Source organism: Lontra canadensis, unplaced genomic scaffold, assembly GCF_010015895.1.
Source record: "Lontra canadensis isolate GAN:19392208 unplaced genomic scaffold, GSC_riverotter_1.0 scaffold6, whole genome shotgun sequence".
NCBI lineage: Eukaryota > Metazoa > Chordata > Mammalia > Carnivora > Mustelidae > Lontra > Lontra canadensis.
In genome coordinates this window covers 13,731,924-13,876,102 of record NW_022631000.1, presented here as the reverse complement: position 1 = coordinate 13,876,102, position 144,179 = coordinate 13,731,924, and the positions used below count along the sequence as shown (strand labels likewise).

At 37.8% G+C, this 144,179-nt stretch overlaps 3 protein-coding genes and 1 long non-coding RNA gene across 8 annotated transcripts in view; 2 read left to right on the top strand and 2 right to left on the bottom strand.

The window, feature by feature from the left end:
- GRAMD1C (GRAM domain containing 1C) overlaps nucleotides 1-16,204 on the bottom strand; it is a 97,612-nt gene extending 81,408 nt beyond the window's left edge. For both annotated transcript variants that reach the window (XM_032852244.1, XM_032852245.1), the window contains exons 1-2: nucleotides 16,135-16,204; nucleotides 10,042-10,191 (exon numbers count right to left, since the gene is read on the bottom strand). In XM_032852244.1, coding sequence (XP_032708135.1) covers nucleotides 10,042-10,191; nucleotides 16,135-16,161 — 177 coding nt within the window. In that variant the 5' untranslated portion in view covers nucleotides 16,162-16,204. The remainder of the gene's footprint in view (nucleotides 1-10,041; nucleotides 10,192-16,134) is intronic.
- Nucleotides 16,205-42,076: 25,872 nt separating this feature from the next.
- On the bottom strand, nucleotides 42,077-105,343 carry ATP6V1A (ATPase H+ transporting V1 subunit A). Of its 3 annotated transcripts, none has more exons than XM_032852238.1 (15): nucleotides 105,120-105,343; nucleotides 75,682-75,776; nucleotides 73,036-73,164; nucleotides 68,319-68,533; nucleotides 67,899-68,036; nucleotides 65,071-65,222; nucleotides 61,388-61,550; nucleotides 60,525-60,633; nucleotides 55,985-56,107; nucleotides 55,777-55,891; nucleotides 54,712-54,775; nucleotides 53,117-53,320; nucleotides 49,498-49,592; nucleotides 48,112-48,283; nucleotides 42,077-44,438 (listed from the first exon to the last, which is right to left on the bottom strand). In XM_032852238.1, the coding sequence occupies exons 2-15, from the start codon at nucleotides 75,764-75,766 to the stop codon at nucleotides 44,346-44,348; spliced, it is 1,857 nt and encodes a 618-aa protein (XP_032708129.1). In that variant the 5' UTR covers nucleotides 75,767-75,776; nucleotides 105,120-105,343; the 3' UTR covers nucleotides 42,077-44,345. The 3 variants fall into 3 exon arrangements, with proteins under 3 accessions (XP_032708129.1, XP_032708131.1, XP_032708130.1); XM_032852240.1 differs by lacking the exon at nucleotides 105,120-105,343 and adding an exon at nucleotides 104,893-105,085; XM_032852239.1 differs by lacking the exon at nucleotides 105,120-105,343 and adding an exon at nucleotides 104,718-104,739.
- Nucleotides 105,344-105,968: 625 nt separating this feature from the next.
- On the top strand, nucleotides 105,969-139,654 carry NAA50 (N-alpha-acetyltransferase 50, NatE catalytic subunit). 2 transcript variants are annotated; one of them, XM_032852243.1, is made up of 5 exons: nucleotides 105,969-106,280; nucleotides 137,223-137,356; nucleotides 137,763-137,882; nucleotides 138,315-138,381; nucleotides 139,416-139,654. In XM_032852243.1, the coding sequence occupies exons 1-5, from the start codon at nucleotides 106,273-106,275 to the stop codon at nucleotides 139,591-139,593; spliced, it is 507 nt and encodes a 168-aa protein (XP_032708134.1). In that variant the 5' UTR covers nucleotides 105,969-106,272; the 3' UTR covers nucleotides 139,594-139,654. The 2 variants fall into 2 exon arrangements, with proteins under 2 accessions (XP_032708134.1, XP_032708133.1); XM_032852242.1 differs by having other exon boundaries at nucleotides 137,220-137,356.
- Nucleotides 139,655-139,707: 53 nt separating this feature from the next.
- LOC116864564 lies at nucleotides 139,708-142,487 on the top strand. The gene is made up of 2 exons (XR_004382041.1): nucleotides 139,708-142,004; nucleotides 142,063-142,487. It is a non-coding gene; the product is annotated as an uncharacterized LOC116864564 (long non-coding RNA).
- Nucleotides 142,488-144,179: the final 1,692 nt, after the last annotated feature.

The window sequence follows — 144,179 nt, the reverse complement described above, 5'->3', positions numbered from 1 at the left end:
TAACAAAACCAAAAGACAACTGACAGAATGGGAGAAGATATCTGCAAACGACGTATCAGATAAAGGGCTAGTGTCCAAAATCTATAAAGAACTTAGCAAACTCAACACCCAAAGAACAAATAATCCAATCAAGAAATGGGCAGAAGACATGAACAGACATTTCTGCAAAGAAGACATCCAGATGGCCAACAGACACATGAAAAAGTGCTCCATATCACTCGGCATCAGGGAAATACAAATCAAAACCACAATGAGATACCACCTCACACCAGTCAGAATGGCTAAAATGAACAAGTCTGGAAATGACAGATGCTGGCGAGGATGCGGAGAAAGGGGAACCCTCCTACACTGTTGGTGGGAATGCAAGCTGGTGCAACCACTCTGGAAAACAGCATGGAGGTTCCTCAAAATGTTGAAAATAGAACTACCCTATGACCCAGCAATTGCACTGCTGGGTATTTACCCTAAAGATACAAACGTAGTGATCCGAAGGGGCACGTGCACCCGAATGTTTATAGCAGCAATGTCTACAATAGCCAAACTATGGAAAGAACCTAGATGTCCATCAACAGACGAATGGATAAAGAAGATGTGGTATATATATACAATGGAATACTATGCAGCCATCAAAAGAAATGAAATCTTGCCATTTGCGACAACGTGGATGGAACTAGAGGGTATCATGCTTAGCGAAATAAGTCAATCGGAGAAAGACAACTATCATATGATCTCCCTGATATGAGGGAGAGGAGATGCAACATGGGGGGTTAATGTGGTAGGAGAAGAGTAAATGAAACAAGTTGGGATTGGGAGGGAGACAAACCATAAGTGACTCTTAATCTCACAAAACAAACTGAGGGTTGCTGGGCAGAGGGGGGTTGGGAGAGGGGGGGTTTATGGACATTGGGTAGGGTATGTGCTATGGTGAGTGCTGTGAAGTTTGTAAACGTGGAGATTCACAGACCTGTACCCCTGGGGGAAAAAAAAATATATATATATATGTTTATAAAAAATAAAATTATAAAAAAAAAAACTACAAAATAAATAAATAAATAAATAAACTTTTTTGGAAAAGCTATTCCTATCTTAATTCATGTATATCTACCTTTGCCATTTGTTTGATAACAATGTGTCTGCTCATATATTCTTTTCATTTATCCTGAGAGAGAATCACTGTACTTCCTGATTCTGGTCTTTCATCAAAAGTGGAAAATTTTCAGGCATATCTTTTTGAATATGAAATTTCTATTAGATTCATACTGGACTCTACTTTTCTCCTTATTACTTAAGCCATTCTCTTTCAAATTTTTCTATCTTTGTCTCTCAGTGGCACAGTGTAACAATTTCCTCCTATACCAATTTACTGATTTTTCTCTTTAGCTGCTATTTTCCATGTTCACCGAATTTTATTTTTTTATAAATATTATTCATTTGTCAGAGAGAGAGAGTGAGTGAACAAGCACAAGCAGGAGGAATGACAGGCAGAAGGAGAAGCAGGCTCCCTGCTCAGCAGGGAGACTGATGCGGCACTCAATCCCAGGACCCTGGGATCATGACCTGAGACAAAGGCAGACGCTTAACTGACTGAGCCACCCAGGTGTCCTTCCACTGAATTATTAAATTATTATTTCAATGACTACATTTTTCATTTCTAGAAATTGTATTTGGTTGTCTCCCAAATCTGCCTGGTGTTTTTAAGAATATCTTAGCCAGGGGTGCCCGGGGGGCTCAGTAAGTTAAGGATCTGACTCTTGGTTTCAGCTCAGGTTATGATCTCGGGGCCATGAGATCAAATCCCATGTTGGCCTCGGTATGCGGCACAGAGTCTGAGTCTCTCTCCCTCTTCTTCTGACCCTCCCCCTGCTCACTCTCACTCTCTCTGAATTAAAAATAAAATGCTTTACCCATTTATCACATGCTTAATTCCTTCTATTAAGTCTTTATTAATATCCAACGATGGTTTAATAGTCTTTATCTTTAATAGTTTTATCTGAAGTTTTGAGGGTGTAATAGAAATATGCTATTTATTGAATCTCCCTCTGCTCACTCATATAGTATTAAATTCCAGTCCCAAAATGTCATGAGAGATGGACTACAGTTGTGTATTCTCAGGAAGATGCCCATCCTTCTCCACTCCAAGCACAAGTTTGGGCAGTAAGCTTCCTTATCTTTAAGCAGGCAGGTGTGGGTAGACTAGGAATTTCTTTCCTAGTCCACGCTTCACAGAATGTATAACTCTTCAAGAGTCATGGCTTTATAAGGAGTTCCCAGTTCTAATCCATACAAGTCCAAGGCATCATCTCCAATCCCAGTGTGGCCATTAAAGCTTTCATGACTGAGACAAATAAACTCTTCAGGGCTGTCTCAGCATTAGCTCCTGAGCTTACAACTCTGGTAATCAGTTCCCTCTTCTTTTTTAGCCCTTAGGTATTTCCCTTGCTATTTTGTGAGCCCAGACATTCATTTTAAAAACATGTTTGTAACATTTCATCCACATTTCTAGGTACTTTATAGTGGAAGAGCTTTTAAGTTAAAATGTTCTCTTTCTGTATTGCCAGAAACGTTAGTTCCTATTCCCTCATAATTAAATCTAAAAGTTTTAAGATATCTAGGTTTTCAAAGAAAATCTATCTATAATTAAATTTTAATTGGATAAAATATGACTTTCAAATCCAACAGAATTTGGAAAGTAAGTTTATTCTTTCCATCAGTTATCAAAGTGAAAGTCTAAAATATCCTTTTTAGCTTCAATAAATCCAAAGTACATTGGGAGAGATTAACATATGATTATAGAAAACACCTCTCCAAAGTTGCCAAAGTATGTTGCAAACATACTAATTAATCCTCTTGGGTTTGGTTTTTATTGTTATTTAACAGTGCAACATTAATTAATCCTCATGATGTACCTAGCTCAAATCAGGTCTGTGACAACTTTTATCCCCACTTATAAGCAGAAAGCTTACTTGTGAATAACAGGACTATGATCATGCTATAATCCAATGATAAAGTAGAGTCAAGACTCCTGATTTCTTGTATAATTAGATAAAAATTGCTTGTGATCTAGAAAAATTCAACTCTAAATATTTTTCTAACAAAACACTAGTACTTATTATTTGTACATATATAATGGTTCGAAATCTAGACTTGCTTTATTCTTGTTTTAGAACAGGGGCACCTGGGTGGCTTAGTCGGGTAGGCGTCTGCCTTTGGCTCAAGTCATGATCCCAGGATCCTGGGATCAACCCCCACAACGGCCTCCATGCTCAGCAGGGAGCCTGCTTCTCCCTCTCCCTCTGCCCCTCCCCCTGCTCATATGCTCTCTCTCACTTTCAAGTAAATAAAAAAAAAAATCTTTTAAAAAATGTTTTAGAACAAAAATATTTTTTAATTTTTATTTTATTTATTTATTTATTGAAAGAGAGAGCATGCAAGTATGGAGGTGAGATGGAGAGATAGAGGGAAAGGAGAGAAAGAACCTTAATCAGGCTCCATTCTAAGTGCAGAGCCCAATGTGGTGCTTAATCTCTCAACTCTGAGATCATGACCTTAGCTGAAATCAAGAGTCAGGCATTTAAACAACTGAGGCACCCAGGTGCCCCAGTATGTCATTTTCTAAGCATAAGCAAAAGAAAATCTTAAAGGTTTTTTCTACTCTTAATAGTTACTAGCCCTACATCACGAAAAGAAGTTATATTAAATCAACACATCTGCTGCAAATCTCTATAGGCTCTTCCTCTGGGACATTAATCCACCTGGAATACACCATTATTTTAGTCAGGAAAAAAAAAAGTTTTTGTTTTGTCAGTTTTTAGGGATTTGGTTTTGTTGTTGTTGTTTCTGCTATGTACTTTTACTAAGAGTTAAAGAGCAAAAGTATTCATATTTATTTGCCATTAAGTTTATTTCAAGGTTTTTTCCCTTTCATATAATTTTTGTCACATTGGGACTTAAAAGTTATTAATAAAACTCATTTCCCACATACGAGGATTAAATATTTTAATTTTAATTTTTTATTTTATTTATTTATTTATTTTTAAATATTTTATTTATAGATGGAGTAAGAGTGAGAGAGAGAGAGAGAGAGAAAGAAAGCATAAAGCAGGGGCACCTGGGTGGCTCAGTGGGTTAGTAAGCCTCTGCCTTCAGCTCAGGCCATGATCCCAGGGTCCTAGGATTGAGCCCCTGCATTGGGCTCTCTGCTCAGCAGGGAGCCTGCCTCCCCATCTCTCTCTGCCTGCCTCTCTGCCTACTTGTGATCTCTGTCTGTCAAATAAATAAATAAAATCTTTTTAAAAAATAGTCCTTTAAAATAAAATTAAAAAAGAAAGCATAAAGCAAGGGAAGCAGCAGGCAGAGGGAGAAGCAGGCTCTCCACTGAGCAGGGAGCACAACCTGAGAAATTATGAACTGAGAAATATTGTAATTTTTAAATTAAAAAAAGAAAACAAATATAACAATTAAGATTCCTCTTTCTATATTACAGGATTGAAATAGAAAATCTGCTGCTGTTGGTCTCACTATCAGGTCTATGGTGATTTAATCAAACTCCTTTTTTTTTTTTTAAAGATTTTATTTATTTTTTGACAGTGAGAGAGGGAGAGAGAGAGAGAGCACAAGCAAGGGGAGCAGCAGAGGCAGAGGGAGAAACAGGCTTTCCCCTGAGCAGGGTGTAGGACTTGATCCCAGGACCCTGGGATCATGACCTGAGCCAAAGGCACAATGGTTAACTGACTGAGCCACCTAGGTATCCTAATCAAACGCCTTTAAATTAAAGTCCACCTGTCAGCTGTTAACTGTCCTGGAATTAAATAAATAAAACTTAAAAAATAAAGTCCTACTGTCAGAAAGACACTCACTAGTCAATCTGTTAAGCAGCACAAGATTAAATGGATAAGGTCTAAAAAGAAACTAGCCTCAACAACAACAAAAAACCTTTAGTGAACTCTACTTCACTGTCTTGTATCCTTCTGTCAAGTTCTCACAATTTTCTTATTTATGGGGAATCATAAAAATATATTTTCCAATATTACAAATAGGAGGTCCTCTTATCCAGCACTTTTCAACCCTCTTTACCACTCTTAAGGAAAGGTGTTCTCCATGTAACATACTCCCACTATATATGCCTAGAGTTTTTTATAACTGATATGCAGCTACCAGGAATGTAAATTATGAGCACCTGCTAGCCAAACACCGCCTCCACTTTTTTTCTCATATTGATTCAAGACACACCAATGTTGTAATACTATGACCCAATCTCTCATTGTATAAGTGAGGCACCTGACAGACATACTCAACAACATACTCAAGAGCACCAGACAGTGTAATCACCAGGGACAGAGTGTACACTCCATCCCAGATCTTTTGTGCCCAATCTCCAATTCACCCAATGACAATCACACTGCCCTCTAAATTCACTACTGTGGAAGAACAACTGAGTTAGCCAGGCCAGAGTATATGAGTTATTCTACACCAGTGATTTTTTCATGTCCCTGGAGCTTACCTCTTTTAAATACCAAAACTTTAAAAAGTTATCAATTTCAGTCTCTTCAACAAATGGTGTTGGAAAAATTGGACAGCCACATGCAGAAGAATGAAATTGGACCATTTCCTTACACCATACAAATAGACTCAAAATGAATGAAAGCCCTCAATGTGAGACAGGAATCCATCAAAATCCTTGAGGAAAACACAGGCAGCAACCTCTTTGACCTCAGCCATAGCAAATTCTTCTTAGAAACATCACCAAAAGCAAGGGAAGCAAGAGCAAAAATAAACTATTGGGACTTCATCAAGATCAAAAGCTTTTGCATAGCAAAGGAAATGGTCAACAAAACCAAAAGACACCTGACAGAATGGGAGAAGATATTCACAAATGACATGTCAGATAAAGGGCTAGTATCCAAAATCTATAAAGAACTTAGCAAACTCAACACCCAAAGAATAAAGAATCCAATCAAGAAATGAGCAGAAGACATGAACAGACATTTCAGCAAAGAAGGCATCCAAATGGCCAAAAGACACAAGAAAAAGTGCTCAACATCACTCGGCATCAGGGAAATACAAATCAAAACCACAGTAAGATACCACCTCAGATCAGTCAGAATAGCTAAAATTAACAAGTCAGGAAACGACAGGTGCTGGCAAGAATACAGAGAAAGGGAAACCCTCCTACACTGTTGGTGGGAATGCAAGCTGGTGCAGCCACTCTGGAAAACAGCATGGAGCTTCCTCAAAAAGTTTAAAACAGAGCTACACTACCTGCTAGTAATTGCACTACTGGGTATTTACCCTAAAGATACAAATGTAGTGATCTGAAGGACCACATGCACCCAAATGTTTATAGCAGCAATGTCCACAATAGCCAAACTATGGAAAGAACATAGATGTCCATCAACAGATGAGTGGATAAAGAAGATTTGGTATATAACCACAATGGAATACTATGCAGCCATCAAAAGAAACGAAATCTCGCCATTTGCAATGATGTGGATGGAACTAGAGGGTATCATGCAAAGTGAAATAAGTCAATCAGAGAAAAACAATTATCATATGATCTCTCTGATATGAGAAATTTGAGATGCAGGGTGGGGGGTCTGATACGAAGAACTTAAGAAGCAGGGCAGGGGGTCATGGGGGTTCGGAGAGAAAAAATGAAACAAGATGGGGCTGGGGTGGGGGAGACAAACCATAAGAGGCTCTTAATCTCACAAATCAAACTGAGGGTTGCTGGGTGGGCAGGGATGTATAGGGTGGCTGGGTTATGGACACTGGGGAGGGTATGTGCTATGGTGAGTGCTGCAAAATGTGTAAGCCTGATGATTCAAAGACCTGTACCCCTGAGGCAAATAATACATAATATGTTAATTAAAAAAAAAAGTTATCAATTCCTTTTGGTAGAAACCTTCCATAAGTGTAAAAGCACAAATCCAGATTCCTTGGGTATTCCAGTGAACTGGCTCTTGACGTTTTTTCAATTATTTGCTTAACTACCAGGTCATGTGTCTCAAAAATATTTCCCTGCCTTGGTACTGCTCTTTCCTGTGTTGATCTGGGCTCCCTCAGTGAATGCAAGCATCTTACTACACTCATTCAATTCCAACTTTACTGCCAGGAGAATGTGAAAACAGCAACAGGGTGGTGTCAGTGGTAGAAGCAGATGGATTTAAAATGGCAGAGAAAAAGTGCATTATTTTGCAGATTTTTTAACCATCACTTCTACAAATAACTGCATTATATTAGAGCCAGCTAATCTACATAGACCTTTGGCCTCCACATTAAGAGGCCCACGTTGCTACACTTTTTGAGCTTCTGATGTCATTTCTTCCCATTGTCCATGTGTTATCACCAAATAATTCCCCTATCTCCAATACCCTATTCAACTATAAAATGGGAACCAACTGATTTAGGCTTATAAAAAATATGTCAAAAATATATTAAAGATATTCCAAATGACTACTTGAGGAATTCTTCTCCACAAGATACATAACCATGACCTTTGATTTAGCTATTCAGGCTCCTTTTGGTTTTGTTTGCTTCTCATTTCTGAGAGTACACTTTCTGGGCAAGTGACCTCCAAAATGTCAGTAAAACTTTTAAGATGTATTTGTCTTTAAATCTATTCCGTGTGGGAGAACTGGGTGGTTCAGTCATTAAGCTTCTGCCTTTGGCTCAGGTCATGATCCCAGGGTCCTGGGATCAAGTCCCACATCTGGCTCCTTGCTCAGCAAGAAGCCTACTTCTCCCTCTGCCTGCAGCTCCCCCTGCTTGCACTCACTTGCTCTCTCTCTCTCTCTCTCTCTGACAAATAAATAGGTGAAATCTTTAAAAAATAAAAAAATAAATAAATCTATTCCATGTGAATTCATACAAAAATTCCTCAAAAAAAAAAAAAATTCCTCAAAGTAAAGTGCTTGTAATCAGCACAGAGACACAAACTCAGCCAAAGTAGAATTTGAACACTCTAAACAAGTGCTTCTCAAACTTGAAAGTGCATACAAATCTCCTGGAACTCTTGTGAAATAAAGATTTTAATTCAGTAGATCTGAGGCTGGGCCCAAGACTGCATTTCTAATCAGCTGACAGGTGATGCCAAATTTGTTGGCCCCAAATTCTACACTTTGAGTAGCAAAGCTCTAGAACACATATATCTTCTTTTTCTCTCTCTTGTTACTAAATCCTCATTCCCCTGCTTGTTCCTTTTCTTGCTTTACCCTTCTTCTTGCTTTAAGTCTGCCAAGAATAACCACAGCAACTTTTTAGTCCTGTAGATAGCTCTTAGAACTAAAAAGGTTTTCCAATCTATAACGTAGCAACAAAAATCATAGTGCAGAATGGCTAAAACATTATAATAGTCAAAAACTTTCTCTGAATGTAACCAAAAGTAATATAATCAATATAGATGACATAATTTTCAGGATGTGTAGTTTTTTGGTATATTTCTTAGCAATTAAACATTTTCTTTAGGATATGGTTTTTAAAAACTTATGTTGAAGGGTGCTGGAGTGGCTCAGCTGGTGAAGCGACTGCCTTCAGCTCAGGTCAAGATCCCAGAGTCCTGGGATCCAGTCCCACATCAGGCTCCCAGCTCCATGGGAAATCTGCTTCTCCCTCAGACCTTCTTCCCTCTCATGCTTTCTCTCACTTTCTCTCTCTCTCTCAAAGAAATAAATAAAATCTTCAAAATCAGCAGTCTTTAAGCTCTCATCCGAAAAGGATCAAGAGCACAAAGAAATAAATAAATAATAAAAAGTTAGTTGCATTTCTTAACAGGAATTAAGAAACGGTTATTTATGTTAAGTTTCAATAGCATTTGGGACACCAGGGTGGCTCAGTTGGTTGAGTATCTGCCTTCGGCTTGGGTCGTGGTCCCGAGGTCCTGGGATCAGACCCCACATTGGGATCCCTGCTTCTCCCTCTCTCTCTCTCTGTTTCTGTCTCTCATGAATAAACAGATAATATCTTTTTTTAAAAAGTTTCAGTAATATTCAAAAACTGAGCTATTAATTATGAACAGAATAATAGTACTTGTACTAATCTTTATAACCTGTTAATATCATGTGTTTTTTAGGTTACTCTAAAATTATAAGAAATTCTGCTACTGGGGCACCTGGGTGGCTCAGTTGTTAAGCATCTGCCTTCAGCTCAGGTCATGATCCCAGGGTCCTGGGATCTAGCCAGGCATCACAGCGGGAAGCCTGCTTCTCCCTCTCTCATGTCTCCTGCTTGTGTTCCCTCTCTTACTATGTCTCTCTCTGTCAAATAAATAAATAAAATCTTAAAAAAAAAAAAAAAGAAAAGAAATTCTGCTACCAAGTATATACCTAATCGTCAAGAGATCAGCTTAATATTGAATTATAAATGCCTTATAATCTTATATAAAGTTTACTTATAGTTGCATTATACCAGATTCTTTCAAATATCTTATAACTGTCACAGGAACCGCTAGATTTAGAACGAGCCCTTTAAAATAATAAATGCTAGCATTCATACAGCAATAGAAATGTTATTCTTACCAAAAGACTCTGTTCACCTAATCAACAAGCAGGAGTCTCATTTTACAGTGGGGGAAACCTGAACCATATTCAGGTTATACAACCAAGTAAGTATAGTGCAAACAGAATGTGAAACTCTTATCTTTAAAACCTATCTTATAATTATTAATATGCTACAGGTCAAATATTGTTCCACTTCCTTTTCGGTACCAAAACTAATTCTTTAAATCAAAATTATGTAAAATAGCTGATTTCTCAGTAACATTTAGAAATATGGTTTCTGCATAACATTAGTCTTGCTAATATAGTGAACAACAGTGTAAGTGGAATCCAGTTCTGTGGTGTAGTTTTCTTCCAGGGAAACCGAACCAGACAACAGTGCATTCTAGTGGCCAAAGGAGAGCATAATCAGAAATGTCTTGGACTCTGGACTTAAACATCTGAAATCTAGACGCTAATAAGACAACATTATATTTTATGAGTTGTTATAAACTTAAAGAAAATTTGCATTTAAGATTAAAATGAAGATATAAGGAAGAAAAAATATTACCCAAAAGCTCCAGTCACTACTCCAGTTATGTAAATTTGGTCCCTGTTTTTTTGCTGAAACTGTATTACTCTCATCCACAACTGGACCAGGATTCTCCTCTAACTCTTCCTGGGGCTCAGCAGCAAAGCTTGACTCCCCTTCGTTTATTACCTGGGAACAAGTACCAATAATTTAAATTACTTACTGAGAAACGCTCATTTTAAAATGAGAAGAGTTAATGTTCAAACTAGATAAATTAACTTGAAAACAAATTTTAAGCTTTTAGAAAACAGTAATGGTTTTTTTTCCTCTACAGTTCATATATTCACACATGTGACAAATATTCTCCAACGACTACTACTGTTAGGTAGTTTAATTAGCACTGGGAATTAAAAAATGAATAAAACAGGGGTGCCTGGGTGGTTCAGTGGTTTAAAGCCTCTGCCTTCGGCTCAGGTCATGATCCCAGCGTCCCGGGATGGAGCCCCGCATTGCATCAGGCTCGCTCTCTCTCTGCCTGCCTCTCTGCCTACTTGTGATCTCCGTCTGTCAAATAAACAAATAAAATCTTTTTTATTTTTATTTTTTTTTTTAAGATTTTATTTATTTATTTGACAGACGGAGATCACAAGTAGGCAGAGAGGCAGGCAGAGAGAGAGAGAGAGGAGGAAGCAGGCTCTCCGCTGAGCAGAGAGCCCGATGCGGGGCTCCATCCCAGGACCCTGGGATCATGACCTGAGCCGAAGGCAGCGGCTTAACCCACTGAGCCACCCAGGCGCCCCAATAAAATCTTTTTTAAAAAATGAATAAAACAAAGTCCTTAGCCTCCAGAAGTTCATAGTCAGCTAGAGGAAGATTAAACAGCAAAAATACCATGCAATGGGAGTGACAATTAGTTCAACCTCTTTGAAGAGTAATCTGCAGTACCTAGTAAGGCCTAAAATGGGTATAAACTAAAACCCTGTGTACATAGAGTCAACAATGTTTGTAATATTTGTAATACTAAGAGAGTGGAAGCAACCTTACTAACCATTTGTGGGAAGCTGGCAAATTCACTCTGATTTATACAAACAATTGAGTTAAAAACAAATAAATCAGGCATTGGCCCCTATTGAGGACTGGTAGTGGGCGGGGAGAGTATACCCTATGCAAGATGTGGGCCCAATGGGTGGTCGCTCCTGAAAGAGAGCCATTATGGAGTTTACAAAAGGGAGAGAAAAGAGTTCGGAGGAGGGAAGGGAGCAGCCCTTGTGAGAACAATTAGAGCTCACCAGGCCCCTTAAATACTTCTGTTGTTCCTGCTTGCCCTGCTGCTGCTGCCACCTATGCCTCTGTTGTAACAGAAATCCTGATCCTTGGGTTTACAGAGAGAATCACCCATGGCACCCAGGTGGCACAGCAAAGGGGTAATTCAGCCTCAACTTAAGCTCAGGGCTTTTTTTTTTTTTTTTAAGATTTTATTTATTTATTTGACTCAGTGAAAGAGACAGAGAGAGCACAAGCAGGCAAAGCAGCAGGCAAAGAGAAAGGGAGAAGCAGGGAGAGAGAGAAGCAGGGAGCCCCAGAGGGGCTCAATCCCAGGACTCTGGGATCATGACCTGAGCTGAAGGCAGATGCTTAACCAATTGAGCTGCACAGGTGCCCAAAATAGGATTTTTAAACTCCATAAAATAACCACATGCCCTTAGCCCTGGCGATACTGACTTGAGGCTCCCTGAAGGTTCAAATTTATAAATATGAAATTGTAGATAGGACTCCCTCCACTCACCACCATATTCACTCACCACCAAGAGGGAGAGAAAAAGAAACAAACAAAGCAACAAACCAAAAAAGAAAAAAAGAAACCAAACAAAAAAACTGAAACAGAAATCCACAATTTGGCCTAGTTGGAAATCCAAAATGCAAAACTTATTAAAATAATTTATACAACAAAAGATAAAGATTGGCTTTTGTATCTGTACAGCAAAGGTATTTTAATTAACTTCAACATCTGTTGAAATGTATCAAGTGGCAAATTTTCATGACTTTAATCAATACTGGGCTCAAACTATAGTTACACCTGGAGATCCCACTAAATTTAAACAAGGCACCTCCTATAATCTTAAGGGAATTACTCAACATAAAATGGACCATAAATAGGTATGCGTCACTTTAACCCCCAGAAGTACTGCCTTGCCTAAATTCTCCCTGGTAATATAGTATAGTACACATCACCCTAAAATATCCCATATGGGCAATGGATGCTCCGATCCAACAAAAAATTTAAATAGTCTTTGGAGCGTACAAATGGCTTTTTAAAAAGTGAGACCCTGGGGTGCCTGGGTGGCTCAGTGGGTTAAAGCCTCTGCCTTCGGCTTGGGTTGTGATCCCAGCTCGAGCCCCGCATCGGGCTCTCTGCTCGGCGAGGAGCCTGCTTCTTCCTCTCTCTCTGCCTGCTTCTCTGCCTGCTTGTGATCTCTGTCTGTCAAATAAATAAATAAAATCTTTAAAAAAAAAAAAGTGAGACCCTGTGGACCAGCCCTCCCCCAACCTCTAGCTAAAATAGTAAATACAACTCAATATAACATAAAACAGGGCCTCAGAGGATTGGGATTTATCATATAGGACCTAATTAGTGAAAGACTGATTATCCCTACTGCTTTTCCATTTAACAGCCTAATGTGGCCTGTTAAAGTTGGGAAAATGAATGGTGCCTCACAGTGGATTACTGTGCCCTTGATGCGGTGCACCTACCCATTAAGGCCCCTGTCCCCAGTACTATGGAAATTATTGACTGTATCCAATCAGAAACTAGGAAATATTTGATATTTTAAATCTGTCTAATATTCTAGTCAATGTCTCTCTCAGTAACCTCTCAGTCACATTTTTCCTTCACCTCTAGTGGGACACGATATACCCTTATCTAGCTAGCCCCACAAGATACCTCCAAAGGCTTGCCATCACATGCAACCTTTACAGGCAATATCGTAATTGTATCCATTTTTCTCCAGGAGCACAGGTATGACATTACATAGATTACATTCTCCTCTGAAGACATTCTTCTGACATACCAGTTAGGACATACAAATATGCACAAAGGAGTTCGCAAAAAGGGGATGGACCATTGCCGCAAACACAGCATAAGGACTGCCACCTTAGTTAAAAGTATTTAGTAAACCGGGGTGCCTGGGTGGCTCAGTGGGTTAAGGTGCTGCCTTCGGCTCAGGTTATGATCCTAGGGTCCTGGGATCAAGCCCCGCATCAGGCTCTCTGCTCCGCGGGGAGCCTGCTTCCTCCTCTCTCTCTGCCTGCCTCTCTGCCTACTTGTGATCTCTGTCAAATAAATAAATAAAATCTTAAAAAAAAAAAAAAAAGTATTTAGTAAACCAAGGGCCTCTCCACCCCTAATAATGTCAAGAAAACCCTCTTGGCACCCACAATATTAAAACAAGCTCAATATTTATCAGGCATTTTGGGGGTCTGGAGAAAAATATTCCTCATTACAAATTTTACTTAAGCCTATCTACACTGTTACTTGCAAATGAGTCATGCTGAATGAGGACCCCTCCCAAAAATGATTCTAAAATTTGTCAAAATTATCATAGACACTTCTGTTAGTGCTACTCCCCGCCAACAAAACACACACACACACACACACACACACACACATACACACACATACACACAAAGAATCTTTTACCATAGAGACTTCAGCAACTGGAGCCTGCACCACCCACAGTGTCTGTAAGCTGTCCACAGGTTCTGATGCAAGAAACTATCTCCCTAGCTCCACACTATACGCCATTAGAGCAGCAGTTACTGACAGCATGATGGACTTTCCTGGAAATAAAGGATCCACGAGCCCAGTGCCTGAATCCTCCAAACCCAGCTGTTCATGCCTTGGGTTCTAAAAAAGCAACACCTTGCAGCTCAGCACGACCACCAAGCCCTCCTTGCTACAGGATAAAACCAAATCGGGGCCCCATGACATATCCCACCTGCAGAAGGACATGCTCTCCCCTGTCCTCATTCTTTTGATAGATGTCATGGTGCTAGAGGAGGTCACCACTCTTCTGAATCCCTTGAAAACCTGAGGAGTAACTTGGGTTCAGCTGAGTAAAGTGCAATCAGAGTTTGTGCGCTTCAAACTTCCATTTGAAGTTCAATGGACAAATTTTCCTGTTCGAGGGACAGCAGTACTACCATTACACACAACGGAGCTCACTAGATATGTACTGCTTTTCATCCCTTAACCAAGATGTCCCTGATAAAGGTAAGCACCCAAGGGTCAGCACAACTGGCTGAACTTCCCACAGTCATCTTGACAGGATGCTTGGGCCAACAATTGGCTCCATCTGCACCTTTTTACAGACTCCTGGGGGCACTGCCTAAGAGCTGCACCCTTTGGGGTAAAGAACTCCGGGAAATCTGTTTCACAGATATTCAAAATATAAATCAGGAACATCCATGGTTCTACATATGCAAAAACCATAATAAAAGGCCTCATCAAAAACACTCCTATCCTTGTTAGAGTTCCAGACCTTACTAACAGTGACCAAAGCCCTCATTTTATTTCTCAAAATACAGCATAGGGCTCTTGAACAAGGCATTCAATGGAACTTTCATCCTCCTACAGGGTACAGGCGGCAGGCCTCACAGACAGCCATGACGGCTCACTTACAAAAGGTCAAAAACTAAATGAAAAATAGTGCATTTCAGTCATGAGCTGAACATGTGGAGTGAATTATAGTAAGGAGTCTCATTCAATTTTTTGTTTGCCTGCGGACACCCATTAAGCTCCTCCTTTTTCTCTTCTGTCCCTCAAATGGGGAATCTGGTAAGAAAGTGTGGTCAATCTTTGCTTTGGTGTGGGTGAGAGCGTCAAACCAAGCAAGCCCCAGTCCACACACAGGAAGGCTCACCCAGATGTCAACTTTAACCTCAATAAAAACCCGGATCTAGCTTCCTTTCCTTGCCCTTTTAAATCATTTAGGATCTGCTTGAGAAGCCTATCCCACTCTTCCCTTTTCATTATGTAAATATTTGATAAGAAATTACATATAATAAGCCTTTTCATACACTCACGGTATGTGTGTAGGTGGTGGTGGGGGGCGGTGTATGTGGCATCATTCTATACCAAATCAAATTCTTGGTGAGGAGGAGGTTCATTCCGGCTTTATAGAGTGCCTGCAACAGAATCTTTCCTCTTTAACTTATTGATTTTATCATCTTGGCAGTCTCGCTAAATCTGTTTTCTCCACTCTACAGTTAGGGCAATAACGCTCTCTGGCCTGGACTATAAACTCATTGAGAGCAGGGATCATGTCTCTGTTGCTTATCATCTTATCTGAACACTCAGTACCAGACATAGGGATGAATAAATAATTGGGTTCGTTAATATCTACCGTGCCTATTTCATAGTAACGTTGTGAGAATTGATTGAAATAGGACCTTCATTTGCTCATTCAACAAAAATTATTTGAATGCTTCTACAATATTGTAAACTGCCAAATGCCTCTCGGATAAAAGGTATCGCACTGATTGCAATTCTCCAAAAGTAAAATCTATACACACAACCAATATGTAAAAGTAACGAGCATCGTGTTCAACAGTGCAGGTGCCCCTGCAACAAAAGTAGGGTTTCACCCCGAATCTTAATCAGCAAGTTCTTCCGTTTGTCCAATAAGGCAGTAAACAAATAAAACCAGTTGAAGCCAAAAGCTTGGTTGACAGCACAGTGATTTAAACTCCATTCTGGGCCCTTTATTCCAGAGCTGATTGGGGAAGCGGTTGGGACTGGACCGACGGGATGTCGGGTCAGAATCGCGACCGTGGAGCCTGAGTCAGTGGGGCCTGAGGCTGAGACATGTGGGCTAGGACTTTTCCGGACCAAATTCCAGTTCTCCACGCCCACAGAGAAGCCGACGTTCCACCGTCGCCCAGAGGGGAAGGCTCGCAGGAAGCACAGGAAACCGTTTCCTCGGTAACAACTTTCCAAATGACTCCAAAGAGCACCAAGGCAGGGGAAGGGAGGAATTAATGATCAGAATGTGAGGGGGCTCAAACCACTACGGTGAAGAAAACTGCCGGTCCAGCCACCGCTAGGGAAGCCGCCCCAAGCGAGGCGCCGCTTACCTGGCGGACAGTCAAAGCGCCCTCCATCGCGGGTCCCTCCGCCGCAGCGGAACCGCGCACGCGCGCCCCGCGCGGGGAGGGGGCGGCCCGGCGCGCGCCCCGCGCCCACCTCCTCCCAACCCCCTTCCCCGGCGCGCGCTCCGGACTCTGGGCCCCACGCGTCCCCGCCGCCAGACCTCCGAGGGCCACCTGAGGTCCTGGCGGCGGCGCCTTGCGCCCTCTGGCGGCAGTTGCCCTGGGCTAACTGGTAAGGATGTGATGTTAAATTTGTTAGCCTGGAGTCCAGTCTTTACTAGCGATCAAGATGAGCCCCCGTCCTTACCCACCTCCCAACCTCAAACTCTGTGCACAAGTCACTGCTCATAAGCACCCCCTCACCCTCTCTTTCTCACAATACATACTCTGCTCCAATGTGCAAAGAAGTGAATCTCAGGGGGCGCCTGGGTGGCTCAGTGGGTTAAAGCCTCTGCCTTCGGCTCAGGTCATGATCCCAGGCTCCTGGGATCGAGCCCCATATTGGGCTCTCTGCTTGGCAGGGAGCCTGCTTCCTCCTCTCTCTCTCTCTGCCTGCCCCTCTGCCTACTTGTGATCTCTATCTGTCAAATAAATAAATAAAATCTTTAAAAAAAAAAAAAAAAGAAGAAGTGAATCTCAGGCAGTCTTGTTCCTTCGAATAAGGGCTTGAAGTTATTGATTAAAAGCTCTTGAGTGTTGCAGATCCTGGTTCCCTCCCTCCCAAAAAACAGCTATAAAAGACATTCTAGAGCAATTGAGGAAGACTGAATATGAAATATGTATATGAAAGTGTTATGGAAGAAGTAACAATATGTGGATAAAGTTGCTGATATTCATTTATGAATTATTAATACTTTATGGTTATGTTGGAGAATGTCTTTTTTTTTAAGTTTATTATTTGACAGACAAGAGATCATAAGTAGGCAGAGAGGCAGGCAGAGAGAGAGGAGGAAGCAGGCTCCCTGCTGAGCAGAGAGCCAGACGTGGGGCGTGACTCCAAGACACTGAGATCCTGACCTGAGCCAAAAGCAGAGACTTAACCCACTGAGCCACTCAGATACCCCTTGGAGAATGTCTTTATTACCAGAACATTCGTGCTCAGGTATTTAGGAGTGACGTGTCATGTTGCCTGCAACTTGATTTCAAATGCTTCAACAAATAGAGATGCCATAGGCTGAATGTGTCCTCCCCAAATTCATACATTGGCCCATAACCCCCTTCCACCATGTGTGGACACTGTAAGAATACTGCAGTCTATGAACAGGATATGGGTTCTCACCAAACACAGAATCTGCAGCTGTCTCAAGTCTGGATTTCCTAGACTCCAGAATTGTGAGAAATGTTGTTGTTTAAGCCACCTAACCTATGGTATTTTTGTTGTTGTTGTTCTAACTACCTATATAAATTAAGATGATAGATAAGGAGAAAGAGAGAGCAAAATAGCAAACTGTTAACAATTATTCAATTTATGTGGAGGGTATACCACTATTCAGTTATTCTTTTTCTATTTCTGTATGTTTGAAAATAATCATAATGTAAAGTTGAAGAGGGAGAGTCAAATCCACTTGCACAAAAAGTCAGATACTGCCTATATTTTTAAACGTATTACATGTTAAAGAATAATTACTTAGTAAGATAATCAAGAAGGGATATACTCTTGTCTTTTTCCTGCAAAACTTAGCACAAGTTGTGTTTTCCTTCCATGTGTGCAAGAATAGGCTGAATCAAAAATGCCTACTTTTCGAATTGAAGTCATGCCAAGAACTCTACTTTGGATTGAAAGAATTTAATATTGCCACTATTTTTTGATGGTACAAGATGAATATGATTAGTATATAAAGTATTTTAAAACTATTTAAACTTCTTTAAATTTTGAAAGAATTTCAAACTTACAGAAAAGTTGCAAATAAGTTACAATAACCTTTTCTCTGAGCAATTTAAAAGTAAACTGTCAACAGTGTGCCCTATTAACTCTGAACACTTAGGTGAGTATTTCTCTCCAGCAATCATAATATGACCAACAAAATTGGGAAATTAACATTATATTACTACCTTCTAATTCTTACACCACATTAAAATTCCACCAATTGTCCCAATAATATCCTTTGCAATAATCTAGCCCCGAATCACATGTTACCAATTGTTGCCATTTCTCCTTCAATGTGCAATATTAAATGCCCCCTGCACAGACTCCCTCTTCCTCCATCCCACCCTAACACACCTTGCCCTAGCATCATGGTCACTGCATTCTGTGTGTACACCTGTCTTACCCTGCTCAGATTTCAAAACCCCTCCCAGTGCCATCCCACTAAATGGTTTAAAGTATTTGTAAAGGGGGAAAAAATGAAAATAATCTAATAAAGATCCTGAGGTCGGGCTCAGTGAATCTAGATTTTAGACCCAATTTTAAAAGGATGACATAGTTTTTATTTTTTTAAGATTTTATTATTTATTTAACAGAGAGAGCATAAACAGGGGGAGTGGCAGGGAGAGGGAGAAGCAGGCTCCCTGCTGAGCTTAGAGCCTGCCATGAGGCTTGATCCCATAACCCTGGGATCATGACCTGAGCCAAAGGGCAGACACTTATTCAACTGAGCCACCCAGGCACCCAAGGATGACATTGTTTTTAAATAGAGATTTCGAAGCTGAGGAGATAAAGAGGAAACACCAAAGACTCTGAGAAGGAATAGCCAGTGAGGTAAAAGACCTCACCCTGATGCCAAATAAAATATTTCAAAGAGGATGAAAAAAATCAGAGATGTCAGATATTGCTAACAGGTCAAGCAGGATGAGAACTGAGAATAGTTCTGTATCACTCTGTATTTAGCAGTCTGGAGATCATTAGTGACCTTAACCAGAACAAAAAGTAGAAAGCAGACTCAAGAGAAAAGGGAAGGGAGTAGAAGGCAGTATAAACAACTACTTGGAAGAGTCTTGCTCTAAATGAGGCAGTGAAATCAGGTGGTAGCAGAGGGTAGACTTAGGGTCAAAGGACGATTTGTTTCTTGCTTTGTTTTCAAATTTGTATATGTTTTTTCCTAAGTTGGGAACAATAGCAACATATTTGAATACTCATGGGAATGATCCAACAGAGAGGAAAATTTTCTGATGCTGGAAAGATAGAAAGAGCTGCTGGAGTGAAGACTTGAATGGGTTAAGAGATAGAATCTAGTATGCTAATGCATGGGCTGGCTTAGAATAGGAATGTGGGACTGGTCGTCCTTCCTATCACAAAAGAATATAAGGGCACAAGTGCAGACAAGTGAATAAATGTGATGAGTTGAGTCTGTGCAAGTTCTTTTGGGATTGCTTGCCAGCAGTCCATGACAGCCAAAAGATGGCAGGGTCCTCCCAGCAGGCCACAGTGGTCTGCTGTACATAAAAAATCACACACAACACCAACATTTTAAAAGAGCCACTCTCCGACCATGATAGAACAAGACCAAAACAAGTCCAGTCCATAGTCACGTCAACAGAGACAAAAATGTGAACAAAAAGGACCCAAAGGACCAAATATCCCCTATGCTGTAGATGGGAGTCACTGCTGCCTCTCTGTCAGTCACAGTTTTCACGGCACTTTGTTCTTCCCACCTTCTATGTATGATTTATTAAGATACCCAACCATAGAAAAGACAGCAGTGCCTGGGTGCCTCAGGTGGTTAAGCAGTTAAGCATCTGACTCTTGATTTTGGCTTGGGTCATGATCTCAGGGTTGTGAGATCAAGTCCCTTGTTGGGCTCTGCTCTGGGCATGATGGCCGCTTGAGATTTGCTTTCTTCTCTCCCTCTGCTCTTCCCCCTGCCTTTCCACCTCTCTAAAACAAAAACAGAAACAAAATAAAAACCAGATGAGTCTCAATAAGAGAGCTTTGTGACATTTTATTTGACTCTGGTACCATCCCCCACTCCACAACAGCCCACATTCCTGGTTCAAGTTCCTAGTCTTGGAAGGGGTAGCACAGAACTTATTAAAGAATTGGGATCATTTGCTTTGACCTGTCTGGTGGCTCCATGAAGGACAGCCCAATGATTTGAATATATTTCACCTAACTCACAACTCAGGGATGGGACAGATACCTTAAAGGGGAGGGCTGGTAGCAAACATTTGCGGGCCAATGAATTTGCCCCTGCAACTTAGAGCAAAGGAAAAGAGTTGAGGCAAACAGTGGGCTGTCTGAAAAGTTTGGGAGGAAAGTCTGGGGAATGAGGGCCTTGAAAAGCTCCTCCAAATTCCAGGGAATCTAGAAAGTCACACATATGCACAGAAGCATGCACAGAGATGACCTCAGACAGCACTAATCTCTTGCCTTGAGGCTCTGTACAGCAGGAAGGCAAAGCAAAGGAGGAGCTATAAACTGTCAGAATCAATGTCGTAGGCATGCCAAAACACTGCCTGCAAAGACTATGGATCTTTCTTTCTTCCTTCCTTCCTTTTTTTCTTTTCTTCCTTCCTTTCTTTCTTTTCTTTCTTTCTTTCTTTCTTTCTTTCTTTCTTTCTTTCTTTTCTTTTTCTTTCTTTCTTTCTTTCTTTCTCTTTTCTTCTTTCCTTCCTTTCCTTTCCTTTTCTTCTCTTTTCCTTTCTTTTCTTCTTTCTCTTTCTTTCCTTCCTTCTTTCTCTTTATCTTTTTCTTTTTCTTTCTTTTTTTCTTCCTTTCTTCAACATCTCTTTCTTTTTTTCTTTCTTTCCTTCTTTCTCTATCTTTCTCTCTTTTTCTTTCTCTCTCTCTCTTTTCTTCTTTCTTTCTTTCCTTACTTCCTTCCTTTCTTTGCTTTTTGGAGTTTAAAAATCTCTATCAAATGACTAGCTGATCACTAAGCTAACAGAATAGATTTCTGTGGCTGCACATGACAAAGAGCATAAATTTACAAAATTAGTTCAACTTAGGAGTATTGAAACTTATAGAGCCAAAAAGTAGGATGGTGGTTTCAGGTGGCTGGAGGAAGGGCAGAATGGGGAGTTATTGTTTAAAGGGTATGGAGTTTCAGTTTGGAAAGATGAAAAATTTCTGATGGGGGACAGTGGTGACAATTGCACAGCAACATGAATGTGCTTACTTCCACTGAATGGCACACTTGAAATGGATATAATGGTAAACTTCGTCTTGTGTATATTTTATCACAATAAAAAAAAAAGTTGTAAAACAAACAACAACAACAAACTCTGTGGAACAGGAAGGGGAACAATCTGATTTCCCAGAGTTGCCACAATATAATATTAAAAAGGTCCAGTTCTCAACAAAAAATTATAAGGCTTTTGTAAGAAGAAACAAAAAAGCATGCCCCATATACAGCAATCATAATATGTTTATATTCATATATGTTTATATTCATAATATGACAGTTAATATAATATGTATATATTCATAATATGTTTATATTCATAACATGACAGTTAATCAAAACTGTCCCTAATAAGGCCCAGACCCTGAACAGACAAAACTTTAAATCAGCTGTTTTATATATGCTCAAAGAGCTAAAGGAAACCATGTATAAACATGGAAACTATGAGAACGATGTCTCACCCAATAGAGACTATCAATAAAGAAATTATAAAAGGGATCACTTAGGACATCTGGAGTTGAAAAGTACAATCACAGAAATGAAAAATGCACTAGAGGGGCGCCTGGGTGGCTCAGTGGGTTAAGCCTCTGCCTTCGGCTCAGGTCATGATCTCAGGGTCCTGGGATCGAGCCCCGCATTGGGCTCTCTGCTCAGCAGGGAACCTGCTTCCCCCTCTCTCTCTGCCTGCCTCTCTGCCTCCTTGTGATCTCTGTCTGTCAAATAAATAAATAAAATCTTAAAAAAAAAAAATGCACTAGAGGAATTCAGTAGCAGATTAGAGCTGGCAGAAGAAAGAGTCAGCAAACTTAAAGATAGGTCTGTAGAAGTTATCGATTCTGAGGAGCAGAAAGAGAAAAAAAAGTCTGATGAAAAAATGAGCAGAATCTAAGAGATCTCTGGCACCATCAAATGGACCAACATACATAAATGAAAGTCCTCAGAAGGAGAGAAGAGGGAGAGACAGAAAGAATATTTGAGGAGTTAATGGCCAACAACAACAACAAAAAAGAATAAGGAAACTCATTAAGTATTGATTATGGAAAAAGCTACAAAATATATTGTTAAAGAACAAAAGTAAGGTACAAAACTACATATGGTATCAAAAATGCATGCTATGAATCTAATCAGGAGAAAACATCAGACAAATTTAAATTGAGGGACATTCTACAAATAATTGACTTGAATCCCTCAGAAATATCAAGCTCCTAAAAGCCATAGGAAGATTGTACTATTGCTCCATATTAAAGAAGTTGAAAGATATGTGGCAATGAGCTGCAGTGTATGACCTTGGATTAGATCCTGAACCAGAATTTTTTTTTTTTTTTTTTTTTTTTTTTTTTGGTACAAAGGACATGATTGAACAACTGGAAAACTTTGAATAAAGTCTACAGATGAGGTGATGGTATTTGTTCAATATTAATTTCCATTTTGATAATCATACTATGGTGAGAATGTCCTTGTTTGGGGAAATATACTGCTATATATTTATTTCTGTTTAAGTCACGTGTTTAGGTTTAACTCACTCTCAAATATTCAGAAAAAAGTTATGTGCACAGAGAGAGAGATTAATCAAACAAATAAAGCAAACACAGAAATGTTAATAATTGGGGAATGTGAGTCAAGGGTATATGGGAACTCTTTATACTATTTTTCAACTTCCCTTATTTCATAAAATTAGAAACTATTATAACCCGTCAAAGTAAAGCAAAACCAGCCTGCACAGGTGTGTGTTTTTCTGCTGTTGCACTAGCGCAAGCACAGAAAGGGCTGAGTTGGATTTAATTAGAGTTGAATTTTACTAGATGAATTTACTAAAGCAAGAAGGGAGCAAGGGAGATGAGTGTGCATGTGTGAGCCAGTAATGATTGTCCTTGGAATCCAAACTGGGTAAGAGGTAAAGTAAGGTTATAGGAGTGTGAAAGACAAGTGAAAAACACTAGAATTAAAGGCTGGTAAATCTAGTTGGGGTTGAAGGATGGCTGGTAATAGACAGCTACAATTAAGAGTTGTCAGCTCTATGCAAACAATGTGACAAGAAGAAGCTCATTCTGTTTCTCACGTGGCAAAATCCATAAAAATTTGGATAAGTACATTAATTTTTTTAAGTTTTTATTTAAATTCCAGTTAGTTAACATACAGCGTAATATTACTTTCAAGTGTACAATGTAGTGATTCAACACTTCATACAACTCCCGATGCTCATCACAACAATGGGTAAGAACATTAATTCTCTGTAAACATTTTATTTATCTATTTGAGACAGAGAGAGAAAGAGAGAAAGAGAGAGCACACAAGTGGGGGTGAAGGGCAGAAGGAGAAGGAGAAGTAAACTCCCTGCTTAGCAGGGAGCTGAGCGGGGATCCCAATATGGGGCTCGATTCCAGGACCCCAAGATCATGACCTCAGGCAAAGGCAGATGCTTAACCTAATGAGGCACCTAGCTGCTCCAGAACATTATTTTTTTTTTTAAAGAAAATAACTGTAGATGTGACGAGTTGGAAAAATAGGAATTGATGCTTGTGATTGGGATTGTGGACAAGCTGCGGTTATAAAGACAAGTTCTCTGATATGAGCCTCAGAAGGGCTGATTGCCTAGAGTAGACAAAATGATGAGGGAAAGGTCAAGGAACTAAAAAAGCAAGGATTAGAGATACAATTTTAGTGGATACTGAAATCACCAAGTGCTATGGTCTGAATGTGTCCCCCCCAAATTTGTATATTGAATCAATCCTAACCCCCAAAGGTGATGGTAGCAGGACGTGGGGCCTTTGGGAGGCTCTGCTCTCAAGAATGGAATTAGTGCTCTTATAAAAGAGACTCCAGAGAGCTCCTTGCCCCTTCTACCATGTAAGGACACAGAGAGAAGGTGTCAGTTATGAACCAGGAAGAGGGTGCCACCAAAACGCAGCTATGCCAGCACCTTGATCCTAGACTTCCCAGCCTCCAGAACAGTGAGAAGTAAACTTCTGTTTTTATAAGCCACCCAGTCTATGGTATTTGTTATGACAACCCAAATGGACTAAAACACCAAGTATAAAAATAGCTGCATAAAGGAAAGTGACCATGAGCAAGGAACAAAAATCTTCAATAAAAAAAGGAACATGAATGAGTTGGTACACAATCATAATAAAGATAGGTAGTCTGGGGCATTGTTTTATTTTTTTCTTTTAAATTTTATTTATTTATTTATGTAAGAAATGTATTTATCTGAGAGAGAATGAGAGAGAGAGAGCATGAGAGCAGGAAGGGTCAGGGGAAGAAGCAGACTCCTCTCTGAGCAAGGAGCTTGATACAAGGCTCGATCCCAGGGCCCTGAGCCAAAGGCAGATGATCAACCGACCAAGCCAACCACGTGACATTATTTTCTCACATGAAATTCAAAGCTAGGGTTTTAGGTATGGGGAAGAGTGAAAGAGAGGAGTCTGGCGGTAACGAGAGAACAGGCCATCACTTTCTCTGGACCCAGTCATGTTCCAGTTAATTACTATGCTGCATGACACATAACCTAAAACCCTAGTGGCTGAAAGCAGCAGTAATCATTCGTTATGTCTCATGGTTTCTTGGCGGTCAAGGACTTGGGAGCAACTTAGGTGGGCAGTTTTGGCTCACAGTCTCTCATGAGCTTGCCCTCATTAGCCATGTGGGGTTTCAGTCATCAAAAGGTCTGATTAAAACTGGAAGAACCACATTCAAGGTGTGACATTTACACGACCAGCAACATGGTGTTGGCTGCTGCTCTAAAGCCTCAGTTCCTCTCCGCGTGGGCCTATCCAAGAGGCTGCTTGAGCCCTCTTTGTATGGCAGAGCCTTTCCTCAGAACATGTTGATGCAGAAGACCAAACTGAATGCTGCAGCGCCTTTTATGACCTAGCCCTGGGAATTATGCACTGTCTCACACACACCTCCTATTGGGTTAAAGGATTAGGTCTGATTCTCTGTGGGAGGCGACTATACAGGGCCTGACTCCCAGAAGGCAGGATCATTGTGGGCCTTCTGGAAATAAAGCTCCCACAAGTACTGTGACAGTGTGGGAGAGAAAATGGCCGCCACTTGAGAGGACTGCAGGCAGAGCAATGTCCTCAGCAGAAAGCTAGATTTTAGTCACAGCAAAGTAAAGAGAAGTTCTAGAGAATTTCCAGGGGGAAAACCAACCAACCAAACAAACAAACAAAAACACCTCTCAGAATTTTGACTATAGGGATTTTTTTGATGTTTGATCTTGAATTCCACAGCACACCAAGAAGGAATTTGAGAGTTAGGGATGGAAGGGATGGGGAGAGAGCAAGAGGATGGATAGAGCTGCTTGGTGATGAAAGTTTGGGGGTAGAGAGCTGGAAGCCTTAGATGTCTTGTACTGACTGGCATAAATAAAATTATAGGGCATAACCAGATTAGTCTTGATGGCTATATTAATCTCCAAAGAAACTGAATTTTTTCTCCTTTTCCTTCTCCTCTAGCTGAGAACAGAATCCACACACACCCCCTCCCCGCCCCTACCAGCCATGCTCACATTCTTTTCTGTACTTAGCTTGTAAAGTAGCTATTCTGCCTGCATGCTCTGCTGCTTCTCTCTGTAGGTTTCTGCTTTGACTTTCTCCTGAGGTCTGGAAGGAACCAAGGGAGGTTTAAAAGCAGAAAACAGAGTGCTCCACTCTCTCTGGCCATACTTTTTTTTTTTTTTAAGATTTTATTCATTTATTTGAGAGAGTGTGTGAGAGAGCGAGCACAAGCAGGCAGAGGCAGAGAGAGAAGCAGGCTCCCCATTGCACAGGGAGCCCCACGCGGGACTGGATCCCAAGACCCCAGGATCATGATCTGAGCCAAAGGCAAATGCTTAGCTGACTGAGCCACCCAGGTGCCCCTTTCTAGCTGTACTTTTGCTAAATGCCTAGTATCTGGTCAGAGCGCTCAAACTATGGTGAACCCTATGCTTGTCAAGTTGCCCGAAGGCCCTTGCCCTCTGACCTTCCTAGAAAGGATTTCTGTAAATGCTCAGGGAACCTGACGCCAAATCATGACCCATAGGCTCTGTTGAGCTGATTTTCTCCTAGAAGCCAGCGTCACCCTTCCTCATAGGGAAAGGTTATCTCTTGCTACTCACTTGGCGCTCAGCTGTTCTGCTCTTTTTTTTTTTTTTAACTAAGGAATGTATTATTTAGAGATACATACGTAGGCGGCATAACTATAAATTTTTTTAAAGACTTCATTTATTTATCTGAGAGAAAGATTGAGAGAACGAGGGGGAGGAGGGGCAGAAGGAGAAGCAGACTCCCTGCAGAGCAGGGAGCCCAAGGCGGGACTCAATTCCCAGGACGCTGGGATCACGACCTGACCCAACCCAGATGTTTAACTGACTGAAGCCACCCAGGCTCCCAGCAAATCTATAAATTGAAGGAAGGAACTAATTAACATAAATTTCAGGGTAATGTTTATCTTCAAGGGAAGGGAGATGGATGCAATTGCAATTGATGGAGGGACATGGAGGGTTTCTATGTTACTTAAGTGTTCTATTTCTTAATCTCATTAATGGATACATACATACTTATATTGTTAAATTGTCCATGTAAATATTATATATTCTTCTGTATGCATGATTTGTTTCATGGTATTTTTAAGTAACTAAAAATCAATTAACAAAAATAATTACCCTTTTAGTTAAGTGTTGCTGATTGGCTGTTAGGTGGACAGAAAAGTTTTTGTTTTGACTTGAATGGTTTTTGTAAGATGCAAGTGGCTGGAATATATTTTTAACCTAACTGGGAAAAGCCAATAGAGAAGTTTAAGACTGAGAAAGGATAACATTTCCCGGGAGAGTAGGAAGAGATCCACTGGACAGAACCACTAGTAGAGACTGGTCAAAGTGAAGGATACATATGAAATAGAAGCTAGTATTGGGGTAAAAGAGAGAAGTGCAAACTGAGACACTGGCTACATCCCTTGCTAAAGCTATTGGGTTTCTAGATTGCATTTCATTAAACTGTGAATTATTTAAATCCACCTGGAGCCAATTTCTGACATGGGATGCCTTATATTAAATATCTAATGTAGCACTCTACCTTATGATGTTCAATAAATAAACACACCGGAATCTGACCTGCCAAACTTCTCACCCCTCTCCTATCCCTGTGCCCTAACCACATCTATAACTTCACAATTTTAACATTGCTATTTTACGTAGGAATACTTTGTTTTTACAAAGATATAAGCAAATGTTTTACACTACTGATAGTGTAATTAAATTTAGAAATCATCAAACATATTGAGACAATGTTTTCTTTCATATAATATTCTTCCTGAAAATTAGAAACTACATTATCCATTTTATTGAATCTAACAAGCCACAGGAGTATCATTTTTAAAAATCTCTAGTGAGATCATTTGCAATTTAGCAGTTGTAATTCATGGATAAGTGTTAATTCTGCCTACTGAAGATAAGAATAGAAACTGTGCTCATTGTGATTAGAACTCAATGATAAATACAAATTGTAAAATGGGTAGTATTTTTTGTGTAGCTATGTTGGAAGCAGAGACTACTAATACTAATGGGTAACTTACCTTGGACCACACAATGGTGCATTTAAAAGTAAGTACAGCCCCTTGGAAAACGGCATCGATGTCTGATTCAGATACTAGAACAGAAGAAAGACATAGAAGAAAAAGATGTGGATTTGAATTCTCAATTCCCTTGAAATGAAGGCTACAATTTCTCTTTTTTCTTTTAATATTTTATTTATTTGAGAGAGAGAGGGAGAAGCAGATTTCCTGCTGAGCGGAGAGCTGAATGTGGGACTCAATCCCAGGACCCTGAGATCATGACCTGAGCAGAAGGCAGATGCTTAACTGATTGAGCCACCCAGGTGCCCCAAAGGCTACAATTCCAAGACCTTCTTTTAGTCAGAACTTCTCAGAACAAGATACTTGTCTGACTATATTCAACACGGCTGGAAAAATCAGAGGACATGGTCATTTCTACTCAGTGAGAATTTATGTGGAAGAGAAAATCTTGACCCATAGGCTCTGTGGGAGGGAGGAAATGGAAGGTAACATATTTAGTTCAATTCCCTGGAAGTCAAGTGTGAGACCAATCATGTGAGTGACTTCCTGAGGGTAGTGCTGCTCTGGAGAAATGTGTAAGGGAGTGAGGGAAACAGGAAAGAAGAGGAGACACTGATGAGAGATGTATAGCCTGATCCCACAGGGAGCTCTAGAGAATGAATGTTACCACGGACTTGTGTCTCCTTGAGGTAAGAGGACTGGTCTTTGATACCCTCATATTGGCTTGTGACCACTGAGTGTGGGGGCTGGGGGAGCGCAGACACGGAATCCTTAACCTTCTAGACATTGCCAGATGTGCCACCTCCTGCTGGTTGAGGGCAAGTTTCAGTATAAATGTGCCTGAGTTCTTGGCTGCCAGTGTCAGTTGGTCTGGTAAAGGAGCTATGGCCAGTTTACCAACTGGAACAACTGCAAATAATATTTTTATCTGTGCTCTTTTTGCTTTTATCCTAACACCTCACCATTTACTTCAGGTACATAGTTTAACTCCAGAAATTTTTTGGTAGTAGCCATTAATATGTTAAAAATAAAACTTGATTTTAATATTTAAACACCTTTTTATTTAACATCTGGGTTCATTGTTATACTTTTAAAAAGCAAAATTAAAAAGTTAATTAACTCCTCGTAAAAGCCACTGAAAGTCTTCAATCTAAATAATGTATATAGTTGGGTGTTTAAGGGAAAAGGCTTAAGTAAAATAAAAGTGGATTTAAATTCTGGCTCCAGTGTCCGCTAGCTATGTGATTGTGTGCAAGTTTCTTCTGTATGCTTCATCTGCTTATCTGGGAAAAAAAGGGGAAGAAGAAAAATAGTAACTCTTTAGAGTTGTTGTGAGGTTTAAAAAATACATGATAGAGTTCCATTTCTAGTTTTGGAAATAGGATGGGTAACATCATTGGACCAAACTTCCCACTAGGAATAACTAAAAGTACTTTATAAGATATTTTCAGAGATCCTCTGTAAATCATCAGAGACCTGACAAGATTGTAAGAGTTACCAGGCCAATGTCTAAGGAACACAGAAAAGTGAGTCAAGTAATGAAATTGCTTTTGCCCTGAACCTGGCCAAAGTGAGGAGAATGACAGAAGACAAAATCAAGGCCCAGTGAGGAGAATGACAGAAGAAAAAAAATCCCAGTGTGGAGAATCTAATGGGAACCATCCCCCCACAAAGCAGCGAGTGAACTTGAAGAAAACCCATCCCATATTCTCACCCACAAGAAACTGGAAGGTAGTTAGACAGCACATACCTGAAAGTTTGTAATTATAAACCAACCATTATTCTGCTTTGCAGACCATATTCACACTCATTGTTTAAAAGAAACTTTAAGCTGTGAATTTAGTATAAAGCCATCCTGGATCTCCTTTTTTTCTAGAAGAATCTCAGCTAATAATTGTAGAAGGGACGATAAAATTGGATATCACAAGCAGCAATAATGAAACTAGACTTATACTCTTCAATATAGTAACCACTAACCACAATTTGCTATTTAAATTTAAATTAATTAAGGGGCACCTTGTGTCAGTCCATTAAGCATATGACTTTTGATTTTTGGCTTCATGATTGCAGGGTCAAGGATCAAGCCCCGTATCAGGCTCCAAGCTCAGCACAGAGTCTTCTTGAGATTCTCTCTCTCCCTCTCCCTTTGCGCCTCCCCTTCCTCATGCTCTATAAATAAATAAATAAATAAAATCTTTTTAAAAATAAAAACATTTACATTAATTGATATTAGAATTCAATTCCTCAGTCACACTACTACATTTCAGTGCTCAGTTGGTTAGCTATCATTCTGACAGCACAGATTTAGACATTTTCATTAACTGAAAGTTCTATTGGGCAGTCTTGATCAAAGCAATAATCTTCAATGGCTGTTAAGATCATTAAGTGAAACGTAAGAATGTTAACGTCAAGACTGGCTGACAGCATGTAAACCCATGATCAGTTTTAATACACACACACACATACACACACAGGATTTGTTTAAACACATATTAGTCATTCTAGGATTTGCATCCATAACCCAAAACAACTATGAGTCAACAAGAAAAAGTAAGACGATTCAATTTTATAATAGGTAAAATATTTGAATAGGTACTTCATATATCCAATAAACATAGGAATTGCCCTCAATCTCATTAACCGTAAGAAAAAAGACAAAAAAATAAGATGTCACCACCCACCCACAGATGGATTAGATTACAGACTGACAATACCAAGTGTTGAGGGAATGTAGAGAACTAGAATTCTCATTTTCTGTTAAGAGAGTAAATTGGTAGAATTACTTGGAAAATCATCAATATCTACTAAAATTTTAACATAAGCATACCCCATGTCATAGTGCTTTCACTCATTGAGCTATGCATAAAATATGCACCAAATGTTTACCAACAGATGTATAAAAGAATACTCATAGCAATACTGTTTGCAGTAGCCCCCAAATTGGACCAACTCAAATATTTATCATCAGCAAAACTGATAAATAATGCTATAATAACACAATTGAATATATAGATGGAAGGAAAAATAATAAAATAATTGCTATCTTCAAAAACACAGATGATTCTCACAAGTAGAATTCAGAATGAAAGAAACCAGATAAAAGAGAATCATTCTAATAATTCCATTCATAAAAAAGTTCAAATGTAGGTGCTATGTCTTGTGGTTACCTCTGGGGTGGGTTAGTGGCTCTAAGGGTCTTGTTGGTGCCCCTAATGATCTAATTGTACTTCTGGTTGTTATTTACTTATGAGTGGTCATTTGGTAAAAACTCAAGCTGCACTTTTCTATTTGTATACTTTAATAAAAGAAGTTTATTTAAAAAGACACTATATATACTGACATGCATAAATGAAGTGGATGAAGGAAGAAAATAAATGAATCCACGAGGAAGCAGTTAGGTCCAGAATATGGGGTGAAGACAAATCAATGACATGAATAAAAAGGAGGCCCACTTTAGATTTTAAAAAAACTTAAGAGGCATAAGAACAAAATGTGATATGTAGCTATTATTTGTATTCTGATTTGAAAAAAAATCCTAAGAATTTAACCCTAAGAATTTATTTAAAAACAACTGGGGAAATGTAAATACCATCTGTGTATTAGCTAATTTTAAGAAATTATTTTTGTTAAGCATGCTAATTATAATTATCAGTTATTTAATTATGTAATTGTCAATTATTGTGGTTATGTAAAAAAAAAAGAAGGAGAAGAAGGAGGAGGAGGAGGGGGAGGAGGAGGAGGAGGAGAAGAAAGAAAGGCCCTTACTTTTTGCAGATGGATTTTGAAATAGTTAGCAGAGAAATTTCTTGATGGGTATGGTTTGTTTCAAAATAGTTCAGCAAAAATAATAAATAAAATGTGGTAAATATAAAGAATTGTCCAACCTAGTTAACTGGCATCATGAGGGCTTTTGTTGTTGTTTTTAATTTATTCTTTTGTAATCTTCATCCCCAGCGTGGGGCTCGAACTTACAGCATCAAGATTCAGTGTTCTACTAATTGAGCCAGCCAGGCACCCTTGGGGTTTATTATACCATTATCTCCATTTTTCTGTATACTTGAAATTTTTCATGATAAAAAATTTGTATAAAATGTCTTTAAAAAAAAGATTTTATTTATTTATTTGACAGAGAGAGAGAGAGATCACAAGTACGCAGAGAGGCATGCAGAGAGAGAGGGGGAAGCAGCCTCCCCGCTGAGCAGAGAGCCCGACATGGGGCTCGATCCCAGGACCCTGAGATCATGACCTGAGCCGAAGGCAGAGGCCTGACCCACTGAGCCACCCAGGCGCCCCTAAAAATTAAGTCTTGTGGTTATTCGGGGTTAGGGATGAGTTGGAAAGCAAAGGGATGGTAGGAGGGAAGGAAGTGTGGTTACAAAAGGTCCATAACAGGGATCCTTGTAGTATTGGAACTGTTCCATATCTTGACTAGTGGTAGATACCTGAACCAACATATGTGATTAAATTGCACAGAACTAAACACACACACACACACACACACACACACACACCCCTAAAGAAAGCAACCTGGGGAAATCTGAATGAGACTGCTCAATTGTATCAATGCTATTATCCTGGTTATGATATTATACTACAGTTTTGCAAGATGTTACCACTGGGGGGACTGAATAAAGGGTACATATTGTTTCTGCATTATTTCTTACAAGTGCCTGTAAATCTACAATTATCTAAAAGAAAGTTTAATTTAAAATTAAATAAGGAAAAAAAAATTTAACAATGACATAGCCAAGGAACATTACTTGGCCTTTATAAACAATGACATAGAAATTTATGCAGACAGAACTAGAGGGTATCATGCTTAGCGAAATAAGTCAATCGGAGAAAGACAACTATCATATGATCTCCCTGATATGAGGAAGTGGAGATGCAACATGGGGATTAAGGGGGTAGGAGAAGGGGGTAGGAGAAGAATAAATGAAACAAGATGGGATTGGGAGGGAGACAAACCATAAGTGACTCTTAATCTTACAAAACAAACTAAGGGTTGCTGGGGGGAGGGGGGTTAGGAGAAAGGGGTGGGGTTATGGACATTGGGGAGGGTATGTGCTATGGTGAGTGCTGTGAAGTGTGTAAACCTGGCGATTCACAGACCTGTACCCCTGGGGATAAAAATATATTATATGTTTATAAAAAATAAAAAATAAATAAAAATAAAAATTAAAAAAAAAAGAAATTTATGCAGACAAATGGTTAGCTCTCCAACATGTATTATTAAGTAAAAAAGAAACCAGATATATAATAACATGTATGCTATGCTTCTGAGAGTTTTTAAGTATGTATTTGTGTATATGGGAAATTTCCAGAAGTATAAACAAAAAAGTAGTTGCTTTTCTGAAGTATATCTTATGCTAGGGTTTTGGGGTTTGTTTTTTTTTTTTTTTTTCATTTTAAAAATTTTGTTGTGGTAAAATACACATAAAATAAACTTAACATTTTAACTATTTTTTTTTATTTTTTGCTTTTAATATAAGCTCTACACCCAACATGGGGCTTGAACTCACAACCTGAGATCAGACAAGATCTCAAGAGTCTCTGAGATCAAGAGTCAGATATTCTACCAAATGAGCCAGGCAGATACCCCTTAACATTTTAACTATTTTTATTTTTATTTTTTTTCATTTTAACCATTTTCCAGTATACAATTCAGTGGCATTAAGTACATTCACATTGTTGTAATTATGGTTTTTAGTATTTGTATGTCTTCTTTGGAGAAATATCTGTTCATGTCTTCTGCCCATTCCTTGATTGGATGGATTATTTGTTCTTTGGGTGTTGAGTTTGATAAGTTCATTATAGATTTTGGATACTAGTCCTTTATCTGATATGACATTTGCAAATATCTTCTCCTATTCTGTAGGTTGTCTTTTGGTTTGGTTGACTGTTTTCTTCGCCATGCAAAAAAGCTTTTATTTTGATGGAGTCCCAATAATTCATTTTTGCCTTTGTTTCCCTTGCCTTTGGAGATGTGTCTAGCAAGAAGTTGCTGTGGCCGAGGTTGAAAAGGTTGCTGCCTGTGTTCTCCTCTAGGAATTTGATGGATTTCTATTTCACCTTTAGGTTTTTCATTCATTTTGAGTCTATTTTTGTGTATGGTGTATTAGGAAATGATCCAGTTTCATTCTTCTGTATGTGGCTGTTCAATTTTCCCAACACCATTTGTTGAAGAGACTGTCTTTTTTCCACTGAATATTCTTTCCTGCTTTGTTGGAGATTTACATACCACGTTTTATTTATCCATTTTCCAATGGACACTTGAGCTACTTCCAACTTTCGGGGATTGTGAGTAATGGTGCTATGAACATACGTATGTAAGTATCTGTTCAAGTCCCTGTTCCTTATATCTGTCCGAAAAAATATATATTTTTGAAGGGGTAAATACATGCATTGCCTGTATAAATATTAAATGCTTAAGAATAAATCTAACGGGGCGCCTGGGTGGCTCAGTGGGTTAAGCCGCTGCCTTCAGCTCAGGTCGAGATCTCGGAGTCCTGGGATTGAGCCCCGCATCGGGCTCTCTGCTCAGCAGGGAGCCTGCTTCCTCCTCTCTCTCTGCCTGCCTCTCTGCCTGCTTGTGATCTCTCTATCAAATAAATAAATAAATAAAAAAGAATAAATCTAACAAGAATTGTGCTGGACTTCTTTATAGATTTTTTAAGTAGATATTAAACTTTTTAAAGAAAAAAATAAATGGAATGATGTAGCATGTTCATTGATTGGAATACTCAATATTTTAAAAATATCAAGTATTCTTCAAATTTAGATTAAATATAGGGGCACCTGGGGGGCTCAGTCCCTTAAGAGTCTGACTCTTGGTTTAGGCTCAGGTCATGATCTCAGGGTCCTGAGATTGAGCCCCGCATTGGGGCTCAGTGCAGAGTCTGCTTGTCCCTCTCCCTCCCCCTCTACTTCACTCCCCACTTGTGCTGTCTCTCTCTCAAATAAATAAATAAAATCCTTTTTTAAAAAAATTTAGATTAAATATAAGTCTAATTAAAATTAAAATCTTATTCTAGAATTGCAAAGAACAGCCAAAATAAGAACAGCAAAGTGGCAAGCTTTGAAGAACAGCAAATGTTAAGATTTGTCCTGTTATATATAAACACTTATTATAAAGCTGCAGTAATAAAAACAGAGTACTAATAGTTCAGGATAGACAAATACAAGCAATGAAAAATGATAGGCAACCCAGAAATTTCTTATTTACGTAAACTCTTGATTTATGACAGAAGTGATACTGCATAGCCTTGGGGAAGGATGTGTTTTACAGTAACTGGCTCTCCAAATAGAGGGCATTCGTCTGGAAAAATGAAATTGGATTCTTATACCTTCCACCACACCTAAGCATGAAAGACAAATAATTTAACTTTCAGAAGATAATATTAGAGAGTGTCTTCATGAATTCCAGGATTTTCAAAACAAGACACAAAAAAGTACCAATCATGAAGGAGAACACATTTGATGATAATAAAATTCTCAACATTTATTAGTGTAGGGACAGATAATTATAAACAAGTGCTTAACCTATGTGAATGTCTGGTGGAATATGTGAGATTCATGCAGGAGACTCTCAGATGACTTTTCATTCCTTCACATTTCAAAGTATCTAGCATCTTTGGCCCTGTCCACTAAATGTCCTGGCAAAGAAGTCCCCATTCAAAACATGCACGCACATACACACACACGTGCACGCACATGTACACACACAGGGGTGCATGAGCACCCACCATTCACTGTGACAAATTTTAAGACCTTCATAAATTTCCCAAACATCCCTAGGGATGATGCATCCATCATTGAGAAACTCTGATCTTTGAGATCATGATGAGATCACCAACAGGATAAACTCATGATCTTGGCTCACGGCTGCCTGGAATAAAGGTTACATCTTCCAATTTGTTTTGCAGATAGACATGACCTTGTAACTAAGTATGGCCCAGTTATGTGTCAGAAATGCCCTTAAGGAAAAGGATACATTTCCTTATTCCTGATGGGTGGAATATGCTTTGTAGGCTTGATGGCAGGAGCTAGAGCAGCCATCTTGGACTTGAGGATGAAAGACATGTATTGAGGATAGAGAAGAACAAACTTGGGCACCTGAAGGTCAATATCCACTTTACCAGCACTAGGATGCTTACATTTCTGTTAAAAAAAAAATTATACATATATATATATATATATATATATATATATATGTATATATATATATATGCTTTGACCTTATTTTAACCACATTATTTTGGATTTCCACATTATTTGGATTAACTTAAACTTAATCCTAACTAAAACAGGTAGATATTTTTATCATCCCTATTTTACAGATGAGAAAACTGAGAGGTTAATTGTCCAAGGTTGCACAGCTAGTATGTAGCAAAGCTGGGATTTGAAACCATACAGTCTAATTTGAGATCTTATGCTCTCACTGACCATGCTATTCTGTTCCTGCTATCAGACAAAGGGGAAAGAGCCTACTAGAACAAGAGCAACTGATGATGGCGATGTTATTGAGAACAGCTGTGTTTCAAAGCTCTAGTAAGAAATGTGTATTTTAAAAAGCTCTAGTAAGAAATATATATTTTTGAATGTCACCTCCTGAGGAGTTCTGCATTTGATGATGAGTTTCTGTCTGGGATCAAGACAACATTTAGGGTCCTTTTAAAAAGTATTTGGCCAGCACTTATATTTTAACAGGCACTAAAACAATCAGTCTGGCTTTCAACTTACAGGCAGTGTTGCTGCAGTTTCTACTTTGAAGACTACCTTCATGATTTTTGTTGCATCTTTTTGTCTATAACTTTTTATACTTCATATTTTTCTTTAACAATAATTCACTTTTAATATTTACTGTTTGGCTTCCTCCCTAAGAAAATCCTTGAAATTTTGGATATGAAGTACTAAAAGTTCACTTCAATACATTGAAAAATATACATGTCTTTCTTTGAAAACCATCTTATGGGCACAGAGCTGTGCTGTGCAGATCTCCCTTCAAGGAAAGACATGCATGCAACGTGTTGCCCAGCTGCCAGGAGTGTCTGGCGGACAACCTTCTGCTGTTAGCTCCTTCCAGGTCAGGTCCCCAATGTCACCTCACCAGAGGTCATGTCCTCCCAGGGCAGCCTCCACCTGGAGTCCAAGGGAGGCAGGAGTAATAAGGGCAGGCCGTTTCAGTCAGATGCATGTCAACTGTGATTGGCAATTATTTGCTTTAGAGCTTCCCCCCAGGAGTGGCCAAGTCTTTGTCAGGCCTGCTTTGTATTTTGATTTCCACTATGCACACCCTGTTTTGCCCCTTCTTTTCTCAGCGTTGATTCCAAAGGAGCAACTTGCACCCCAATCTCCATCTCAGCATGCTTCCATAGAGTCTAACTTGCATGTCGTGCTTGAGGAAATACTGTCCTAAATAGTGTTTTTAGGACAAGTGTCAAAGGTTTTCATAATGGCTTTAAGATAGAGAATGAAATTTAAAAATAAAGGCCATGAATATGATTTTATGTGATTGAAGGCAATTTGGCTTTTATGCAGGGTATCCAAAACTTTTAGTGCAATTTTAAGTCATCTAGTAAATGCTAGATGTTATTAGCTATTTGGAAGTTCCAATAGTGTAAGAGCTATTCAGATGATGGTTGAAAAGTCAAACTAAAAAATTATCGTAATGGATTTTTTAAAAAGAATTTGAATCCCAAGACAAATGTTTTTAAAAAATGGAACTAAATTACACTCTTTTATAATTATATTCACAAACTAAGCCTGTATATTACAAAATTCAAATATGTCACAGAATTTTGATTCCTTTTTGAATTCGCCTGCATGTAAAGAAATGGGCAGAAGAGAAAGTGCCAGTCCATTCAGTAAATACTGTAACAATCCTGCTTGAAATCTATGCATATAACAATTACTACTGTTTGAATGCCATGATTTTGGAATACTTTGTCCTACCGTCGGATCATTCTGAATCTAAATCAGTCAGAATACATGTAAATCAGCACAGCAGTGTTTAAGTTCGGTAACAAGGGATATCTTAAATAGGATATGTGATTCAGTAAAATTTTCTAACTCTGCGATTGTGGCACAGCTAGTTAACATTTGGAGAATACTTAACTCTCCTTTGTTACATTTCATTGTCTGAGCATTGAGTAAAGATACTTGTTTCACAAAACTTGCCCCATGCTAAGAATTACCTGGGATGTTTGTTAAATGGGCTCCTATACCCTTTCCCTAGAATACATTTCAGTTCAGTCCACTTAGGGCTGGCCCGGAAATCTCTATCATAAATACAACCCCATATGTTTCTTGTGTTCAGAGAGGTTTCAGAAACAGCTAATCGAGACACATATACTTATTTAAAACATCAAACAGGGGCGCCTGGGCGCCTGGGAGGCTCGGTGGGTTGGGCCTCTGCCTTCGGCTCAGGTCATGATCTCAGGGTCCTGGGATCGAGCCCCACGACGACGGGCTCTCTGCTCAGCAGGGAGCCTGCTTCCCTTCCTTTCTCTCTGCCTGCCTCTCTGCCTACTTGTGATCTCTGTCAAATAAATAAATAAAATCTTAAAAACAAACAAACAAAGAACATCAAACATTTTTATAGTCATCCATTGCTACTTGGAGGACTGCTGTGTATTCATGGACATCTGAATACACGCTTGTTTGTGACTGGCTCTAGCACGTCTGTGTGGTTTCATTAGCTTCACTTGTCTAAGAACAGACTATTCCCCAAATTCTGGTCACCTGTTTGACAAAGTAAATTATTTTGAGAAATTACTTTGAGAACTGTGAAGAAATTACTTTGGAACTGAGAGTTCCTGAATTGAAAAATTCAAATTTATCACTTCTAGAAAAGTGCAAGTTTAAAAATCAAACAAAAACATGATTTTATTATTAGGTAGAACTTAAAAGCATTTTAAAGCCACCACTAAACATTTCTTAGTGAAAAACTACTTTACTTATGTATTATTTATTATTATTATTATTTTTTAAGTAGGCTCCCCGCCCAACAAAGCTACTTTAAATAAATAGAAATCCTTCGGTGTAAGATTTTTTCTCTTGGTAAACTTAAGTAGGACATATGTACAGAAATGTGCTTTAAAAAAATGTGCTTGAATCATGTGTGTGAATTCTTACAAAATGAATACACCCATGTAAGCAGGACCCACAAGAATCAGAGCATCAACACCCCAGAAGTCCCCCATATGCTAGCCACTTGTTGTAATGTTGTAATATCCCCTTCCCCACCATGTGTGACCTCTATCCTGACTTCAAACACCATCTATTAGTGTTGTGGTTTTGAATTCTGTATTAATGGAATCATACAGTGTGTATTCTCGTTTGGCTTCCTTAACCATTTTATTTGTGAGATTCATACATGTTGTTGCGTTAACTCTCATTTCTATATATTATTTCATTGTGTGAACAGGTAGTTTGCTTATCTATTCTTCCAAACTACCATTTAAAGATTTTATTTATTTATTTGAAAGAGAGGCAGTGAGAGAGAGCATGAGCTAGGAGAAGGTCAGAGGGAGAAGCAGACTCTCCGTGGAGCTGGGAGCCTGATGTGGGACTCGATCCCGGGACTCCGAGATCATGACCTGAGCTGAAAGCAGTCGTCCAACCAACTGAGCCACCCAGGCGTCCCCCAAACTACCATTTAGATAGTTTTCAGTTTGGGGCTATTGCAAATAGTGCTGCTATGAACATTGTGGCGCATGTCTTTTGGTGAACATGTATGTATTCATTTCTGTTGTAATACCTAATAACCTAGGAATGGTATTCCTAGGTTATTAGGTATTACTAATTCAACCTTGTAGACACTACCAGAATAGTTCTCCGAACTGATTGTACAAGTTTATATTTATATTTGTATTCCCACATGTATGACAATTCTGGTTAGTCCACATCCTCACCAACACCGTTCTTCCCATTTTAGTCCTTCTAATAGGTATGAAATGGTATCACATTGTAATTTTAATTTGCATTTCCCTGGTGACTAGAAGCTAAGAATCTTTTTCATATATTAACGGGCCATTTTGTGAGGTGCCTGTTCATGTCTTTTACCCATTTATCTATTAAGATTTCTCTCCCTGTGTGTGTGTGTGTGTGTGTGTGTGTGACTTGTAGTTCTTTATGAATTCTGGCTGGATACAAGTCCTTTTAAGATATTTGTCATGAATTGTTTATGTTCTCATTCCTCCACATTTTGATGACTTGTAGTTTTGATAAAAAGAGTTATTTCCAGACCCACCTCCCTAAACTGGCTCAAACTCTGTTTCCCAGCTACATTTTCCTTCTTTAAGTGAGTCATCACACTGTCTATGACTACCTTGTTCAGCCAGTCAGTCCACCCTACTTTTCTTCTGGTTTATCTATCTTTGTATGTTACATTTATTCAAACCAACTTCCTGGTTGTAAGGAAAGTACATACATAAGGAAAAAGTATATGGTATGATTTACTACAGAGAGACACTAGAAATCAGGAGGGTTGAGTGCTGGTATTAAGTGGCAGTGTGACATAGGGCAAATCAGTTAACCTCTCTGGAGTTCAATTTCATCTTCTGTGTTAATGAGGTTGGAATAAATGACCAAAATTCTCATTAATCTAAGAAACTGTTTTATTTCAGGAGTATTAAACCCCACATCTGCCTGTTGATAACCATAATAGGTGTACTATTTGGTCTTTAAAGAACATCTTCCCTTTGAAAAAAATCTTTCCAGGCATGCCTGGGTGGCTGTCAGCTAAGCAACTGCCCTCAGTTCAGGTCAAGATCCTGGAGTCATAGGATCGAGCCCTGCATCGGGCTCACTGTTCAGCGGGGAGCCTGCTTCAGCCACTCCCCCTATGTGCGTTCTCCCTCTCCCGCTCTCTCTCTCTCATAAATGAATTAAAAAACAACAACCCAACAACAAACTCTTTCCAAATACAGAGGTAGGATGTAGTGTGGTGATTGAGAGTACACTCGTCGGCATCAGGCTGTCTGGGTTCCAAAGACTGTCCTTTCTTTTACAGGGTGGTTCCTTATTTTTAGAACAGTGTAGAACAGTGGCTTTTTAGTTACTGATCAAGTAATCTTTTTTTCCTGGGCTCTTAAGAAGTCTGAAGCAGTTGCTAGAGGAGTGTCCCACCTAAATCTCCTGGGCCATGCCTACCATTTCTCTGCACAACACCCCAATCTCCCAACTACCTGCACCCAAATCTCTTTGTGGGCTTTTCTGTGGCTACCAGTGCCCGATCTACCTGTCTGCAAGTGCTGGCCACTGAGTCCTCCAGTCTTTGTGGGAACAGTCTTCACTGGATGACTGACAGGAGCTGGCTGTCAATCAATGACTGACACAAATACCCCAGTTCTCTTGCACCACAGGTGGGGTAACGGAGGTGCGTATTCAGTTGCTCCCAGAACTCCATGGCAGCATTGTGCTAAATAGTCCCAAGTATTAACTTACTTGATAATGAATTTTTACTGGCTTCTTTCAATTCTGTCTGAATTCTTTACTCCCCTACTGGTGGGTCCTGAGATCACATCCTGAATAAACCCCTGTACTCAACTATTTGTCTGAGTCCACTTCCGCGGTAACCCAAACTAAGAGGAGGCTCTTAAAACAACTTCAGTGGCATTTTATCACAGCCCACTTGAGAAAGTTGCTTTCCTTCTCTGTGCTCTTATATTGTAGCAATACATTAAAAGAATAACCCAAAGATAATCCGATACTATTACCAAGTGGACTAAAAATTACCCAAACATTGTATAATAAATAAGCTTTCCTATGAATTTTTAAGCATTTCTCTATAAAAACTTGGCACTTGATATTAATATACTAATATAGAGTGGTTCATTTCACACTCCTCTTTACTTCCTTGGAAGCTGTTAGAAATACACTTAAAAAAATAAGATGTGTCCTAAGTAACATGTTGCTACATTGGATCTTAAATGATTTGGCTTGTAAAATCATGAATTACAAGGTTTAGTTCATTTGTCAAAAATAGAAATGAGTACCACTGCTCTCCTTTAATTTTTAAGTGGACTTTTAGAAACCATTCACTTTTCAAATCTGAAGTAATATTCAGGATGGCGTGGGATTCTGTGTACTAACTACTTTGAATTCTACTAACTTCCAAATCATACGGGTATATGATTATAGGACTTCTTGCAGTCTATCGCAAGGGCTCCGACTCAATTTCATGATCTTAATAATCCATAAAGAAAGGGAGGAACAAAAAATTTTAAAGTTCATACTGAAAACAATTACGTCAAAATACAACTAGATGGCATGTTTTCTAGCAAACACACACACACAAAGAAAAAATGTTAATTTAAATCCACTTTTTATTCTTTCATAGATTTTAACAATTATACACAACTTTTAACATAAAGATAGTGAAATCTCAAGGATAAGGAGGCAATATATATGGCCTCTTCTATTCGTTCTTCAGGATGGAAGGAAATTTCCAAAGGGTACAATGTGTGAGGTTTAACACTGGAAAAATACATATGAAACTTGTTTAACTGGCTCCACTCAGGACCAGGCATAGCACAATAAATATAGAACTGCATCATCTTTTTAAAAGATTGTTGTAATTTTAACACATTCTTACCAAAGAAATATGATCAGTGACCAATTTGAAATTCTACAACACAAAGGTGGAGGGACACTTACAAAGAATATCAGAGCATCTTCTCCAGCTTCTTCACTCCCATACATCAACATTCTTAGAAGGGAGTAGGAATTACATCGTAAATTCAGAACGACAAAAAACAAACTTGGTCAAACTTTCTTCATCATACCATTCATTACTATCACAATCCTAGTTTGCTGGTAGGTTTAAGGTAGGAATAGAACATTTCTGAAATCCTTTTCATTTCCATTGGTCTTTGGGCCTCTGAGTAGGAGGCCACATTGGAAGCAAACTGATAAAGCAGCACCATTAAGTCCGCATCTCAACAAATCACCGCATAATTTTTATCTTCCAGTATTTGGAAAGGTTAAAAAAAAAAAGAGAACTGCATGGAAGAATATCTATCCTGAAGAGCAAGCCACTGTCAAAACATGCAATCCGCAAGGATTTCAACACACTATCGCTGAATTGTCTACTCAGGGCATCTTTCCTTAACGGACCGAAAGAAACACATGACCTAAAAATTAAATAATAATATGCTGAGGCATAAAATAAATACTTTATTTATGCTATTATGTTTGGGTATTTGAGATTGTTAGACATGTTCACATACCCTTTCCTCTCCCCAAAGAGGAAACAATGGTGCCAGCACTATTGGTCAGAAAGAGTTAATGAGAAACAGTTGCTCTCAGAGCTGTTCTGCAGTGTGCCTTACACAGACACAGAAATTATTATTTGAAAACATATACTGAAAAGACAGGATGAAATTATCTTTTTTTCACGTGACCCAGATTTTGTCATCAGCAGATGTAAGAATTAATTTCATCCCTATTAAATAGAGTGGAAACTGTTACGCTGCTATTGCTACAGATATTCTGGGAAAACTCTTGAGCCAGTAAACTCGTAAACTGGTTGTTCAAAAGTTCATGAAACAAACAAACATGCAAACACGTGACACATATCATTACCTTGTAAAAACGTAATGCCACTCTGGCCCCAAGCCTCACTACAGTCCAGCTGGTCCTTAATGGTACGAACAGCCTTTAACCACACTGAACCCCTTCTCGGTGGCATTTTACCGCCCCCCCCCCACCAATATGATTCTTAGAAGCTCAGGCTTCTAAGACATTGGAGAAAAAGAAAAGGGTGTGATGTGGATCAAGTTCCCAATGATTGTTTTAAATGTGATTTTAAAAAGAATTTCCAGGTAATGCAGTAGTATAGTCCTTGATACTGAACTTTTCACACTGAAATACAATATGCTTTAACAAGAGGATGTTTAAGTTTGACCACCTGGCTCCTTTTCCACTTTTTTGGAGGGTACTGATTCATAAACTGTGCTGAGTCCCACAAACGCCTGTTTCAAAAACAGTAGAGTTCCCAACAGTTTCCTATAAACATTCCTGATTTATACTGGGGGAAGCAATGCGTAATTGGAACATTAATCATTCACGTTTTTAAAAAAGCAATTATATCCTGCAAAGCAGTTACTTAGCAAAACGCTAAGCTGCAAATAACCTTACCACATAGATATTGAGTCATTTCACAAAGTACCTGTCAAAATGTATAGAAATCTGGCCTTCCATTCCAAATCTATTGCAAAGAGAGTACATGCAGTAGTCCTGTTTACACTTTAATGGCAATGAGGAAAGGGCAAACCTAGGACAAGGAGGGATGTCACCCTACAGACAAGTTTACAGTAGTGTAGCCATTATATATCATATTTACTACATTCACCACTTCGGAGAAAGGATCACGGAGGCCCTTCAAACACTGGAAGAAAGGAATGTTTGTTTTATATAAGACCTACCAGGTAAACAGGGAAACAAATGGTAACACACATAGGCACTAGCCTCGAAGCTGCACAATAAAGAAGCAAAGGGTTTGGCGATGAGAAATTTAGGAAAATATACACATACGAGAGGAGCTTGCTCAGGAAAAGAAGGAAAGAAATCACAGTTCTAATCCTCAAGGCTACGAAATGCATTCTGCATATCTTCAAGAAGTTGTGCATAGTCGGCCTTGATCTTTGCCTCACCGTCTTTCACTGGATCCTGAAAAAAGACAGGACAGAACTCAATTTGCCTTTGGAAAATAGTTTTCAGGACAGGTAGTAAGTTACTTATATTGAACATATTTTCAGTATTAGGTTAAGTGAGGTATACTGGCAAAACAGAGGCAGAAGTCAAAATTATCCTTATTTTCCTTTAAAGTAGAAATGTATGGAAGGAGGAATACCCCAATCTATCAGAAAGAAGACAAAATTTTGATTCCCCAGAAACTAATAATACACTATATGTTACCTAAATTGCATTTAAATACAAAATTAAAAAAAAAAAAAAGATAAAATTCTGGTTTTGTATTTGGCTTGCTAACTGTATTCAGTGACCAATGGATTTATCCTCAACAATATGCAATATAAGAAGGAATTATACAGTATCACATATTAGATGCATTCTACTGCATGTACATGATAGTTGGAATTAATTTAGTTAAAACATAATTTATTGTTCAAGGTCTTATAATATCACATTTTTAGAGGGAAGTAAAATTTCTAAAATAATCTTAAAAGGCAACACATTTTAGGGGCGCCCGGGTGGCTTAGTGGGTTAAAGCCTCTGCCTTCGGCTCCAGTCGTGATCCTGGGATCCTGGGATCGAGCCCCGCATTGGGCTCTCTGCTCGCTGGGGAACCTGCTTCCTCCTCTCTCTCTGCCTGCCTCTCTGCCTACTTGTGATCTCTGTCAAATAAATAAATAAAATCTTAAAAAAAAAAAAAAAGGCAACACATTTTAAATCCCTATGGAAAACAACTTAATTGAGCAGTATGTGTAAAACAGACTTTAAAATATTTAAGCTCTCTGACTGAATCAGTCTCCTTCTGGGAACCTGTAAGAGAAAAATACATAAAACCAACTACATAAACAAAGGGATCCACAGCAACAGCTGGAAATTTCTTAAATACATAACAATAGGAAAATATCACTCTCCAGCCACAAATAATGCTACAGAAGAATATATAATGACAATAAATAAATAAATAAATAAATAAGGGGTGCCTGGGTGGCTCAGTCAGTTAAGTGGCCAACTCTTTATTTCTGCTCAAGTCATGATCTCAGGGTCCTGGGATTGAGTCCTGTCTGGCTCCGCACTTGGTAAGGAGTCTGCTTGAGGATTCTCTCTCCCTCTGACCCTTCCTCACTTGCGCTCTTGCTCTCTCAAATAAAGAAAGAAAGAAATCTTTAAAAACGAAACAAGAGCTTAAAAAAAAAAGTAAACCGAGCTGTCAATCTGATATACTGTGCATGTAAACAGGAAAAAGATACCACCTCGAATCACACTACCAGAAATCATCACTACATTAGAATTGAAAATATATATTATAGTATATATTATATATATTATTATTACTATTGTAATAGTAATACTATATAGTATACACAGTACATATTATTAGAATATATAATTATATATTATGCTATATTACTGTTGAATATATTTATATTATATAAATATATAAATATATATTCATATATTCAAATATTCATTCATGTATTCACTATACATTCAATATGTATTTATTTAAAAAGAGAGCTTTTCCCCTTAGTTCAGGAACAAGAGGAGGAGGTCCACTCTCACCACTTTTTAAAAATAAATATTTTATTTATTTATTTATTTGAGATAGAGAATGAGAGAGCGAGCATGAGCTGGGGACAGAGGGAGAGGAAGAAGCAGGTTACTTACTGAGCAGGGAGCCCGATGTGGGGCTTAATCCCAGGACCCTGGGATCATGACCTGAGCCAAAGGCAGACACTTAACTGACTGAGCCACCCAGGCCCCCCGATTGCATATATTTTATATCCTCTTCCTATGAATGTATAATTTTATTTTAGTATAATTAATATATAGTATTGTATTAGTTTTGGGTGTATAATATAGTGATTTTTAAAATCTTTTTTTTTAATGGACATTATTTATTTATTTATTTATTTATTTTCAGCATAATAGTATTCATTGTTTTTGCACCACACCCAGTGCTCCATGCAATCTGTGCCCTCTCTAATACCCACCACCTGGTTCCCCCAACCTCCCACCCCCGCCCCTTCAAAACCCTCAGATTGTTTTCCAGAGTCCATAGTCTCTCGTGGTTCACCTCCCCTTCCAATTCCCCCCAACTCCCTTCTCCTCTCTAACTCCCCTTGTCCTCCTTTAAAGATTTTATTTATTCATTTGTCAGAGAGAGAGAAAGAGCACAAGCAGCAGGAACAGTAGGCACAGGGAGAAGCGGGCTACCTGCTGCTCAAGGAGTCTAATGACCCGAGCCAAAAACAGATGCTTAACTGACTGGGCTGCCCAGGCATCCCAATAACAGTGTACTCTTAATAACTCTTCACCTGTTTCACTCATTCCCTCAGCCATCTCCCCTCTGGCAACTATGAGATTGTTCTCTATTTAAGAGTCTGTTTTTTGATTTGTTTCTTTTTCCCCTTGTTTGTTTGTTTTGTTCCTTAAACTCTGTATGAGTGAAATCATATAGTATTTGCCTTCCTCTAACCGACTTATCTCACTTAGCATTATACTCTCTAGATCTATCCATGTTGCAAGCGGCAAGATTCCACTCTTATATGGTTGAGTAATACTCCACAGTATGTATGTGTGTATCATATTTTCTTTATCCATATGAATGTATAATTTTTAAAAAATAAAATTTGGATCAAATTACAATACGGAATTTTTTGCAACCTGGTATTTTTCACTCATTATACCATAAGCATTTCCCCATTATCTTTGGATTTTCTTTGAAAAAATATTAATGTCTTCATAATATTCTTGCTAGAATTGTATATGCCATAATTGACCCTGTTCACTCTTGAATGACATTTAAGAAGTTTAATAAACAATCTTTTATATATTCACATAAAAAATCTCTGATTATTGTGTGTCAACTATACTTCCAACTAAAAAAAAAAAATCTGATTATTTCCTTGGGTTATATGTTCTGAATTGGAATGACAGGACTCAAAGAGTGTGAATATTTTCAAATTCTTGATACACTGAGTGTCTATTTTTACAGATTTACTTTCAACCTATAGTGTAAACAAATACTATATATATAACACATGGTCAGAAAATCGTTCTCAATTTCTCAACAGGTCATTAGTAAATGTTCTTGTATGTCATGACTTAGAAATAATTAAATACAACCCAATTGACCAACTATTTTAAAAACAATCTTACACATTCAAGCTTCTACTGATAATTTCATTTAATTATTTATGTTGTATACTTAAAAAAGAAATGAGAACTCACCCAGAAGTTAAAAACAGTGTGTAATAGGGGGGAAAAATGATGTGTAATAGGATACTTAGAAGTAAACAGCGTAAGTCATTTCAGATGAGCATGGAGATAAGATGGTAATTGGTACCTGAGGAAAAGTAATTGCTCTTCAGCCATGATTTTAGCTCTAAATTGGCTGGCAGTTCAGACAAAAGGGAAAATATGTCAGCATTTATTTTAGACATGACATACTATAATTTTTATCTCTAGAATTCTTATTTGAATGTAAATTTGCGTTCTCTTCTGGTTTTACATAGCCTGAGAATGTGTGAAAAAGATAAAGGCAAGTCTCACACACCAGGTTTGTAAATAAATAGGTTGTCTGAAAAGAGTTAAAATAATAAAAAGAAACATTTCCTACTTAAAAAAATTCAGTAGAAACAAAATATACCTTGAATTTCATGGAAGAAAGTTTATAGAGGATCTCTCCCATGTGCTCACGGATAATGGACCACGTGATTTTATTGTCACTCTGTGCAGTGGTCTCAACAGCTCTACGGGCCATATCATAAAATGCGATCATGTTGGACAGCATCCCGACCGTCTTGTAGAATGGGCAGAACCTAGGGTTTAAGTGAAAATCAAAGTAATTAATAAAAATAAAATCCAAGGCAGGTTCATACTTCATCCGTAAAAATACTGGAGCACTAGCTTCTTTATTTAAATATGCAGACTACTTATATTTATCAGATGATAATAATGAATGAAAAAGAAAAGACTAACGACTACTTGAGCAAGAACAATCAAACAGTACTGCTATAATCTAACAACTCTCTGAAGGTTTGTTTTTATACAGTGCGGTTGAAAGAATAAGCCAGATGGTAAAATAACGACGTTGCAAAGACTCCTTGTGATAGTGGGGTTAAGGTTTAATGAGTAATAGAAAAGCAGAAAACTGAAATTTCCTAAAGTGAATAGTAGTTCCTTCTCCCATTAATGTGTCCATTTTCAGTTACCCACACCTTTTAATAATGAGGACACACAAGGAATATTCAACTTGGATCACATGCATGCTTGTCAACTTTCTGACACATTTAAACACACTTGCATACAAATTTTACATACATTCTATATTACACTTTCTGAACAATTTTCCTTTGGTTGGTTATCTTTGTATGGATGGCCGGAGCTTCTTAAGTTCCTGATACAGATTTTTGAGGCTTACTGATTATATTGCCGTATTTTCTGCTTGTGCTACATTCTGGTAATTTTCCCATGTGTTCAGTTCCCTCTTCAGTCCAAATAAGATCTGAGGGAGAAAAGCTAGCCTATGATGAAATGGCTTAATTTATCGAAGTTTAAAAGAAATGGAGACTTTAAATAAGCCATAGCAGTAGCAGACACAGTGGGACATCTAACAGAGACTATGGCAGAAAGAAAGAGACTAGGACTATTGGGAAACAGAGTAGGAAAGTAGGACACAATTACTTAGGAAAAGAATAGAAGTGGCACAGGCAGTTGTAAGAGGTAGTGAGAAAAGCACCTGAGGAAGGCAATGATCCCTGGACTCTACATACTACACCACAATCTAATCTAATTAAAGATGGCTGGATAATAAATGAAAACACTGTCCTAACTACACAAATGAATAAAATCAAAGATAAGGGGACATATTAAGTCATCAGATATTTGCTATGAAAACACAAAATAAACCTATATATTGAGTCAGAGTTCTGTCTGTATGAGGAAAAAAAAGGATTTCTAATGTGGAGGCAGCTCTTTCTTCAAAACTCAACAGAATATCCTCAAATAACAAAAGAGAATCAGGACAGGTTACCTGTCATAAGGAGTATATCCATTTTGTTGTAAGAAATCATCTTTGATAAGTTTTGCTACCTCCAGAGTGATTTTATCTGTTTCGGCTAGAGAAGCCTAGGGAAAAAAAAATTTTTTTAAAGAAATTTACTTCCATAATATGGAACTAGTGATTGTAATCAATTAAGCAAGCAAAAACTGTATAGTCAACACACAATCATCTATCATTAACAAATTCACTTCGTAAATGCCTCTTGATTTTATTGTGGTAAAAACATGTAACAAGCTTTCATCTTAACCATTTTTAAGTGTAGTTCAATAGTGCTCAGTGTATTTGCATTGCTGTGAAACAGATTTCTCTAACTGGTCATCTTGCAAATTGGAAACTCTATACCCATTAAATAGAAATTCTCCTTTTCCTCCTCTCCTAGAACCTGGTAACTACCATCCCACTTTCTGTTCCCATGTGACTACTTTAGATGGAATCATACTGCATTGTCTTTTTGTGACTGTTTTATATCACTTAACATAATGTCCTCAAGGTTCATCCATGTTGTAGCATGTGTTAGAAGTCTCCTTCCTGGGGCACCTGAATGGCTCAGTGGGTTAAAAGCCTCTGCCTTCGGCTCGGGTCCTGGTCCCAGGGTCCTGGGATCGAGCCCTGCACTGGGCTCTCTGCTCAGTGGGGAGACTGCTTCCTCCTCTCTCTCTGCCTGCCTCTCTGCCTACTCTCTCTCTCTGTCAAATAAATAAAATCTAAAAAAAAAAAAAAAAAAAAAAGAAGTCTCCTTCCTTTCTAAGGCTGGATAATATCCCATTACATATATATACACCACATTTTATTTATCCATTCAGTAATCAAAAGATAAGTTGGGTTGCTTCTATCTCTTAGCTATTGTGAATAAGTGCTGCTATGAACATGGGAATACAAATAAATTAATCTTTTTTTGAAACACTTTGTTCACATCCTGTCTTGCTAGCCTAACGATCTGAATTCTGAGTCTTGAGTTTGTGTCAAAAAAATCTTCACATTCCATAAACAGTTACTTTTTAATTTTTTAAAAAGATTTTATTTATTTATTTGACAAAGCAGAGACACAGTAAGAGAGGGAATACAAGCAGGGGGAGAAGCAGAGGGAGAGGGAGAACTAGGCTTCCCACTGAGCAGGGAGCCCGACACAGGGCTTGATCCCAGGACCCTGGGATCATGATCTGAGCCTAAGGCAGACGCCTAAAAGCTGAGCCACCCAGGTGGCCCTAAACTATTACTTAAAAAAAATTACATGGTGTTTAGAACTATGTAAATGCATGGGGTGCCTGGCTGGATTAGTCAGTGGAATGTGCAACTCTTGATCTTGGGGTTTTGAGTTTGACCTCCATGGTGGGGGATAAGATTACTTAAAAATAAAATCTTAAAAAAAAAAGCTATGTAAATGCAAAGTATAGTAAGCATGTACTCATCTATGCCTGAGTGCTATTAGAGCTTCTTTAACTATCACTGCCTCAAAAGCTTTAACTTTGGCAATCATTCTAATCAGCCTAGCCAGTAAAGATTTGTTGGAAATGGTGGCAAAGGAATAAGCCCAGTAAGTTAACTGCAGTCTTTTGTCATCTATGTGCAACTAAGCTTCTTAGAGGTAAGGATCAGGTCTTTCTTTTCTTTCTCCTGGGTTGTTCTTTTTTTTTTTTTAATCCCTTTTATCCCTAATCCCCTCTTCAACCATAAGTATTAAATTGTTATCCTTTTATGTGCATAAATTCATTCATTTTGTATTAGTATTTTAAATTATGTAGAGCAGTCACGTTTGTGTCTGACACTTTTTCAGAACCATCCATGTTGCCGTGTGCCACACAGTTTGCTTCTAGGTCTTTCAGACCTCATTCTCCATGGTGTGCAATTTCCCTATTTTTTTTCTTTTTTGAGAGACAGCATGTGAAGTGAGGGGGAGCAGAGGGAGAGAGACAATTCCAAGCAGTCTTCACACTTGGCGCAGAGCCCAGTGCAGGGCTTGATCCCATGACCCTGAGATCACGACCCAAGTTGAAATCAAGAGTCAGATGGACAGTGGGTGGCTCAGTTGGTTAGGTGTCTGACTCTTGATTTTGGCTGGGGACATGATCTCAGGGTTGTAGGATTGGGCCCTGTGTTGGGCTCTGCTCTGACAACGGAGCATCCTTGGGATTTTCTCTTTCCTTCTCCCTCTGTCCCTCTCCCACTCGCTCTTGCTCTCTCTCTTTCTCTCTCTAAAAAAAAAAAGTAAACAATTATAAATATAAGTAATGAATTTCAAATACTTCTTCCACATTGGTTAAGATGTCCTTTTTCCATTACATTGGTGAGTTACAATAATCATATTTGCATTCCTGAGATAAACTTTACTAGTTTAATTACTTAGTTAGCTATTTACTAGTTACTATTTTAGTTTCAGTTTATTTATTTAGTTATTTACTATTTACCAGTTATTTATTTAGTTAGTGAGTTTTATTATTTATTTAGTTGAATCATATTTGCATTCCTGAGATAAACTTTACTTGCTCATGCTGTATTATTTTATTCTTTTTAATACCCTGCAGAATCTGGGATTTTGATACCGACATTCATAAAGAAAATTAGCTTGAGCTTTTTTTGGTCTTATATTGTCTTTTCTGGTTCCAGAGGTCTTTGTTTCTACTTCCTCATACTTAGGGCCACAGTACTCATTTATAAATAATGAGTACTTAATAGGTGCTAGCTATGTAATAATACTATCATTTGTGGAAAAAGAAATTAGGAGCTGACTTTAAAAATCCTTCTGATTCCTAGCCCTGGTGCTCCTGCAAAAATATAACAGATCCAAACCACACTACCTCTAATTTGGTTGGTGATGGGTACACTGTATTTTAAGAAATAAAAGTAAATCAAGTGTTTTTCTCATCTAAAGTATTAACGGGGACTATGCCAAGTGCTACAAAGGATCAAAAAGAATACAAAGACCGGAACAACTTAGTCACCCCTCTTGATAGACCATTCTGAAGTACAAGCCCCTCTTCTTGAATCTGGGCAAGATCTGTGGCTATGACAAGAACATAAGACAGAAGTAATATACCAGTTGTGAGACCGAGGCTTAAGAGGCTATTGGATTCTCCTTCCTCTCTTTTCAATCAACTCTCTCTCTGAGAGCCCTAAACTGTCACAAGGAGATACTACGTAGAGAGAAAAATGCCCAGCCAACCCTTAGCTATTCTAGCCATCTCAGCCCAAGCACTAAACATATGAGGGAACAACCTTTCACATGACCCCAGCCCTCAGCCACCATATGACTGCAACTGTATGAGGGGCCCAAGCAAGAATTCCAATGGCCCATCAACCCCAAAACTACGAGCAGTAAAACACTGTTCAAACCTCTAAGTATTAGGAGTGGTTTGTTACTCGGCAATAGATAACCAAAACAATAATCATCTTTCTACCTTCTGTAACACAAATAGAACCTGCAAATAAATATCTGCTGGATAAAGGATAAGCCAAACTTCTATTAGTTCAAAAAATATTTAATAAGTACTCATTTTGCTAGGCAAGAAGCTGCATATCCAATGTTCTGTCTGTCCTTGCAACAGACCAGTATAACTCACAGACCTGTCCTCCATGGGACTTAACCACTCACCTTTCCCACAAGCTGTACAATTTCTGCCAAGTCTTCTTCCTCCTGCAGAATCTCCTTAGCTTTGGTCCTCAGAGGAACAAATTCTGTGAAGTGTTTGTCATAGTACTCGTCCAAGGCACGCATGTACTTGCTGTAGCTGATTAACCAGTTGACAGAGGGGAAATGCTTACGTTGAGCTAGTTTCTTATCTAAGCCCCAGAATACCTGATTTAAAAACAAAACAGACAAATACAGTGAATTTCTTAAAAAAAATTTTTTTAAAGTCAGGGTATATATGTTTGTCCTAAATATGCAATTCTATGATATTTTGGTCAAATCATCAATCTTTTTAGTATATCCCATATGTAGTTGAAATAGAATACAACTTACAATTAAAAAAAATATTCCTTTTAGTTTCAGGATGGATATCATTTATAAATCAGATTCAAATTGATTCTGAATTTCCTTAGCAGTGTGGCAAATCTGATAGAAGAAAAATGGACTCTTTTGAAAACTCATTACGGTGCCATATAAACAGAGAAACCAGGAAGTTCTTACTGACAGAATAGATTCTTCACTTTGATTAAACATCTTGAAACATTATGACTAAATTCAATTCCCTATTAAAGGCCAATCCAGTAAGATCTAACAGTCATTTTCTAAGGCCAAATGTACACATATATTTTATGCACTCTTAACTTTGCTCACCCTTTCCCTGAAATTGAAACTCAAAATGTTAGCAAAATGTTAGCAAACACCTTGAGAGTTATAAATATAGCCTCTGCCATTTCTTTTATCAGATACTGACAGAAACAGAAGCAAATATTCTCTTTCCCCACTAATAATCCACATACTTACGAATATATCAACATTTATTTTCTTTGCTATTTTCCTTACAATAGCCCTGAATGGTATACATCTTTCATTTTGGCTTCTTTTGATAGCCAAGTTGACTAGCTATCCACTACAATTCATGCCTTGTCACTGGAAGAAGCTGCGTAGGCAGAAACTATATTTTCCAGCTTGGCTTTTTCATTTGGGTGTGGCCAACTAGAATGAGTGGGGTGACTGCCTCTGAGCCCAGAGTTCACAGTGTGGGTGTGCCTTCTCCACCGTTTCCCCCCTGCCAACCCGATGCAGGAAGTTACCAGGCTGGGTGACAGTGAAGCCCCAAGCTGGAAGGAACCCTGCTCTCTGAATTACTAGTGAGTGGGAAAGAGCTACCCTCTGATACAATCATCTGCTTTAGACCATACTATGAGAAAAAAGAAACTTTCACTGAGTTTTGCCATTATGCATTTTTAGGCCTATTTGTTTCTACAATTAGGGTCACTCTCACTTAAAGGCTAGTATTATTCTAACACAAATAAAACTCTGCTATTCTGGATGTATTTTCCACTTAAAGAAATTTAGCTTGTTATAAATCTTGGGCAAAGAGCTAAGGAAGAATGGACAGTATTGAAAGCTCCCAGTGACAAAATGTTTCTAAAACAGACTTTCCTACTGCTTACTCTTCAGTGAGTAAATTAAATACTTCATGATGATTTAGATAATGACATTAGAGCAGAGTCAGGGTGGGAAACCTCAAAAGTTGACTATGCTAGGAAAAGACATACCTGAACAATACCAAGAGTAGCAGATGTAACTGGATCAGAAAAATCACCACCAGGCGGAGAAACCCTATATTTAAAGGGGGAAAAAAAGTCATTAGAGATGTTTAAGAAAAGTTAACTGGCATATGAAAATAAAAACTGTTTGAAAGTCAGTATTAATGTAAATAACTTTAGAACTAACCTTTATTTTCTTTTTAAGATTTTATTTACTTATGAGAGAGAGAGAGAACCACAGAGCACAAGTGGTCGCTGGTGGGGGATGGGGAGTGTGGGTGTAGAACAGCAGATCCCAGAACCTTGGCATCATGACCTGAGCTGAAGGCAGACACTAAACCAACTGAGACACCCAGGTACCCCTAGAACTAACCTTTAGAACTAAATTTTAGAATAAGAGAAACTTACATACAAACGTTAATAAAAATCAGTACTAAGTTGCAAATAACAATGGTAACTACTGAACACCTTCCAGTACTAGAAATGAGAGAGATAATCAGTTTCATGATTCTAACTAAAAGATGAAACAGGAAGGAAGAAAAAGTTCTAAAAACAAAGTATGGCTTTATGTAGTGATCATGGATCTCCACTTTTTTACCATGATACAATGTTACCTTAACAGGTCTATAATTTTCTAAGTTATTAAGACATTGTGCCTTAAATATGATAGATCAGTTAAGTCGAATAACCAGAATATGCAGAGAGAACCTAAACATGTACACTGTGAAGAACTCTTTGAGTGACCCTGGAGTGTAATCTTGGTTAAGAACCACTACCCGCAGGGACGCCTGGATGACTCAGTGGGTTAAAGCCTTTGCCTTTGGCTCAGGTCATGGTCCCAGGGTCCTGGGATGGAGCCCCACATCGGGTTCTCTGTTCCACGGGGAGCCTGCTTCTCCCTCTCTCTGCCTGCCTCTCTGTCTACTTGTGATCTCTGTCTGTCAAAGAAATAAATAAAATCTTAAAAAAAAAAAAAAAAAAGAACCACTACCCTTGGAGGAAGCTGAACCTTTTCTCTTTAAAATAAGTGAATTTTAATTTTTCTTCTGAAAAGTAGGTGATTGAGATGCTTACGCTCCTACAATGCTGACACTTCCTTCCCTTTCAGGATTTCCAAGACATTTCACCCTGCCGGCTCGCTCATAGAAAGAGGCCAGACGGGCACCAAGATATGCAGGATATCCACTATCTGAAAAATCAAAAAAGAAATTTAAGAGGGGTTCTAAGCCAATCCTAAAAATCCTATCAGCCTTCTTACATGATAAGCAATACAAAGACTTACCTGCAGGCATTTCAGCCAAGCGGCCGGAGATTTCTCTAAGGGCCTCTGCCCATCTAGAGGTAGAGTCAGCCATCATACTGACGTGATAACCCATGTCACGGAAATATTCTGACAGCGTAATTCCTAAATTGGGAAGAATATTGCAAATTATAGTTTTACAACATAGAATCCTGACTTTGTTACCCTTAAGAAAACTTTACAACAACAAGGACATGAGATAGACTGCTAGGTGTTCACCAAAATCTATTCTCCCTCTTCTTTTGTGCACACAGTTGAATTATGTTTCCTGGCCTCCTTAATATTTAGATATGACCATGTAATTGACCTCGAGCTGACAGAATGAAAGTCAAAGTAATGAGTTCCATCATCAAGCAAGCCACACATCCTTCCATGCTCTTTATTCCTTCTCACTTACTGATATAGAGAGGACTCCCAGGAGCCCTGGAAGTTGTGAGTTAAAAATGAAAAAGTACATTTCAGCCTGGGTCCCAGTCCAGAATGACCCCTGACCACTTGAAGAAAACATCTGTTATACTGAGCAATGACAAGTTTGGGTTTATTTGTTGCCATAGCCTAATCTAATATAATACACATTTTAAAAAGGTAGGAAAAGACTTTTTCCTTATTCCTTGTTGAGATAATTAAGCCTGAAATTAATTTCCAACCCCCCAACTTATTAGCTTGTTTGGTTATTTTTCAAAAGTTGAAAATGTTATTAACCTGAGTAATATTTAATTATCCAGATCATTCTGCTGTGCATTATCAGGTTCCATTTTATTAAATTACTTATAGTAAACCATTTAGAAGAGCCTAACATACGGAAAGAAGTCCCGGGTTCTAGTTTTTGTTCTGTCATTAACCTCAACAAGCTAGCTTCATTTCCCAGTGTGGTTTCCTAATCTGTTAAAATGGAATAACTCTTGCTCTATCTGTACAAATCAGATGAGATGATACATATAAACATCCTCTGAAAAGTACACTATACAACTTAAGATACTAGAAAATTATAGTTGTTACTACACTGTAAGAGCCCCAAAATCTAATGCCCTGATTCCTTTATTTTATCAGTAAAGAAACAGAAGCACATATAAGTAAAACAAAATGCACTAAAAAATTCATCACTTTACTATCTATCATATTACATCTTTCAGAATAAGAAATACTGATATCTAAGTCTTCTAAAAAGATGATTCCATGGTCAAAATCTTCAAAAAAATATCACTTCTCATTACTGAGGCTTAAAAAAACACATTTGTCATCAAATATTCCAATGTGATGATAAGATCAGGTCCTCTCTTATACCAGCATGGCTACATTTTCAGTCTCTGTGATGATGCTCATTAATGCTTGTATTAGAAAGACTTAATGGAAGAGACAGATACACATGAGTAAACTTCAGTTTCACAGACCTAAAGATATCAGTTCCTACCAGTTAAAAAAACAACACCTCAGACAAAATCAAAAGATGAACAAACTGGGAAAACACTGGCAACTCATGACAGATAAAACGCTAATTTCAAAGCTTTCATAAATCAGTAAGAAAAAGGAGTCCTATCCAAAAGAAACATGGACAGAAAGCAGTTTTCAAATGGTTAATTCAGAGAGGAAAAATGCTAGCTCAGGAAAGAAATACAGACTGAATAGGTACCTAATATAAAGAAGGGATAGTAAAATGTGAATTGTCAAATCTAGGTACTGAGAAAATTAGCGTTCACTGCAATATTCCTTCAAATGTCTATGTGTCTGATAATTATTGGTAAAGATATGGAGAAACAGAACTCTTGTTCGCTGTTAACCCTTTTGAAGGGCTATCAAAATCAAAAATCTACATTAGCCGTTGTATGCTTGGCAATTTTACTTCTACAAATTTACCTTACAAAAATGGACAAAGAAATGTGCGTAAAACATGAAAAGAAACTATAAAAAAACACACATAAAGATGTTTTAGTGATACAAGGTTTGTGATAGCAAAAAAAGATCAATAATCCAAGTGTCTACAGAAAGATGCTGGTTAAATCCGTTATGATGTAGCCATACAGCTGGGATACTGTGCAGCTATTTAAAAGAAGAACTCCTGTCTTAAGACAGATGAATATGTCACTTTCTCTTTCTCACACAAGTAATCACCAAACAAGGAGAACAAGAAATATAAAAACTATTATTAAAAACAAGGGGATACGTTTAGTCCCAAAACAAAATTATGAGGAAAGCCACCTAAATGAGGTAAAACTCATTTATCCACCTAAATGGGTAAAAACCCACAAGAATTCACAAGAAGCTGGATGTCTCAGATTAAGCCTCTGCAGAACAGGGGCAAAACCAAGAATCCTTTGTTTGGAACACTGCACAAGGGATACAGACTCCTTGGATCCAGTCTGGCATCAAGAAGCAGGGAGATGGTGACAAACAAAATACATGTAGGCACTCCTCTACAGTGAGGAAGAGTAAGGTGAGGCAGGGTAGAAGAGAGAATTCATTGTAAGTGACTTTGCAGCCATAGATTTCTGTGGTAGAAGAGAGGAGCAAAATAACTTACTTACACAACACCATGCCATAACAAACTTCACAGATTCCCATGAAGGAATCCTGCCACCCCCTCCCATCTCAAGGTAATAGCTATCAATACACATCAGTACCGGAACTACACAAAAATACAGAAGAAAAAAGACAGAAGAGCAAATGCAATGATGGTCAAAGAACCTGCCAAAGAACCAATGAAAGCTGTGGCCACACTTAATTAATGAATTAATTAAATAATTAATAATAAAATCATAAATTTATTTATCTGTAATAATAAAATCATAATTAATTAAAGAAAATGTTAATAATGCATCCTTTATTTTATTTTACAAAATAAAATCTCAAGAAATATACAGTATGCTCAGAAAAGAGGTTTCATGAGGAAGCAGAATTCAACAAAGAGCTGGAAGAAAAAATAAAGCCATTACAGAAATGAAGGTTTCACCAGAAGCAAAGTTAATAAGAAACCCTGATTATCCTGTGAACAAATGGACAAAAGGCTAAATAAAGAGGATCAGAGAGAAAAGATGCGTGTGGAAAAGAGATAAAGGAGACCAGTATGTCTAGTTTGAAGAAGATAACCATAGATAAGAGAAAAGGTTTTAGAAACAATTCTTGAAAACTACCCACCGACCCCCAAAACAAGACTATTCATTGGTTGCAAAAGTAAGTATGTTTCAGGGAAAATTCACCAAAACTATCAATACTGGCATATATCCTAATAAAGTTATAAAACTTTAAAGAGAAATTCCTTTGGGCAAAAAGAAAAATCAGTAATAGGAAAAAAACATAAAATAAAAAAAAAACATAAAATAGGTCAGTTTCAAATCTTTACTTGGCATTTAAAAAAAAAAAAGATTTATTTATCTTGAGAGAGAGAGAGAGAGCTCACATGAGTGAGCACACCAGAAGAGGCAGAGGAAAAGGGAGAGAGAATCCCAAGGAGGCTCTGCACTGAGTGTGGAGCCTGATGTGGGGCTTAATCCTACAACCCTGAGAAATTAATCTGAGTCAAAACCAAGAATCCAAGGCCAACTGACTGTACCACCCAGATGTCCCCCTCTCCCTAGCTCTTAGTGCTAGAATAAGAGGTCTCAAGGAACAAATATTGATCCAAAATATTTATACCCAGACAAACTACTATTAAAATTTAAAGGCGGTGGAGAGGGATCTGACTGGCTCAGTTGGAGGAGTGTGCAAGTCTTGATCTTGGGGTCATTAGTTCGAGCCCCAAGTTGGGTGTAGAGATTACTTAAAGAGAAAGGAAAAAAAGAAAGAAAATTTACAGGCAGTGGAAAAAAACAAACTCATGAAGAAAAAAGAATCTATGGAATATAGTTTTCCTGAGCCTTTCTTGAAGGAACTTCATAAAATCAGATTTTAGCCAACCATGAAACGAATGGAGAAACTGTAGCCAAAGGACTGCTGTGGGAACTAACTCCACTGTATTCTAGGTTTAAGGCTAATACAAATATTGTATGTAGGGTTACACAACAGAATGTGAATGTTATAAATCCTGAAAATGTAGAAATAAGAGTACCAAAATCTGGGACAGAAGTGGGAGCAAAGATGGGAGGTAATACATAAACACATGGATTTTCTTATCTTTTATAGCCAGTCATCAAGATATAATTCAAAACTGGTAATTCAAGTTATAGAGATACAGATATATTTGGAGTTAGAGCAATGGTAAAACATGTAATAAAAAAAACAATAGTAGATGTGTCATTTATGGTCATGCTAGCTTTAAACTTATGAACAGATATAAACTGCCTTTTTTTTTTTTTCTTTAAGATTTACTTTAGAGAGAGAAACAGAGGGTGAGCGAGTGGGGGGAGGGCCACAGAGAGGTGAAGAATCCCAAGCCGACTCCCCACCAAGCACAGAGCCCAGCATGCAGCTTGATCCTAGGACCTGAGATCATGACCTGAGCCAAAAATCAAGAGCTGGACTCTTAACCAACTGCATCACCCAAGTGCCCCCAGATGTAATCTGCTTTTATTCCAATTCATATACTCACCAGTATAAATAGAAGCTTCTCTAGCAGCAACAGGCATATTGGAGGTATTGGCTACCAAAGCTGTCCTCTTCATAATTGATTCCACCTTACCATCAACTTCCATTGTGAGCTAGAGACAAACAATCTATTTTGATCCTCTAATTTCCAAATAGAACATTTTAGTCCCCCATTTTTTTTTAACAATTTACCCATACTTAATTCGTTTTATAATCAGTTTTCCTGAAATAATATTTCCCATCACTCCAACCCTTTCTCCCCACCTCACTGTGCTATAAGAAGACAGGCATTATTTCTATTTCATAAATGAAATCCATTATTTTATGGAAGAAGGAATATTAGTTTAGCAACCTAATAGATCATATAAAACCGATATAAAGTTCCCATCCATAAATACTCTATTTTCTCTTTCTTTCTCCTAATAACTGAAAACCTCAACACCATGAAAAGAAACTTTAAAGTATCTGACTGAAAAAGTCAAATTCCTTTCCTTGAATATAAAAATTGAATCACAAATATAATTAGAAAATTCCTTGGGGCGCCTGGGTGTCTCAGTGGGTTAAGCCGCTGCCTTCGGCTTGGGTCGTGATCTCGGAGTCCTGGGATCGAGCCCCGCATCGGGCTCTCTGCTCAGCGGGGAGCCTGCTTCCTCCTCTCTCTCTGCCTGCCTCTCTGCCTGCTTATGATCTCTCTATCAAATAAATAAATAAAATCTTTAAAAAAAAAAAAATTAGAAAATTCCTTAAGAGATCCTTGACAAATGAGAGCAATGCTCCAGATCTGACACAAAGCTTTATTAACTGCCACTGAAAGTTGATTAGTGGTATTTTCTCTAGAATAACATTTGAAGCTTTATATATACCAACCTCTGGGAAGTCTCGGAGGACTTCAGACATCTCATTTCCTCGTTCACCACATCCTACATAGATGATCACATCACTGTTGGAATACTTGGACAGGGACTGTGATATCACTGTCTTCCCACAGCCAAAAGCCCCCGGGATTGCAGTAGTTCCTCCTTGTACACATCTAAGCAAAGAAAACAAAGTGGATTACTTTACTTGGTAATAAATACTAACAAATAAAGTAGATAAGTAACATAAAAATACAAGTTAAGAAAAAAAAGCACTTTAAAATACTTTCATCTGTATCAATATCTATATATAACTATATACACAAAGATAGATACACAGCTACAGATACAAAAATTGCTCCCCCAACTGATAGCTATAACAGTGTATTTTTTTTTATTATCATTAACCATCTCTACCATCTTTAATAGCTAGAAAGTGAGAATATATGCCAAAACGTACCTGGGGAAAAGGAATACAAAAATAAATAAAACAGTACTAATGATCTTTGGAATGCTTATATAAATTAGTTTATGAAAGCACAATATAGGAATTAAAGCTAAAAGACAAATTTAAACAAATTTACTAAGTTGTCTTCTGAGGCAAAAAATAAGACCTAAGAAAATCGTATCCTGCAGTAAAGGTTAATGAACGAGGACTTGTATTAAGGTGTCACTGTCAATCCCTTTTTATACATTGCGTAACTATTTATGAAGTACTTCCTAGGCATTAAACACTGCCTGGAGATACTGGAGAGACACCAGCAAGTAAGATAGCCACGTTTCTGTCTGCACAAAGCCCACATTCCAGCAGGGTAAAATGAAGAGGCAGCTGGTGATTACAGTGCCATTTAGCAGCTATGTTCGAACTTTCCCTATGAAGTGGTACCAGAGAGTGAATCACTCTTAAGGGCAGAGGAAAGTACATGTTGTGGTGTGTATCTGTGTCCGTGTCCGTGTGTGTGTGTGTCCGTGTGTATGTGTGTATGCAGGTAGAGCAGGAGGGTGTGGGAAGGAGAAATGAAATGTAATGCTAAGGAAACTGTCTTTGTAATATTGTGTTCTACTATAAAATTCACAGAAACACCGTAGCCTTAATAATAATGATAGACTTCTTCAATATAAAACTAATATGCATTAAAGTTTTATCCCCTTCAAACTGTTCAGTGACTTCAATAAACTGAGTCCATCTCTCAAATCACTTTTAACTTGGGTGGGAAGGCAGGGCTGGGTGTGACCCAGTTTGGAAATTCAACAATTCAGTGTGAAAAGTGCTATCACAGAGAACATCCAAGGTGCTATGGGAGAACACAGGAAGGGATACAAAGTCCAACACTGGATTGGAGTGGGGTTAGGAGATCCTTCTGACAGTTGCTAAGACCTGAAAGGGAACAGAAATTAGCCAGACGAAGGGAAATAATGTTCCAAGCAGAGGAAACAGCATATCCAAAGGCCCAAGGGCAAGAAGGAGCACTGCTTGAGGAACTGAAAGTCCCTCAGGATGCCTGGCAGATGGTATATAAGGTGCTAGGGCAGTCAAGTGGCTGAGATACTGGAAAGTAAGTGACAGCCAGATCACAGCCAGTTTTGTAAGGAGTTATGGAGTATTTGTTTGAAAAGCAGTGAAGTGGACTTAGAGGTTTCAAGCAAAACAGTGCAGGACCAGACATGTTTTAGATGGGTCATTAGGTAATATGGACAATACTTAGAAAGAAGGCAAGACTGAAGAGAAGAAGTCTGATTAAAATGTGATTATTGCAGGAATTAGGGTAGGATCCTTTATTAAAATCATGGAGTAGGGATGAAAGATATAGATTTAAAAATATCCAGGTAATAGAATAAAAGCACTTGTTCAATAATAAGGTGTGGGCAGGTAAGAATGATCCTTGAGAGGAGTCACAGATTTCAGATTCCGCATTTTGCCAGATGGATGACAGTGACATTGGTTCCAAGAGACAACAAAAAAAGATGAGCAACTTTCAAAGAGTGGTGATTAAGATAATGATTTTAGCTATGAACATACTGACTCTGAGGTACCTCTAAGGCATTCAAAAAGAGAGGTATGAACAGAAGTGACTGAGTGTGGAACTCAGGTGAGATGTGGGAGGAAGATACAGATTTGGAAGTCATCATGTTAATATTTAACATTTAAGTCATTAGTGTGACAAAACTCTTAATATCAAAATTAAGGGAGAAGGGACCTGAAATGGAGAATAAGAACTTGTGGACAGAAGCTAATAGGAAAAACAAAGAAAGAGGTTATTTCAAGGAGGAAGGAGTAGAAAGCAATATCTGAAGTTATAGGAATTAAGGAAATACTAAAACTTATTTATTGAATTATCAGTATGGGAGTGAAGGCTATTAGTGAGAGTAGTTTCAACTGGGTGGGCAACATGAATTAGAGTGGGAAAAGTGGAGATGGCCAATTTATTTTTTCAAGAGGTCTTGCTATGAAGATGAGGAGACAAGTAGTGGAAGGTAGAAAGGATAAGGGGTGGAAGGTAGACATTTTTTTCAATAGATGGAAATGAAGGGAAGATAACCTTGAAGCTTATCTAAAGGGAGATAGCCTAAAGTCTCTGAGGAGACATGAGGTAGGATATACTCCAGAAAGAGGAAAGGAAGAAGGAATCAATGGAAGTGCACATTAACTGAAGGAGTTTCAAATGTGATAGCCTCTAAGTTCTCTGTGAAGGCTCTAGCATGATCACTTTTTGCCAAACAAAGAAGGAAGAATGGAGCTGAGGCTTTGACACAGGTGTAGAGGTCTGAAAAGCTGCTGGGTAGAGGAGGAGAATGGTAAAGAGGGAAATGCTGGACGTGACCCAGCAGTGACGTACTAACTTGCACTGGTTATCTGATTTTCTCAGCAGCCTGTGTGTAGACCTGAGAGAAGGGGATAGCTGGACAGGCTCACAGCTGGATGCTGCCGGGAGGGATGTTGCTAGGTGTAACAGAAACAAAAGAACAAGAAAATTCAGCATCCCGGCAAATATGCAGAAAATTGACAGACTAGTAAGCTTAAGCTAGATACTGAAGGATATGGAAACAGGAGGTATTGACTAATAAGAAGCCACAGGATCGAAGATCTTAATGAGAAATAGCAAGAATAACTCAGAGAGTAGGTTTCAAGGGTCAGTGGGATGTATGCGGGTTAGTGATCAAGGTTAAAGGAGTTACTGTACAATGGCTTCAGTCTTTCCTGTGGATTAAATGATGAAGTCATTTGTTGAAAGTAAAGCAGGGTATGGTGAAGCCTGAGAATTAAAAGAGATTTTTAAGCCGTCGAAGAAAATGGCAAAGTGCAGACTACAGAAAGAGTCCTGGGCAGCATGGAGAGCTCCGTTGATTTTAGAAACCACTGACTTATAGTGAATGATACCAATCTACTCATTCTAGGATAACCATTTAAAGATAGTCGTATCTTTGGGCACAGATTTTCTTCTGGAAATTTTTTTTCAGAAAGTTTCAGGAAAAAAAACCTTTCCTTTTGCAACTGTGAAACAATAAATCTTCAATGATTTGACTCTATAACAAGCACTGGCAATATATGAACATATTTAACTAGTTCACTATTATTTCTCTAGATAAATTTATTATAGGATGAGCACAGGAAACCTTTTATCTATAAACCAGTGAAACAATAAACACATATAATCCTGAGGAAAAAAAAAAACACAGGGCACAGCTCAAACTTACGGAAAAAGGGCATCAAGAACCCTCTGGCCAGTCAACAAGGGATGATTAGCTGGCAGCTTCTCAGTGACTGGCCGAACTTGACGTACAGGCCATACTTGTACCATGCTAAACTTTTCCTTTACGCCTTCAAATTCAAGCTCCAAGACAACATCCTATAAAAATATGGCGGGATGTTAAGTACAGTCAAATCCATGAACATTCCTTCCTCTAAAATCAAAGTAATTCCAGATTCCTCTTGGGGGTGGAGAGGTGGTATGTAGAAGTAGAGAAGGAGATCTGTATTTCTTAATGCTCATCTTTATATACAGAGTTCTCATTTTTTTAACCAGGTGCACTTATTACTGTTGCAAGAATTAAAAAATAGGAGTTTTGAGAAAGAGATATTTCAAGTAACAGAGGAATAGTTAAATAAATTATACGGATATGCACAGGGGCAAGTCTTAAAAGATACAGATGACACTCTTGGGACTGGCGGATAAATGAAAACTTTCAGAATTTACTTTGTATGTAAAGCATACTTTGTATGCTTTGTGTGCTTACTTTATTACAATGTTCTTATACTGATTTTTTTTTAAGATTTTATTTATTTATTTGACAGACAGAGATCACAAGTAGGCAGAGGAGGCAGGCAGAGAGAGGGGGGAGCAGGCTCCCCGCTAAGCAGAGAGACCCATGTGGGGCTCGATCCCAGGATGCTGTCATGACCTGAGCCGAAGGCAGAGGCCCTAACCCACTGAGCCACCCAGGCGCCCCTCTTACACTGATTTAATTAAAAATGCTTACCTATTAAGAACCCTAACATATTTAATAAAGTTAAATATTAAATATTTACAAATGTAAAAAGATGAGTAATACTCTAACATTTATGAACACTGGGATGGTTTCAACTATTCAAAAACAATCCCAACATCCAGACTTATAGATATCAGTAATTTTGTTGATAAGTGAATTTGAATTACCTACCTCAGAATGTTTCGTCCGTGTAGGAGTGTATGAGTCTCAAAGCTAGTGAGTCAGGTTGGCTGATGGCCCAGAACCCCAATGATTACTTAACTCTTTTGTTCTCAATATTTTGTAGAGAACAGACTTATTCTTGTGGAATGATTAGAAAAATATTCTTTTATCACATTTTGTTGGGAACAGATTATTTGTTATAATGGTCTCCTCAATAAAGTTATCTTCATACCCACAAAGACTATTATTTGTCTACTGATATGACTATCAATAACATTCAAGGACTAAGTTTTAAATAGCTCATCCAGAGTCAGAATTCATATAATCTGTCATACAGTTTACTATATAAATATATACTGACAGTTAAAAGCAAAGTAAGCCTATTCTATGCCTAAAAGATCAGGCTTTAAGTAATGTAGCATAAGTTAAGAAGGTAAGAAAATGTTACACTACACATTGCTTTCCCTTAAAAAAAAAAAAAACCCTCAGTATGTTCTGCTTTTTTGTATTCCCAAGCCCAAGTTTAAAAATAAAATCATAAAAAAAATCTTAAGAAGTTATAGGAATTATTTACAGGGAACAACAGGTGTTGGCAAGGATGCAGAGAAAGGGGAGCCCTCTTGCACTGTTAGTGGGAATGTAAATTTGTGGTGCAGCTATGCTGGAACAGTATGGAGGTTCCTCAAAAAGTTAAAAATAGAACTACCCTACAACTCAGCAATTTCACTATAGATTACCCAAAAGATACAGAAATATGACTCAAAGGGATACATGCACCCCAATGTTTATGGCAGCATTATCAACAATAGTCAAACCATGAAAAGAGCCCAAATACCCATCCATTCATCAGTGGATGGATATTTGGGCTCTTTATATATATATATAAAGAGCCCAAATATATATATATATATATATATACATATATGGAGGAATATTACTCAGCCATAAAAAAAAGAATGAAATCTTCCCATCATCTCCAACAATGTGGATGGACCTAAAGAGTATTATGCTAAAAGCGAAGTAAGTCAGTCAAAGACAAACAGCATAGGATTTCACTTATATGTGGAATTTAAGAAAAATAGATGAACACGGGGCAGGGTGAAGAAAGGAAGAGAGGCAACCATAAAACAGACTTTTAACTGTAGAGGACAAACTGAGAGTTACTTGGGGCGGGGGGGGGTGGGCTAAATGGATGATGGGTATTAAAGAGGCCCCTTGCAGGGGCGCCTGGGTGGCTCAGTCCTTAAGGGTCTGCCTTTGGCTCAGGTCATGATCCCAGAGCCCTGGGATTGAGCCCCATATCAGGCTCCCCACTCAGTAGGAAGCCTGCTTCTCCCTCTCTCACTCCCCCTGCTTGTGTTCCCTCCTTCGCTGTCTCTCTTTCTCTGTCAGATAAATAAATAAAATCTTAAAAAAAGAGGCCACCTGTTGTGATGAGCACTGGATGTTATATGTAACTGATAAATCACTAAATTCTACACCTGAAACTACAATTACATTGTATGTTAACAGGAATTTGAATAAAAACTTGAAAAAAAAAATGAGTAAGTGAATCTAACATATAACATGATGACTGTAGTTCACTGTATTGTATTATATACTTAAAAGCTGCTAACAGAGTAGATCTTAAATGTTCTCACCACACCCACACATTAAGCACCCAAAGTGCTCTGATGGAAGTATTAACTAACCCTATTGTGGTAATCATTTTGCAATGATAAGGGTACCAAATCATCATGGTAAAAAAAAAAAAAATTATGGGAGCTATTTAAAACCTACACATTAAGTATCAATTCTATGACTATTTAGGACACTAAAATGGGACAATTATCAGGTAGCGCCACACTATGAGATAAAGTTTACATAATACTTACTGAGGTATCATAATTTCCAGGTGGAGCAATGTAAGTTACAGTTCCTCTGTTTCGTGGGGGTAACATAATTTTGTGTTTGATGAGTGAGTTCTCATTGACAATTCCATAAATATCTCCACCAGTGATGTGACTACCAACCTAGAGAGCAAGTACATTTGCTGTTTAATGTTCAAATAAACATCAAGCTGTTTAATGTTTAAATAAATGCCAAGTAGATTCATCCTTGCTGCCATTATTTAAATCATCTGCCTCACTTATCAATAAAACACATTAGTTCTATAATTCTTCTAGCAGATTTAAAGAAAAATTTAAACTATGCTTCTGTGGTCTATTTTTATTTGATAAAGTACAAAATAGTTCACTAAACATCTATTTCACATTCTTTCACCAACTTTAGAAATCTTGGTTATAAAGACATACCCGTAGGTTTTTGCAAGGTGTAAAATCCCATTTGACATCTCTGCTGAGAGCAGACACATTTACTCCTCTGGGAATGTAGATACTTTGAGTCTGACTGCTGATATCTGACAAAGGTCTCTGAATACCATCAAAAATAGCTCCCATGATGCCAGGCCCAAGCTCTACTGAGAGGGGTTTACCAGTGCGGAGTACAGGATCTCCAACAGATACACCAGCTAGAAAGAGTAGTTGAGGAAAACTCACAATGAAAGTTTAGAAACACTGTAAGAAGGAAATACCACAGTTGGAAGAGGAGATGATACTTAAGAAGCTAAAACAGAAATACTCAAAACTTCCTTAATTTGCAACATCCTCAGTGTTTCAGTCTTTTTCACAGCGGCCTATGACAAAAGATATATTTAATAATTCCATTTATTAAATAGTTCTAGCCAACCAACTTAACATGTATGTCCTAACAACTGAGTGTCACTTTAAGAGAAAAATATATAGAGATTAAAAGAAAAAAAAATGGCATTTTAATTTCATTTTTAAATAACATCAGTTCTTCAAATGTACTGTAAAATTTTCAAACATTAGAATCACACGGATACCTGTTCTACATTCATTTTTGTATGATACCTGCTTTTCAGCTTAACAATCACCACTCAGCTTTGCAAAGATATGACATCATTGACAAGAATATAGTATAGTAGAATAATGAAAGTGTCTATTAACTGAAGTTACTGGTTTACATGATGTCTGACAGTATGTCAAATATTCTGATGTTAACCTCAAAAATTTTAAATATCCTGGGGACGCCTGGGTGGCTCAGTTGGTTGAGCAGCTGCCTTCGGCTCAGGTCATGATCCCAGCGTCCTGGGATTGAGTCCCACATCGGGCTCCTTGCTCGGCGGGGGGCCTGCTTCTCCCTCTGCCTCTGCCTGCCATTCTGTCTGCCTGTGCTCATTCTCTCTCCCTCTCTCTCTCTGACAAATAAATAAAATCTTTAAAAAAAAAATTTTTTTTTTAAATATCCTGGCATGTCACATGAGTTTGCAGCAGCTGCCCAGTGTGCCTTCTGCACAGTTTGGGAACCACAGAGCTAAACACTGAAGCAATACATTGTGAATACATTGTTTCAACTATACTACTAAGGAGTATCAGTCCCATAGAAAGGATATTAGTACCTGAGCAAAATCTTAAAATCTTAACAATTAATAAGTGATTTTGAAAAGGAAAAGAATAAAACCTGCAAATAAGCACACCGAAACCATGTTGTTCACATACTTGTTGACTGACAGGAGGAAAATCAGTACAACTTTTACTAACAGCAACTCACCAAAATCTATCAAAATTTAAAACACATAACCTTGACCCAGGGGTGCCTGGGTGGCTCAGTGGGTTAAGCCTCTGCCTTCGGCTCAGGTCATGATCTCGGGGTCCTGCGATCGAGCCCCGCACTGGGCTCTCTGCTCATCAGGGAGCCTGTTTCCACCCTTTCCCCCTCCACTGCCTGCCTCTGCCTACTTGTGATCTCTGTCAAAAAAAAAAAACAAAAAAAAAAAACTTAAAAAAAAACCCCTTGACCCAAGAATCAAACTCCCATGAATTTGTACTATAGTTACACTATAACACTGTTTATAACATATGTAAACTAGACACAACCAAAATTTCTATCATTAAAGAGATTAATAAATAATGGTACATTCATATGATGTAATTCTATGTAGCTTTTAAAACAAAATAGAGGACTTTCAATGAATTGCTCTAGAAAGATCTCCAAAATGTATTTTTTAAAAAGATTTATTTATTTGTCAGAGAGAGAGAGCGAGTGAGCATGCACAAGTGGGCAGTGTCAGGCAGAGGCGGAGAGAAGCCTGCTCAGCAGGGAGCCTGATGCAGCACTCGATCCCAGGACCCTGGGACCATGACCTGAGCTGAAGGCAGTGGCTTAACTGACTGAGCCACCCAGGCATCCCTGCAAAATGTATTTTCATTTCCAATATGAAATTTTCTTTTTTTTTTTTTTTTTTGAAGATTTTATTTGTTGGGGCGCCTGGGTGGCTCAGTGGGTTAAAGCCTCTGCTTTCAGCTCAGATCACGATCTCAGGGTCCTGGGATTGAGCCCCGCATCAGGCTCTCTGCTCAGCAGGGAGCCTGCTTCCCCCCTCTCTCTCTGCCTACTTCTGATCTCTCTCTCTGTCAAGTGAATAAATAAAATCTTTAAAAAAAAAAAGATTTTATTTATTTATTTGAGAGAGAGTGAGAATGGGAGAGAGAGCATGAGTGGGGTGAAAGGCAGAGGGAGAAGCAGACTCCCTGCCAAGCAGGGAACCCAATGTGGGGCTCGATTCTGGAACTCTGGGATCATGACTTGAGCCGAAGGCAGAAGCTCAACCGACTGAGCTACCCAGGCGCCCCCAATATGAAACTTTTCAAACCTAGAGCAAAGTTGAAAGAATTTTACAGTCAATTGTTTTATCCACCAGTTAGATCTTACCATTAACATTTTCCTATACTTTATCATATCCCTATCCATCTTCCATAATAGATGTATTTTAAGTAAAAAAAGCAAAGTGTAGAACAGTGTATATGACATGCGGTCTTTTGGGGAAAAAAAAGTTAGAAAAAATCATATTTAATATTGGTTCATATATGCAATTAACAAACTAGAAGGATATACAATAAAAGGAATTAATAAAAATGGCTGCATGTGTGTTTGGAAAATTGGTCAGATATAGGATGACAATGGTGGAAAGGGCTGTCACTGTATACATGTTCATTTGTTTTTAAGTCTTTAAACCACATAAAAGATTGAAATATAAAGCTGACATTAGATTTTAAAAAACTTAAAAAAATTCTTTTAATTAGTCATGATTTCATAGCTACAAAGACTTCTAATTCTACTTAAATTTTCAGATAATTTTATTTTGATTTAGCACCCCAGCACTCACACAGTGAGAACAGCTACCTGAAAAAACGTATTTTAGTATGGCAAAAAAGTTGTTTCAAGTAAAGCTTAATTAAATAGCCAAAGAACCAATGCTGCCCCTATATTTATAGCAACATTATTTACAACAGCCAAGATATGTAAGTATCCTAAGTGTCTACTGATAGATTAATGGATATAAACCATGTGTGTTTGTGTGTGTAAAGAATATTATGGCATGTGTATATAGAGAGAATACAGAGATGTGTATATGTATATATAGAGAGAATATATTATGTACTGTGTTTCATTTTGTGTGTGTATGTATATATACACACACACATTATATTACATTATACACACACACACACACACACACATTATATTACACAATAAAATATTACTCAGCCACAAAAAAATAATGAAATCTTGCCATTTACAACAACAGGGGTGGACCTAGAAGGTCCATGAAGTAAGTCAGAGAAAAATGAAGACAGAGAAAATTGAAGTAAAACATGAAGTAAGACAGAGAAAAACAAATACCATATAATTTCACTTACGTGTGGAATCTAGAAAACAAAACAAATGAAAAAACAGAAACAGAAACAGAGACAGATTCATTAAATACAGAGAACAACCTAGTGGTTGCCAGAGATGAGAAGGTTGGGTGGATGGGCAAAATAGGTGAAGGATATTAAGAGGTACAAACTTCCAGTTATAAAATAAATTAGTCATGGGGATAAAAAGGTACAGCATGGGGAATATAGCCAATAATATAATAATAACTTTGGTAACAGATGAGAACTACACTTATGGTGAGCATTTCATAAAGAATGTTAACTGTCAAATCCCTATGTTATACACCTGAAACTAGTATTATATTGTATGCCAACTCTACTTCAATAAAAAAATTTCAAATAATAGTAATAAATAAGAATTAATGCTGATCTTGAAAATCAATTTAAGTAAAATATATAAGTGAAGTTAAAAAAAAAGTGGTTCCTCTTCACAAAGCCTAACATGTTATCTCTTTTTCATAGAAAACTAAAAATAAATACTATGTTTAAAAGCCAGAAGTATGATAATCAAACAAGTAGTGAAGATTCCCTAGTGCTAAAGTTATAATGCAACATGTCATCCAGCATTATTTATTAGGATAAGATAAAGAGTAGTGACTTATTCATGAAATTTTCTACTTTATTATTATTATTTTTTTTAATGACTTTGCTAGGGTTTTTTTTTTTTTTAAGATTTTATTTATTTATTTGCCAGAGAGAGAGAGAGAGAGAGCGAGCACAGGCAGGCAGAGTGGCAGCAGAGGCAGAGGGAGAAGCAAGCTCCCCGCCAAGCAAGGAGCCCGATGTGGGACTCGATCCCAGGATGCTGGGATCATGACCTGAGCCGAAGGCAGCCGCTTAACCAACTGAGCCACCCAGGCATCCCGAAATTTTCTACTTTAAACAGAAATCATGATCAGAGAATTTTAACCATAAAAATAGATGTTATTATTCTGTTTATGCTTTCCTCTACAGTATGTTACTCTTAAGAAAAATTATAATTGGTTTCCCCTAAGTTTGTGAACTACCAAAATATAAAGGGCAATGAAAGTTCAGAAGACAATACTAACTGCTTAAAATAAGATCAGTAATTCCTAGTACCTTTCCTCAAATTCCTGTATAAATCAGGTTTCTTTACAACACCAAGATTTCATGCTTTTGATACGACTAGTTGTTGCTGCTTCCACCTTTGCCATAAATCCTTAAATTCTGACTTGTAGGAAGTGGCAAGAAATTGAACCAAAAAGGATACAAGTTTCTTCATACACCTGGATAGTAGCCATGTCACCCTCCAATCGGATAATCTCTCCAACCAGCTCACTGTGGCCCACTCTCACCAGCTCATACATGGCCGCACCTGCCATGTCACAGGCTGTGACCACTGAAAAGAACAAATGAGTATTTGGTAACTGAAGATTCTGTGAACAGTTACAGATAACTGAAATATCTGATCAATCCAGTAACACACCTCTCTCACATATTAAGAAAAATAAAACACCTGCTATGAAACATACATACAGTTTCACAAAAATATGCATTTTTAGCATATGATATACAGATAAACAAAAGAAATCTGTTAGGCTAAAGCTTATTCATTTCATTTACATAATACACATGAAAATTATTTTCAAAAAGTCTGAAGTTCTATATGGCAAACTCTTACCTAGCAGCATTGAGACAAAATTTTGACCAACTGAAGTTGCTATAAAACATGGAATGATGGATTTGGGAACAATAAAAAAAATTTTAAACCAAAGTTAGAACAAGAACTTTAGCTAGTAGCATGGTAGAATGCAACACAATTATCAGCTCACTGTGTTGTCACCATTCCTTTGAGAAACAATATATAAAACAACATCTTTATTTTCATTTCTAACACTTCATATTACTGGTTCTTAAAACTCTTCTGGGACAAGGACACCTTTGATAAACTAATGACAGCTCTACCTAGAAAAACTCACATATGCATCAAAAAAATTTTTTTCAGGGGCACTAGCTGGCTCAGTTGGCACAGCATGCAACTCCTGATGTCAGGATTTTGAGTTCAAGCCCCACAGGTGTAGAGATTATCTAAGATATAAAATCTTTAAAAAATAGTAATTTTTTTCATAGATCTTTCGTCCTTTCAAAGGATGTTTATAATCAGTCATCACCAGTGTGTGAAGTCCCAATTAATAAGTATCTGTATTTTTAGTATTTAGTCTTCTGATACAATTAATTAGAACTATATATTAGCAATATTCAAGTGGAAACCATTAAAGTACTAATGCTTAATTAACTTGGATTAGAACAATAAAGATTTGTTAATATCATAAATATTTAACTCTATACCTACTATGTAAGAATAATTAAGATGAACTGAAATGATAGAGACAACTAAAATGTTATTTTATTATTTGTTTAAGGGGGGAGGGGAGAGAAAGAGAGAGAATCTTAAGCAGGCTCCACAACCAGCATGAAGCCCAACTCTGTGGGCTTGATCTCACAACCCTGAGATCATGACCTCACCCGAAATCAGAGTCTGACCCTTAACCAAACTGAGCCACCCTGGTGCCCCTAAAATTTTAAATCGTATTTCATAAACCCCAAAGTATGCCATTTCTCTACCATTTTATTTAGTACTTAAGAATAATAAAGAGGTTCCAGGAGCAGTTTACTCTAAGTTTCAGAAAAATATTTTTACCTAAACTCTTTTGTTGGTGTTCTTCCCCCCCACACACCCCAAGATTTTAGTATATTTGACAGAGAGAGAGAGAGAACACAAGCAGGGGGAGTGGGAGAGGGAGAAGCAGGCTCCCCAAAGAGCAAGGAGCCCGATGAGGGGCTCAATCTCAGGACCCTGGGATCATGACCTGATCCAAAGGCAGACACTTAACAACTGAGCCACCTAGGCGCCCCAGGTGTTCTTTTTTGTCTCTTCCCTAAAAGTTCTTGAGTGTTGCCTGACTTTCCCAAAGACCCTTCTGATCATCAAGAGGAAAACTGTTGGCAAGAGACTGAAGACAGTGAAAAGTATTTTTGCTGATGAGTTCAGTGAAAAGTATTTTTGCTGATGAGTTCACGCTCAGACAGCATGTTCTAAGCTGTAGAAGCTTCATAGGGAGAAATAAACACTGTGACTGACTGACTTCATGTGCATTAACACTAAAAAAGGGTCATCACCTCTACTGTGATTAAAACAAAAAAGCCTATAGCATGAGGTTTATAAAAAGACATACGGAAAAATATTCATGGCACTAAGGACTATAAATCAATGAGCGGTTTACCTACGGAAAACCAGTGAATCATATTTTGTAGTTGAAGTAAAATGAATATTAGAATGAGATTTATCATTTAAAATGCAGTACCCCAAGTTCTGGGAGAATAAACAAAGTTTTTAAACTGCTTTCTATTATTTTCACATCATAAAACTTCTTTCCCACAGATAGCTAGTTATGTGATATCTGACATAAATGTTCAGAAGGATTCATATATGCAAAGAGCCAAGGATGATATTGTTGAGAAAAGCTCTGAAAAAAATTATTTAAGTTCAAACCACATAAACATATATTTATTGAATGCCTATTATCTGCAAGGTATTACATACTAAAAGCTATATACACCACAGATTCAACAAAAAAACAGTTCTAAAACTCTGAACTCCAATTATACGTTTACATAATAAATAGGATATTACAAATTAGCATCCCAAAATTATCAAATTAAGATAACGAATGCAAGAGAAGCTCTTATGATGGAGGCATTAACTCAGTCTTATAGCAACTATGAAATCTTTTAGGGACAAACAGAACTTATATGGGTGAACAGAAACCTATATATTTTACCTAATACACCTCAAAAAGACATTAATTGAAGTTAGGAATCTTCTTTACTATTTAGATTATTACATATTACTTACCAGGTCCTGAGACCCCATGCACATAACCAAACGTGCTTTCTTTATCTTCATCAAGTATTTTGGGTAGCTTGGAGAAATCCATCATGTTAATTTACCTATGGTTTAAAAAAAAAAAAAAAGTTATAACCACAAACCCTAAAGCAAAAGAATTGACGTAAGTAGTCAACTCTCATCATTGGTATATTCTTGAGCTATTACCACTTCTTTAGAGTAAAATATAAAATTCTAAAATAGTTAAAAGTACCTCATTCCTGAATGGTCTACAGTTATTAAAATTCAAAATTACATATTCTTATGCAATTTATCCCATAGAAAATACCAAGGAACATCATAAACCATGTGAAGTCTTTCCGATGGTTTATCCAGCCCTACATCCTGTCCTCCTGCCATTACCATTCTAACCTCCTCTCCAGCTATTCTTCTCCATAATCATTCTGCATACTACTGAACTCTTTGCCATTTCTTAAAAACACATGCATTCTGCTCCAGGATCTTTGTACTTGTCCCCATGCCTGGGGTACTCTTCTCCTAGATAGCCACTCCCATCTCTCTTTCATGTCTTTGCTAAATGTCCCCTTCTCCGAGGTGCTTCTCTGGCCATCTATATTGCAACACACCTCTCTTCTTTCCTGCTTTACTTTCACCATCTGACAAATTAAATCTTACAATGAATGTATTTTAATGTATTATCTGTCTTTATAACTCTTCTGACAAATTATATCTTACAATAAAAAATTTTTAATGTATTATCTCTCTCTATAATTTTTCTGAAAGCAATTTCCCTTTTCCTTCCTCTTTTTTTTTTTAAAGCAGAACACAGAACAGTTTAAGAAATTCAGTTCAACTTCTTTACTTTATAGGTATGCAATCTCAAAAACCCAAAGAATGAACTGTTCAAGAACAAACAGAAAACTGATTGCAGATCCCAAAGTAGAAAGTTTATTTTTGATTGCTGGTATAACTTAATAATTATTAGCAATTTAATAAGGGAGATAAAATACATGTATATATAAAAAGCTCATAATGCCCCCAAACAACCATAAAGTAAGGGTAACAGATCAATAAATATTTGAGTACCAAATAATACACACTTATTTACTAAAAGTACAAAGACTAGAATGTTTAGGGAAGAATTCTTGAAGGTCAGACAGAATCAGCACAAACTGAGAAAAGGAGGACAGCAAAGGCATTCCAAGTGGGGGAAATAACAAGAACAAAACAACGGAAATAAATTTTTTAAAGATTTTATTTATTTATTTGACAGACAGAGATCACAAGTAGGCAGAGAGGCAGGCAGAGAGAGAGAGAGGAGGAAGCAGGCTCCCCGCTGAGCAGAGAGCCTGACGGTGGGCTCCATCCCAGGACCCTGGGATCATGACCTGAGCGGAAGGCAAAGGCTTTAACCCACTGAGCCACCCAGGTGCCCCAAGAATGGAAATAAAATTTGCAGAAACAGTTAACAGACCAGTCTGACTGGAATAAAAGGTTTATATTACAGTAGAAGTGAAAAATAAGGATGCAAAGGTAGAGATTAATATGTGGGTCTTGAAATGAATGCCAAGTGGACTTTAGCCTATAAACAATAGGAAACAACCAAGGGGGAACTGTTATGAGAAGGATGATGTTTAATTCAACTAACAGATTACAGAAGGGGAGGGAATGCAGGCAAGATGAGAAGCTGAAAAGCTCTGGAAAGTTATGGCTTGAGTGTCAATGGAATTCAATTTATTAAATGTTTATTGAGCTCCTATTTGAAAAGGCACTGTGTTGAACTTAGGGAATAAGGACTATGAATAAAAGGAGCTTTCACTGGCTTTAAACAAATGTACTATAAAGCAAAATGACTTTAGTGTTCAAAATCACAACACACTAGGCATTGGTAGTATAGTGGTGAGCACAGCTGCCTTCCAAAATGACCACACACTGGAAGCAGAGAAGAAATTGATTCAGATGTGGGAAATGTACAAACCAATATGGATGAGGTAAGGGGAACAGATAGGTGAAAAGTAAGTTTTGAGGCAAAGTTTAGTCCAGATAGAAAGAATACAGAACAGAAAAAGCAAAAACAAACCTTGAGATTGGGGATTAATTCAGGCAGGGTTGAGTAGTGTTTTTGTCTTTCTGGAGCCACTGAAGGATCACTAGGGAACCACATACTCCATGGGGCACAATTTGTAATCCATTAACCAAGACAGCGAAGAATTGGGGAGGAGAGTGTAACAATGAAGTCGTTAACAGTGGAGTTCTGGCTTGATACACTCTTCAGAAGGGGAATGCTGGATAAAGTTAACAAGGAAGAACCAAGTGATTAAAGAAACAAGTATGAGTGAAAACAAAGATGAAAACCACATGGAGAAACAGGAGACTGTTTCTCCATGTGGTTTCTCCAAGGGTCAAGAAAAGTATAAAGAACTTAAAGATGACATTGGTGATAAGGCAGAGACTATCAAGGCTGGTTATTTATTGATAAAGGGTAGGGTATACTTATGCCCACTGGAAACAATGGAATTGAATTAGAAAGAAAAAAATAAACCAGATAACCATAGTCCAAGTGTCACAATAAGAGAGAGAAAGATTTTTGTGTTCTCAATAGGAAAATTAAATTGGAAGAAGGGCAGTTGAGGGAGGAAGTAAAGAAAAGGGGAATCTGGTTTACTAGGATTTTCCAGCTTCCTCAAGATGCAGTAGAAGGGACTGTTAGGTTAGCAGCTAAGGAACTGCAAAAGACTGGAATACAAAAAGAACAAATTTTTCTAGAGACCACTTAGATAATAAGAAAAAAAAACAAAGTTTAAAGACAGACTTTTTTTTTTTTTTAAAGATTTTATTTATTTGAGAGAGAGAGAGGTCACAAGTAGGCAGAGAGGCAGACAGAGAGAGAGGGAAAAGCAGGATCCCTGCTGAGCAGAGCACCTGATTTGGGGCTCGATCCCAGGACCCTGAGATCATGACCTGAGCCAAAGGCAGAGGCTTATTAACCGGCTGAGCCACCCATGTGCCCCTAAAGACAGACTTTTATTTGGGAAACGGGGTAGGCAAGTCTTCAAAGAAGTAGTGAACAAACAACTGAGGTCAAATTTTAATCTTCAGAAAAAGATTTTCAGTCAGAAGACAACGTGACAATCACAGTCTAACTTCTTCCTCAAATACGGGTATTTCCTACATAGCATGCATGATACATGGTCACCTGCCTATCAAGTGGAAAGAGCATGAAATTTTGAGTCAGCAGACTTTGGACACCCTGGTTCTACCAGTGATATGCTGCAGGAGGATCTGGACAAATCAAAATCTCTTTGTACCTTCATTTGAAAAGTAGGAATAATGCTAATACCTATGCCACAGTTGTGGCTGAATTATAACTTTGAATGTTCCTTGTGAAATATAAAATGCTTGTAAGAATTTCATCAGTAATACCACTATTTAAGCAAGGCTTCAATGTTGAAAAAGCCATTCTGTTTTTTTAAAAAAATCTCCTCTGAGTGCCTTATATCCCATAAAAATCTACTTCCCCATTGCTTCTACCCTCTGGCCCTATTTCTTCCAACTGCTATAGCCACAAAGAGGATGTCCATCTTCCAAGGAAATTCTCTGTAGTGCCTTTAACTTTCAAAAATTTTTTCAGATCTTTCTCTCCCAAGGCTACTCTTTTCTGGAAGGATTCCATAATATCAAAGTTTATTTTATTTATTTTTGAAGATTTTATTTATTTGAGAGAGACAGTACATGAATGTGGGGAAGGGGAGTGGTGAGTAGTAAGAGAGGGACAAGCAGACTCTGCACTGAGCATGGTGTCCAATCCCATGACCCAACCCGGAGGATCATGACATGCCAAAATCAAGAGTCAGAGGCTCAACCAACTGAGCCACGCAGGTGTCCCTCAATGTTTCTTCTAAAGGGGAGCAAATAAAATAAAAAACAGTATTCTAAACACTATACAAGTGAGAACTAACGAGTACCATTTCGTTTGTCCTGTTCTTCTTATTGAAACAGAGACTAAGGCTTTGAGTCAGACAGACTGAGTTTGAATTTATAAATTATAATCCTCAGGCAAATCAAATTCTTTCAAACTTTTGAACCTCAGTTTAATCTGTAAAATCTAATGAGGGTGTTGCATGAGACCTAAAAGTAAGCCTAACAGAAAAGAAATAGTGATGACTACTAACTGTATTGTTATTACAAGCTAATCTTGGCTAATATCTAAAAGGCACCTAGTATATTTCTACCTTCTTGTTACTTGAAACAAATCTAGTCCCTTGGCTAGTTTTTTTCTTAGCTATTAAGTGTATTTAACCATAACTTTATCTGTTGAAACTAAACAGATTTTAAGGATCAAGGATGTGCCAGGTGCTGTGTGTTACAGAATGAAAATATAAAATGTAAGGGAGTAGTAAGACACAATCTCTCCCCCATGGAATTCCTGGCCTGGTGGGATATAAAGTCAAATATGTAGTAACAACAAGTGACACATGTGCTCCTTTAGGAGCTGCCAGGCTGATTTGGAAGAGCATAAAGCAAAGGCATCAAACCTGGACTTGGGCAGGACAGGAATGACTTAGAAAAGAGTAAGAAGAATCTTGAAGGATGAACAAGGAGACATTATTCAGTAGAGCGTCCTCACAGATAATTCAAATCTTCTAGGGTTTATGAAAGTATTCTGGAGAAAGTTCATGAAGCAATACAGGTATCTGTTCTGATTTTTAAAAATAAGTATTTATATATATGCCCTTTAAAACAACAGTGAGAACCTCCAAATATATGAGCAATGATTAGTGGAAATCAAAGGGCTTATTCATGATTCAGCTACCTTGTGGGTTTATCACTCAGCTGACTAATCCTAGCCACCATGGAAACTAATGATTCTATAGTTTTTAACCGTATTATTTTTAGGCAAGTATTGCTTATGCCGAAGACAGCAGACATTAGGAACAGTGGTATCAAACTAATAAGAGAATTAAAAGCCTAAATATTAATTCTATAAATTTAGATATGTTTTCATAACTTGCATTCATCTGGTTAATATTCTTATACAGTGAATCAAGATGATTTAATTTTTTAAAAAGTCAATGTTAAGAGGAGAAATACATGATAATGATTATGCGTAACTTAGCTTTTTCTACTCCACTGTGTTCATGCAGAGAAATGGTTGCAAATACATCCCCAAACCAGCTCTTAATCTATCTCTCAGGACAAAATAAGAAAATTATGAAAACATGAGTTTTCAAAATATAAAATACAGGCATTCCCTGGACTTTTGTCCATTTCTGATGCTTTAACACAGTTAAACTTTAATCTCGGCTCCAGGAACTCAGACGTTTCCGCTTGCTGTGCTCCTGCCTGGAAAGTGTTTCCTCACTCCCATGAATACTCCCCCTGGTCCCAGTGTCATCCTCAATGCTCTTACCCTGCTTTTCTTCATACCACTTACAACTAACTACCTGAAAGAATATAATTTTTCTTTTTAACTCACTTTTTTATTACCTGGGTCACTCCCTACAGTGCAAGTTTCATGAGGGCAAAGAAAACAGTGCCTGGGCAAAGAAAATAAGCACTCAGTGAAGGGTTACTTAATAACTTCATACCCACTAATGCCACTGCTATTTTATAAATGGAAAACCCAAGGAATGGAGACTTAAGTAACTTTGCCCAAGATCACAAAATTGGCAAGCTTTACCGGTGGGATTTGAACCTCAGCAGTCTGACTCCAATGCCTGGGCTTCTTAAGGCCCTGCACTCTCTGCCTCAATTAACTAGGCTGATTTCTACTGTTTGCTTCTAAACAATCCCCTGTGGCAGGAAGGACAACAGTCTCTGCCTCTAGGCAACAGTGTTATCAAATGATACAAGGAGATAAAGCATCCAGTTTCCCCTCAAGAAAGGATAGGGAGTGTCGCCAGTGGATAGCCAGCAGCTATCACCCCTTCAGGGTTGGCTTCAGATGCAGAGAGCTGCCTGGCCCACATTCACATCCTTTGCTGGCCACCTGCACTTGGTGCTCCAGCAAACTGGAGGTATAAAAACCCAGCCATGTTCAACTGGATGTGGGATACTCTCATAAGACTCACTCCAGGTCTCCCCACAGGGTCCGCTAAGGCTTTTCCAGGCTTGAATCGCATTTCAACTTCTCTGCCCAATTCGGCATCTACCCCCTTCCTTTCACATGTGTTGATCCCTAATAAACATCTTAAACAACTCTTTCTTGGCATCTGATTCCAGAGAACCCCAAATGCTCAAATAATGAATAAAGTGAATAATTACTCCCTGGATAACTGAAACTGAGACACACATTTGAACCACAACGATCTTTGGCCTGTTTTCTTAGTTATCCTGTAACTAGTTATTCTGCAAAGGAGGAAAGAAATACAAAAGTGGCTTTAGAAAGTAGGGCACTTAGGACAATACTTGGGCTAACTCAAGCAACTGACATAGAGGTCGGCTCCCCATACAACCAAAGCCTTAGTTTCTTCCAGGACCTTGCTTTTGTCTTCAATATAAAACTCAGAACCCATCATCAGTAATTCTAGGAACAGAGTCCCAATTAAGAGTTTATTTAACTTCTAAAGTACTTTCTCTGACAGAGTTGGGAAATATGTTTTCCAGGTCTGAAAGTTTTTGGATCCAACCTGTACACTTTGAAAAACTTCCATGAACTGGTCCAAGGTAATGAGCTTTTTTGAACATTAAATTTTCAATTTCCACAGCACTACAGGTTCCCATTGTACTTCTAAAGCTTTTTCACCAAAGCACCCCAATACGAGATAAACAAGTAAACAGTGAATAAATACTCCTCTATTTTCTCCCAATCTTTCTGACAGAGAACAGGATGTTATACCAGTCTACTGTAAGCTGGTAAATTTCTTTTTTTTTAGAAAGAGAGAGAATGCATGTGCTTGAGTGAGCAGGCGGCAGGGGAGGAGTGCAGAGAGGGAAAGAGAGAATCTTAAGCAGGCTCTATGTTCAGCACTGAGCCCAATGCAGAGCTCTATCTCAAGACCCTGAGATCATGACCTGAACAAAATCAAGAGTTGGACCCTTAATCAACTGAGACACCCAGGCACCCCCAGGAAAATTTCTTTGTATGCTCTTATATATTCTCTTAATCTAAGCAAGTTTTGCACTCTATTATATACAATATCTGTTTTACAAGATAAATCTGAAATTGCTTCCTTCCCACAACAAACAAAATAAAAATTATTTATTAGATAGACTTATATTGACTTAATCACTGAATAGGGCTAAGCATTTGGCAGTTTGATATATATGGTCATACAACATAATATTTTGTATCCATTAATCACCCCTTTATTGTTATCTATGAAAATAGTGAAAATAAAAATACTCCAAACTAAAATCTTTTGTTTCATTACTTAATGCTTATGCCTCTATGTGAAAAAGCATAGGCTTTTAAAGATGTATGAGACAACATCCCACAACATCTTAACTTGAAATAAGCAAATTATATTGCAAGTTACAGTACACTGAAAATTAATCCTATCCCAAATTTCCATAATATCCAAAATAACATGATTTCATGTTACATTGGGTTTTATATGATATTTAATAACTCCTTCCTATTACAACATACACCTATTCTTGTTGGTTCCCATCATTTAAAAAAAAAAGCACAATACCTACCTTAAAAACAATTGCTTGCCTCAAAATAATGTGGCATACATAGTTGCACTCATAGAGAAATCAACTTAATGATTACATAAAAACTTTGCCTTTATGTGCTTGATTCCTACTTCAAGGATAAAAAGTAAATGCAACTTACAACCAAGATTCCTATAGTCATAGACTGTAGGGTTTTCCACCATATTTATAAAAAATTAAAACAAAACAAAACCCTGCTGTAGAAGGGTAAAAACTCCAGAAGTAATCACAGGCAACCATCTGATCTAATGAGTCATCACTCTCTCCACCTTGCAGAACATTGCAGTGACAAATCACGACATCGGAGGCCCAGTTCTGTTTCTTCCATTTCACAAGGTCCTCTCTAAATTGCTACTGGTTAATACACTGTATAGTAATTTCATCATTCCAGAAAGAAGAGGGTCTGCTGGCGGCAAGCATGAGGTGCTATGTAAGAGCTACATACCAAGATTCCAGGACAATATTATTTACATATAAAATCCTGGGGCACTTCATACTTCATTTTGTATACAGTTTGCCTTCTTAGAAAAAGGCATCATAAATCTGTTTGACATTCTTATAGTTAGTCAAAAAGTTATAAAATAAGTAGAATTCCAGCTAATAATATTACCTTGTATTCTAGTACAGTACTACATCATTTTGTGAAACACATTCCTATTCATTTTATTTAATCTACCCACCCAGCAACTCCATTAGGAAAGTTTATGCAGCAGATGACTATGCTTAGCTAGTTTCTATTTTTATCTTGCCAACAAAACCCTAAGTTGGCTCCAATTTTGGTAAGCCATCAAGGTAATTCTAGTTTCTTTGAGAATAACTGGTTTGGAAATGAGCATATAATGATGTTCTGACCAATAACAGGAAAGGCAAAGTCTGTTGGAAAGCTTGTGGAAATAATCTCCTTGCTTTTTAAAAAGATACAGGCCATGAGAAACACTTTTTTCCCCTTGGGATGTGTCCATCTGCATGGGATGTGAAGCCAACTTGGGACCTCATGGGGAGCTAATTTAAGCAGACAGGCCACTTCGCATCTGGGTCCTTGTTGCTTTTACTGGTCTGTTAAATTAACCAATCTAAGAAGAAAGGAAAGAGTTTCAAGAATAAACACTTTTAGGGCACCTGGGTGGCTTAGCCATTAAGTGGCTGCCCTCGGCTCAGGTCATGATCCCAGAGTCCTGGGATCGAGGCCCACATCGGGCTCCCCTGCTTGCGGGAAGCCTGCTTCTTCCTCTCCCATTCCCTCTGCTTGTGTTCCATGTTTCTCTGTCAAATAAATAAATAAAATCTTAAAAAAAAAAAAAAGAATAAACATTTTAATGTTATACAGATTTCACATTGCTATTTTAAAAAAGAAGAATGGGGGTGCCTGGGTGGCTTAGTCAGTTAAGTGTTCGACTCTTGATTTCATCTCAGGTCTTGATTTCAAGCTCTGCATTGAGCTCCATGCTTGGTGTGGAGCCTACTTTAAAAAAAAAAAAAAAAGTCAGGGGCGCCTGGGTGACTCAGGAGTTAAGCTTCTGTCTTTGGCTTAGGTTGTGATCCCAAGGTCCTGGAATCGAGCCCTGCATGGGGCTCCCTGCTCGACAGGAAGCCTGCTTCTCCCTCTCCCACTCCCGCTGCTTGTGTTCCCGCTCTCGCTGTCTCTCTCTGTCAAATAAATAAATAAAATCTTTTTTTTTTAAAAGTTAAATAAATAAATAAGAATGGATAGATCAAAAAGTTAAGAACAAAGGCAAACATAAGGTCATTAAATAGTTTACAAAAATTACTGAGATGGACAATAAGGAAATGTGCAGACAAATGTGAGAACCAAAGAGTAGAGTATAGAAAAATCACAGATGGCAAACCGTACTAACAGAATCAGGAAAAATTTATTCCTCTTGGAATAAAACTTTTTGAGGACGTGCACACATACACCCCTCCACTTATCAAAAAAAAAGGCATTTCTGTAAAAGAAACAGTAACTGTAAAAGCTAGGTGAACACTTAAGTGGGGAACAGAATTCAAACTATCAGCTACATATGCTTTAGGTTTATTGACAGTCTTGCCCACAATTTTTACAGTATTTCTAGTAATAAGCAATTAAGATTCCTTTTACTTCAAATTTTTATAAATAAAATGGTACTACAGTATGGAATAACCCAAAGTTTTAGCTAAGAACCCCAAATACTTTATTTACTGTGTAAGTTCTATGGTATATAAATTTATAGGCTAGAAGCCTATGATCAATGATAAGCCATGATATGAATATACTTGCGTATCCCTGCTTTCAGGGAGCATGTTTATTATTTTCTGGCCCCTCCTCCCACACAGCAAAGTGCCTTGCACAGCAGTAACTTGATAAAAATGTCTGAAAATGAAAATAGATAATATCAACTACTATTCATTACGCACATATTACACTCCAGGCATTATGTTAAAAAACGGGCACATATCATTTAACACTTAACAGTCTTATGACATTGGTGGTGTTTGATTAGGTGATAGGTTTTGAGACTTAAGACACCTACTTGAGACAACAGAGCTATACAGTGGTGAAGCCCAGATTTAGTCTCGTTTTAATGCATAGGCATTTTACCATAAATAATTCAAAACACCTTATTTCAGCCAACAGCTCTATTACTTTTTCTTTTTTAAAGCCAAGGGTGCCTGTTTTTCATCAGTAACTGAATCTATATTAAAATTGCAAAGGTTGGGTCACCTTGGGTGGCTCAGGTCATGATCCCAGGGTCCTGGGATAGAGCCTTGCATCAGCCTCCCTGCTTGGCGGGAAGCCTGTTTCTCCCTCTCCCACTCCTCCTGCTTATTGTGTTCCCTCTCTCACTGTGTCTCTCCGTGTCAAATAAATAAACAAAATCTTTAAAAAAAAATTACAAAGTTAATATGTAGGTAAAGGGAGATGAAAAAAAGGTGACAGATCATCCACAAACTAAAGAATAAGAAGAACAACCAGGAATTGACTGCTCCTAAAATATCCATCTCCTAAAAAAATTGCGATTCTTAAAAAAAAAAAAGGAAAGAAAGAAAGAAAGAAAGACTTATCTATTATTTGATGCGGGGGGGGGGAATTTAGAGAGGGGTGGAGGGAGAGAACAAGGGAGAGAAGCAGACTCTTCGCAGAGCATGGCATGTAGCCAGACGCAGGGCTTGATCCCACCATCCTGAGACCATGACCTGAGCCCGAATCAACAGTTGGATGCTTAACCAAATGAGACACCCAGGTATCCCCTAAAACTAAATTCTTAAAGAACAGTGCAAATGCCATATTTTATTAGTGCCTAGCTTTATAATACAAACCTAACCAATTTATTATAATAGGAAGGAAGGAGGGAAAGAAAGGAAGGAAGGAAGGAAGGAAGGAAAAAAGGGAGAAAGGAATGACGGACAGACAGACTGTCAATGAAGTACAAAATGAATGGGCATATCTAAGTGGAAAATGAACATCTTTGGAGCAAATAAGAATATTAATGAAAACAGACCGAATTCTGTTACTGTTAATAACAGGGAACTGTAGTGGAAACTTGCTGGTTAATAAGACTGTCATAAATTTGGAACAATGAAACTACATAAATAGTACCCAAGTGAGAAATTCCTCTTATTTTTCTTATTTCTTGGATAAAACTTAAACTGGAGTGTAAAAAAGTTCTAGTGAAGCTAATATTACTATCCCATTTGACTTTTTGTGAATTTTTAGAACATTTTCTTGATTTCAGGTTGAAAAAAAATGAATCCCTGAAGAAAGTCCCTTGATTTCCTAACTTACCTACGATGTAAGAAGCCAAGAGAGCCAAATGATATAAATAATAAAGAAAATAAGCGTGTATTACATAATTTTAAAGTTTATTTTTAAAAGCAATATGCTTACAATTTTTTTTTTAAAGATTTTATTTATTTGACAGAGAGAGATCACAAGTAGGCAGAGAGCCCGATGCGGGACTCGATCCCAGAACCCTGAGATCATGACCTGAGCTGAAGGCAGAGGCTTAACCCACTGAGCCACCCAGGCGCCCTATGCTTACAATTTTTAAAATACTCAAAAGTCTTATCACTTAAATGTTGACTTATTTCCTCACAATTTTTGACATTCTTGTAATCAATACAATACAATACAATGTAATTACATTCTTGTAATCAATCTTGTAATATATTCTCACATATTGTGAGAATTCTCACATGAGTATTATCTTAAACTGTGTAATATTTGATTAAAGGAATGCCATAGCTTACCTAATAATTCTCCTTACTGGGTAATGAGACAGCTTCCCACTTTTTGCTATTTTTATTTTTTACACTTTGCTAGTATACTTTTATTTATTTTAACTTACTAGCTAGGGGAAGCGAAGGTAAGGCAACAAACTAAGGGTCCATAAGGATACTCTTTTATGCTGATGTCTCATAAGAGCAGTTCTAACACACACACACACACACACACACACACACACACACACAAACACACCCCTACCTAGACGTAATACCATATTTCATCTAATCTAAGATACCATCAACTGTAACACACTTTAATTTTACCCCCGAAAATTTTGGGAACATTATTTTCACTGTTTAAAAAGTGGGGGGGGGGGGGGAGGAATGTATTTCCTAGAAATAATACACAGTATTAGAACTGAATACAGTATAATATTTATACAGAGGAGGTCAGACTTGTCAACTGTCATTAGAATCAAGACTAAGAAATAGAAAACAGATTTCTAAACTGCTAAGATGACTGTCTTTACGTTTCTACAGTTTCAAGAGACCTTTGTATTATCTTTTTTTTTTTTTTTTAAGATTATTTATTTATTTATTTGACAGAGAGAGATCACAAGTAGGCAGAGAGAGAGGAGGAAGCAGGCTCCCCAGTGAGCAGAGAGCCTATGCGGGGCTTGATCCCAGGACCCTGGGATCAGGACCTGAGCTGAGGGCAGAGGCTTTAATCCACTGAGCACCCAGGCGCCCCACCTTCATATTATCTTGATTCAATTTATGCACAATTTAAAAATATTACCTAATATTTTAGATCACTGCAGATTTAAAGTAACAAAATACTAAATTATTAGAGGGCTACATTCCAAGAATAAATAAAGTAGATAATGAAAGAGACTGTGAATTAAGGGTCATAAGAATTATCTATAACCATCAAGGAAAGGTCAATTTGGGTTTATTAGTTTCTAAGAAATATAGGAAGCAATTTGGCAATATGGATCAAGGGCCTTAAATGTTCAACCCCCCCCCCCTTAAAGATTTTATTTATTTATTTGACAGAAAGAGATCACAAGCAGGCAGAGAGGCAGGGAGGTGGGGGGAAACTGGCTCCCCGCTGAGCAGAGAGCCCGACTCAGGGCTCGATCCCAGGACACTGGGATCATGACCTGAGCTGAAGGCAGAGACTTAAACTACTGAGCCACCCAGGTGACCCCCTCAAACCGTTTGATTATAAATTGTACCTCTGGGAATCTATTTAACATGCAGATAAGGATTTATTTACATATGTGTTTAACAATGCAAAAATTAAAAACTTGAAATATCTTTAAGATCTAATAACAAAATGAAGTATTAATTTATTTGAAATCCTACAGTCTTCCCCTAACCCCCAGGGTATTTAATAATAATAATGAAATTTCTTGTGTTAAACAGCCTGCAAGTCCAAGTTCACAGTACCAAGCACTGTCCTCAGCAAATTCTCTTCTGAGAGGACCCTTAACCTTCATGGCCTCTGAGCACCTCAACAGTTGTATAGCTTTTGTACAGGTTGTCTCAGATAAACTGCAGCTGAATTGACCATGCCAATTAAAAAAAATGTCAGCGGTCATGTATGAGAACTATCCCCCTTAAAAGTAATCAACCTAGAAATTTTTCAACCATTGCTCAAAACACTAAGAAACTTCTCCTGGAAACTGCCTATGATTACTATGTCACTCTTTCAACTGTTAATTAAGGAGAAATTTTCTGGAACGTTTTCCCAGTAAACATATCCCAAACAGCCAACCTGGCCAAATACAATACACATATCTGAGAACAATGTACACAGGAGAGTCAGCACAAACAGTGTTGCAGTGAAAATGCTATTACACTTGTATTATAAAGTGTTATTTATGTATTCAAATGGATCTGTCCTGTCACTTATTTTATGGATGGAATAGAAGAGATAAAAGGTTTACAAAGTGTACAAAGACACATTAACCTAATGTTAAAAGAAACATCACCATAAACAGGTTCACTTTCAACTCAGGAATTCATAAAATCTCTGCAATGAAAATATGACCTAAAGGACAAAGTGTGCACAGAGGTGGGAAAGAACGGTGCCTAGTATAGGTGAGAAAACATTTCACAATGTGGACTTAAAGGTATGACTTTAGTCAAAAGTTCACAGACATTTCCAATTCAGAGGGCAAGAAGTTGCATTTCTAATGGTTTGCCGAGTATTCCATGATTAATAACAACCAGGGTTTATTTATTTAACTAAAGTAGCTGTGGGGAGAGAAGGATTTAATCACAGATAGAGGTTTTCAATAGTATGATGTGCTAAGGAATTAACTTCCAGTTCCTCTGGGTATGTGTTCAGTCTTCAATATTGCTCCTTTGTCATACTTGCTACTACTGTAATTAAAAATCTGTGAACAGAGTTGTTCAATGTCTGTCTCCACTGCCAGACTGTAAATGTCAGGGAAACAGGGTCTATACCTGTCTCATTCGTTGAGTACCCTAATTACATAGTAAAGCACCCTGACACAGAGTAGACAATTACTAAATACTTCTCAGTGACAATACTGGCAAAGGTTATGTGGGAAATAAGCACACTCATTCACTGAGTGAAAACTGATACCACAACTTTGAAGTGCACTAAATACACATCTTGGCCTAATGCCCAATGGCCAAGATAAAAATAAAAATTAAAAAAAAAAAACAAAAAAACAGTACTTAGGTGAGGCCAAAGGAAAACCAAATACCATCATCATAGAATGATCTTCTAATATAAAACCTTTTGTTAGAAGCTGAAAATCCTGAAATCTTAATGGTTATTTTGTTTATTATGAATGTCAAAAAACCAAATCATTCTACAAAGAATACATAAAATCTCTATCGTTCTGCCTGGTATGATGATTTAAAATTCTATAAACATTTATTAGCTCAAAATGGCTATATAAACAGATATAAGCGGACAACTGACTTTTGACAAAAGTGCAAAGGCAATTCAGTGGAGAAAGTCTTTTAATAAGTGGTAGAACAAGTCTATATGCAAATGCAAAAAAAAAAAAAGGTACTTCAATCCATACCTTGTAGCATATACAAAAATAAACTAAAATTGGATGGTAGACTTAAATGTAAAACCTGAAAACCATAAACTTCCTTTGTGATCTTGGACTAGGTAGATTTATTAGATAAAATACTCAAAACACAGTCCATAAAAGAACAACTGATATCTTATACTTCATGAAAATCGCAAGCTTTTGCTCTTCAAAATACTGTTAGAACAAAAAGCCAAGTTCCAGACTGGGCAAAAATATTTGCAAAGCATAAATATAATAAAGGACATATCCAGAATATATTTTAAAATTCCCAAAACTGGGTATAAAAAAACACAGTTAATATGACAAGCAAAGGATTTGAAAAATATTTCACTAAGGAAAATATATGGATGGTAAATAACTACATGAAAGATGCTTAACATCATTAAGAGGCAAACTATTATTTTTTTTATTAAGAGGCAAATTAAAAGCAAAATAAAATGCTACTCCATACCTAATAGAATAGCTAAAATTTAAAAAAAAAAAACCCACAGAAAATGTTGGTAAGGATATAGAACTAGAACTATCATATACTGGTGGCAGGAATGTAAAATGATACAAGCATTTTGGAAAACAATTTGGCAGTTTCTGAAAAAGCTAAACATACACCTACATAGGATCCAGCCTTCTACTCCCTGGTATTTATCCATAAGAAATGAAAGCTTATGGGGCACCTGGCTGCCTCAGTCGGTAGAGCATGAGACTGGTGATCTTGGGGTTATGAGTTGGGTATAGAGATACATTGGGTATAGAGATTACTTAAAAATAAGATTAAAAAAATACCTTAAAATAAAAACATTTAAAAAAGAAATGAAAGCTTATGTGCAAAGACTTTCATATGGATGTTTATAGCAACTTTATTTATAACAGCCAAAAAGTGGAAAGACAACCCTAATATCTACCAACAGATGAATAGATAAACAAATCTTGGTATAGTTATACAATGAAATAATACTCAGCAATGAAAAAAATGAAACACTGAAATGCTTAACAACCTGGAAGGATCCCAAAATAATTATGCTAACTAAAAGGCAGACACGGAAAAAATAAAGGTTCTATTTAATTAAATTCTAGAAAACGCAAACTAACCTACAATGACAGGAAAAAGATCAATGGTTGCTTAGAAATGAGTAGTGGGGAGATACAGAAGTAAGGGATTACAAGGAAGAATGAAAAAAACCTTTTGGAGGTGATGACATGTTCACTATATCGCTTGCAGTGATGGTTTCACAGGTGTATACATGTATCAAAACATCAAATACTTTAAATATGTGCAAGTATGTCAATTATACCCCAGTAAAACTATTTTTCCCAAAAGCACAAAGCATTAGCAATATGACTTCTACAGGTTATAAACACTTACACAGTATATACCACATTCATTTTTGTTTTTACTTGTCAATTAATAGTTGTAAAAGACAACGTGGCTTATGAAACTCAGATGAGAATCTTAACCTCAGGAGCATCACGGGGGGAATTGGCAAAAACAGCCTAACAGGTTTTTGTCTGTTTAGAATGAATTTATGTGGCTCCCGATAAGGCTGTATACTTCAATATCCTCAAATTCAGCAAATCCTGGGAATACTTAACAGCTCAGGAGTTCCGAAGTCAGATATACCTTTAAAGTACTTAATTATCTATGTTTTCAGAACAGGACTTAATGGCAGTATCTTGAATGAGGATTTTGGAAAAATCTTAACCCTATCTCAAATGAATTTTTGAAATATGAGGTATAGGAAGGTTTGTCTTCCAAGTCGCAGGCAAAGCTCTGATATTTTGGATATCAAAGTTGTTATGGTTCAATGACTCATTTAGAGGATAAAAGTAGAGGGAGAGTTATTGTCTATTGTTTTATACTGCTCTAGTCAGAAATAGTTCACAATAAAGAATTGATAGCCTGTTTATCTCTGCCTCATTATAGGTATTTCCCCCACCCTCCTAATCCAACAGTATCTTCTGGTGAGGATGAGATCATATTTAAAACATACACCCACGGTGGAACAATAGCAAGTACTGTAAATCTGCATTCAAGTACTGTAGGCACATTTGAGCACTGTAGATACAGGTAAGTTGGGACCTGAGCAGATTCTGTATTTTAAGTGTCTGTTTAGGATCACATTAAAGAATTTGGTGTCAATCAGCCTGCCTTTTTTGAATTAAAGATAATTTTTTTTGCCTTTCTTGAAACAAATGAGACAGAGGACACTGAGCAGAAGTATAGCTGAAACAATTTGTGGATGCTATAACTCAGGTGTATAAAACCCACCACTGCCCAATTCTGCATTACCTAAGACCAGGACTTACAGGTAATCGAAAACCCATTTTTCACAAGAAAATACATAATTATTTGTACATTTAGCTATCACACTCTCAATGGTCTTATTAATTGGCAATCTGATTTCCTATTTATTTATTTGAAAGCACTTACATAATTGTTTTGGTACATAAAATTGGCAACTTTCACAATTATTAACTATCAGCATTTTGCTCTTTCAATGGTACACATTCAGACTTCAATTTATAGCATTTCAATGCATAAATCACATAAGGAATACTTCAGATCATGAGAAACCTTACCATTATTTGAAAGTACCAAGAAGTCCAAATGTTCTACTTTGTTCTTATACTGACATCGTTACACTAAGTAGATATGATAGGTATCCTATGCTATCACAAGATGGTAGATCACTCTTAATTCAGGGATGCTAGAAATGTTCAAGGCATTTTGCTACTCAGGTTCCCAAAGACTCAAGCTAAATGATTTGGCAGATTTCAGCACGAGATTGAGGACAAATCTGCACTTTTGTGCACTGCTAAATTCTAGAGTACTTTGGCCATTTCCACCAAATGTCAAAAGGTACATATCCTTTGACCCAGTTCTTCCATATACAGGAATTTCCTTAATGTGTACAAAATGTCCTATTATCAAAATATAATAGTCTGTTTCTTATATCAAAAGTTTGAAAATGTCCATTACTATGGAGACTAGTTAAATAACTTGCCATAGTATAAGCAGCTGTAATGCTCAGCAGTATTAAGATAAACTCTGGAAAGATGCCCTGGATTCAAATCCTGAGTTGTATTATGAGCTGTGTGACACTGCTGGACATTTAACCACCCCATGCCTAATTTGCTTCATTTATTAAATGGGGATAAATACAGCACCTATTTCATAAGGTTTCTGTGAGGCTTCCATGAATGAATACAACTAAAACATTACGAAAAAGTGCCTCGATCAGTAGTAAACTCTCAATAAATGTTACATATGATGATGATGACACATTAGTACAATTAAATACTAGACTATTATTTAAAAGAATGATGTGGCCTCAACTGTACAAATGTAAAAAGATCTCCAAGATAATATTGTTAAGAGAAAAATGTAATGTCCAGAACAATGTGAAGAGGTACTACCTTTGAGGTGGAAAAACAAAAAAAAAAGGATTGGGAGAGAAGGAGAAAACACATACATATAAGTACATAATTTTTACTGCACTTATACATGTATCATCCATTCAACTTGATTAAAAATATTACTGAATGATTCACTGAGTGCTAAAACAATTAAGCCAAGTAATAAAATGACTGTATATACCTAACTGAACAAAGAGCATAGTAACTAAACAATAATGACAAATATTTATATAGATCTTATTATGTGCCAATAGATCTAATCACTTTCCTTATATAATTCATTTAATCCTCACAACACTTAACAAAGTAAATACTTTTACTATCTGTATTTTATTTTTTTTTTAAGATTTTATTTATTTATTTGTCAGAGAGAGTGAGCACAGGCAGACAGAGTGGCAGGCAGAGGCAGAGGGAGAAGCAGGCTCCCCGCTGAGCAAGGAGCCCGATGTGGGACTCGATCCCAGGATGCCGGGATCATGACCTGAGCCGAAGGCAGCTGCTTAACCAACTGAGCCACCCAGGCGTCCCTACTATCTGTATTTTAAAGCTGAGAAAAATGCAGACAGATAAAAACAACTTCCTCCAAAGTCACACTGCTAGGAAGCAGCAGAGCCAGGATGTGACCCAGTCTGTCTCCAGTGCTTATACCCTTAACCTCCTTGCTATGTTGCCTCTCAATATTACTTGAAAATTACTTGTTATTTACATATATCCCAATTATTTTCAAAAAGAAATCTGTATGTGTTGTGACAAAGAACATATATACCATCAAGTTAGTAATACTGGTAATGAAAAGAGGAAAACAAAAAAGATGAACATGAGAAACAAATACAGATGTTTTAAATATGCAACAAATCCAACTCTAAAGCATCTGCCATTTTCTTTTTTTTAAAGATTTTATTTATTTATTTATTTTTTTTTTGTCAGAAAGAGAGCACAAACAAGGGGAACAGAAGAGGGAGAGGGTCAGGCAGATTCCCCACTGAGCAGGGAGCCTGATGCAGAGTTTGATCCCAGGACCCTGGGATCATGACCTGAGCTGAAGACAGATGCTTAACCAACTGAGCCACCCAGGTACCCCTGCCATTTTCTATTAGAGCCTTGAAAGATGTATTAACTTCAGCCTCTTGAAAGGACTGAAATAAAGTATTAAATAATTATCAATACTTTTAATTTTGCCTCTTTAAAGACATTCTTATTTGAGGGGCACCTGGCCTGGCTCAGTGGGTACAGCATGTAACTCTTAATCTCAGAGTTACGAGTTCAAGCCCCACATTGGACATAGAGCTTACTTTAAAAAAAAGAAAGGAAAAAAAAAGATATTCTTTTTTTTTTACTGTTTATTTATTTATTTATTTATTTTTAAGATTTTATTTATTTATTTGACAGACAGAGATTACAAATAGGCAGAGAGGCAGGCAGAGAGAGAGGAGGAAGCAGGCTCCCTGCTGAGCAGAGAGCCCGATGTGGGGCTCGATCCCAGGACCTGGAGATCATGACCTGAGCCGAAGGCAGAGGCCCCAACCCACTGAGCCACCCAGGCGCCCCAAAAAAAGATATTCTTAATTAAAGCTTTCCTAAGGAGAGTTACTCATTGTATCTGGTTTTTTGTTTTTTGTTTTTTTTTTTTAATTATTAACTAAAACCCAAATGTAGATTTTTCCTTATTCTGATTTTGTCATGTGATTAAGTCAGGGGATATACCCCATATTTGTGCAATATTCTCTATCTCCCAGGTATAAAGAGCTTCTGAAAAACTTAATATCGACACCAAAAATAAAAGGTATATTTGCAACCCAATCTGGTAATGCCTAGCATTTCCCTGCAAATTCTTTTTTTTTTTTTTTAAGATTTTATTTATTTATTTGACACAGAGAGAGAGAGAGATCACGAGTAAGCAGAGAGGCAGGCAGAGAGAGAGGGGGAAGCAGGCTCCCTTACGAGCAGAAAGCCCGATATGGGGCTCGATCCCAGGACCCTGAGATCATGACCTGAGCCGAAGGCAGAGGCTTAACCCACTGAGCCAGCCAGGAGCCCCTCCCTGCACATTCTTAATGACAATTTCTTATTGGGTACACAAAGGTTACCACATATACAAAATTAAGGAGAACTTATGGAATTATCAAGATAATTTATACACTTTCCCCTCAGACATGAGAATAAGTCAAAAAATATTTCAGATAATTGCCATTTCTGGTCATTTCAAGTGGTATTTTTCTCCTTACTAATTCCTTCTTTGCCCTATGAGAATGTTTATTTTTTTAATGTCAACGGCTTTGTTTTTTTGTAATTATAGATACACTATGTTCATTGTAAAAATAAAAACACAGTAATATAGAAATGTGTAAGGACAAAAGTAAAAATCACCTGAAATGCCCATCCAACCACTCTGAGATAGCCACTAGACATTTTGGTGACTATCTTTTCTTGCAATTCATCTTGTACAGACATATGTAAACAGTTTACATGCATGTTATTGCAGGTACTTTTTTCTTTCTTTTTTCTTTTGCTTATTCTTCCAATGTTAACTGTTTAAGCATACACAAAACTCAAAGTGTTTTTTCAACTGTTTTACAAAAATGGGATCTCATTACATACATTTCTCTAACTTTGCCTTTGTCACTTAAGATACAGGATGGAGATCCTTTCAACTCATCAGTATAGATTTAAATCCCATTTTTTAAGAACTTCAAAAATATTCCAGGATATGCCTGTGCCATGATTTATATAATGGTACTCCTGACAGACATTCCCTGTGTTCCCAGGTTTTTGCTACTATAAAACATTGCTGCAATCAACATTTACATAAATGCTTGACTGTCTTTCTTTTTTAAAAGATTGTATTTATTTGAGAGAGAGAGTGAGAGAGCACATGAGCAGGAGGAAGGGCAGAGGAAAAGGGAGAAGCAGGCTCCCCATTGAGCAGTGAGCCTGACAAGGGGCTCAACCCCAGGAACCCAAGATCATGACCTGAGCCCAAGGCTGACACTTAACTGACTGATCCATTCAGGCACCTGTCTTCATTTCTAAGGAAAAGTTGCCACAGAGTGGAACTGCTGGATGGAAAAATATATATTTTCAGTATTAACAGATACTAATTGTTTACTAAAAACACTGTAACAATTCACATCTCCACTAGCATCCTGTGAGAAAGTCTTCTACCTCAGATCCCTACTAGCAGTAGGTTTACCACTTAAAATTTTTGCCAGTCAGAAAAGAATATTTCATTCAGCATATCGATTGCTAGTCAAGTTTCATGTCTTTTTTTCACATTTGTTGAATAAATTTCTCTTCTATCAAGTTCTGGTCACATGTTTATCTATGTTTCTATCGTATGGACTTTTACTTAATATGTAATAGTTCTTACAAATGTTAACTCTTTAACTGTTATACATACTTCAAACACTTTTTTTCAAATTTGCTTTTTGTTGTTTATCTTTGCCATTGAAAGTTAATACATCTAGAATGTAGGTACAAAGAAAATTCACGTGATTAATATTTTAAATATTTTATTGTTTACATTTAAACTTTTAATCCCTCTGAAATTATTTTGTGCCTGTGCTGCAAAGCAGCACTCCACTTTATTTTCTTCTAGGCAGACAAGTTGTGTCAGTTACTTTTAATATATATGTGCCATTTTCTCCCACTGGATTGAAACAGAGCTTTGTCATGTATTAAATTCCCTTATATGCAGGAATTTAATTCTGCTTTTAAAATTTTGCTGTGCTTATATATGCCTAAAAATATATCTGCACTGATAAAATTAAATAACTTATTTAGTTATCTGGATAAACTGAAACATTTTCACTAAAGATATTCAGATAATTAAGATGAAATCCTTATTTATTTATTTAAGATTTTATTTATTTATTTGACAGGCAGAGATCACAAGTAGGCAGAGAGGCAGGCAGAGGCAGAAAGAGAGAAGCAGGCTCCCCGCTAAGAAAAGAGTCCGATGTGGGACTCGATCCCAGGGGCCTGAGATCATGACCTGAGCCGAAGGCAGCCGCTTAACTGACTGAGCCACCCAGGCGTCCCTGAAATCCTTATTTAAATGCCTTAATTCTCCATATCAAATTCTTAAAAATTTGCTGCCCAAAGCAATGACTATTGATTGTAGAAATTCACATGCACAAAAGGAAGAGTAATAAATTCTAAATCTTTCTTTAATTTCCTAGTCTAGAGATAATCACTTATTTTGATGCATTTCCTTCCAATTTTCCAATCTGTATATATAATCACCACTACATAGTTCTTATCATGCTCTTTCTTCAATTTTACAAATATTTTCCAAATTAATTAGTCTTCTCCATTCTACTTTTAAATAAACACTCTTTTTTAAAAAACTAAAGAAATAACTAAAACAAAATAGGAAGTCTGGTGGTTTTTCATTGCTCAAACACATCTGGAGCTCTTCTGTTATCATACCAAGCATTATCCATTTTATTTTCAACGAAGTATGCTTAACTGCTTTTCAGAAAAGAAACTAAACATGACATGTTATAGGTATAATTTTAAGAAAGATTTATCACCAAAAGAACAAGTTTTTATAGAGAGCATTGAGAGTCAAAACTGAAAATTTTTTGCTACCATAAAAGTAGCCAGGTTAATCTGAAAATACCTACGAATACCAATTTTTATTTTTTAATTTTTTAAATATTTTATTTATTTATTTGACAGAGAGAGACAGCGAGAGAGGGAACATGAGCAGGGGAAGTGGAGAGAGAGAAGTAGGCTTCCTGCTGAGCAGGGAGCTCTATTTGGGGCTCAATCTAAGGACCCTGGGATCATAACCTAAGCTGAAGGCAGATAGATGCTTAACAACTGTGCAGCTCAGGCACCCTATTGAATACCAATTTTTAAGAACAGTCTAATTATGGTTATAAAATTTATTAAACAGAGCTAACAACAAACAAATATAAAAGGGAGTTTTAAATAAGTTAGTCATAGATAATTTTATCACAGTAGTTAGCTAATTTTAAAAGTAGCTTTGATAGTTTCAAGTAAAAAGAAGAACCTATACAGGGAATATATACACCCATTCCAGTTCTCTTCATAAACACATACACAAAAATATATTTACTATATATACAATATGTATATACTATATGCATAAAAGAATACACTTATATAAACCAGAGTCACTTTCATTTCACAATCGGAAAAAAAAATTGTAAAACTTTTAAAGTCCCTACAGAAGGAAATTAAAGAAATTAAATGGAAAACACTGACCACAATTTATTTCACCAAAATATAGAGGTTAACATTAAATTCAATAATCTCTTCATAGGGGCGCCTGGGTGGCTCAGTGGGTTAAAACTCTGCCTTCGGCTCAGGTCATGATCTCCAGGTCCTGGGATAGAGCCCCGCATCGGGCTCTCTGCTCAGCAGGGAGCCTGCTTCCTCCTCTCTCTCTCTCTACCTACCTCTCTGCCTACTTGTGATCTCTGTCTGTCAAATAAATAAAATCTTAAAAAAAAAAAATAATAATCTCTTCATAAAATTTTTCCTTAGAACAAATGAGTAATAAATTTTTCAGGATTAAGGTGAAATATAAACTCATGATAACTATTTTTAAATTATTATCTAATTTACTGGTATTTTTCCAGTATAAAACCATTAATCTTTGTGAATCATGAACTTAGAAGGAGAATTTTTTTACTCTAGTTCATGTCCCTGTTATATTCTCTGTATACCCCTACTCCATCCGAGGACAAAAATGAAATATAAAGACATGTAAAATAAAAGGTAAAATTTTTAAACATAAGCATAAACTCAAAAGTCCCTTCTCTATAACTCTGTACAATTTTAATGTATTTCCATAATGCACTGTAGGGATAAAAATTTAGGAAGAGAAGAAATACCTCCTCAATTGATTCCACATATTAATAATCATGAGCTTTGGAAAATCTATATAAAAACATTAAGTCACTGAAGTTGCCAAAATAATGGGACTCATGTTGATATTTCTCAGTTTCTATTGATAAATCTGTTTTAGAATCTTTACTGTAAGTACATTTTTCTAGTCCTCTATTTTTTGGTAATAGCCTCATTTCAAATTATATTCATTTCTCTTCATCCCAAACTTGTTCAATTTTAAAGGATGCCTTAAGTGTCCTTCAAAAATTCAGTATATAGAACGCACCTGGGTGGCTCCATTGGTTAAGTGGCTGCCTTTAGCTCAGGTCATGATCCCAGGATACTGGGATGGAGCCCCACATTCAGCTCCCTGCTCAGCGAGGTGCCTGCTTTTGCCCCTCCTCCCTACTCATGCTTGCTCATGTGCACATACGGGCAGTGCTCTCTTTCTGTCTTAAATAAATAGCATCTTAAAAAAAAATTCAGTATATAAAACCAAACCAGGTAAGAGTAAAGTTAACAAAAATTTACAAAGCATGTACTAGGCTCTCTGTATTCATGGTCTAATTTAATAGCACCTATGGGATAAACTTAAATATGAGAAAATTTAAGCTTAGATTAAATAAATTGTCCAAGATCATACAGCCTAAATAAGTGGTAGGGCCAGAACCTGAACCCAGGTCAGTATGACTGGGAAGTCTATACTCATCAAGTCTACACTATATTGCTTTACATTTAAATACCAGTTAGTTTTGGGGATGCCTGGGTAGCTCAGTTGTTAAGTATTTACCTTCAGCTCAGGTCATGATCCCAGGGTCCTAGGATCCAGTCCCACAACAGGCTCCCTGCTCAGCAGGAAGCCTGCTTCTCCCCCTACTCCACTCCCCCTGCTTATGTTCCCTCTCTCACTGTCTCTCTCACTCTCTGTCAAATAAATAAATAAAATCTTAAAATAAAATAAATACCACTTAGTTTTTAAAATACTTTCATATAAAGGGGAACCCTCCTTCACTGTTGGTGGGAATGCAAGCTGGTGGAACCACTCTGGAAACCAGCATGGAGGTTCCTCAAAAAGTTGAAAATAGAGCTACCCTATGACCCAGTAATTGAAAATCTGGGTATTTACCCTAAAGATACAAACATAGTGATCCAAAGGGGCACGTGCACCTGAATGTTTATAGCAGCAATGTCCACAACAGCCAAACTATGGAAAGAACCTAGATGTCCATCAACAGATGAATGGATAAAGAAGAGGTGGTGTATATATATATACAATGGAATACTATGCAGCCATCAAAAAAATTAAATCTTGCCATTTGCAATGACGTGGATTGAACTAGATATGCTTAGCATATAGTATTATGTATTAGTATTATGCTTAGCAAAATAAATCAATCAGAGAAAGACAACTATCATATGATCTCCCTGATATGAGGAAGTGGAGATGCAACGTGGGGGGTCTGGGGGGTAGGAATAGAATAAATGAAACAAGATGGGATCGGGAGGGAGACAAACCATAAGAGACTCTTAAATCTCACAAAACAAACTGAGGGTTGCTGGGGGGAGGGGGTTAGGGAGAGGGTGGTGGGTTATGGACATTGGGGAAGGTATGTGCTATGGTGAGTGCTGTGAAGTGTGTAAACCTGGCAATTCACAGACCTGTACCCCTGGGGCTAATAAGACATTATATGTTTACAAAAAAATTTTTTGAATTATTAAAAAAATATTTTCATATAGATTATCTAGGGTTTCTCTCACTTGAACTCACAATACCCTCGAGAGAAGGTATTAAATTAGTATCAAATCCTAAGCCTCCACTCTCAACTTTACTTTAAAAAGCATATAACTAAAGTGTGAAGGTTGAACGATCATCCCCTGATTTTCACTCTAGTGCTCTATCACTTGTAGCTTATACAGAGCCACATTTTTAAGGACAACTCACTCTTTTTTTTTTTTTTAAGATTTTTATTTATTTATTCGACAGAGAGAGATCACAAGGAGGCAGAGAGGCAGGCAGAGAGAGAGAGGAGGAAGCAGGCTCCCCGCCAAGGAGAGAGCCTGATGCAGGGCTCGATCCCAGGACCCTGGGATCATGACCTGAGCAGAAGGCAGAGGCTTTAACCCTCTGAGCCACCCAGGCGCCCCTGGACAACTCACTCTTCTTCCCTTCCATATTTGGACGATAACCATACCTACTAGTAAACATATATGCTGTGAAAATACGTTGATCACAGCATTAATAAAGTCTATGTTTCTGTCTATTCTTCTGACCATGATTTGGATGGTTATTATTACCAAATTATATTTGAAAACTAATACTTAGTATACAACCATAGAAGGAGCTATAATTTTTAAGAGATTTAAAACTAGCTTAACCTTCCTGTCAAACATTCATTCAATAAATAAATAAAATTTACTAAAGACTCATCAGGTACTTCAGCATCCTGGTTCTGAAGACACAACAGTAGAGTCACTATCCTTGAACTCCTAGGAGCTTTAAGGTTTACTAAGGAACAGCCCAACCAACAGTAATCAAATACAATGTGCTAGAAGTGAAAACAGAAGAACAGAGAACAGTGTGAGCGCTATAGGACTGAGGGGCTAGTTCTGTCAATAGGGGGATAAAGCGTTCTTGGTGGTGCTGATAATCTACAAAGGCAGAGAAATATTAAGAAAGACCTCAGACACTGCCTACAAGCAATGTCAGGGATCTTAATACAAAAACTCCTGTGGGTCATTTACTGTTGGGACTATAGCACAATTCCCTAATGAAGTTAAGGTTTCTCCTTGTAATACTCATAAACTGGTAAAAAGCTAGCTTCAGGGGTGCCTGGGTGGCTCAGGTGGTTAAGCACTGGACCCTTGATTTTGCCTGGGGTCATGATGTCAGGGTTGTGGGATCAAGCCCCAAGCCTCCCACCCTGCGCTCAAGGGTACAGTCTCTCCCTCTCCTCCTACCCTAGCTCTCTCTCTAAAATAAATAAATGAAGCCTTAATTTAAAAAAAAAAAAAAAAGGCAAGTTAGTTTCAGAAATGGCTTCCTAGCTTCAAATCACTTGTTTGTGTATGAATTACACATAATGTTAAAGCTCTTTTTCACACTCAACTTTAATAGCAATTTAGTCACCAATTCCTGCTGCTAATTTCATTAGTGGTCTAAGCTACTGCTTTCAGAGTTCCCTAAAATTGGGGAAATTGTGAAGTAAAACTGCAGACTCATTCACAACCTCTTTCATACTGACATTTTCCCCTCTAGTACTTAATGCTCTTTAGCTGGTTTTTCTCTTCCCTACTTTGGTCTCACCCAGACAGGACTGGTTCGGACTTCCAGGGCTTTTAAAAAATGAGGCTTATTTGCTGGAATGTCACCTGGCCAATGAAGCAACACTGCTTATGTTTTTCTCTCCTCTAGAGATCAGAGCGCCTTACTCTGGAGCAAACTGATGGATGAAACTGTATTTATTTTTGGTAGCATGCATGGCTACCTAAACATACCAGTAGACAGGACAATAGCACAAAATGCTAAAACTGTAAATCCAGGATAGAGGTCTTGTTTATTACTTAGGGAAAGCAAGGCCAATTTTTAAAATTATGGTTTTTTGGCAAGGAGCATCAATCGGTGGTGGGTTTTTCTATTTTGAACTTACTATAAAAATGTTTTGTTAAATTAATATTACACTAGGATTTTAACCTTTTGTTCCCCTTAACAAAATCAGTTTATTGTAGAGAATTTGGATGATACAGAAAACCAAAAACAAATCAGTCACATCCACTACTCAAAGATAAAGAATTCCATCTTCCTCACTTTTCAGCCCACTAACGGGATTATTTTATTATATTGGCTAGAAAACTACAAGGTCTAACAGAGAACATGACTTTTCAGATTTTAAAAAAGTGTAATTTAAATTTTAAAAATCAAATTGGTAACTTCTGTAAGGCCTTTCAATTTAAAAGAACCAGGGGACTTTGAGTTTGCAGTATAAATAAAAGAGTTTAACCCCAAACTGGAAAACACTCTTCCCTAAATTAAAGCACATTGTTTAGGGTCAAAACATTGGTTATACATTACATGTGACGTGGGAGTACACTGGGTTGGGCAAGAACCTAAGCAAAATAATTTCTGTATTTTCACAAAACACTATTCATCAAAATCTGAAGTAGTCACTTGGAGTTACACAAATAGGGAAGGCTAAGAAGGAATATAAGTGCTACTTAGTATAAATTTACCCACTGGTCAAGAAATTGATTGGGAACAGCAATTAGGTAGGATTTCAGGAGAAAGGATGAAAGAGAATGTCAAAGGCAGAAAATATAAAGTAAGTGATATCTTGACTTAACCTTCTTACCTCTAAGTTTAAGGTCAAATACATTTGGTTTCATTTTATTTCCAGCCCAATCAGTTTCTGAAGAATTACTTCCCTGTCGGGGAAACCCAGTCAGTTTTCCATAAGCTACTCTGGGTCTCCTGCAGAGCACGAAACCGCAACACCATCATCTTTCAACGCCTCCCCATTCAATTGAGACTGGCGCATTACCAACACCTCTTGTTTTGAAGCTAGTACATCTTTATTCTTTCAAATGTTTTCTCCCTTCCTGCATCATAAAATCAGAGAAAGGTAAAAGGCCTGCTTTTACCCTTCCAAGGCCAACCAAATTATGTGAATACCTACAGAACGTCTCATACAGGGCTGTCAGATTAAAAACTCTGAATTATTGAGAAAGCACATTCGGAGCAAGCTTTACAGTGACTCCGCAGTGAGGCCACATCAGTGACATTCTCTCCCAAGCCCGTTTCACCGGAGACGCCTCTGCCTCCAGGGTTTTTCCTACCTCCCAGCTTCCCAGCCCAAGGCTGAAGATAAAGACGGAGCAGGGCCTCTGCAAAAGAATGGGCTTTGAGGAATAAGACCCGGAGACTACTGCGGACCCCGAGAAAGGGCTGAACCAAACCCATTATCCGAAGCCCCAAAGACTCCGAATAGGGAGCCATAATGGCCGCACTCACCCCCAACCCCGGGAAAGGTGGACGTCTCACCCCTAAGTGGCAGGGGCAACCACAGTGGGGGAAGCGAGGGTCAGGAAAACTGGAGAAAAGAGCTCCTAGCCAGTGCAGGATGACAGCGAGGAGAAAGCCCAGGACAACGGAGGCTGGCCGTTCACACTTTCTCTTCTCTTCCTCTTCCCACCCCTTCTCCTCTTCCCACCAGTCGTCGGTTACCGGTCGCCGCTCACCTGCCGGGTCGCGAGGTGCAGGAACAGTACCGATCACGGACCAGAGGCTCTGTCACTGCGGGAGGGGAAGTCTTCAGCTGCAGAGGGGGGCGGGCCCAGATATTCACGTGACCTCGAGCTCCGCCCTGCCGCCCCCAGGCAGGCGTGCTGCATTTCGGGGACCTGTATTTTTGCGAATCGTTTGACCACTTATTTTCTTGCGATAAAACCAGAGAAAAAACAAAAAATTCCCCAAAGATTGTGTCGTAAAGTGTAATGTAGAGGGCGTGCGTGAAATGGGTTAAAGTGCATTGCTAAGGAAGTGACGTTTATGCTATGATCTAGGGACCGGAAATGGCGACGGCATTCTGTACCACAGTTGCCCGCCGCTGAAATCCCAGGCTTAAACCCAGGCAGTCACGTGACCTCAAAGCTTGGCTCGTGCTGGACGGAAGCCAAGTTATCCGGCCGATTGTTAATTACGTTAGTCTTCAAAACATCTCATTTGTTTGAGTCTTCCACAGATTTCTTTTACATTTAAGAACCATTATAAAATCCTATTAGGAGACAGCGTTTGAAGGTCATTCCGGAGACTACCAACTGGAAGAACAGGACCGGGCCGGGGAAGATTGATCTTGCTAAAATTGGAGAAGAGAGGGAGGGGTGGAAAAATCCGGATTTTACCGCCAGGGCCTACCGGGCAAGCCCCACGAGTAGTGTCGTAAGGGATGGGAGGAGAAAAGATGACGCCAGAGGCCACAGCCCAGTAGGAAAATGGAGGTCCTGAAATGGAGGGGGAAGGGTGCGCGGAGGCCAGCAGTGCGGCTGCGCGCAAGGCGGCCGGCGCGCCGGCGCGCAGAGGGGGCGGGGTGAAAGGTCAGAGCGCGGCGGCGGGTCTGGCTGGCGGCGGCGGCGGGCGAGAGTGGATAGCCCGGTGTGCACGTGTGGAGAAGCGGCGGCACAGCGCGGCGGCGGGAGACACCCCCGCCCCCTCCGGAGACGCAGGGCTGCGATTGACTCTCGCGGCCTCCGTCACCCGCTCAGCTCCCTTCCCTAGGCGGGGAGGCCGGCTTGTGGGGGTTGAGTGGCCCGAGCTGAGGGCGCGGAGAGCTCAGGGCGGAGACGACAACGGCGTTGATACCGGTGGTAACAACGGCCTCAGCAGGCGGGGAAGATGAAAGGGTGAGGAAGGGCAGCCGGGCAGGGCCGGGCCGGCGGGGTAGAGGGGCTGCAAAGACCGGCAGAGACTCCGGGCGAAGACCCGACGGAGGGAGATTTCTGGGCTTCTCTCTGCTCAGCGGAGGGGGCGGATGCTTGGCGCGGGGCTGTTGGCGGGCTGAAGGGCCAGCAGAGGCAAGACCTCCGGAACCCAGGATTTCGACCCGAGGATGAGTGTGGGTTGAACGGAGACCAGCAGCCGAGAGGGCAACAGGGAAAAGCTCTTGTGAGGCGCCTTGGGCCTCCCACCCGGGGGCGGACGGCTGAGCCACCCCCGGCCCGCCACTCCAAGTGTAGTAGTCTGGTTGTCCTCTTCAGATCCAGTCAGCCCTGGGACCCGCGGTCTTTGACACCTTTCAGTCTTATTCACACTTGGGAGCTGTGCAGAACCTTCTGGAGGGAGAAGGAATTGGAATAAAGAGCATGGAGATGAGTATTAAGAGCTAGTGACTCAACTGGATTTGGGTTGGGTCAGAGCGAGTGGAGGAGGGGGAGAGAGCGTGAGCTCTTGTATTCTCGGGGTGCCAAAATGTTTAAGGAAGTATTGCCGATCAGTAGGTGGAGCTATTGCTTCAGTAGTTTGCTGTTGCCCCTGTGCTTGGTGGTGGGGGGAGCTTGGGGGGCGGTCCTTGGATACTGCAGCGAAGCTTTTTTGAGGTGATTAGCAAAATTAATATTTTTCAGTTTTCTTTTGAATAAAATTAGGGATTATTTTGGCTCAGCTATTTTCCATTTGGATATCACTTCACTATTAAATTACATACTATTAAAATATTAACGACATAACACGGTGTTTTAAAATATTTCCTAAATTAGCTGTTTTGGAGCTCTCCTTTTATCAATGTTAAAAGCTTTCTGAGATGCCTGGATTTTTTTGTATTATAGCAAGTCAGTTAATATATGTTGAGTTAGTGAAGTCTTTCAAACTGTTCAGCCTTCTCAGGATGAAATAAAAGTCAGTCTTCGAAAAATCCCATGCTGCGTGAAACAAGGCTCTCGGTGTGTATATGTGATTGGGGTCGAAGAGGTCCAAGAAGTCCAAGAAGGGGGTTAATTGACCTTGGGTCTGTACATGGTTCCTCACTCCGATGTTGCTTTAAACACTGGAAATTAATTCTAATGTTGAATTAATTGTTGGTTTTTCCATTAAAGTTCAGAAATGATGAAATTTTCATAGTACCTTCATATTAAGCATCAAGTTCTAAAGAGTTCCAATCAGGATACTAATTGGGTATGGAAACTATTTGCAGCGCTTGAATCGTGATCTGTGAAGTTTGGCTGTTTTATATATGATCCAGTATAATTTAGTGAGGTTTTTCTTCCTTTTTCCCCCCTTTCTCTTACTCGTTTTTATTACTTTTTTTTTTTTGTAACATTTTATTTATTTGACAGCAGGAGCAGGGGGAAGAGGGAGAAGCAGACTCCCTGCGAAGCAGGGAACCCTAGGGGGCTGAATCCCAAGAGGACCATGACCCCAGTGGAAGGCAGACTCTTAACTGACTGAGCACTCTTCGTTTTTTTTTCTTATCTTTTATTCTCAGTACACAATACTTCTCATCTTGTTCTGTTAGAGTACTAAAAATGAGGCTGAATAGTTCCCACAGTTGAGACTGCATGGATTTATAAAGGAAGGTTTCCAAGAGAATTTCTATTCTGGGTGTTTAGATCCAAAATCTTTGGTCTAGCTCAGTCTTGATAGGGTGTAATGTTCTTTCTAATGCCTAACTTGGCAATAGAAATGGGGTCAAACAGTGGTATTATTCACAGTCTACCTTCAGTTACCTTGAGTGTTCAAGGTAGTTTTTTTTTTAACTTAAAAGGGCGATTTATGTGTAATAACATGATGGTGGCAAATCCCCAGAAATGAGTAACTGGCCAAATTTAGAGAAAATTTATAGTTACTGAATTTGTACTGCCAGCCAGCAGCTAGCCCCCAAATGAAGAGTCTTTAAGTGTAGTTCCTATCACTATGATTGGAAACTTAAAGTTGTGTTCCTAATGATAAACTTTTAAGATGATTTCACAGGAATAGTCCCTTTAACTTCCCAGGTGAATAACTACCAGGTAAGATGGGACTTTAAAATTTTTTACATTTCTAAATCTTGTATTTAAGACACAGAAAAAATGAAGACAATAGACATTTAAAAGATTCTAAGCTCCTTTAGTTCAAAGAATTGTATCACCATGGACAATGTAGTTAGTGTTATAGTCCTGACTCTTGATATGGAAAGGCCTATGAAAATGAAACCATGGTCCTGATTATGTATTTTTGTATGAAATTTTATTTGCTAAGAGTTTTATTGTATATTGAGCTAACTGAGCTGTAAGTTGAAATATCTAAAATTGGAAACCTGAAGAATTTCTAACTCTAATCTACTATTTAAATATTTTATGTCATCTGTATTGCCTATCATTTTCAAACTTTTTTTTTAATTTTTTTTTAAGATTTTATTTATTTATTTGATAGAGATCACAAGTAGGCAGAGAGGCAGGCAGAGAGAGAGAGGAGGAAGCAGGCTCCCTGCTGAGCAGAGAGCCCGTGTGGGGCTCAATCCCAGGACTCTGAGATCATGACCTGAGCCGAAGGCAGAGGCTTTAACCCACTGAGCCACCCAGGCGCCCCCATTTTCAAACTTTTAAAACTTAATATTTTATCTGATTTTTCTTCATACTTATAGTTTGTTTTTATTAGTAGTAGCAGTAGGACATTCCATTGTATTGGCATGTATTTTTGCCTTTTCTCCAAAGTAGATAAATTTCCAGTTTTTAATTATTGCATGTATTTATATACATGGTCTAGAAACTTGAGGGTATATTACAAGATGTTATTCCTTTGTACTGAAGCTGCTTATTTTTATGGACCCAGGGATGTAGGTTGAATTTGTGGATGGCAGGCTGATAATTTTAATCTATTATTACTCTCTAGGGAAGATGATATTCAAGCAAGAAGTTACAGCCATGACTGAGATGGCAATATAACTAGTCAGTATAATAGAAAGTAAAACTGAATCCATTTACCTTTGAATTTTAGCAAAGAGGTATAAATTAGTTCTAATAAAAATGTGTTTGGGGCGCCTGGGCGGCTCAGTCTGTTGAGCTTTTGGCTCTGGAGCTCAGCTTGGGTCTTGATCTCCTGGTGGGGAGTTTGGCACCGTATTGGGATCTACGCACTGGGGAGGAGTTTACTTCAAAAAAAAAAAAAAGTCTTTAACAAGGTATGAATACATGCAAAGTAAAGATAGGGAAGTAGGTAAGAATGGTATAATACAATTTATAGAACAGTGTAGTTCTCAAAGTAGAAGATTCTGCTGTCCAAACAATCTATGTTGAAGTACAGTTACCTCTGACAGCATACGGACTGGGAAGCATAAGAGAGTTTTCTGAAGTGCTAGAAATATTCTCTGTCTTTACTTTGGATATTAATTGCATAGATATATACATATGTTAAAAAGTCAATGAGCTGTGAAAAAGATTTGTGCTCTTTACCATACAAATTTACATACTTAAGTAAAACAGATTTATTTTTTAAGGTTGTATTGCTCTTTTTGTAGGGGGACAGGCCGGGAGGCTGAAGGAGAATTCAGGAACTTTTATAAACCTCCAATTCATACTCTTGCTTCTGTGAAGCCAATAAATTTATGGGATGTGGATTGAGATACTGTATTTTAAAATACTTTGTAATATTCCCTTGCTTTGTCGAGATGAATTCGCATAAAATACAACCTACTTGTGCCACAGTTTCTTTAGAAAATCAATATAATGGTGTAACCAATATAAGAGAGAAGTAAAAGTAAACTATAATAAGGTATTTATTTCAATATGTAAGTGATCAGGTACAACTATACCATAAATCATAAGATCTGATGTTTGCATCTGTCTGTAAATAAAATCATATAATTTAGAAAGTAGATCTGCCAATACAGATGTGTGCATTGGTGACTAATGCTATGTTGCCATCAGTGTTGGTGATTTTTTTTCCAGTGATTGTGGACAACTGGTGATAAAGTTCTGAACAAAGAATAATCATGAATTTCAGGGTTGAAAAAGGATTTTTAAAGGTTATCTATACAAAGCATTATCTTTCAAAGCCAGTGCTTTTGCCAGGCCAAACTAATATCTATATTAAATTTCACTTTACTTACATTTCCATTTTGGCCTGTGGAAATCCTTTTGAATTCTGATTTTCTCTTATACATATTAGGTATGACTTACAGCTTTATGCCATATGAAAAGATAAAACTTCTCTCAATTATTAAAATAGTTGTCTTTTTTTTTTTTAAGGACAGCCCACAGAAACCATTAAAATACCAGTTGTAACCAATAGAAACTTCTTTTCATCACAGAAATGAAAATTGTATGTATTGTAGTTTAAAAACTATATATTTGTCTTATGGCAAATACTGCTTTCTCTTGATTTGATCTCTTCCATTGGTTCCTATATACATTCATTGCCTAACTTATTGGAAGAATGTTAGTCCTGTCCTGTGCAATACAGTAATGGCTAGCTACAGTAAATAGGCTGTTGAACAGATGAAATGTGGCTTGTGTTATTGAGGAACTGAATTTTAATTAAAATTTTATTTTTTATTTTTATTTTTTGAAAGATTTTATTTACTTATTTGACAGAGAGAGAGCACAAGCGGGGGGGGCGGTGAGAGAGGGAGAAGCAGGCTCCCCGCTGAGCAGGGATTCCCTGTGCAGGACTCGATCCTAGGACCCTGGGATCATGACCTGAGCCGAATGCAGACGCTTAACCTGCTGAACCACCCAGGTGCCCTGAATTTAAATTAAAATTTTAGTTTTAAAGACTGATACTCAAAGTCAGTTGTTGGATAATTTTCAAGTATGTTTGGAACAGCCTGGATTGGTGAATCTATAAAGTTTGTGAAATGTAAATATAGATCAAGTGTTTGCAAGGAAAATTAGCATCTGAATTGAGATTTGCTGTGTAATACACACTGGATTTTAAAAAGACTTGGTATAGGGTTGCCTAACTGACTCAGTCGCATGACTGGGTAACTCTTGATCTCGGGGTTGTGAGTTTAGGCCCCATGTTGGATTTAGAGATATCAAAAATAAGTAAATAGGGGCGCCTGGGTGGCTCAGTTGGTTTAGCCGCTGCCTTCAGCTCAGGTCATGATCCCAGGGTCCTGGGATCGAGTCCCGCATCGGGCTCCTTGCTCAGAGGGGAGCCTGCTTCTCTCTCTGCCTCTGCCTGCCGCTTTGCCTGCTTGTGCTCTCTCTCTCTCTCTCTCTGACAAATAAATAAATAAAATCTTTAAAAAAAATAAGTAAACTTTAAAGACTTAGTATGAAAAAAATTCTTAAAGAAGTGAAATTAATTTTTATTTTGATTGCATGTTGAAATAATTTCATCTATTTCTTTTTGCTTTGTTAACGTAGATACTAGAAATTTTAAAATTACATATGTAACTCAAATTGTATTTGTTTTGGATAGTGCTGTGCTAGATCCAAAAAAAATTTCATGTAAAACATGATCCCTTTTTTCAGGATCTAATTTTAGATGGTGTTTCTAAATGTGTAGCTTGTGGGTCAACAGATAATACATGACTGGTCATATACCTCTGTGATGAAGGATTCTGAGGCCACTCTTGGTTTTAGACTAAAATATTGTAATCCATTCACCTTGTCTACCATGATGGAGAAGGGATAATAGGGAGTATGCTTTTGCCTTTCCTGAGCTAGTGCGGCCTGTATTCTGCCTGTATCATTGCTGAAGCTGTTAATGGAAAACCTTTTTTTTTTTAAGTCCAGAGGCTTCTCGTAAGTCCTTGATAGTGCTGCAGTGAATGCTTGTTTATAAAACTACTTGACACATATCCTTATTTCTTTTGGATAATTCCCTAGAAGTGAATTTTTTGGATCAGAAGATACTTGTTTTTTCAAAGCTCTGATACTTGTTGCCACTTGACCTCTAGAAAGATAGTGGCAATTTCATACTGCCACCAGTGTTTGAGAGTTCCCTTTTCTTCTCCAAGGGCTATTGGGGGAATGGGAGGGGCACTTGCAAAAACCTTAAGGAAATGAAGGAAGACATTATGGCTGCCATTTCAGCCATTGGTGGTGTAAATTACCTTCTTCTGGGGTGAGTGGCATACATTGAGCATTTGTAAAATGATAGAAATAACAGTTTCTTTGCAAGTTGGGTTTGAGGACATATTCACATAATAGCCTAACTCTAGTTTTACTTTGCTAATTAGATGATGAATGGTGTTTCTCTCCCTACCTTTTTTTGGTTACTGTTATTTTGATTACTTAGTAAATTTGGACATTTCCCACTTTTACTGGCCATTTGCCTATGTTTGTGACTTACCTGTTACTTTTGTAACTTAACCAGTTTTTAATTTGGATATTGAGTGTTTTGACTTCAAATTGCAAAACAACCAAAGATAACGTTCTTTAGAAAATGGGGTTGAGACTTTCAAATTAGTAAATATTGTCAGAGTGATGATGCCAATTTAGGACCCAGCTCATGAGAAGAAATTTTTTACAGATGGAACTTGTTATAAACTAAGTTAAGAAAGGAGAATTGTACTTAGGAGCATTTTATTTCTCTTTCCAGAAAACTAAAGTATATTTAAAGATATACTTGGATTACATAGTAATCCATGTAGATTATTATTCATAGAATAATTCTTTAAAAAATATCTTATATATTTATTAGAGAGCATACACACAAGTTGGGAGAAGGACGGGGTGAGGGAAAGGGACAAGCAGACTGTGCTGAGCATGGACCCCCACTCAGGGCTCAGTTTCAAGGTCCTGAGGTCATGGCCCCAGCCAAAATCAAGAGTCATACACTACTTAACAGACTGAGCCACCCAGACTCTCCAGCATGATTTATCTTTTTAAAGGAGACTTACTTTAACACAAAAAACATTGAACTAAAAGCAACCACACTTTGCAGTTCAGTGTGCCAGTAATGATTGTTAGCAGTCACTAATAGTTTTTTTTTTTATCTCTGGGTCTTGGTTTCTTTGTCTTTAGAAAGAATAGCTTAAATAAGAACTGCCAGAAGTTGAAATTCATGTGCCTGTTTTAATCTGTTGATAATATTTAATCAATTGGTATTTAATCTGCTGATAGCTTTGATGAGTTCTTAGATTGCCAAACCAAAAAAAAAATGATGTCATTATTAATACCTACCATGACTGCTGTGGTGTGTGTGTTACATGTTTGCCATCCCTTGTCTCTTGTTAGCTTGCTCTTTTTATGATACCTAGAAACAAAACTTTGGAATATTTGAACTGTTGTCTTTTAAGCTGCTTTCTTCATTTTGCTTTTATGTCTGCCTTTTGAGATTTCCTCTCCCATCCTTCCCCCTCATGGCCCTTTTATTTTTTATAGCTACCTAGTACATCTCCAGGCAATAAATTCTCTATTAATCTTTACAATCGCTCTAAGAAAGCATCCATAATCTACTAATGTATCTATAGGTTTAGTATTTTTAGTCTTTTAATGAAGCAACATTACAGAGGTGAACCAAGAAGGAAAGAAAGTTTGGTGGGTTTTGGAATTTTTGAAGTCTTATATGGCCAAAAAACAAGGTGGGAGAGAGAGAGGCTAGGCCAGTGGCCCCATCTAGATGATGAGGTCTTTATATGCAGTGCTATTCAAGTTTCTTTTGGTTGGTTATGTGCAGCATTAAGCATTAGAAGTAAAGTGATCAGATTTGTGTTTTTAAAAGATGATTCTGACTGCATCATGATGGCTTTGTCTCCTTGGTTCTAGTCTTTTCCCCCTTCATTAGGCTATTAGAATTTGTGTTGAAATGATTGTCTGAAGCATTCTGCTTAGAGAAGGGGTATATGAGCAGGTTATGAAGATACTTGAGGAAGAGAATTAACAGACTAAAATGGGATGTAAGAGTACATATAAAACTAAATTTTTATATTGGATGGGTGATGGGACTATTCATTAAAGATAGAGAATAGGATGTTTTAATTTCCTGTGGAGGATGGTGAGTTCAGTTTTCAATGTGTTGAATATGAGGTTCCTGTAGAGATAACTAGTAAGCAGTTAGAAAATATATGCTTGGATTCAGAGACTTGGAAGTAAAAGAAAGCAACATTTAGGTTGTAGTAAGGGAAAAGCCATAGCTGGGAAGGAGCTGTAAATGAAGATATGGATGACCATGGAAAACTTTTTCCTAGAATTATTTAATTATCTTTAGGTAATAACCTTAAGTGGATTATATCTAGTGTGTGTTTAGCACTTCTTGTACCCAAGCAAATAATTGCTGAGATTTTTGCACACCTTATACTTGCACTCATGCATCTTGTAGAGCTAATCCACCCACCATCACTTTCTTGATACCTGCTAAACTTCTAGAACAGTGATAGTCAACCAGGGTTATATCTCCCTCCCTGGATAACTGGTAATGTGTAGAGGCATTTTGGGTTGTCACAGTGGGATGGGGCATTTAGTGGGTAGAGGCTAGAGATTATGCTAAATACCCTACAGTGCTCCAGAATCCCCTTCACAAAGAATTACCCAGCCCAGAATATCAGTAGTACTAGGATTGAGAAACCCTAAAATCTAGATGACATGAGAGAAAGCCCATCAGTTAAATTAAGGACCTAGAGATTCTTGGACTTACTGGAAGTAGTTCATCAATTCCTTGAAATATTTGAGGTCCTGCTGTAAGTCTTGTAGCTCAGTAAAAGAGGTAAGGTATAAAAATATATGCTCACAGCAGAGAGCTGCTGTGCCTTGAAAGGGTACAAACAGGGGCGCCTGGGTGGCTCTGGGTTAAAGCCTCTGCCTTCGGCTCAGGTCATGATCTCAGGGTCCTGGGATCGAGTCCCGCGTCGGGCTCTCTGCTCGGCGGGGTGCCTGCTTTCTCCTCTCTGCCTGCCGCTCTGCCTACTTGTGATCTGTCAAATAAATAAAATCTTAAAAAAAAAAAAAAAAGGGGGGGGGTACAAACTGTAATATAGTTCAGATGAGGTGGAAATCTCAGGATGACAGGTTAAGGCCTCATGAGCAATTAGTTTTTAAGCTGTGCTTTGATAAATTTTCAGTGGAATTAATTTTAAGTTAAAGGAATTTATATTTTAGAGGAATCACTCTTTCATGTAATTTACTTGAAGGCAAGAGTTTAGACCAGATTACTGCTAGCTGAGAAAAAATTACCTACCCTAAGCCCCTCAAAATTTTGTATCAAAGGACCATAGGCATACTTTGATCCTTACTAAAACACTTTAATCCCCTTTGTCATTAGTACACTTTACATAAATGTTCCTGGTTTGGTATTTCGCTCTCTCAGTAACCTTGAGTAAAGATGACTCTTTTGAAGGGGAGTCCTATGTATGCTTGATCTTGCACTATAATGGAAATTCGTAGGCATAGGCATGGTTCTAGCTTTGTTGATAAATGGCTATATAACCACAGGTACATCTCTCCGGGCTTCAGTTCCATCATCTGTGAAATGAAGAGGAATGGACCCATAGGCTTCAAAGGTCCCTTCCAGATCAAACACTCCATAAGAAGTGAGCAAGTAGTTAAAATTTTGTGCTAAGGTGTACTAAATAATCACTTAAAATATAAATGGTTAGACTTTAAACTTTCTCTATACAGTCCTTCATTTTCTCTTTTTTTATAGTATAACTTGAGTCAGACTTCATGGAGAAAGACATATTGTGTGTAGTCACACCTCCATCTTGTGGCCCTTCAGAATATTGCTACTAAAATTTGTTTTTATAATTTTGGGCATAATTGACATTACCTTCAATAGCTAAAAACATTTGAGTGGTTATTATCTGATGTTGCTATGCTGAATACATAACATGCATTACCATTGTATCACAGTGCTTGTTTTAAGCCACAGGTAAAGATTTTCTACCATATTCTAAGCATGAAAATGCTATGAGATTTGACTAACAGATTAATCTTGTGGTGCTGATATAAGTAAATAACTAATGGGCTCTATAAAGTAGGGGGCAAGTAACTTTTCAGGTCTAAGAACTTGGTATACATGGGTACTTCTGCTATATCAGTTTTCCCCGTTTAGATTCTTATTCTAAAATCTTTGGTATGAAGAGACATGGGGTTTGTTCCAGATTAGAAAAACAAGAAAAAAATGACATGTCACATGAATTTGACCCAAGAGAATAGTTTCTTAAATTACTACCGTATTCAGTTTTTATAGTTAGGGTTGTAAACTGGTGCCAACAGGAACCTGGGACCAGGCAGATAAGATAAATGAGTGAAAAAAAGACCAGAAATGTAGGCTTTATGTAAAAGCTTCTGATTTAAATATTTGCAGCCAACTTAAATTAAAAACAAAAAACTGTCGAGTCTAATAGATGTAGCAGATTTGACTTTTAGTCCAGGAATTTGGGGCTTATCTACGGAGTAGAGGTCCTAAGTTAATATTAAGATAGTTTATGTTGTTAAATTACACTGAAATGTGGGGTGCTGGGAAGGCTCAGTGGGTTAGGCATCCACTCTTGATTTTGGCTCAGGTCACGACCTCAGGGTTGTGAGCTCAAGCCCCACTTAGGACTCTCACTCGGGGTGGAGTCTGCTTGGGATTCTTTATCTCCCCCCTGCTTGTGCATGCACGCGCTCTCTCTCTAAATAAATTTTAAAAAAATAATAAGTTACATTGAAATCTTAATCTGAAGTAAGTTAACAGTGTAGTAATTAATAACCAGGTTTTGAGATGCTGATTTGAATTTGAGATTCAATACTAGCTGTATCACAAACATTAAAGCTATAGCGTAATATACTTTGTTACTTACATAGGGAAGATGATTTAACATTTTATATGAAATCTACTTCTCTACGCCCGTCTTTAGCCTCTCTTTCCCTCACCAGAATTCTTGGATATGGAAGATTACATATATGCAGTGGGAGATTTTATTAATTTAGGTGGATCCTAAACTTGTGTGGTTAACATAAAAAGCCTTAATTATTAAAGATTCCACAGTGGGATATGAAAATTTGAGGTTTTTTTGTTTTGTTTTGTTTTTATTTTTTATAAACATATATTTATTTTTTCCCCAGGGGTACAGGTCTGTGAATCTCCAGGTTTACACACTTCACAGCACTCACCATAGCACATACCCTAACCAATGTCCATAACCCCACCCGCCTTCTCCCATCCCCCCTCCCCCCAGCAACCCTCAGTTTGTTTTGTGAGATTAAGAGTCACTTATGGTTTGTCTCCCTCCCAATCCCAACTTGTTTCATTTACTCTTCTCCTGAAAATTTGAGTTTTTAACTGGCAAAGTGATTCTGGTGTAGAGGTGGGTTTGGGATCCATTCTTGGATTTTGTGACACTGCTTCTCTAGACTTTTTCCCTATGCTCTTGAAAATTGTTTCTCACACTTCTTTATGATCTCCTATTTGTTTACCCCTAAAGTTGTTTCTTTTAGTAGTTGAGTGTTTAGATGTTCTGTTTCACTATGATTTGGTAATATGATGATCTGTTCACATAATCAGAGGATATATACAATGCAGTATTTGTATTTCAGGAAATAACTGAAAGTGATGTGTTAAAAAAGGGAATTCTTATGAGATAAATTAATGTAAAGACTCTGAATGCTTTCCCCCTACTATTTGTTTTTATCTACTTAATGCCAGCATTGCTTCCCATAACATTAGGTAGCATTTAAACTCTATTATATAAATAATTTTTAAAATAACCATTCTTACCTAAAACGTGTTTGACAGTAGTTTTAATGGGAAAAAAGTGTCAGTATGTGTGGCCATTTATACCAAAGGCAAAGACTGTGTAACAGGCTATCCTGAGATTGATGGATTTAGAAGAGGAGGTATGTAACAGAATGGAAGGCCCATTCTTATCCAGCTCCTATTCAACATATCTGCAAACTGAAGGCTTGGTACAGCTGGAAATTGAGGGGTTGTGGTTTGTTAAAGGTTTGAAATCCTTGCCTTTTACTGTTTTTCAAATGGTTGAGAGTAAGTCAGGCATCAAGTGCATTCTACCATGAGTTTTAGTATCAAAAGTAGCACATCTTTGTTCTTTCTTAGCCAAAGTTGCTGTAAAACAACGTTAAGTGCCGAGTGCTACAGCTAGTAGTCCCTTATGTAAATAAGTAATTTGTTTTGTTTTGTTTTGTTATGGAAATTTTCAAACACCTATAAAAGTAGTGCATTGAGCCCTCAGTACATTCATAGTTCCAGTAGGTGGTATTACTTCTCATATTATTATGTCTTTGCCTGATCAGTACTTTCCCTTTTTCCTTTTTTGCTGGAGTACTTCAAGGAAATTCTTTTTTTTTTTTTTATCAATTTTATTTATTTATTTGACAGAGAGAGAGATCACAAGAAGGCAGAAAGGCAGGCAGAGAGAGAGGAGGAAGCAGGCTCCCTGCCGAGCAGAGAGCCAGATGCGGGCAGATCCCAGGACCCTGAGATCAAGACCCGAGCCAAGGGCAAAGGCTTTAACCCACTGAGCCATCCATGCAACCCCCAAAGGAAATTCTTGATATACTATCCTATTCTATCTGTGAATAATATAGTATGCATCTTTATCAAGGATGACTTTAAAAAAAAACCTGTAATATTGTACTACCTAATATTATCTTACAATCTGATATCCAGTCTGTATTTGGTTTTTCTCATTTGTCTTTTAAATGTCCTTTTCAAATCAAAATCCAGAAAGATCCACACATTTTAATTGGCTGAAATGTCTCATCACCTCTTAATCTGACAGTTTCTCCTCCTTTTTTAAAAAACAAACTTACTTCATTTTTTTTTTAACATTTTATTTATTTGAGAGAAAGAGAGGGAGGGAAGGAGCAAGGGTGAGCACGAGTTGGGAAGGTGCAGAGGGAGAGGGATAAGCCGGCTCTCCACTGAACAGGGTGCCTGAGGCAGGGCTCAATCCTGGACCAGGGATCATGACCTGAGGCCAATGCAGACACTTAACCAACCGACTGAGCCACCCAGGTGCCCCAACAAACTTACTTTAGAATAGTTTTATAGTTTATAGATTTACATTTCTGAAGATGGTACAGAGGATTTTCAGTTTCTGCTCTTAGTAACAGTTTACATTAGTATGATACACTGTTAGAATGAAAAGGCAAGCCAGAAATTGGGTGAAAATAGTTGCAAATTATATATCAGATAAGGAATTTGTATCCAGAATATATAAAGAACTCTTATGACTCAATAAAATAAGCAATCCAATATAAAAATGGGAATTCTTTATTAGTTAATGTAAAAACCTAAGGTTTATTCTCAGGCCTAGAGAATCTTAAATAAGATGTTTCATCAAAGATGGACAAATGGCTAATAACCATGCAGAATGAAGCTCGACATTATTAGTCATTAGAGAAATGCATATCCTATGAGATTATCACTTTATACCACAAAAATGGCTGTACATAAAAAGACAATAAAAAGTGTTGGTGAGGGGGTGCCCTGTGCCTCAGTCTGGTTAAGCATCCAACTCTTGGTTTTGGTTCAGGTCATGATCTCAGAGTTGTGGAACATTGGTCTCCTCTCTTAGCAGGGAGTCTGCTTGAGATTCTCTCCCTCTGCCCCTCTCCCTGCTCTCTCATACACATACTCTGTCAAATAAATAAATAAAAGTGTTGATGAGGCTGTAGAGAAACTAGAACCCTAATGCATTATTGGTAGGAATGCAGATGGTACAGCTGCTTTGGAAAACACATTAGGAATGTACTAGTTTTACATTACTGCTATAACAAATTACTACAAACTTAATTGCCTAAAAACAAATTATTACCTTAGTTCTTATGATGAAGAATCTGAAATGGGTTTTTTTTTTTAAAGATTTTATTTATTTATTTGACAGAGATCACAAGTAGGCAGAGAGGCAGGCTCCCCGCTGAGCAGAGAGCCCGATGCAGGACTCGATCCCAGGACCCTGAGATCATGACCTGAGCTGAAGGCAGCGGCTTAACCCACTGAGCCACCCAGGCGCCCTGAAATGGGTTTTTAAAATCAAGGTGTTGGTAGGTATAGTGATTTTAAATAGTATCCCCGCCTCCCTCAAGAAAAATTCACGTCTACTTGGGACCTCAGCACATGACATTATTTAGAAATGGGGTCTTTTGGGGGCACCTGGGTGGCTCAGTCAGTTAAGTGTCTGCCTTTGGCTCAGGTCATGATCCCAGGGTCCTGGGATTGAGCCCTGCATTGGGCTTCCTGCCCAGTGGGGGCCTGCTTCTCTCTCTCCCTCTGCCCTCCTCTCTCTCTTCTCTCTCATAAATAAATCTTTTAAAAAGAAAGAAAAATAGGGTCTTTGCAGATGTAAATAGGATAGTCATGCTCGATTAGAGAGGGCTTTAAATCCAATGACTAGTGTCCTCATAGGAAGAGGAAAGGAGACACACATACAGAACACCCAAGTGAAGATAGAAGTAGACGTTAGACTTGTTATTGCCCCAAGCCAGGAAATATCTGAGGCCACCAGGAGCTAGCAGTAGCAAGGAAGGATTCTACTCCAGATTCAGAGAACATGGTCCTGCTGACCTGATTTTGAACTTCCAGTCTCCAGAGAATAAATTTCTAGTTTAAGCTACTCAGTGATAATTCCTTAAGGCAGTAAGAAATGAATACAAAAACATTGTGTTTCTTCTAGATGTTATAGATGAGAATCGGTTTCCTTACCTTTTCAGCTGCTATAAGGCCACGTGCATTCCTTGTTTTATAGTCCTTCATCTTCAAAGCTTACAGTGTAGCATCTTGAAATCTCTTGTTTCTGCTTCTTTTATCCTATTCTCTTCTCTGACTCTTAAGGCCTCTTTGATGACATTGGGCCCACCCAGTTAGTCCTGGTTAATCGTCCCACCTCAGGGTCTTAATCACATTTTGCAGCGTGTATTTTCCATGTAAAATAACGTATTAAAGATTCTTGGGATTGGAACATGGACGTCCTTTGGGGCCATTGTTCTACCTACCACAGGTGGTTTCTTTAAAAAGTTAAGCATATTTGCCATACAACCCATCAATCCCACTTACAGGTATCTACCAGAGAAAAGCTAAAGCTTATGTCCACACACAGACTTGTATGCAGTATTCATAACACCATTATTTATAATGGCCATGAATTTAATACTGTTAAAATGCCCATCAGATGGTGAATGGGTAAACAGAATGTGGTATATCCTTACGGTGGAATCTTGTTCAGCTGCTGACACATTACATCATGGGTCAACCTCAGAAACATGCTGCATAAAAGAAGTGTAGTAGTGCAGAAGATCACATTTATTTTATGATTCTATTTATATGAAATGTCCAGAAAAATCAGATATATAGAAAGTAGATTTAGTGTCTGACTTTGGGTAGCAAAGGGGATTTACTTTAGATTTGCACAAGGGATTTGGGGGTGAATGTTCTAAAGCTGAATTGAGGTGATGGTCACACAACTCTGTAAATAGGCTAAAACTCATTGTACATTTAAAACATGAATTTTATGGTGTATAAATTATACCACATGGCTATTTAAGAGAAAAACAAATGTAAAAAGTAGGAAGGGGCCTCAGGTTATTTGCAGTATACTAGTATACAAAGGACATGTATCCATAATACACTTAAAACCCAGTTAGAGAACCCAGTTTATTTATTTTTATTTTTTTAAAGATTTAATTAATTTTTTAAAAAGATTTTATTTATTTGACAGAGCGCAAGCAGGGGGGTGCAGCAGGCAGAGGGGAGAGAGAGAAGCAGGCTCTGTGCTAAGCAGGAAGCCTGACATGGGGCTTAATCCCTGGACCCTGGGATCATGTCCCCTGCTACAGGGAGATGCTTAACCACCTGATCCACCCAGGGGCCCCTTTTCACTCATTTTAAATTGAAATCACAAAGCTCATCAATTAGATCCTCTAATTTGCCTAATTTTCTTAATGTTCCAAATACTTTATTTTTTTTATATTCTTTTTTTTTCCCTCACTGTAGCACATACCTTCCACAATGTCCATCACCCAGCTACCCCATCCCTTCCACTCCCCTCCCCTCCAGCAGCCCTTAGTTTGTTTCCTGAGATTAAGAGTCTCTGATGATTTGTCTTCCTCTCTGGTTTCATCTTGTTTCATTTTCCCCTCCCTTCCCCTATGATCCTCTGTCGTCTTTTTCAAATTCCTCATATCAGTGAGAACATATGATAATTGTCTTTCTCTGATTGACTTATTTTGCTTAGCATAATACCCTCTAGTTATCCACATTGTTGCAAATGGCAAGATTTCCTGTGGTTTTTTTTGATGAGTGCATAGTATTCCAGTGTGTATGTGTGTATACATGTATATATATGTACACACACACATCACATCTCTCTTTTCATCTGTTGATGGACATCTAGGCTCTTTCCATAGTTTGGCTATTGTGGACATTGCTTCTATAAACATTTGGGTGCACGTGCCCCTTCGGATCACTACATTTGTATCTTTAGGGTAAATTACCCAGTGGTGCAATTGCTGGGCTGTAGGGTAGCTCTATTTTCAACTTTTTGAGGAACCTCCATACTGTTTTCCAGAGCAGCTGCAGCAGCTTGCATTCCCACCAACAGTGTAGGAGGGTTCCCCTTTCTCCACATCCTCACCAACACCTGTCCTTTCCTGACTGGTTAATTTTAGCCATTCTGATTGAAGTGCGGTGGTATCTCAGTGTGGTTTTGATTTGTATTTCCCTGATGCTGAGTGATGTGGAGCACTTCTTCATGTGTCTCTTGGTCATTTGGATATCTTTGCTGAAATGTCTGTTCATGTCTTCTTCCCATTTCTTGATTGGGGTATTTGTTCTTTGGGTGTTGAGTTTGATAAGTTCTTTCTAGATTTTAGATACTAGCCCTTTATCTGATATGTCTTTTGCAAATACCTTCTCGCATTCTGTCAGTTGTCTTTTGGTTTTGTTCACTTTTTGCCTTGTTGTGCAAAAGCTTTTTATCTTGATCAAGTCCCAGTAGTTCATTTTTGCCCTTGCCTCTCTTGCCTTTGGTGATGTTTCCAGGAAGAAGTTGCTGCAGCGGAGGTTGAAGAAGTTGCTGCCTGTGTTATTTTGATGGATTCCTGTCTCACATTAAGGTCTTTCATCCATTTTGAGTCTATTTTTATGTGTGGTGTGAGGAAATGGTCCAGTTTCATTCTTCTGCATGTGGCTGTTTTCTCAACACCATTTTTTGAAGAGACTTTTTTCTTCCATTGGGCATTCTTTCCTGCTTTGTTGAAGATTAGTTGACCATAGAGTTGAGGGTCCATTTCTGGACTCTTTTCTGTTCCATTGATCTCTATGTCTTGTGCCAGTACCATACTGTCTTGATGATTACAGCTTTGGAATAGAGCTTGAAATCTAGAATTGTGATGCCACCAACTTGGTTTTTCGTTTTCATCAATCCTCTGGGTATTCAAAGTCTTTTGTTGCATTTCTTTGAAAAAATTGATGGTATTTTCATAGGGATTGCATTAAAAGTGTAGATTGTGCTAGGTAGCATAGACATTTTCACAATATTTGTTCTTCCAGTCCATGAGTATGTAATGTTTTTCCATTTCTTTGTGTCTTCCTCAATTTCTTGCATGAGTACTCTATATTTTCCGAGTACAGATTCTTTGCCTCTTTGGTTAGATTTATTCCCTAGGTATCTATGGTTTTGGGTGCAATTGTAAATGGGATCGATACCTTAATTTCTCTTTCTTCTGTTTTGCTGTTAGTGTATAGAAATGCAACTGATTTCGGGGTGCCTGCATGGCTTAGTGGGTTAAAGCCTCTGCCTTCGGCTCAGGTCGTGATCTCAGGGTCCTGGGATCTCTGGCTCTCTCGGGCTCTCTGCTCAGTGGGGAGCCTGCTTTCCTTCTTCTCTCTCTGCCTGCCTCTCTGCCTACCTGTGATCTCTATCTGTCAAATAAATAAATAAAATCTTAAAAAAAAAAAAGAAAGAAAGAAATGCAACTGATTTCTGTGCATTGATTTTATATCCTGACCCTTTACTGAATTCCTGTATGAGTTCCAACCGTTTTGGAGTGGAGTCTTCTGGGTTTTGCACATAAAGTATATCATCTGCAAAGAGTGAGAGTTTGACTTCTTTGCCAATTCAGATGCCTTTTATTTTTTTTGTTGTCTGATTGCTAAGGCTAGGACTTCTAGTACAATGTTGAATAGCAGTGGTGATAGTGGACATCCCTGCCGTGTTCCTGACCTTAGGGGAGAAGCTCTCAGTTTCTTCCCATTGAGAATGATACTTGCTGTGGGTTTTTCATAGATGGCTTTTATGATACTGAGATATGTACCCTCTAACCCTACACTGTGAAGAGTTTTTATCAGGAATGGATGCTGTACTTTGTCAAATGCTTTTTCAGCATCTACTGAGAGTATCATATGGTTCTTGTTCTTTTATTAATGTATTGTATCACATTGATTGAGTTGCAGATGTTGAACCAACCTTGCAGTCTAGGAGTAAATCCCACTTGGTTATGGTAAATAATCTTTTTAATGTACTATTGGATCCTATTGGCTAGTATTTTGGTGAGAATTTTTGCATCCATTTTCATCAGGGATATTGGTCTGTAATTCTGCTTTTTGATGGGGTCTTTGTCTGGTTTGGGGATCAAGGTAATGCTGGCCTCATAAAATGAGTTTGGAAGTTTTCCTTTCATTTCTATTTTTTTGGAACTGTTTCAGGAGAGTAGGTATTAATTCTTTAAATGTTCGGTAGAGTTCCCCTGGGAAGCCATCTGGCCCTAGGCTCTAGTTTTGGGGAGGTTTTTAATCACTGCTTCAGTCTTTTTACTGGTTATGGGTCTGGTCAGGTTTTCTGTTTCTTCCTGGTTCAGTTTTGGTAGTTTCTACCTCTCTAGGAATGCATCCATTGTTTCACATTGTCAAATTGGCTTTGGTGTGGTTGCCGATAATATGTTCTTATAATTGTTTGTATTTCTTTGGTGTTGGTTGTGATCTCTCACTTTTCATACATGATTTTATTAATTTGGGTCCTTTCTCTTTTTTCTTTTGGATAAGCATGGCCAGGGGTTTATCAATCTTATTAATTCTTTCAAAGAACCAGCTCCTAGTTTGTTGCTCTGTTCTACTGTTCTTTTGGTTTCTGTTTCATTGATTTCTACTCTGATCTTTATGATTTCTCTTCTCCTGGTGGGTTTAGGCTTTCTTTGCTGTTATTTCTCCAGCTTCCTTAGGTGTTAGGGTTAGGTTGTGTATTTGAGATGTTTCTTATTTCTCAAGGAAGGCTTGTATTGCTATATACTTTCCTCTCAGGACCGCCTTTGCTGTGTCCCAAAGATTTTGAGCAGTTGTGTTTTTATTTTCATTTGTTTCTATGAATTTTTTAAATTCTTTTTTAATTTCCTGGTTGACCCATTCATTCTGTAGTAGGATGCTCTTTAGCCTCCATGTATTTGAGTTTTTTCCAACTTTCCTCTTGTGGTTGAGTTCAGTTTCAAAGCATTATGGTCTGAAAATATTCAGGGAATGATCCCAGTCTTTTGGTACCAGCTGAGACCTGATTTGTGACCCAGGATATGATCTCTTCTGGAGTATGTTCCATGTGCACTAGAGAAGAATGTCTATTCTGTTGCTTTGGGTTGGAATGTTCTGAATATATCTGTTAAGTCCATCTGGTCCAGTGTGTTATTTAAGGTCTTCATTTCCTTGTTGAATTTTTTTCTTAGAGGTTCTGTCCATTTTAGTGAGGGGGATGTTTAAGTCCCCTACTATTATTGTATTATTGTAAATGTGTTTCTTTGATTTTGTTATTAATTGGTTTAAATAGTTGGCTGTTCCAATGTTAGGGGCATAGACACTTAAATTTATTAGATCTTCTTGTTGGACAGACCCTTTGAGTATGATGTAGTGTCCTTCCTCATCTCTTATAGTCTTTGGCTTAAAATCTAATTTATCTGACATAAGGATTGCCACCCCAGCTTTCTTTTGATATCCATTAGCGTGGTAAATTGTTTTCCACCCCCTCACTTTTAATCTGGAGGTATCTTTGGGTCTAAAATGAGTTTCTTGCAGACAGCATATTGATGGGTCTTGTTTTGTTCTTTTTTAAATCCATTCTGATTCCTTGTGTCTTTTGATTGGGGCATTTAGCCTACTTACTTTCAGGGTAACTATTGAAAGATATGAATTTAGTGAATTTAGGTGACTGTTACTGTATATTGTCTCTGTTCCTTTCTGGTCTGTTACTTTTAGGCTCTGTCTTTGCTTAGACCCCTTTCAATATTTACTGTAGGGCTGGTTTGGTGTTAGCAAATTCTTTTAGTTTTTGTTTTTCCTGAAAGCTTTTTATCTCCTATTTTCAACAACAGCCTAGCTGGATATAGTATTCTTGGCTGCATATTTTTCTTGTTAAGTGCTCTGAATATATCATGCCAGTCCTTTCTGGCCTGCCAGGTCTCTGTGGATAGGTCTGCTGCCAATCTAGTATTTCTACCGTTGTAGGTTACAGACCTCTTGTCCCAAGCTCCTTTCAGGATTTTCTCTTTGTCACTGAGACTTGTAAGTTTTACTATTAGATGATGGGGTGTTGACCTATTTTTATTGATTTTAGGGGGGTTCTCTGTGCCTCCTGGATTTTGATGCTTATTTCCTTCCCCAAATTAGGAAAGTTCTCTGCTCTGCTTTGCTGCAATATACCTTTTGCCCCTCTTTTTCTTCTTTTTTCTGTTATCTCAGTTATTCTAATATTGTTTCATCTTATAGTATCACTTATCTCTCGAATTCTCCCCTCGTGGTCCAGTAGTTGTTTGTCTCTATTTTTCTCAGCTTCTTTATTCTCCATCATTTGATCTTCTCTATTACTAATTTTCTCTTTTGCCTCATTTATCGTAGCAATTAAATCCTCCATTTTTGAATGGACCTCATTAATAGCTTTTTTAATTTCAACTTGGTTAAATTTTAGTTCTTTTATTTCTCCAGAAAGGGATTTTATTTCTTCAAAAAGGGAATCTCTAGTATCTTCTGTGCTTTCTTTGAGCCCGGCTAGCATCTTTATAGTCGTCATTCTGAACTCTAGTTCTGACATCTTACTAATGTCTGTACTTATTAGGTCCCCAGCAGTCGGTACTGCCTCTTGTTCTGTTTTTTGAGGTGAGTTTTTATGTCTTGTCGTTTTCTCCAGAGAAGAATAGATGAATGAGAGAACAAAATGCTAAAAGGGTGACAACGACCCAAGGAAAATACACACTAACCAAATCAGAAGACATGTGAAATCCAGGGAAGAAGAAAGGGGAAAAAAATATGATTAGGCTGGTGAATAGAACAGAGCCACACACATGATTTTGGGTGTATTTTGGTCTGTTAGAAAAAACTGCCTCCCAAAATTTTAAAGAAAGAAAAACATAGGTAAAACGGTGAAGGGACGGAGTATGACTATAAAAATGAAAATTAAAAAAGATTTTAAAAAAGGAATTGGTAAGTTGGTTGAAAAAAGAAAAAAAAGGAGAGCATGTAATCAGGCTGGAGACTAGAACAAAGCCAAAGCCATATCCCAGAGTTAGGGTATATTTTGGTCTATTAGAAGATAACTGTATCCCAAAATTTTAAAGAAAGAAAAACTTATATGTGTACAGAAAGAATAAGGTTAAACAATGAAGGGATAGAATAGGACTATAAAAATGGAAATTAAGAAATATTTTTAAAAGGTATTGATGAAATAGTTAAAATAGGAAAGATTAAAAAAATAGAAAAAGAAAAAAGTAACAAAATTTAAAAATTTAAGTTTGAAAGACTAAAGAGTCATGGGAAAAAAGCCATGAATTCTATGTGCTGAATTCATCCAGCACTGGTGTTCTGCAGTTCTCTTTGATCAGTAAACCTGGTCTTGGCTGGATGTTCTTGCTCATCTTCCGGGTGAGGGGGTCTCTTGGAGTGATTCTCAGATGTCTTTGCCCAAGATGGAATTGCAGTGCCCTTGCCAGGATCCAGGCTAAGGAGTCTGCTCAGTTTGCTCTCGGTAGCTTTTTTTCTCTTAAAGCTTTCTATACAGTTTGGAGGACTATTTTGGAGGACTATAATAAAAATGGCAGCCTCCCAATCTCCAGGAGCTAGAGCTCGCTCCTGTCTCCCTGGTTTCTGGCCGTGCTCTGTGTTCTCCAGGCCTGTGACCAAGTATTTCTGTCTCTGGCATATGGCCCCATTTGGAGTCTCCAAATCCAGCAGATTACTGCAGTGCCCTCCTATGCTGCTCCTCCCGGTTGGGGGCAGGGAGTCTCCCTCCTGGGTCTGCCACCTGTGGGGTCCCAGCTCAAAGAGTAGTGGCCTGACTCTGCCTCACATCATGCTTTAAGGTAACCCCAAACTGAGAGCCCCCTCCTCAGCTTCATCTCTGCAGCTGGCCTCCCCACTGTGATACCTGGGAGCTCTGCTGCACTCAGGCACCTCTGGTCTTTATGTGACCCCACAGGTCCTGAGACCACACTGTCCCAGCGAGGGCTCCACCCCCAACTTAGCCTCTGGAGCATGTCCCTCTGCAGAGTAGACTTCTGAAAGTTCGATTTTGTGCTGCACTGCTCTACTGCTTGCTGGGAGCCAGACCCCGCCCCTGTGGTCTATCTTCTTTATCATCTCAGATTCACTTCTCCACATGTCCTACCTTCCAGAATGTGGCTGCTTTTCTGTTCATAGAATTGCTGCTCTTCTCTTTGATCTCCTGTTAAGTTTGTAGGTGTTCAGAATGGTTTGATAAGTATCTAGCTGAATTCCTGCCATCAGATGAAATTTCAGTCTCCTACTCCTCTGCCATCTTGCTCCTCCTCAAGATTTTATTTATTTATTTGACAGAGAGACACAATGAGAGAGAGAACATAAGCAGGGGGAGTGGGAGAAAGAGAAGCAGGCTTCCTGCTGAGCAGTGAGCCCAATGTGGGGCTCCATCCCAGGACCCTAGGAATATGACCTGAGCCAAAGGCAGATAGATGCTTAATGTCTGAACCACCCAGGTACCACCCACCCCTGCCAGTTTGCTTTAAATGGGCAAAAGAGTTAAATAGCTCCTTTACCAAAGAAGTTATATGAATGACAGAGAAATAAATGAAAATATGCCCAACATCATTTGTTATTTAGGGACATACAGATTAAAACCACAGTGAACTGTGATTTTGAAATGAAATGAACTGTTAGAATGGCATACATTTGTAAAGGTTGACAGTGCCAAATGCTGAGTGCAAAACAACCAGAACTCTCATACACTTTTCACCCAAGATTACCTCTCATAATCAAGAGAAATTGTAAAAATAGAAGAACCTATAGAGAAATGTGTATGTAGACCAAGATGCCTTTCAATAAAAGGAGAAACAGTGGTATATCCATACTGTGCAATACTACTCAGCAATAACAAGGAAGGAACTATTGATACAGCAGTGTGGTAAATCTCAAAGTCAGTATGTTGAATGAAGGAAGCCAAGCAAATGGCTGTGTATTCCTGTGATTCCATTTATGTGACATTCTTGAAGAAGCAAAGATATGGGGAACAGAAAACAGATTAATGGTTGCCTGGGAGTGGTGTTACAGTTGAAACTCTACGGAGGGCCATGAGGGAGATTTTTGGGGTGATGGAACCTTTCTGTATCTTGATAGTTGTTATTATGCATGTTTGTGAAAACTCAGAACTATACACCAAGAAAAGTGAATTTAATTTTACGTAAACTTTAAAACATATTTTTAAGCCAAGAATGAAAATTGATCCCTCAAATAGGGCTTGAAAAATAAAGGAATTACTAAGAGTACATATAGAAAATTTGCAAGCTGGTGAACTTGAGTAGACTACATCAATAAGTACATTGTGTAGACAGACCAAATGCTTCAATTGTCAGTGCTTGCTTTGGCAGTATATATACTAAAATTGGAATGATGCAGAGAGGATTAGCATGACTCAATGTGATGACATTTTTCACCTTTTTCTATCATGCTATTTTATTTTTATTCTTTTATTTTTCTTTTAAAGATTTCTTTCTTTCATTCATTCATTCATTCATTCACTCACTCAAGATGCAGAGCCCATGTGCCTGCGGAAGGTCAGAAGGGAATGGGAGGGATAGGGATAAGGAGACTGGCACTGAGTGTGAAGCCAAACGGAGGACTCATCCCACAACTCTGAGAGCCTGACCTGAGCCAAAACCAAACCAAGAGTTGTTCACAACCGACTGAGCCACCCAGGCACCCCTCATGGTATTTTAATACATAAAAGTAATACCTGGACATTGTATAATATTTAGAAAAAAGAACTGTGTAGTAAAAATACTCCCATTGTCAGAGGAACAAGACTTAAGTATGTGTTTTTTACAAAAGACACTTTAAATTACAAGGACATAGAAGAGTTGAAAGTAAAAGATGGTAAAAAATACATGATGCGGCATTGATTAGAAGAAAGTAGTATGTCTGTATTAATGAACAAAGTAGATTTTAAGACAGGGACTATTACAGCAAAAAGAAGGACATTTCAAAAGGATAACAGGACCAATTCGTCAATTTATAACATCCCAAATATCCTCTTCAAATAACTTGGAAATACATGAAGCAAACATTAACAAAATTCAAGAGTAAGAAGGAACACTTCCAAACTTTGTTCAAGGCCAAACATAATCCTGATTGATAAGAATGCGTATCCAGGAACAGTACAAAGAAAAACAGATTTCTCAGAATAAACTTTCTTGAGCTATCATTTAAATAAGGTAAGAGAGTAATCGGCAGTCACAGATGGAGAGGCTATCAACAGAGAAAGCTGCAGGTGAAGCAGATTGGGGGGGGGTCAGAGATCTAGTGTTGAATATATTTAATTTGAGGTGTCTGCTGTAGATGTTTTGGAGTTTAGGAGTGATTTCTAAGGAAGAGACAGATTTTGAAGATGGCAGCATTAAAGCAGTAAGATGAGATTGAGGTCAAGCAAGAGAATAAGTGTAGGTAGAGAAGATAGCCAAGTACCATCCTGATGTGCAAGCCCCTTATAAAATTGGTGGTTCTTCCTCTCCAATCCCAGCTTCCACATTTACAGAAAGAACACCTTTTTTGTAGTTTTACGGTTTTATTAACACAAGTGCAACTTGCATATACGCTGTCTGCATTCATTTTCTTTGCTGTGCAGCCTGGCATTGGGACTGATACTCACTCTGATGGCCAGCTGGCTGCTCTTTCCACAATGGCTTTGTGGTTCTTGGAGAAGTTATGAACAGTCTCTGCACAGTAAGATTTATTGCATGGTAACAGCACTTCAAGCTCTTTGACCTTGTGGACTAGGGACTTCTGGAGGCCACTGGATAACGTGGTTTTTTTCTTGTTGCTCTTATAATCAGTGTTGGGCATCAAGATCTGGCCCTTGAATCTTCTGTACACCCTATTATCAATGCCTCAGTTTCAGCCAGTTGCACTTAATTTTGACATATTGATCTGACTGATGCAGAATGAACTTCTTGGTTCACTTTTTAACAATCTTGGTCTTCACCAGAGGTCTGAGGATGGCTGTGATGCCAAGTTAAGTTAGGAGATGGCTGCACCCTCAGCAGGTAGCCCAGAGGAAGAGAGCCACAGAGTACATTTTGTTTTTCCGAATCAAACTGCCTGTAATTTTAGGAACATATCATTGCTGTTTTGTTCATGTTCTACCTTCTTTTTAGAATTGATTTCTTGGTGCCCCTGGGTGGCTCAGTCAGTTAAGCGTCTCCCTTCAGCTCAGGCCATGATCCTGGAGTCCCACATGGAGCCCAGGTCAGGGCTACCTGCTTAGTGGGGAGTCCGCTGCTTCCTCTCCGTCGGCCCCTCTCCTCCTCGTGTTCTGTCTTTCTCACTCTCAAATAAATCTTTTTTTTTTTTTTTCCATTCATTTCTTGGGGTTCCTGAGTGGCTCAGTCTGTTAAGCGTCAGCCTTCCATTCAGGTCACGATCCCAGGGTCCTGGAATTGAGCCCCACATTGGGCTCCCTGTTCAGTGAAAGCCTGTTTCTCCCTCTCCCTCTGCTGATCCCCTTGCTTGTGCTCTCTCTCTTTGTCAAATAAATAAAATCTTTTTTAAAAATTTCATTTCTTGGCTTCCTACAGAACAAACTCTTAGTCACCCTTCACATCTGATCCCAGGATTACTTCCATTCTAGTATTATTTTTGTACTTTGTGTGCATGTGTTACTACTAAGACATTGTATTTTATATATATTATGTATGTGTATTATATGTATACAATTGTGTATGAATATGTGTAATATACGCACTTAGACACTATATTTTACATTCCAGGTGTTAGCACATAGGTGTTCAAATATTTATTGAAATACCTGATTTGTGCTTTGAATAGGCAACTATTATGTTCATAAGAACTTCAGAAAATTATAGATTCATAGACCTTTTTTTTTTTTTAAGATTTTATTTATTTATTTTACAGACAGATCACAAGCAGGCAGAGAGGCTGGCAGAGAGGGCGCGGGGGGGCGGGGGGAGCAGACTCCCTGCTGAGCAGAGAGCCGGATACTGGGCTCCATCCCAAGACCCTGAGATCATGACCTGAGCCGAAGGCAGAGGCTTTAACCCACCGAGCCACCCAGGCACCCCTTGACATTTCTGTATAGCACTATATACCTTTGATACAACATGTTCTTTGCTAAATTATATGTACAAGTTGCTGTTACTCTGATATATTTAGAATATCCACATCTTAAAATAATTCAGAGCTAAGTGATCAAGATTACAGAAGTATTCCATTTCAGTCAGGCATATCATGTTCGTGAAAGATAAACTGTATTTGAAAGTGAATTTTGCTGACAAAGTTATATTTAAGGTATTTCTTAAACAGCTACCAAACAATATGAATAGTATCTCAATTCTGTTTTAAAATATGTATGTGTATATATATATGTCTATATATATATATGCATAGAAAAATACAGGAAGACTGTTTGCATCAAACTTACTTCTGGTAATAGTCTTTCAGGATATTTTCACTTCCTGAGTCATTTCTATGGTGATGGACTTTTTTTTTTTTTTTTTTAAATCAAGACTTATATATTTTTTTAATTAGGCAGGAAAAGATTAAGCTGACTATTCCCTAATGATTTTAATACAGTGTTCTATATTTGAATAGGCTTGATCTGCCTACTCCAATGGAAACTTTTTTAGTAGTTAATTTTTATTAGATTTCATCTAGCACATTGAACTATACCACCTTTTCCTTCTGTATAAAGTTAAGAAATACCTGGTTATTATCCTTTTAAAAATTGTAGAGATACTTGAAGCCCAACAATTACCTAGAAATCATTTATTTTCAAGTTTTTATATATTTTTAAGTAATCCCTGTACCCAGTGTGGGGCTCAAGCTCATGACCCCAAGATCAAGAGTTGCATGCTCTTCCAGATGAGCCAGCCAGGCGCCCCACCTGGAAATCATTCTTAAACTTTTTTTAAAAATCATGTTCTTTCACTTAAAGTTGGAAGCTTGACTTCCTAGGTTAAATTTTTCTTTATTGTTTACGGTTAGACTTTATAATGTGGTTTTTCAATGACTTTTGAAATACAGAGTTTGACTCTTAATTGCAGTGGATAATTTTTAAATACCATGCTCTGAATATAATAAATAAATGCTATATTATATTTAAAATATATTACTATACCAAATTTGGGGTGCTATACTCAGTTAAAAAGTAGCATTATGCTAAGTAAAATAATTCAGAAAGACGAACACTGCATGGTATTACTTATATGTGAAATCTACAAATAAAAAAGTCAAACTCCTAGAAACAGAGTAGATAAGTGGTTGCCAGGGTGGGGGGAATAGGCAGAAATTGATAAAAAGGTACAAACTTGTAGCTGTAAAATGAGTAAGGTCTGACGAGCTAATGCATATAATTGAAACTTGCTAAGAGAGTAAACCCTAAGTGTTCTTAAAAAAAAATGCAAGGTGATAGATACATTAACTAAATGATAGGAATCTTTTTACTAAAGAAAAGAACACAGAGTGTAGGTGACATGTTATCCCTGTACTTTTTTTTTTTAAGATTTGTTTATTTCAGAATGGGGGAGGGGCCGAGGGAAAGGGGGAGAGAGACTCCTAAATGGACTCTGCACTGACCTCGGCACCTAGCGCAGGACTTGAGCTCATGATCCTGAAATATCCACCACCCAAGCAGAAACCAAGAGTCAGATGCTTAAAAGATTCTGCCACCCAGGCACTCCATGTTCTCTGTATTTTAAGGGGTCTGTATTTTACATTATAACTGTATCTGCTTATAAAAGGTCTGAGTGGTGGATGGTGGGTAAGTGAACCTAAGCAGGTTTTAATCAGAAAAAGGTTTCAGTAAAATGTTATTTACTCAGTGTTAAAGAAGAGAAAGCCAGGATCCTGCTTTAATGAAAAGGGGAGTTCTATGAATGAGATATTCCCTAGTTGAAGAAGACCTGAATCTCACAAAAGGAATTCATTTTAGATGTGAAATACTTAGGAGAGGCCACATTTACTCATATTTACTTTATGTGTCTAGAAATTGGAAGAAAATATAACAAAGAGAACTCTATTTTTTACTGTGGTGTTTGCATCTTAATTTGTGTGGCTACTAAGAAACTGCTCAGATTTTAAGAAAATATGCAACATATACAAGGGTGATGGGTCATAGTAAGTAATAAAAAAACAGCATAAAAATGAAATAATTGAGGCTAGAAGGCTAAAGTTCCAGATGGGCGTTATGGTCTGTATTCTGTTTTCTAATAATCTAAATTGTAACATTTAAGAGAATACTGTTTTTTAAATTACCCACCATTCTTTTATTATTATTATTAAGGATTGTATTTTTAAGTAATCTTCACCCAACATGGCCATGATTCCACCTTATAACCATGAGGTCAAGAGCCTCATCGTGTTCTACTGAGCTGAGCCAGCCAGGTGCCACCCACGATTCTGATCACACACTTTTTGTATATTGTTTAAAGCATTTTTTCTCTATATTAACAAAAGCTATTTTAGATATTTATATATTACATATATTTAGAATGTGTTTCCCCCCGCGCCGCCCCCCCCCCCAAAAACAATGTATCAGTGTTTCTCTGCTAATAATACTAATGTATCATGCATGCTTTATTTAACTAGTTCTCTATTGGGGACACTTAGGTTTTTCTTTTTTACCATTATAAAAGAGTGATGATTAACATTTTCGTTTAGTCATTCCTCCAACAGTTTTCAAAACCTTTATGCATAGGGTGCAAATGATTAATTAGGGTGTGTTGTTTGCATTTCCTGGCTATTGACTAATGTCATTGTGATCTGGAACTAGCACCTAGCACCCAGTGAGTACATTTTCTAGCTACTTGGGTGGCATCAGATTGTTTTTATTTTTCAACTCGTTTTTATTTTGATTTGATCTTATTTAAAGAATTTTGTCATCTTATTTAAAGAATTAAAAATCACTATTGTGATTCTTAAGAAGGCCAATAATGTATGTAAGCAACTCTACTAATGATGTTAGTGGTATTCAGGTTTGTCTTTCATATTTGATCAACCTTTTTTTTTTTTTTTTTAAGATTTTACTTATTTATTTGACAGAGATCACAAGTAGGCAGAGAGAGAGAGGAGGAAGCAGGCTCCCCGCCCAGCAGAGAGCCCGATGTGGGGCTCCATCCCAGGCCCCTGGGATCATGACCTGAGCCGAAGGCAGAGGCTTTAACCCACTGAGCCATCCAGGTGCCCCTTGATCAACCTTTATTTTACAGTAGTGATACTGACTTGAGTTGTTAAAAAATCCCTTGGTTGATGGCCTAGAGGCAACATGGCTTTGTTACTGTGAGTCTGAATCTTTTTAGCCTTAACTCTTTTCCCTTGGAACCAGTTGTTTTGATTACATAGTTTTTTTTTTTTTTTTTTTAAATGTAAGCTATTGTTATTTCTTAAATTAATATGCATTTAACCCCCAAGAATAAAAATCTCCAATAGTTGTTAGTTTCCCTGAGGGCTGAGCTGCCGGAGCTGTGCAGTGTCCTGTGTCTTCCAGTCACAGCCCCGAAACTTCTAGATACATAGATTTTTTTTTAAGGAATACTTCTGTTGCATTCTTGATAAGTAAAGCTCCACCACCACCATGTGGATTCCTTTGTTTCATTTCCAGAGATCGTGCTTCTGAAAGTGGGGTGAAGTCCAGGAATCTGGATTTGGAAAACCACCCCAAATGACTGTTGTGGGTTGTTCCTAGCTCAATTAGTAGAATATACATAACTTTTGCCTATTTGGATTATTTTTTCAGGATAAGTTTCTGGAGTAGGATTACTTCCATAAAGGAAATGTACCTCTCAGGCTTATTTTACTTTTTAAAATGTTTTATTTATTTATTTATTTGACAGAAGATGCAGCGAGAGAGGGAACACAAACATTTTTACTTTTTAAAATGTTCTACTTATTTATTTGACAGAAGACACAGCGAGAGAGGGAACACAAACAGGGGGAGTGCAGAGCAGGGAGCCTGATGCAGAGGGCTCAATCCCAGGACCCTGGAATCCGCCCTAGCCAAAGGCAGAGTCTTAATGACTGAGCCACTCAGGCTTTTTGATGCATAGTACTAGAGTGTCTTCCAGAGATACTCTGTTTACATTTCGCCATTCCCATTTGCCACCCCCTTGCCAACATTTGGAATCATCAGTCCTTTTGATCAGTAATAGATGTTTAAATTCTTCTGAACTGTAAACTACAAGGAAAATTCTGGCATTTATATAGAATTTTAGTCTGGCCTTCTTAGTAATTGTCGTTTACCATATTTATCTCTAAATGTATACAGTTGTTTGAAAGCTACAAACTGAATTTGGATGGAATAGCTGGCATAATCTTATAAATGGTAATCTTTCTAGGAGTATAAAGTCACTGTGCAAGTTTGGATTTATCAGTCATGTAAAAAAAAAAACTTCGTAGTCTTCTAAGAATGTTCATCATAACAAATAAAGCTAATTATATTTTATTGAGTACATTTTGGTTTGTTCCAGTAGCCGGATCGAGCTGGGAGATGTGACACCACACAATATTAAACAGTTGAAGAGACTAAACCAGGTCATCTTTCCAGTCAGCTACAATGACAAGTTCTACAAGGATGTGCTGGAGGTTGGCGAGCTAGCAAAACTTGGTATAATATGTTTTTTCCCCCCCTTCATTTGTTTGTTGTATTCTTGACCCTAGTTTTTAATATTAGAGCAGAGTTAACTAATTTAATTTCCTTATTTTACAAGTGAGGAAATGGGGGGGTGATTCAGGTTCTGAGAAAAATCTCAAAGAAACCAAGACAATACTTGAATTTTAAGCGGAAATGCTAAATGTCTTCTTTAGTGTGTGTGTTTTCACATATTTGTGTTTACTCTAGAAGAGACTTAAATCCCTAAAAAGTAGGAAATTTTTGAAGTTACTATTATTCAGAATAGCTGATAAAATTTATGGCCAATAGCAATAATTTAGTTCTTATAGAAGGGGAGGAAGATTGAGTAAAATATGTTATTCTGTCTTTGAACTTTATATTTTTATATTTTCCATGGCAGCCTATTTCAATGATATTGCAGTAGGTGCAGTATGCTGTAGGGTGGATCATTCACAGAATCAGAAGAGACTTTACATCATGACACTAGGATGTCTGGCACCATACCGAAGGCTAGGAATAGGTAATTTTAACTTGTGGTTTTTTTTTTTTATTTGTTTAGAGAAATGTAAATACATCACTACTGTTTCTGACTCAGTGAGTCAAACCATTTCTTTTGGGAATATTGGGAAAGAATTACTGAATTATGTAAGGTAGAAAATAACTTTATTAACATATTTCAAGTGGAAGCCCTATATAGATTTGTTATCAATATCCCTTTTGCTTTTTTCTGTTTTCCTTTTACATGGAAGGGCTTGTATATGTAAAGGTTGCTTTTCTGCTATGAGTTTTAAACATATGTAGATAATGTAGGGAAAGAAGAAAATTTTTAAAAATCGGTTGTCTCGTGTTTACCTCAAGTTCTGTTAAGACCCAGTAAATGTTAAGATGGCAGTTAGATGTGTAAAGATTGATTTTTATGAAATTACTTATTTGTTGTTTGTCTTGTTAATAGGAACTAAAATGTTAAATCATGTCTTAAACATCTGTGAAAAAGATGGCACTTTTGACAACATCTATCTGTAAGTATAATGATATTTAATGTTCTTACCTAAAGAATTTAATAGACTGGAAATAGAAACCTTTACTAGAAACTTTAAACTCTGGTTTCTTGTTTCATTGTCTTTTGGAAAAACCATGGAAGTAGTGGTTATGAAGTTTTCTTTTGTTTCAATAATAGATAAGGAATCTGAGATAAGATTTGCTTCATTCGTTGGGGTGGGAGCACCAAAGTCACAGAGTAAACCAAGATTAAAACTCAAGTCTTCACAATTGAAGAATTAGTATCATTAATACTACTTTTCTCATCTTATCCATTCTCTAGGTTCGGTTTAAGGTTCTCATTGATATGTTCATTAGTAGTAGAGTTTAATAATCAAAATCAGAGAGTACCTAGCTGATACTATATTAATATAATATCAATATTATAGAACTCAGATTAAGAGCCAAGTTTAGATCACAACTATGGATTTTTTATAATAAGGGTATTTAGATTATTCTCATTTTAACTTTGACAGTGGGAGAGAGTAAATTATATAATGCTATTTTGAAGAGTAATTGAGAAAACTCAAATTATTTATTTTCAAAATATAGCATATTTTTTATAAATCAGGGAGGATATATTCAGGCATTTGAGAGCCTAGTTATGTTATTTTTCTGTCTTTTTTCTTTCTGCATATGTTAATATGGTCTTTGAATCATCCTTACGGTTATTTCCCCATTTTTAGTTACTGGAATCTTTTTTCCCCTTGCAGTGAAAAATGTTATGCTAACTAGGGTACTTTGCCCTTTGTTGATTGTAAGAGTAAACACTATTTCTGAGACTCCTAACCTCAGCCAGCTATCTTGCAAATGTAATAGGTTAAAAGTGTACATTCGTCATCAGGTTTTTCTGAGATGAATACCTAATCTTTGTTGATTGCTAGTAATTATGTGGAGAATCTAACAGATGTATGCAGTATTCTGGCTCTAACCAATTTGAAATTATTTGTGGAGAATACACAAAAGCTGATGAAATCTTTTTTTTTTTTCCCCCTGATACCCTCCTATATCTTAGGCATGTCCAGATCAGCAATGAATCAGCAATTGACTTCTACAGGAAGTTTGGATTTGAGATTATTGAGACAAAGAAGAACTACTATAAGAGGATAGAGCCTGCAGATGCTCATGTGTTGCAGAAAAACCTCAAAGTCCCTTCTGGCCAGAATGCAGATGTGCAAAAGACAGACAACTGAACAAATTAGAAATGAACTTTCTTGCACTTGCTTGTCGCCAAATAAAAGAGAAGCCCATTGATTTTTCCCCCCCCTCTTTCTTCCCCACCCCCCACTTCTTGTTCTTGTTCGTCCTCCTTTCTTCCTTTTTCTTTCCTCTAAAAAATGTTTAATACTTCCAAGGACTTTCAAGATTAATCATGTTTGGATTTAGTTTTCTTATTTTTGTGAGGTGGTTTGATTGTAGGAAGGAGGAAGTATAGATCTGTTTGGTTTCACAGTTAAGATATATATGGTCCCAAAAATTTGGGTGTCAGTGTCAATTTTTTTTTTTTTAATCTCCTGCTTTCACATTGAAGGGCAGAGCCTACAAAATGTTGTATATATCAAAAGACAAAAAGAAACAGCAGCAATATCTTGTTCTGTAATTCAAAGACAAGTTTAGTGTGTTTGTGGTACTTTGGGTTTTTCAAGACTGGGATACTAATCCCTAGACATTGCCTTCACTCCACCTTTTGTCCTTCTGAGTGTTGTCTCAGGAGTTGGACCATTGTTATCCTTGTAAGAAATACTAAGCTTATTTTTTTTTTTTTAAGCAATTATTTCTTTCTTCCTCGCTGAGGGTAGGTGGGACAGTTTGGGTAGGTAGTGTTTTACTTTGGTCTCAGTATTTGAGTTAAACTGCTTTTTGCTAATGAGTGGACTGGTTGTTAGCAGGTTTATTTTTCCTGCTGTTGATTGTTATTAGTGGCATTAACTTTTAGAGTGTGGCTGGTGAGATTAATTTTTTTTAATATCCCAGCTAGAGACATGGCCTTTAACTGACCTAAAAAGGTTTGTTGTGATTTACTTTTTTGTGTGTATCCTCTCTTTTTTCGTGTCTTCAGTAAACCCACAATAGTTAGTCTAACTTTAAAAATGGGAGTTGATGTCCTTATAGGTCAGTACCCCTAAGATAAACCTGAAGGAGGTATTGTCTCTTGGGCATGTTTAAAAACACCTAAAAGGAAGCTTAGATGGACTCGTGGCACAATAAATGCATTTAATGCCAGCTAATGCGGACTATTAAAAGCAAGGCCACAGAGCATTTGATTATATAGGGAAGAATATCTAGACAGTATTTTTGAGAATAACATAGCTGTGCTACTGCTTATCTGTTGGAGAACATCCCAGATTTGCTTATTTTCTGTGCCTATGATAATTGAGCTTAAGGATTTGAGGGGGCAATTGTTAAACATATTACTTCTATTCTTGGGAAAATAGAAGTTTAGAAGTGTTAATAACAAATGTCACTGTGACCTCCTTTACTGATGGGACTAGTTTATGCCAGATCATTTTCTGGCACATAAGGAGTGGCTTGGATGGCTTGATAACTTTTTGTAAGATAGGAGACATCTGAAATTTCATGTTTTCCTCCATAGCCCTATATCCAATATTTAAAATTTTCTAGATTGCCAATACTAGTGGCCCATGAAATGTTCTCATTAGACTTTAAAACAATGCACAGGGCTTGAATTTTCTTGTCATTTGACTTTAAAGGGAAGTTTGATTCATAATACTTATCCTTATGTACATTCTGATAATAGCAATCTCATCTCTCCAAATATGTTAAATGACAAAATTACACAATGTTGATGCACATTTGATAATCTTTTTTGAGAATGTGAAAGTACAAAGTACAATAGACTTCAGCAATCTTGAGTGCCAAGATTAATACAGGAAAAGAGAGATAGTTGAATGAGTATATAGGATTTGAATCTTAAGATAGTAAAAATGTAGAAAGACCATGCTGGTTTCTTGGGTATCAGTTTCTTCAGCAGTCCGAGTATAAACTTAGGAAAAAAGTTAGCATTAAGCACCTTTACCTTCCTAGATAAGCTTCAGCTTGCTCTTGCCAAGAGAAGAGTGCTTGAGTTACAGAAGGCATACTTAGTTTGAAGAATTCAGCCCTTTTGTAAACTTCCAGATATCAAAATAGATTTTGATATATAAATGAGTTTTCTGAGATGACACTGCCTCTATTTCTATAACCATTTCACCAGGACTATCTAATCAGTCCTATGAATGTATCCCTAAATGTGGTTATTGAAAACTGAATAGCTGCCTCATGACAATTAAGTACATGTTATTTAAGGAGGGGGAAAAAAATAAATTTTGAATTGAGTATGTAGGCTCCCTATCATTATAGTTTCTTTTTCCACACTAGACAATGACTTTACCTAAATGGTATGTTTGAAAAGGTTAGTTGTCCTACATCAGACTTGTTTGGAAAGGGTTAATTGTCCTACGTCAAACTTGTATTAAGTAATTCCATCCATTTAAGGAAAAGGAGGATGTAGAAGCTGGGCACTAGTTCACATGCCTATGAGTCAGTAAAGACTCGAGTAATGTCCCATTTGAGTTGGCTATTTTGGAGCATAAAAATTGTTGAGGTAAAACAATTCTATTAACTGGAAGATCTGGCTATTTTGGAGCATAAAAATTGTTGAGGTAAAACAATTCTATTAACTGGAAGATCAGAGCATATAGCCATCATATTTTTTAGGACAGAGTTTTTACTATGGGGCGGATAGGTAAAGATTATCCTTATGGTAATTGCATTTAGGTTCTAAAGAAAAGAATCTGCAGAGAAATCTATGCAATAGACAATTTGTCCAGACTAGTTTTCATTTGGGGAAAGAAGTTCTAAAATATCCCCAAAGCAGTTATTCATCAATTGAAAGTCCTCCAAAAATAGAACTATTGGGAAACTCTGGTTTCTGGGGTGGAAGAGAAAAGCTCCCTCAGTTTTTTGGAGGGAATAACTTTAAAAATACTTAAATGGCAAGTTTACTTGGTGCAGTTAAAAATTAAACTTGTTGATTTTAACATTGCTGTTACATCTGAAATAAACTTATGTGATGTTCTGGTAGTAATCTATGATGTCTGATAAGTGTCAAAGAAAACCCTGCACTGTGTTGAATACTGAGTATTCAGCATACATACAATATAAAATATACAGCAGTTATATGTAGTCATTGTTTACTCTTGGCCATACAGTTTTATTTACTTTAACATTTCTTTAAGATCTAACTTAAAACATTAAAATGGGCCAAGTGCTATCCAGGCCTCCTAATTCAGACCTTTTGGAACTTGCTAGGAATACTGTTGGGTATCTGCAGTTCTATCTCAGTGTGAGAAAAAATTAAGATCCAAGGAGAGGTCTTACTGCTGGGAAGTTTTAAATGTAATTGTTAAAAACAACTGATACGTTAAGCTATGATCTAATTAGTGTGCATTGACTACAGGTAATGTATATTGAAATTTTTTCTTTTTGTTAGCAGTGTGGAAGGAGTTTAGTAGTTGAGTGAGTTGGGAATGGCTTAAATCTTTTTCTGAATACCAAAGAAACATGAACTTAATATTTTGTTATTAACATAAATTAATTTGGTATCTTAGAAGTGTTATGATTAGGATTTTGCTCCTTCAGAAAACAACAGGTGATCTTTGCCCATTGTATCTTAGTTATTGTGTGGCACATCATCCCAAAATTCAGCAGCTTAACCACAAACATGTTTGGTCACCCAGTTTCTGAGTGAGGAATCCAGGAGCATCTTAGCTGAGTGGTTCTGGTATGAGGTATCATCAGATTGCAGTGAAATTCAGCCAGGGCCACATCATTGAAGGCTTGACTAAGGCTGGAGAAGTGACTTCTAAAATGACTTGCTCCACTGGAGGGACTCAGATTTTCACCAGATGGGTGTCTCTGTGACATGTGGTATCTGACTTCCCCAAGAGGAAGTGATCCAAGAGAGTTACCAGAGGGCCATATTCTTGTATGTCCTATCTCCAGAAGCAACATATTTATTTCTGCTATATTCTCTTGGTCACAGACCAACCTCTGTACCATCCTGCTACAGCATGGAAAGGGGAGACATAAGGATATAATTAGCAGGAGGTATGGATCAATGTGGACCTCCTACATTATGCTTAGAGAAAATGTTGGGTTTTTTGACAACCAAGACAAGGTAGTTGGAAAGCTTCTGTTACCTTACTCTCTGAAGGGTTTAGTTTCCTAAATGAGGGTTAGAAAACACTAATTTACCATTCAGAGCATGAAAGAAATAGGAAGCAAGTCTAGAAGTTCTATTCTAACGGTTGAGTTTCATTGGCTAGGTGGTGGTATACAGTAATCTGTCTCCCAGATTGTGCTTTTCTACCTGGGTGATTTGAACATTTCTGAGTTGGGTACAGCAATAGTAAGGAGTGGTTAGCTTATAAGAATTTCCAGGGAATCATGGCAGAGGGTCCTGAATTGGATTTCCCTTATAAGGCTATACCATAGGAATTTAGTCCTAGTTTATGTTGTTACATAACTAACATAGTAACAGGGGGAAAAGTTACATACAACCAAGTAACAGACATGTGGAAAAAAGGGCTTGAGTGAGATTTTTAAATGTAGGTGTAGTTAAGTTGATAAAACATTGAGGAAAGTGACATCAGAAATAATCAGTTACTGGGACAAATTCTCAGCCTTTCCAATTTTCTAAAATACTTGATTCCTTAGGTTAAAAAAAAAAAAAAAAACTTACCTAGAATCAAAGGAATAGTTGGGAACGTAAAGTTAT

Bases quoted from the DNA above. Each gene is read 5' to 3' on its own strand.
- ATP6V1A (XM_032852238.1), bottom strand. From the start codon at position 75,766: ATGATGGATTTCTCCAAGCTACCCAAAATACTTGATGAAGATAAAGAA. The intron at 65,223-67,898 runs GTAAGTATTATG...ATATTTTTATAG, and splicing joins CTGGAAATTATGATACCTCA to GATGTTGTCTTGGAGCTTGA. The intron at 44,439-48,111 runs GTATATTTTGTT...GTCTTTTTTCAG, and splicing joins TTTCTTCCATGAAATTCAAG to GATCCAGTGAAAGACGGTGA.
- NAA50 (XM_032852242.1), top strand. The intron at 137,357-137,762 runs GTATAATATGTT...TTTCCATGGCAG, and splicing joins TGGCGAGCTAGCAAAACTTG to CCTATTTCAATGATATTGCA. The intron at 137,883-138,314 runs GTAATTTTAACT...TCTTGTTAATAG, and splicing joins ATACCGAAGGCTAGGAATAG to GAACTAAAATGTTAAATCAT.